At 38.6% G+C, this 144,179-nt stretch overlaps 2 protein-coding genes across 2 annotated transcripts; both read left to right on the forward strand.

The window, feature by feature from the left end:
- Positions 1 to 5,795: 5,795 nt before the first annotated feature.
- Positions 5,796 to 79,299, forward strand: PIP4P2 (phosphatidylinositol-4,5-bisphosphate 4-phosphatase 2). Its single transcript, XM_052651764.1, has 7 exons — positions 5,796 to 5,947; positions 39,884 to 40,032; positions 48,148 to 48,254; positions 49,512 to 49,635; positions 59,696 to 59,748; positions 76,678 to 76,768; positions 77,413 to 79,299. The coding sequence occupies exons 1-7, from the start codon at positions 5,842 to 5,844 to the stop codon at positions 77,554 to 77,556; spliced, it is 774 nt and encodes a 257-aa protein (XP_052507724.1). The 5' UTR covers positions 5,796 to 5,841; the 3' UTR covers positions 77,557 to 79,299.
- Positions 79,300 to 94,360: 15,061 nt separating this feature from the next.
- C14H8orf88 (chromosome 14 C8orf88 homolog) lies at positions 94,361 to 125,290 on the forward strand. The gene is made up of 6 exons (XM_052651944.1): positions 94,361 to 94,489; positions 101,912 to 102,010; positions 104,971 to 105,044; positions 110,743 to 110,815; positions 114,924 to 115,030; positions 124,885 to 125,290. The coding sequence occupies exons 2-6, from the start codon at positions 101,932 to 101,934 to the stop codon at positions 124,906 to 124,908; spliced, it is 357 nt and encodes a 118-aa protein (XP_052507904.1). The 5' UTR covers positions 94,361 to 94,489; positions 101,912 to 101,931; the 3' UTR covers positions 124,909 to 125,290.
- The last annotated feature ends 18,889 nt before the right edge of the window (positions 125,291 to 144,179 follow it).

Consider the following 144,179-nt stretch of genomic DNA (forward strand, 5'->3'; position numbering starts at 1 on the left):
GTGAAAGCATCTTTCTGAAAAGTAAAACATTGCTGTTTTAACCAACTATGTTGTAAGATGGTGGATTCTTACAAAGCAATAAAAAGTGGTACTGAAAGTACAGAGCAAAAGATAAATCCAACAGAGACTGGTACTTAAAGTGCAAATAAATAAATAAATGTAACAGAAATTAGTATTGCTCTAACAAAACCCAAGTGTATGGTATGCCACTGTCTTTAGGACCAGGGAGACTGAGAATGCTGGAAGGTGTAGAGGGGAAACTTTTAGTAGAAGCTATAAAACAGGGAGGAAATTGCTACAAAGACGTGATAACAGAGGTTTACCAATGAACTACTGCTTGTGGTAACTTGGAAGGTAGAAAAACACATAATGAACTTGTTGATCTTGCTAATTTCCATCCATGATACAGAAAGTAACAATTAGCTTCATTTATAAGATAAAGGTGTTTGATAAGATAAAGGTATTTGATAAGAGGTGGCATTTTATATTGCTGCCATAAAAATTATCACAAACAGCAGCTTAAACAACATAATTTTATCATTTTATAATTCTGTCAAAGTCTAGGGATGATAAAAATTTAAACTATATAACTAAAATAATATTAAGTAAGAGTTTTGTTGTACAAAAGGATAGTTTGCAAACTGGGAGTCTTCAGATCCAACACTGAGATGAAGCTCAGAGGCATGACATCACAGGATGATTTTATAAAGTGGAAGCAAGAAAGTTGTTTAACTTTTACAGTGATTGGGTATTACAATGGGGGTTTCCAGGTAGTAGAGGATTGGTTAAAGTGATTATCTTATACCATTTTAGGAAGATGATTATAAGTCACTTATAAGAAAAAAGCTAAGTTGATTTTTACTTTTGTTCATGAAATAAGCTAGATTTATTTTGCTTATGTAACTTAAATGATTTTTGTCTGCTTGTGGGATTGTCAAACTTGGTTTCTATTTTGTTTTAATTTAATGCTTCTGTAGGTCAGAAGTCCAGTAGTTCTCCCTGGCCCAGAGTCAAGGGATTAGCAGGTCTGTGTTCTACCTACAAGCTCTAGGGGAAGATCTGTATGTCACCTTGGAAAAAACACAGGACATGAAGGGTTGTGAGTTGAAGTTTTATTCAGAGTCTTACTGAGGAGTGTAGCCTGGGAGACAGCTCTGAGGAAGTGCTCCAAAGAGGTAGAGGAGAAGCCAGAATATATATGGTTTTTTGGGGGGGATGGGGTGGGGAGGAGGGACTAGGAAATACAAACAGTCAAGCTTAAATCTTGGTAAAAGACTATTGCTAATCATAAAGAACAAACATCTCAGGTTAATTATTTTAGTGCTTTTCTATATATGGAAGATGTAAGAACCTGGGGTCATTGAAATTCTTCCTAAGATGTGCATCAATCTAGAGGCCTGTTTATCCAAAGCACAGACTGCCTCATCCTGCTTTTCACTTTGGATTCCTCGCAGGAGAGACTGCAGTGGGTTTCAGCTTAACCCTTGTATAGGTGGGTGATGGATGAGTGATGCTTTTTGTTCTTCTTTGCTCACGATTTCTTTGCTCATTAAAGTTGTTTATAGAATCAACTTCTTTGTGGCTGTGGGACTGAAATCCCCACCTCCTTGCTGCTTGTCAGCTGAAAGTCACTCTTAGCTCTAAAGGCCACCCACATTCTTTACCTCCGCCCGCAAAGTCAGCAGTGGTAGGCTGTATCCTTCTCATACTTCTAATCTCTCCTTCTTCTGCTTCTGTGAATACTGCTAACTACGACCGGGAAGGTTCTCTGCTTTTAAAGACTCACTGGCCCACCTGGGTAATCTAGGATAGCCTCCCTATGGTAAGATCTGCATTCCATAATCACATGTGCTAAATCTCTTTTGCCATGTAATGTTTCCCAGGTTCCAGGGATTAGCATTAGACATCTTTTGAGGGGTCGTTATTTTGCCTATCAAAGAGATGAACTAAAAAGAGAACTTTGAGTTTACAACAGTATCTAGAGGAAAAGCAGAGGGTTCAGACCAGTCCAGTAAGAGATTTTTAACAAGAAATGGCTTCAGGATAAAATTTTAATCCAAGGGATGGCCATAAAAATCCCTTGTGAAAGCATCAGAAAGATTTAAGCAGTGACCCAAAGACTTCCTTAGCTAAGACAAAGGAGTTTCTGCAAATCTGAAGGGTCTCAAATCTGGCCTAGCTTCACTTCCATAAAGAATTATGTCTGTGGCTGTGGGAGTAGGAAGTAAACCCTAATCAGATTTATAAGAAGCCTGTAAAGTTTTAAATGGAGTTTATCAACTTACATTAAAAGGAAAAGAGACAGTTCACAATTTTTAAAAGGCCTCTGGGCCTCCAGTGTTAGACAGGAGACAGGCTGAGAAGTTACTCAGCAGCAAACAGGAGCCATACCTTATGGACAAGAAGGAACTCAGTGGCAGAGCAAAGAGCCAAGGAGAGCAATAGGTGAGGAAGTATAAGGACGCCGGGAGCAGAATCACCCTAATAAAGGAGCATTCCCCGGCTCCAGTGGAAGGCGACTAGTGACATGTGCTCAACTGGATCTCAGGAGTCTGTGGTTCAGCGTATGCGATGCTTTTTCCATTCTAAATGCAAGTCATCTCCCTCCCCTCCCCTGACGAAACCGGAGTGTTTATGGCTGTTATCCTCTTCAGTTTCACAGTTAAATATTGCAGACTGGGGCAGACAGAGATGAGGAAGGCACATCATTTGTCTGTTTTCAGTTCGTGCCTCCCTGAATAAATAGGTGCTGAGCTCAAGGAGCTGAATCTGCGGAATCACTTTCAAAGAACTTTGTCTAAACCTGGATTGATTTAGATGACAAAATGTACAAAGATGCTTATCCCATACTGTTATTACATACATATCTGCTTATACCATGCTATTATTCCAAAAGTGAAAGTAAATAGTGATGTCATAATCATAAAATGCAAAATGTCATAATCATAAAATGCCTTAGATTGATTAGTATTTTGAGCTTCCCTTGCAGCTCAGTTGGTAAAGAATCCACCTCCAATGCAGGAGACCTGAGTTCGGTCCCTGGGTCAGGGAGATCCCCTGGAGAAGGAAATGGCAACCCACTCTAGTATTCTGGCCTGGAGAATCCATGGACTGTAGCTTGCCAGGCTCCTCTGTCTACCGGGTTGCAAGAATCAGACACAACTTAGCAACTAAACCACCACCATTTAATATTTACTGAGTAACCATAAACTATAAAATTATCTTTAAACTAGAATGAAGTGATACTCATCTATAAAAAATTTTTTTCACTTTTGGTAAAATTTGACATTGTGGCAAATATAATCCCAATATACCCATTAACTGTATCATCCTCAAATGAATTCTGACATGAATAGAGAAATCACATAAAAGAAATAAAGAATGAAAAAAATTGATACTGATCATTATACCTGGGCAATAAAGGAACTCTAGTTGTAAAGATATAACAGAACAATAACATAGTCAGATGGCAAAACTCTCGTCTTCTGATATCGAAACGTCAAGAAATACTCTTTTCACTTTTTTCCTGTTAACGATTTATTTTAGTAAGATTCTGGGACTGCATAGCATTTGTTCATACACTCATTTGTTATTTATTAGGCAAGCATTTATTGAGTGCTTATTAATATGCTGTGCCTTGTATTAGATACTGAAGATGTAATAGTGAATGAGATAGAGTTGGTTTCTGATCTCACAAAGTCAGCTGGGGGTAAAAGGTGAGTGGGTCATGAAAATGTAAACACAGTATTACAATAAAGTGTGATAGATGACAGGATGAGACACTACAGTCGCCCCTTGTCCTTCTCTGTCCCTGGGGGATTGGTTCCAGACCATCCCATCCCACCCCTAAAGGATACCGAAACCTTTGGATGCTCAAGTCTCTTACATAAAATGGCACAGTATTATACAGTATTGCATGTGACCTATGTACATCTTCCCATGTACTTTAAATCATCTCTAGATTGCTTGCAATATACCTAATATTGATACAATGTAAACGATATGAAAATATCTATAAAATACAATGTAGATGATATGCAAACAGTTGCCTATACCCGACAAATTTACCTTTTGCTTTTTGCAATTTTCTGAAATCTTTTCTCCAAAAAATTTTGAAGTGTGGTTGAATCTGTGGATGCGGAGGACTGACTTTATAGAAATAGGATTTTGTTGATTCGTCTTAAAGGTTTCTTTATCTCCATAGCTTCTAGGCTGCAAATGTAAAAACAATGCTGTTTCTTCTGTAAATTGTTCCCTTTTGCAAGGAGTGCTACATCTTGAGCCCTCACATTCCAGGTTTCGGAGACCTATAAATGCCCTTTGATTATGTCCTGTAGGAATCCTTATATTTTATTGTATTCTGATGCTACTGACCCACGAAAGATGTTACATAATAGAAAACATTATACTTTGATTTTCCCTTAGAATTTCTGGCTGACGCCTAAATGGATTTTTCAAAATAAAGAACGTCAGAGGGCATGTAATATAAGAGGTAGTTTCAAATGTCTACAGTTTGCTTTCCCCCTTGCTCCTTTAAAGCCACAGCCCATTTAAAGACTACTGGCCTCATTCTTCGTTTGTTTTTGACTCTGCTGCCTCATGGGCATCTTGAAGACGAAGGCCATGCCCTACTCATCTTTGCAGACCAGCGATCACGTGATAAATATGTGATGAATGACTCAGAACTGTTGCAGAAAAATTATCGGTTTGAGACGATGACTATTTTCGCATTGCATTTTTTTTTAATCTGGGCATGGTCAAAACTTTGATTTAAAACCATTCTAGTGAGCCACCAAAATAAGAAAAGAGAAAGACAACAAGCAAGATGAGAATTGTGACCTAACTTGTTTTCTATGCTCTCTTTTACATGTGAAAGAAAGCATTAGCTAAAGAAAACAGTTTTGTCTTGCATTATTCATAAACTTATTATCATATGTGTGTCAGCGACAATACAGTACAAAAACAAAACTAACGTGACAATCCACTTTGTAAAATGAAACTTGTAAAAGCCAACCCACTATGCATCGTCTCCATAAGGTACTGTTACTAGAGCACCAAACGTATTTAAAATTTAACAAGGAAAAGCAGGGAATGGCACTGATGCTCCAAAAATCTATTTCCTCTTAGACAGCAGAGGTTGAAAAATGATTTCCCGACAAAACCAGCAACCCTCGAGAAGGAATTCATAACGCTAAGCTTTCTTAGGGTTAAATAAGCTCTCTTCATATAACCGCAGCAAGTTTGACAGCAAAGAGCTCCTCTTTCCGCCCGGAGGAGTTAAACGTGGATTTGTGTTGGCTGTAGTTTTCCCGTCATCAAGCCACAGGCCTTTTTATCCCCTTTCAGGCTTCCTCTTTCCCCTTCTTTCTCCTTAGCCAAGGAAAAGTCAAGTACAAAGAGGAAAGAGTTGTAACCCTTGCATCCCACTTAGCTCCTCTGTGCTTTTGGTAACCCTTGCATCCCACTTAGCTCCTCTGAGGTTTTGGTTACTCTTCCATCCCACATAGCTCCTCTGAGGTTTTGGTAGCCCTTGCATCCTACTTAGCTCCTCTGCTTTTGGTAGCCCTTGCATCCCACTCGGCTCCTCTGAGGTTTTGGTGACCCTTGCATCCATTAGCTCCTCGCGCTTTCGGTGACTTGGCCCCTTTCCCTCGCGCTCTTCCCCAGTGGGCCCTCCCCTCTCGGCACCCCGCCCTCCTCCGCCCCCCGCGCCCCGCCCCGCCGCGCGCCGCCCCGCCGCCCCCTACCGTGTGACACAGCCCGGTCCTCCGAGCGGCCGCGGCGCCGACACCGCCTCCCGGGGCCGCGGACTCGGCCTGCGCGGCCGCCTCTGCCGCAGTCATGGCTGCTGACGGCGTGGACGAGCGCTCGCCGCTGCTGTCCGCGTCCCACTCGGGGAGTGTCACTCCCACGGCGCCCCCGTACCTCCAGGACAGCAGCCCCCGAGGTAAGGCCGGCGTGCACCTCTCCACTTCACAGGGGAGAAGCCTCGGGCGGTCAATAGACCGCGGTTTCGGAGGCGGAGGCTGGGAGAGACGGAGGCTGGCGGTGCCCCCTGACGCGGAGCCCGCCTGCCCGGGAGGCCCCCGAGGGCTTTCTCGGGGTGTAGTGTGTGTGTGTGTGTGGAGTGTGTGTGTGTGTGTGTGGAGTGTGTGTGTGTGTGTGTGTGGAGTGTGTGTGTGTGTGTGTGGAGTGTGTGTGTGTGGAGTGTGTGTGTGTGTGTGGAGTGTGTGTGTGTGTGTGGAGTGTGTGTGTGTGTGTGTGTGGAGTGTGTGTGTGTGTGTGGAGTGTGTGTGTGTGGAGTGTGTGTGTGTGTGGAGTGTGTGTGTGTGTGTGTTTCGCCCCTTCATCCCCAGCGGTATGGGATGTATGCGTGTGCACCCTGTCTTATCCACTGCTCTGTGTGTCTGTACTTCGCCACTTCTGACCCACGTACGGGATGTGACATGAATTTCCCAGGCTGGGCTTTGCTGTTTCACAGCAGCTCTTGAACTGCGTCTGGATGGTTTGGTGCAGATCTTCCGTAGTCATTCACAGTTCCTTTCGCGTGGCCGAGAAGCCGGGAGTACTGCTCAACCTTGGCGTCTGTCCTTGAAAGGGCTTAGTTTGAAAAATATGCATTTCCTACCATACTCCGTTCAATCAGGGAGTTGCCTTACCAAAAAGAATAGACGTTACTAATATATCTGAAACCTCTGCCCTTATTCCTCCTGCTTGTAAGGAGTATGTGTTAGTTTGAGTGGTAAATGCAAAGGAATAGAAGGCAAGATGGAATATTTTTGATGCATATCTGAGACTGAAATGGACTCGATAACATTGCATATTTCTCTTTCTCTTCTCGAGGTGGAATCAAGAAAGACTTGATGGCAGTGGGATCTGAAGAAAATGAGGGGGAATCTATTTAGCAAACTATTCAATTATTCCAGTAACTATCCTTGTTCTAAGCCTATAGTAGAAATAAGGCGGAGTCAGGAGTTAAAGATAACTGGAAAGCAGAGTCAGGGGTTATAGGAAATGGAAAGCTAGGCTGAAACAACACTTAGACTAGTGAAAAGATTTGTAAAATATGGCTCTTGCAAATGTAGGTTGTGTATCTCTCTTTTTTGGATAAATGTGAGAGGTTTAAGGAGGCACACGTTAATGCTTCTGAAAATGTGAGTGGATCATGTTTCTTGCAACACAACTTTTTCTAAGTTCAAGTCTGGAACTGGAGCAGCTGTAGAGAAGGTTGAACCTGTCGAGTATTTAAAATTCTGTTTGGCACTTTATAACTTTAGGCACAGCAATCTAGTTCTTAATCCACACCTAACAAGAAGCAGGACAAAGGAAAAAGATGTTTAGTTGTGAATAATTCAGTGTGATTGATGAGTTGAGAAATAAGGTGCTAATGGTACAGATACTCACATATTGAAAACCCGCAAGTCATGTTTGTTGGCCAGCATTAAGGATGTGTTAGAGGACCACTTAGGGGAATTTCCTTTAATGGGCAAATTTGATGTTAATATATTTACTATTATCTAAATTTTATAGTCTCCATTAGGTTTAAACACTTATTAATGACTGTTTCAACTTCACCTGTTTCAAGTCACCTTTTTAAGACAAAATATTTGACAGTTTATTGAGAGACAGAGTTTAGATTTAAGAAACTATTATACCAGATTTTCATGCCTTCTATCTGTATCTTTTTTTTATTTTTAGTCAAATAATAGCTAAATTATCCCACAAAAATGGTCATACTCATGGATCTGCTTGTAGACTTCTTTATCAGTTGCCATGCAGTTGTTTAATCTGATAAGACTTCTGAAATCTCACAATAAGGTAAAAGTTCCAGCTCAGTCACTAAGAAAATGAAGTTTTATTCCAGAAAACTTCTAACAACCAAAGAAATTCAATATGTTATAAAACAAAATTCAACTGAGTAAATTTTTAAAGTCTTATTGGTTTCATTTATTGATTCATGAATCAGGCAGCCTCCCATCTAGCATATAGAAAGGAACTCCAAGGAGCTATCAGTACAAAGTTTAAAGACTGATATAGGCAAAAGGCAGTGGGACAGGGAAATTATACTAGCAAAAAGTGGATTGATTGTGGCAAGGTCTTTTCTTTAGAGGATGGCAGGTCTCTATCAGGCAGGTTGTCTCACTAGTGCTGATCAGGAGAATCCTGATTGATTAGGTTAACATTCCATTTCTGGGAGAAGCATGAAAGGTGAAAGTGAAGTTACTCAGCCGTGTCCAACTCTTTTTGATCCCATGGACTGTAACCTACCAGGCTCCTCTGACCATGGGATTTTCCAGGTAAGAGTGAGTTGCCATTTCCTTCTCCAGGGGGTCTTCCTGACCCAGGGATTGAACCCAGGTCTGCATAAGTGATTCCAATTCGGGCTTGTTGTCTTGTTCTTAACAATTGACTTAGCCAAACGCTCTTTTCACCTATTGTAGAATTTTTTTCTTAACTGGTCATTGAGACAGGTTAGATAATTAGAAACACTAATTTCATATGGCATAATACCCAGGAAGCAAGAAGCATAAATGATAAGTAAAAGGCATTTTTTTTTTGCATTTTTGGAAAAATATTTTTTCTTAATAAATAACAAATAAGAATATTGATAAATATTTTGAGAAATACAGAGGATCTGATTCTAGAAGACCAGTGCTAGTCACTCATTCAGTAATTCATTGGTCAGGACAATGTGCCAGAGATTGCTCTAGGTAAACAAAACTAACCAAATTCATGCCCTCATGGAATCCACATTGTAATGAGGAGAAAGAATAAGTAAAAACATGGTTGAATCATTTCAGATTGCAAGAAACAGTCTTTCACTAGACCAAATATCTTCAGCAGTTGACATCAATTAGAGTTGAGAGGCTTGGGATTCAAAAGACCAGAAATAAAACGTACTTTTTGATAAAGAACTTTGGCTTATGATAATTACCATCTATAACTATCCAGACTTTAAAAAAAACTTTTGTAGAAGTGGTTAAAAGCCATAACTAGCGAATATTACAGCTACTAACCACTTCTACAAAAAACATTTTTAAAGTCTGGGTAATTATAGGTGGGTTAATAGCCATAACTAGTGAATAAAATTTGGGCTTCCCTGGTGGCTCAGATGATAAAGGCTCTGCTTGCAATGCAGGAGACCTGAGTTTGATTCCTAGAGGAAGGCATGGCAATGCACCCCAATATTCTTGCCTGGAGAATCTCCATGGACAGAGGAGCCTGGTGGGCTACAGTCCATGGGGGTCACAAAGAGTCAGACACAGCTGAATGACTAAGCACAGTGAATATTTCCTCCAATTCAACCTTTCACCATTTGTGTAACTTTCTAAGAACAGGGATGTGAGATCTCACCAGAAGATGAAATATTTCATTTCAAATAGAAACTTGATAGAATGTTTACTTATAGACAAGTTATGGCTCAGATGGTAAAGAATCTGCCTGCAATGCAGGAGACCCAGGTTCAATCCTTGGGTCAGGAAGATCCTCTGGAGAAGGGAGTGGCTACCCATTGCAGTATTATTGCCAGGAGAATTCCCTGGACAGAGGAGCTGGCAGGCTACAGTCCACGGGGTCACAAAAAGTCAGACATGACTGAGCGACTGACACTTTAACTTTTTTATGGATAACATAGTGAGAGTCAGTTAGTATTTGTGTCTTGTTTCATTTGTGTATCGAATCCCCCTGGGTTTCTGAGTAGAATGCTTCTAGTGGTCTTTGCTATCAGTACTGGATTCCGGTGTAGAGTAGGAAATCACCTCTCCATTTGGTATACTTTTCTGCTTTTTTTAAATCATAGAAATTAGAATCAAAGAGTTTTAGCCTCATTTGAAAGGAGATTAGAAAAATACCACAAAACTTATTCAGTTTAGCTATATTTACTTGCTTTCTTTATACATCTGCTAACTTTATAGGTAGGATGTAGCAAATGAATATGACATCTAAATTCATGAGATGTCATCTGTGAAAAATGGTTTATATTTGGGTTGTCTAATTATTTATGCATTGAATATGGGAATGTGATTATCTACTTCACTATAATTCTGTAGGAAAAGGATACTTTGTTATACAGAGATATTTCATTTGTTTAGTTTATTTCTGTTTATTCAGAAAATAAAAACTGGAATACTAGCCAGGCTCTGTGGTAAGAAAGGAAAAACAGACATGGCTCTTCTTCCAGGTTAGTGGGGGATATTGAGACAAAAATTACGTAGTCATTCAGACAAATACAAAGTGCAGTGGGGAAGAGGACGGTGCTAAAAATACATCCCATGCCCTGAGAGTATAGAAGATATCATGAAAAGATTTAGCCTGGTTAGGAAAATCAGGAAAGGCTTTCGTCAGACTTGATTTAGGTATGAAAGCTGAACAGTAGTTAATTTGGCAAACTGGGGATCAAAAGAACACTCTAAGCAAAAAAAGAAAAAAGAAAAAAAAGGGTACGTGCAAAAGCCTTTAGCAGGTTAGAGGATGGTGAGTACTGGGACCAGAGAGAAGGCCAGGGTGATAAAAGCAGAAACAGCAAGGGGAGATGAACTGCAGAATGGGAGTGGAGAGGGCGCTGTGGTTCGTGTTCTCCAAAGACTGTCCTTCCTCTCCTAAGAACTATGCTTTTTGATATTCAACTCCTAGAATAATAGTTCTTCTCCTTGAATCTGGACTGATATTGTGATAGTTTTTAGGCTACAGAATATAATAGAGGCCTGGATGACTGGAGACTAGGCCACAAGAGGTCTTCCAGCTTTTGCTTTGTTGTTGTTCAGAGGTTCAGTTGTATCCGACTATCTGCAACCCCGTGGACTGCAGCTCGCCAGGCCTCCCTGTCCTTCACCATCTCCTGGACTTTGCTCAGACTGATGTCCATTGAATCGGTGATGCCATCCAATCATCTCATCCTCTGGCATCCCCTTCTCCTCCTGCCCTCAATCTTTCCGAGCAGCAGGGTCTTTTCAAGTGAGTCAGTTCTTTGCATCAGGTGACCAAAGTATTGGAGTTTCAGCTTCAACATCAGTCCTTCCAATGAATATTCAGGGTTGATTTCCTTTAGGATTGACTCGGTTGATCTCTTTGGTGTCCAAGGGTCTCTCAAGAGTCTTCTCCAGCACCACAGTTCGAAAGCATCAATTCTTTGCTGTTCAGCCTTCTTTAGGGTCCAATTCTCACATCCATACATGCCTACAAGAAAAAGCATAGTTTTGACTGGATGGACTTTGGTCGGCAAAGTAATGTCCTTGCTACACTGTCTAGGTTTCTCATAGCTTATCTTCCAAGGAGCAAATATGTTTTAATTTCATGGCTGCAGTCATTGTCCACAGTGATTTTGGAGCCCAAGAAAGTAAAATCTGTCACTGTTTCCATTTTTTCTCCATCCATTAGCCAGGAACTATGGGCCTGGATGCCATGATCTTAGTTTTCTGAATGTTGAGTTTTAAGCCAGCTTTTCACTCTACTCTTTCACTTTCATCAACAGGCTCTTTAGTTCCTCTTTGCTTTCTGCCATAAGGGTGGTATCATCTGCATATCTGAGGTTATTGATATTTCTCCCGGCAATCTTGATTCCAGCTTAGGTTCCTGAAGTCCAGCATTTTGCATGATGTACTCTGCATATCAGTTAAATAAGCAGGCTGATATTATGCAGCCTTATTATACAGGAAAACAGAATGGGAAAGACTAGAGATCTCTTCAAGAAAATTAGAGATACCAAGGGAACATTTCATGCAAAGATGGGCTCGATAAAGGACAGAAATGGTATGGACCTAACAGAAGCAGAAGATATTAAGAAGAGGTGGCAAGAATACACAGAAGAACTGTACAAAAAAAGAGCTTCACAACCCAGATAATCACAATGGTGTGATCACTCACCTAGAGCCAGACATCCTGGACTGTGAAGTCAAGTGGGCCTTAGAAAGCATCACTATGAACAAAGCTAGTGGAGGTGATGGAATTGCAGTTGAGCTATTTCAGATCCTGAAAGTGATGCTGTGAAAGTGCTGCACTCAATATGCCAGCAAATTTGGGAAGCAGCAAAAGGTCAGTTTTCATTCCAATCTCAAAGGAAGGCAATGCCAAAGAATGCTCAAACTACTGCACAATTGCTCTCATCTCACACGCTAGTAAAGTAATGCTCAACATTATCCAAGCCAGGCTTCAGCAATATGTGAACCGTGAACTTCCAGATGTTCAAGCTGGTTTTAGAGAAGGCAGAGGAACCAGAGATCAAATTGCCAACATCCGCTGAATCATCGAAAAAGCAAGAGAGTTCCAGAAAAACATCTACTTCTGCTTTATTGACTATGCCAAAGCCTTTGACTGTGTGGATCACAATCAACTGTGGAAAATTCTGAAAGAGATGGGAATACCAGACTACCTGACCTGCCTTCTGAGAAACCTATATGCAGGTCAAGAAGCAATACTTAGAACTGGACATGGAACAACAGACTGGTTCCAAATAGGAAAAGGAGTACGTCAAGGCTGTATATTGTGACCCTGCTTATTTAACTTCTATGCAGAGTACATTATGAGAAATGCTGGGCTGGAAGAGGCACAAGCTGGAATCAAGATTGCCGGGAGAAATATCAATAACCTCAGATATGCAGATGATACCACCTCTATGGCAGAAAGTGAAGAGGAACTACAAAGTCTCTTGATGAAAGTGAAAGAGAAGAGTGAAAATGTTGGCTTAAAGCTCAACATTCAGAAAACAAAGATCATGGCATCTGGTCCCATCACTTCATGGGAAATAGATGGGGAAATATTGGAAACAGTGTCAGACCTTATTTTGGGGGGCTCAAGAATCACTGCAGATGGTGATTGCAGCCATGAAATTAAAAGACACTCCTCGGAAGGAAAGTTGAGACCAACATAGATAGCATATTCAAAAATAGAGACATTACTTTGCCAACAAAGTTCCATCTAGTCAAGGCTATGGTTTATCCAGTGGTCATGTATGGATGTGAGAGTTGGACTGTGAAGAAGGCTGAGCGCCGAAGAATTGATGCTTTTGAACTGTGGTGTTGGAGAAGACTCTTGAGAGTCCCTTGGACTGCAAGGAGATCCAACCAGTCCATTCTAAAGGAGATCAGCCCTGGGATTTCTTTGGAATGAATGATGCTAAAGTTGAAGCTCCAGTATTTTGGCCACCTCATGTGAAGAGTTAACTCATTGGAAAAGACTCTGATGCTGGGAGGGATTGGGGGCAGGAGGAGAAGGGGATGACAGAGGATGAGATGGCTGGATGGCATCACCGACTTGATGGACATGAGTCTGAGTGAACTCCGGGAGTTGGTGATGGACAGGGAGGCCCACCGTGCTGCAATTCATGGGGTCGCAAAGAGTCGGACACGACTGAGCGACTGACCTAAACTGAATTGCTTATACAGCCTTGATGTACTGCTTTCCCAATTTTGAATCAGTCTGTTGTTCCATGTCCAGTTCTAACTATTGCTTCCTTGAGTTGCATACAGGTTTCTCCAAAGGCAGGTAAGGTGGTCTGGTACTCCCATCTCTTTAAGAATTTTCCAGTTTGTCGTGATCCACACAGTCAAAAACTTTAGTGTAGTCAATGAAGCAGAAATAGATGTTTTTCTGGAACTCTTGCTTTTTCTATGATCCATGGATGTTGGCAATTTGATCTCTGGTTCCTCTGCCTTTTCTAAATCCAGCCTGTACATCTGGAAGTTCTTGGTTCATATACAGGTAAGGGTCAGGCTTGAAGGATTTTGAGCATTACCTTGATAGCGTGTGAATTGAGTGCAATTGCATGGTAGTTTGAACATTTTTTGGCATTGCCCTTCTTTGTGATTAGAATTAAATCTGACCCTTTCCAGTCTGTGGCCACTGATGAGTTTTCCAAGTTTGCTGGCACATTGAGTGCAGCACTTTAACAGCATCATCTTTTAGAATTTGAAATAGCTCTACTAGCTTTGTTCATAGTATTGCTTTTGAAGGCCCACTTGACTTCACACTCCAGGATGCCTATGGCTCTAGGTGAGTGACCACACTATCATGGTTATCTGGGTCATTAAAACCTTTTTTGTATAGTTATTCTGAGTATTCTTGCTACGTCTTCTTAAACTCTTCTGCTTCTGTTAGATCCATGCTACTTCTCTCCTTTATTGTGCCCATCTTTGCATGAAATATTCCCTTGATATCTCTAATTTTCTTGAAGAGATCTCTAGTCTTTCCCATTCTATTGTTTTCCTCTATATCTTTGCATTGTTCACTTAGGAAGACTATCTCTCCTTGCTATTCTTTGGAACTCTGCATTCAGATGGGTGTATCTTTTCTTTTCTCCTTTGCGTTTTGTTTCTCTACTTTTCTCAGCTAATTATAGGGCCTTCTCAGACAACCATTTTGCCTTTTTGCGTTTCTTTTTCTTGGGGATGGTTTTTATCACCACCTCCTGTACAATGTTACGAACCTCTGTCCACAGTTCTTCTGACACAGTCTCTATCAGATCTGATCCCTTGAACCTATTTGCCACATCCACTGTATAAGGGATTTGACTTAGTTCATGACTTAATTGCCTAGTGGTTTTCCCTACTTTCTTCAATTTAAGTCTAAATTTGACAATAAAGAGTTCATGATCTGAGCTACAGTCAACTCCTGGTTTTTTTGCTGACTCTATAGAGATTCTCATCTTCAGCTACAAAGAATATAATCAATCAGATTTTTATATTGACCATCTGGTGATGTCCATGTGTAGAGTCTTCTCTTGTGTTGTTGGAAGAGGGTGTTTGCTGTGACGAGTGTTTTCTTGGCAAAACTCTGTTAGCCTTCGCCCTGCTTCATTCTGTACTCCAAGGCCAAACTTGCCTGTTACTCCAGGTATCTCTTAACTTCGTGCTTTTTCATTCTAGTCCCTGGTGTTTCAAAGGACATTTTTTTTCCCTGTTAGTTCTAAAATGTGTTGTAGGTCTTCATAGAACCATTCCACTTCAGCTTCAGCTTCATTAGTGGTTCAGGCATAGACTTGGATTACTGTGATGTTGAGTTTTTTACCTTGGATGTGAACTGAAATCATTCTGCCATTTTTGAGTTTGGACCCAAGTACTGCATTTAGAGTCTTTTGTTGACTATGAAGGATACTCCATGTCTTTTAAGGGGTTCTTGCCCATGGTCGTAGATATAACAATCATCTGAATTAAATTCTCCCATTCCAGTTCATTTTAGTTAACTGATTTAAAAGAAGTCAGTGTTCACTCTTCCCATCTCCTGTTTGACCACTTCCAATTTACCTTGATTCATGGATCCAACATTCCAGTTCCTATGCAATATTGTTTGTTATGGCATCAGAGTTTACTTTCACTACCAGACACATCTGCCAATCGCCGTTGTCTCTGCTTTGGCTCAGACTCTTCATTCCTTCTGGAGATATTTCTTTGCTCTCCTCCTGTAGCATTTGTTGTTCCGTCACTCAGTTGTGTCCGACTGTTTGCAACCCCACGGAGTGCAGCATGCCAGTCTTCCTGTCCTTCACCCTCTCCCGGAGCTTGCTCAGACTCATGTCCATTGAGTCAGTGATACCATCCAACCATCTCATCCTCTATCGTCCCCTTTCTCCTCCTGCTTTCAGTCTTTCCCAGCGTCAGGATCTTTTCCAATGAGTCAGCTCTTCTCTTCAGGTGGCCAAAGTATTGGAGCTTCAGCTTCAGCATTGATCCTTCCAGTATTAAGGGTTGATTTCCTTTATAATTGACTCATTTGGTATCCTTGCACTCTAAGGGACTCTCAAGAGTCTTCTCCAACACCACAGTTCAAAAGCAACAATTCTTCTGTGCTCAGCCTTCTTTATGGTCCAACTTTCACGTCCATGCATGACTACTGGAAAAATCATAGCTTCGACTATACAGACATTTGCCTTTAAAATGATGTCTTTGCTTTGTAATACTCCATCTAGGTTTGTCATAGCTTTTCTTCCAAGGAGCAAGTGTCTTTTAATCTCATGGCTGCAGTCACTGACCACAGTGATTTTGGAGCCCAAGAAAATAAAGTCTGTTTCTGTTTTTTTCCCATCTATTTGCCATGAAGTGATGGGACTGGATGCCATGATGATAACTTGGACTCAGGTAGTGGTAAAGGTGGAGAGATAAGAAGACATTAGGAATTACTGACATGGGGCTGATGATAGATTAAATGTAGGAATGAGAAGGAAGTGTCAGGCTATTTCCTAGAACTCTGGCTTGTACAGCCTGGTATGATTGCTTACACTGAGACATAGAGAACACCAGAAGAGGACCAAGTTTTGAAGAACACAAATCATGAGCTTAGTTTTAGACATGATGTATTTAAGGTACTTTCTAATATCCAAAAAGAGATGTCAGATAGGTAATTGGATCTAGGGGTGCAGGGCTAATAATGAGAACTGGGCTGAAAATATAAAGTTGTGTTAATATTGGTGATAGCCAAATACATGGATCTCGATTTAGAATTGCCCAGATCCCCACCAGTGTGCCACGGGTTGTGATGAGATAGAACATACATGTGTTAAGATGTTAATTATCCTCTATCCGTGGAGTAGCAGAAGCCTTTAGGCCAGTGGCCTCCAGCTCTGAGTATCTATACAAAGATTATCATTTTCTCTGTGTACCAAAATGTTGAAAAGTTGGAAGCTTTATATGAGCCCACTTAGAGAGAAAGAACAACATGAGAAGAGGAGAGAGCCTTGCACAAAGCTTTGAGGAACTCCCACATTCAATGACCAGTTCCATTAAGATGAACCTGCGAAAAGGCTGATAAGTTTCTTCCAGTGATGTAGGGTGAAAACCAGGAGATTGTACTATTACAGAATCAAGGAGAAGAAAACACTTCAAAAAGGAAATGATCAAACATGTCAAAAGCTACAAGAAAGAACAGATATAATCTAAAAAATGTCATTTGAATTTAATGTCATGAAAGTTATCAGTGACCTTGTTGAGAATTGCTTAGATATGTTTATATGCAAATCCTTTTTAAAAGAACTGAAGAACTGTTCATTTCCATCTAATGTAATATGCTAATGTACATTTGTTTTAATTGCAAAATTACCTCAAATCAACTTCAATAAAGAGGTTAATACTCCTTTATTGCGAAAACAAACTTAGATTACCTATGAAACATTTTAGAGGGCATTGACATTTCCTTTTCACCTTGTTTCACTTTAAAAAGTGTGTAAATTCACAGTTCCTTGAGGAAATGTTTTCAGTGACTAGAAAATAAATTGACTTCTGGTTGGAGAGATAAGTTATTTAATATGAGCCTTTGTACATCTTTCTTGGAAATTGTACAATAAGTAAGGTATATTTTTAGTAATTCTCTTATGTCCTCCCCCTTAAAAAATCTAAGTGAAAATGATTCCTCACTTTAACGTCTTTACAGTGGGGCAAAGTTTATTTCACTTAGAGCTACGTCCTATACTAGGTTAGAGTTTCACTAGATGCTATAGAGTGCCTTGATTCAGGCTGTTATAAGAGAATACCATAGACTGGATGGCTTAAACAGCAAACATTTATTTCTCACAGTTCTGGAGTCTGGGAAGTCCAGGGTGGAGGATCCAACAGATTCGGTGTCTAGCAAGAGCTCTCTTCTGGGTTGCAGACCCCGACCTCTCCTTGTATCCTCACGTGGCGGAAAGAGGGCAAGAGAGCTCTCTTGGGTTCTTTTCAGAAGAACACCAGTCTCAGTCATGAGATTTCCATTCTCATGACCTAATTGTCTCCCAAAGTTCCCACCTCCTAATACCATCATATTGGAGGGAGGTAGGATCCAACATATGAATGGTGAGGGGATCAAGACATTCAGTCCGTTGCACTGAGCTAGCATTCTTTAATCTCTTGGGACAGTCTTAAATTTCTGAACCTCCTTGCATCCTTGCAGAGTTTAAGGTTGGCTGTGGATTGGCAGAAACAGATAATGTCGACCCAGAGACCTACACTTACCTCCTGTAAGATTAAATTAAATTCTCATTTTATTTGTCAAGGTTTCTGAAAACCCACCAGAAACCAGTTGTTACAGTGAGGGGAAATAGATGCAGCATATTTGAAAGCAGCTACCTGAAGCTCCCAGTAAGGGTGTGTACCTGCTGTGATACTGAGAAGGTAGGAAAGCTTGATTTTGTGCTGTGCTGAAGCTCATCCTCTATTTAAGGAGATTTTTTTCAAATAATTCTTTGTTTGTTTTTTTTTACTGAAATATAGTTGATTTACAATGTTTCAGGTGTATAGCCAAGTGATTCAGTTATATATATACATATATATATATATATATAATTTTAAAATTCTTTTCCATTATAATTTGTTAACAAGATATTGAATATAGTTCCCTGTGCTCTGGTTGTACAAAACAGTTCTTGAATCAAAATCTGCTTCACTGGGACCATATGCTTATGAAGGGAAAATAGAGCCCAAACATTACTGAAGTATATCTTCTTCCAGTTTTCCAATATTCTGGCAAGCCTGTTGCCTATTATAATCCTTTTCTGTTATAATCCTATTCAGCAGGCTCCAAGATTCTGTTATTCTATTTTATAATGCCCGCATAGCCTCCTGGCTCTGCCAAATATCTTGAAAACATTCATCAAGGAATATTTCATTCAACTATTTCAAATATTTGAGCACCTGTTGCACTGATCCAGATGACATTTGGAGCTTACATTTCAGCGAAAGATGCCTTTGCTAAGCTTTACAGTTCCAGAAACTGAAGATAATTAAGCATCATGAGGATAGTTAACTGGCCGTGTGGGGAGTATTTCAGGCAATGTGTTCAGAAAAGTTATCTCGGAGATGACCATTGCTCAGACACCTGAAAAAGAAGTTGAAATCAGTCGTTGGAAAGTTAAGGGAGGAGTGTGTCAGGCAGCTGGAACAACAGGCACAAAACATGCTGTTTTAAAACAGAGGACAGTTGTTCAGAGTGTAGTGACTTCGGGGAAGTATGGTAGAAAGTGTTACAGGTCTAGGCTAGGATAGACCAGAAGAGCTTTGTTGATGAAAAAATGCACAAAGTGAAAGTTATGAGTTAAGCTTTATTTGGGGCTAAATGGGGAATATAGCCTGGGAGACAGCTTCTCAGATAGCCCTGAGGAACTGCTCCAGAGAGGTAAGGAAGCGGTCAACATATATGTGATTTTAGTGAAAGGGATATGCATGCAACGAAGCACTCATTTTGGCAGAATGTTGCTGCTAGTCATGAGTAGCAGAAGTCTCTCCATTAATGATTTTAGTGTTTTTCTAGATATGAGAAGATGCTAAGGACTTTCCCTAGTGTCTCAGTGGTAAAGGATCTGCCTTGCAATACAGCAGGCACAGGTTCAGTCCCTGGGCCAGGAAGATCCCCCATGCAGGGAAGATCCCACATTCAGGGAAGATCCCCCATGCAGGGAAGATCCCCCATGCAGGGAAGATCCCACATGCAGGGAAGATCCCACATGCAGGGAAGATCCCGCATGCTAGGAAGATCCCACATGTCTTGGAGCAACTCAGCCCATGCGCCACAACTATTGAGCGTCTGCTCTAAAGCCTAGGCCCCACAGCTGCTGAAGCCTGTGCCCCCAGAGTCCATGTTTCACAACAAGAGGAGCCACCACAGCGAGAAGCCCCTCACAGCGACTAGAGGGTAGCACCCATTTGCCGCAACTAGAGCAACGAAGACGCAGCACAGTCAAAAAAGAAAAATAAATGAAATCAATAAAGTCATCTGTTTTAAAAAAAAAAAAAAGAAGATGCCAGAAATTGGGCTTGTAAAATCTCCTCGAATACCTACCTCTCTAAAGGCCTCTTCTGCCAGTTTTCCCCCCAAACATAGAATGCCTCATTCCTGATCGCCTCCCTGACCTCCTTTCAGGGTGTGCTGAAGGTCAGCAACTACAGGGGCTAGGACTTCATCCTAGGTTTCATGGCAGCTTTGTTGGCCACCATCAGAGATGGGACTGTGTGCTCAGGGTAACAGGAGCCATGGAAATTTTGAAGCAAATGAGAGACATGAAATGTGAAATGTTTTACCTTTAAGTAGATCATCCTGGTTGATGTTTAGAGAATGAATTATTGTGGGGGGGGGGCGGGGAGGAATGAGAAGAGGCTAATATGACATGAAACTAATCAGGAGGCTGTTGGAGTGAAATAGGCAAGAGGTAATGGTGCTCTGAACCAAGGTAGAGGTGATGGAAGCAGTATAATATGGTTAGATTCAAGACATATTTTAAGCAAAGAGTAGCAGGACTTGGTGAAGGATTGAATCGGTGGAAAGAAAGGAATCACACATTTCCAAAGCTGAGCTAAATAGCTAGGTAAAAAATGTACTTTTTCTCTAAAGTGGGAAAACTGGAAGAGTTTGGTGTGTGGAAGGGGATGAGAAGAAAGGACAGTGGAAATAAATATTTTGTTTCAGACAAGTTGAGTGTGAAATACCTTCAGTCATCATTCAATTGAAAATGTCCAGCATGCAGTTGGATATGCAAGTCTGGAATCTAGGGAGAGATCAGGCCTGAGAAATACATTTCATTCAACAGTTACCTATTAATGTATGGTAAGGCTTTGCTGTAGTGAGAGATGATACTTTCAGCTTCTAATTTATTCCCAAGGATTCTTCATACTCTTCAGAAATGTCAGACTTTTAGGATGCAGCATTCTGTTAAAATCTTGCAAGATTTGCCAGATGGATACAGATGTTAGATAGATATATACAGATGTTAGAGAGGAGACTCATAGCAGGATGTATGTTCACAACTATATTTCAGAGCAGTAAGCAACTGTCTGGGATGTGATCAGTGGAAACCCTAAGCCTTCCACTTTGGAGGAAAGCAGACAACCCTGAATACAGCTTTATGCTCAGCTGTTAGGAGTTTCCTTTTTATAAGGATGAAGAGATATTGTACAACCAAAGAATGACAACCCTTTAATCAATTTTAAAAGGGAATGCATTCTGCCCGCTACTCTGTTCTTTTGAGATAATTTCTACTTTTCTTATTTTGAGGTTGGGTAGAGAGTGCATCAGAGTTTGTGTTGCTTTGGCACATACCTACATTTTTTCCCTTTCCTATTATACAGTGAATTTCTTCTTCTCCGAAAGAATACAAATAAATATGTAAAAAATAAATGAAAAATGTGTCTCCTCTTCCGGGTCTTCAGGTAAGTCCTTCAAGCATTGTGTAACTGAATCCCTGTGTAGCCTGAGATGATCTGCCACAGGATGTGCTGCTGCTACTGCTGCTAAGTCGCTTCAGTCGTGTCCGACTCTGTGCGACCCCATAGACGGCAGCCCACCAGGTTCCTCTGTCCCTGGGATTCTCCAGGCAAGAACACTGGATTGAGTTGCCGTTCCCTTCTCCAATGCATGAAAGTGAAAAGTGAAAGTGAAGTCGCTCAGTTGTGTCCAACTCTTACCACCCCATGGACTGCAGCCTACCAGGCTCCTCCGTCCATGGGATTTGCCAGGCAAGAGTACTGGAGTGGGGTGCCATTGTCTTCGCCACCGGGTGTAGTTTGGCCTAAAGGGATCTGACACTTTTGAAATGTTTCAGCCAGTTAATAGCTGTGACCTCAGAGTAGTTACTTTACAACTCTAGGCCTCTGTTTCCCACTTGAGAAGGCGTAATATAGTGTGTTCCCTTTTGCTTTTGTATCTCATTGTTCTTGGTAAGGAATCTAGATATACATAAGATAAAAATATTTGTAACTTTAAACTATTGTCATTGTTCAGTTGCTCAGTCGTCTCCGACTCTTTGCGACCCCATGGACTGCAGCACACCAGGCCTCCCTGTCCATCACCATCTCCTGGAGCTTGCTCAAACTCATGTCCATTGAGTTGAGTCAGTGATGCCATCCAATCATCTCATCCTCTGTTGTCCCCTTCTCCTCCTGGCTTCAGTCTTTCCCAGCATCAGGGTCTTTTCTAATGAGTCAGTTCTTCACATCATGTGGTCAAAGCACTGGAGCTTCAGCTTCAGCATCAGTCCTTCCAGTGAATATTCAGGATTAATTTCCTTTAGAATTGACTGATTTGGTCTCCTTGCTGTCCAAGGGACTGGTTATTATCTTTGTTTTTACCTCACTCTTTCACTTCCAATGTCCCTTTTTAACTTAAATTACTATTTCTTCCAGTATAGTTTTGAAAATTGCAAAGACAATATATTGAACATTAAGGAGTGTTACATAGCTCTTTTAAGCATCAGAAGCCCAACTAGCATGCAATATTTTTTCTTCTGTAGAAAGTATTTGTATGTGTCATATGACCATTATAGCATTTGATTCAAAGCATGTATTTCTAAAGGCAGTGGAAAAATCTCTTTTCCTCCTATGCTTTGTCAAGTTGAGATATTTAAGCTTTGCATATCCATAATACAAATTTAAAACCTGTATACAGAAAGCTGCTAATAGTTCAGCATCTAACAGGTGAAGTTTTAAAGTTTCAGAGATTAAAGTGCTAAGATTCACCATCCAAAGGAAAAGCAATACTTAGAAATGAAAGTGAACAGATTTAAAATAAGAGACTTTCACAGCCACCAGAGTTGTTATTAATCCTAGAGCATAGGAATTTCCCAGAGAAGGAAATGGCAACCCACTCCAGTACTCTTGCCTGGAAAATTCCATGAATGGAGGAGCCAGGTAGGCTACAGTCCATGGGGTTGCAAAGAGTCAACATGATTGAGCGACATCACTTTCTTTATTTCTGTAGTTCCTTTTGAAGAAGGAAATGGCAACCCACTCCAGTGTTTTTGCCTGGAGAATCCAATGTACAGAGTGGCCTGGTGGGCTGCAGTCTATGGGGTTGCAAAGAGTTGGACATGACTGAGCAACTCACACACACACAGGAATTTCCCAAATAAACATTGATCTCTACTGAGCTGTATAGGTTCTACCAGTTAATACAAAATTACTTTTAAAATTTATAAGAAAACTGTTTTCCAAATTTACTGAATTCAGGGATCCTGTTCTGATTCTCTACATAGAATGCTTTGTTCAATGCCTTGCATAACAAAAGTAGTATTTCCAATTAGTGACAGTCTCTAATGAGAACACAGGTTATTATTAAATCTACCAGATATGCCTGAAAATAAGATGAGCTTCATGGAAGACATACATCTTTTATGACCTAGTCTAAAAGATGCTTACTCCTTCGAAGAAAAGTTATGACCAACCTAGATAGTATATTCAAAAGCAGAGACATTACTTTGCCGACTAAGGTCCGTCTAGTCAAGGCTATGGTTTTTCCTGTGGTCATATATGGATGTGAGAGTTGGACTGTGAAGAAGGCTGAGCTCTGAAGAATTGATGCTTTTGAACTGTGTTGTTGGAGAAGACTCTTGAGAGTCCCTTGGACTGCAAGGAGATCCAACCAGTCCATTCTGAAGGAGATCAGCCCTGGGATTTCTTTGGAAGGAATGATGCTAAAGCTGAAGCTCCAGTACTTTGGCCACCTCATGCGAAGTGTTGACTCATTGGAAAAGACTCTGATGCTGGGAGGGATTGGCGGCAGAAGGAGAAGGGGACGACCGAGGATGAGATGGCTGGATGGCATCACTGACTCGATTGAGTGAGTCTGAGTGAACTCCGCGAGATGGTGATGGACAGGGAGGCGTGGCGTGCTGCGATTCATGGGGGTCGCTAAGAGTCGGACACGACTGAGCAACTGAACTGAACTGAACTGAAGAAGTCACTTCTGCCATGCTTAATTGGTCAAAACAGTTATAAGTCACCTGCATGTAAGGTGAAGAACTATAGACTTCAAGTCTAACTTAGTGTAGATGAGTGTCAAAGAATTTTGCAGCCATATTTAAAATCACCACAATAATCTGTGACATATACACAAATGGAAAAACTGTGCAGCTGGAAAAGAAATGAGGAAGTTCTACATACCTTTATGGAAAGATTGCCAGGATATAAAATAAAATGAAAAATGTCAGATGAAGAAAGATGAAGGCTTTTTTTTAAAAACAAAAATGGAGAAATGAGAATATGTGTGTGTATATTAATATTACCTGTTCTAGGCTTAAGAAACACTGAAAGAACTTTTTAAAAAATGATTTAAATGGAAATCTTTGAAGTAGGCCATGATAAATTAGCACAGAAATTGGAGTAACAATTCTAAGTGTACATTTTTTGCATGAATATTGATTTTGGGGTCATGAAAATATGTTACTTATAAAAATTTAATGTATTAGAAAGCACTTTGGCCACATCACATTATTGATTCTTGTAGATTTTATCCTTGACTGGGACCCTGAGTGTGTTAACATGCTATTTTTTAGACCCTATCCCTTCATCTCTGCACAGGTACTGGAGCGGAAATTTGCATTTCTTTGTGTTTGATTTAGTCCATCACTCCAGCTGGTCAAGATTTTAATAGGAAGTATCCTGTTTTCATATGGGAAATTATGCAGATGCTCATGTATCACTATGTGGATGTTTTTCCTAAGACCTTACTCACTGCTTCATACCCGAATCATTTATTAGCCACTTTTTGCTTACTGTGGGCAGGTTAGTAGGAAAGAGATTTTGGAAAATCAAGCATTCAAATTCTATCCATTCATCAAAGTCCTTTCTTTCTGTGTAAGGGCCTAGATCTGATAGATAGAGTGCCTGATGAACTATGGAATGAGGTTCGTAACATTGTACAGGAGACAGGAATCAAGACCATCCCCATGGAAAAGAAATGCAAAAAAGCAAAATGGCTGTCTGGGGAGGCCTTACAAATAGCTGTGAAAAGAAGAGAAGTGAAAAGCAAAGGAGAAAAGGAAAGATATAAGCATCTGAATGCAGCATTCCAAAGAATAGCAAGAAGAGATAAGAAAGCCTTCTTCAGTGATCAATGCAAAGAAATAGAGGAAAACAACACAATGGGAAAGACTAGAGATCTCTTCAAGAAAATTAGAGATAGCAACAGAACATTTCATGCAAAGATGGGCTCGATAAAGGACAGAAATGGTATGGACCTAACAGAAGCAGAAGATATTAAGAAGAGTTGGCAAGAATACACGGAAGAACTGTACAAAAAAGATCTTCACCACCCATATAATCATGATGATGTGATCACTAATCTAGAGCCAGACATCCTGGAATGTGAAGTCAAGTGGGCCTTAGAAAGCATCACTATGAACACAGCTAGTGGAGGTGATGTAATTCCAGTTGAGCTGTTTCAAATCCTGAAAGATGATGCTGTGAAAGTGCTGCACTCAATATGCCAGCAAATTTGGAAAACTGAGCAGTGGCCACAGGACTGGAAAAGGTCAGTTTTCATTCCAATCCCAAAGAAAGGCAATGCCAAAGAATGCTCAAACTACCGCACTATTGCACTCATCTCACACGCTAGTAAAGTAATGCTCAAAATTCTCCAAGCCAGGCTTCAGCAATATGTGAACTGTGAACTCCCTGATGTACAAGCTGGTTTTAGAAAAGGCAGAGGAACCAGAGATCAAATTGCCAACATCCGCTGGATCATCGAAAAAGCAAAAGAGTTCCAGAAAAACATCTATTTCTGCTTTATTGACTATGCCAAAGCCTTTGACTGTGTGGATCACAATAAACTGTGGAAAATTCTGAGAGAGATGGGAATACCAGACCACCTGACCTGCCTCTTGAGAAATCTGTATGCAGGCCAGGAAGCAACAGTTATGACTGGACATGGAACAACAGACTGGTTCCAAATAGGAAAAGGAGTACGTCAAGGCTGTATATTGTCACCTTGCTTATTTAACTTCTATGCAGAGTACATCATGAGAAACACTGGACTGAAAGAAACACAAGCTGGAATCAAGATTGCCGGGAGAAATATCAATAACCTCAGATATGCAGATGACACCACCCTTATGGCAGAGAGTGAGGAGGAGCTAAAAAGCCTCTTGATGAAAGTGAAAGAGGAGAGTGAAAAAGTTAGCTTAAAGCTCAACATTCAGAAAACTAAGATCATGGCATCTGGTCCCATCACTTCATGGGAAATAGATGGGGAAACAGTGGAAACAGTGTCAGACTTTATTTTGGGGGGCTCCCAAATCACTGCAGATGGTGACTGCAGCCATGAAATTAAAAGACTCTTACTCCTTGGAAGAAAAGTTATGACCAACCTAGATAGTATATTCAAAAGCAGAGACATTACTTTGCCAACTAAGGTCCGTCTAGTCAACGCTATGGTTTTTCCTGTGGTCATGTACGGATGTGAGAGTTGGACTGTGAAGAAGGCTGAGCGCCAATGAATTGATGCTTTTGAACTGTGGTGTTGAAGAAGACTCTTGAGAGTCCCTTGTACTGCAAGGAGAACCAATCAGTCCATTCTGAAGGAGATCAACCCTGGGATTTCTTTGGAAGGAATGATGCTAAAGCTGAAGCTCCAGTACTTTGGCCACCTCATGCAAAGAGTTGACTCACTGGAAAAGACTCTGATGCTGGGAGGCATTGAGGGCAGGAGGAGAAGGGCACGACAGAGGATGAGATGGCTGGATGGCATCATGGACTCGATGGACGTGAGTCTGAGTGAACTCCGGGGGATGGTGATGGACAGGGAGGCCTGGCGTGCTGTGATTCATGGGGTCGCAAAGAGTCGGACACGACTGAGCGACTGAACTGAACTGAACTGAATCCTTTCTCATCTCTGTTACTGGACAACATTTGTTCTCAAACCAATATCTCTCAACATTTCTACTATATATTTTAAAACTTATTTGTGTCCATGACCTTATCGAGGAAGACAAGGAGGGAGACAGGATATTTGGATCTTTCATCTCAGAGTTCTACATAGTCCCTTGCACTTGATCTTATATTTCTAGGCATTGACAAGTTATCAGTTGTTTGAATGAATGAATGAGAAAACAAAGAAGGATGCATGCTGGTGATTTTGATGTCACTTAGGGAGTGAAGGTTTTATGAGGAGCTGGAAGAACATGAGAACAAAAGTTGGATAAGAGCTCCACCACTGTACTTCCAACTGGCTACAATGAGGAACTCCCCACACTTAATGGATTCAATTTTGGATTTTTTTTAGTGGTTTCTCAGTTTTTATATTTTAATAGAAATGGAAAAGTGGAAGCAGTAACATTTTATTTTCTTGGGCTCCAAAATCAATTTGGATGGTGACTGCAGCCATGAAATTAAAGATACTTGCTCCTTGGAAGGAAAGTTACAACAAACCTAGGCAACATATTAGAAAGCAAAGGCATCACTTTGCTGATAAAGGTCTATATAGTCAAAGCTATGGTTTTTCCAGTAGTCATGTACTGATGTGAGAGTTGGACCACAAAGAAAGCTGAGTACCAGAGGATTGATGCTTTTGAATTGTGGTGCTGGAGAAGACTCTTGAGAGTCCCTAGGACAACAAAGAGATCAGACCAGGTAATGGTAAAGGAAGTCAACCCTGAATATTCTTTGGAAGGACTGATGCTGAAGCTGAAGCTTTAATACTTTGGCTGCCTGATGCAAAGAGATGACACGTTGGAAAAGATCTTGATTCTGGGAAAGACTGAGGGCAGGAGGATAAGGGCGGGACAGGATGAGATGGTTGAATGCCATCACCAACTTAATGGACATAAGTTTGAGCAAATTCCAGGAGATAGTCAAGGACAGGGAAGTCTAGTGTGCTGCAGTTCACAGGGTCACAAAGAGTTGGACAAGACTCAGTGACTGAACAACAACAACAACTTTTGTCTATAATCTATTAATCCTTAGGTCATTTTTTTAAATGAGTGAAATATTTCAAAATAGAAAACTATTTAGTGTAATATTATCCTTCATCTATCGTATCATCTAATTTCATCAGAGCTTAACATTATGCTGCGCTGTTTCATGTATTTAAGCAAATAACACATCATGAATACAGTTGAGCTTGTTCCCTTCCACATACACTGAGTTGATCTCCCCATATTTTCTCATCTGAAATGTTTTAAAGTGAATTTTTGGATCAGTTATATTTAAATGTATTTTAAAGCTGTGATTCATGATTATCATTTAGCGTGTATACCTAGTTATATGCAAAGGAGTGGCTTGCTTTCTCTCAGAAAATGAGCATGGTCTGTGACAGTGAAAATGAGCTGTCTAGGAAGAGTAACAGAACAGGAATTTGTTTTCTCCTCATGCTATAGGAGAAGCGTCTAAATTTCTAGGCAAGTATTATTTTGCCTTGAAAACTATTTTTCTCTACTAAAAAAAGAATATCTCTCTATTTTTCTTGAAAGACATACTTTCTTGGAAGCAATATTGTAAACAAGTTAAGAACGGAGCCATGCATACAAACAGTATGATTTCACATATATAGGGTCAGAAAAAATTCCTTTTTTCAATAAAAATAAACATAGTCATTGATGAAATGAGAGAAGAATATGTAATTTATTAACTGTCAATACTGGAAGGAAGTACCAGTGCCACTGATGAAATGCACTAGAATGAGGTAAAAATATTGCCTAATGAGAAACAGATGGAGCAGAAGCTTTTGTCATCCAGGAATTGGTCATTGGCAGATCACTGGGCATGTCTTGCCAGTGTCTTCAGTTATACAGCAGTATTTTACAAAAGGCAGAGGAACCAGATATCAAATGGCCAACATCCGCTGGATCATCAAAAAAGCAAGAGAGTTCCAGAAAACCATCTATTTCTGCTTCATTGACGATGCCAAAGCCTTTAACTGTGTGGATCACAATCAACTGTGGAAAATTCTGAGAGAGATGGGAATACCAGACCACCTGACCTGCCTCTTGAGAAATCTGTATGCAGGCCAGGAAGCAACAGTTAGAACTGGACATTGAACAACAGACTGGTTCCAAATAGGAAAAGGAGTACATCAAGGCTATATATTGTCACCCTGCTTATTTAACTTCTATGCAGAGTACATCATGAGAAATGCTGGGCTGGAAGAAGTACAAGCTGGAATCAAGATTGCTAGGAGAAATATCAGTAACCTCAGATATGCAGATGGCACCACCCTTATGGCAGAAAGTGAGGAGGAACTAAAAAGCCTCTTGATGAAAGTGAAAGAGGAGAGTGAATAGGTTGGCTTAAAGCTCAACATTCAGAAAACTAAGATCATGGCATCCGGTCCCATCACTTCATGGGAAATAGATGGGGAAACAGTGGAAACAGTGTCAGACTTTATTTTTGGGGCTCCAAAATCACTGCAGATGGTGATTGCAGCCATGACATTAGAAGATGCTTACTCCTTGGAAGGAAAGTTATGACCAACCTAGATAGTATATTCAAAAGCAGAGACATTACTTTGCCAACAAAGGTCCATCTAGTCAAGGCTATGGTTTTTCCAGTGGTCATGTATGGATGTGAGAGTTGGACTGTGAAGAAAGCTGAGCGCCGAAGAATTGATGCTTTTGAACTGTGGTGTTGGAGAAGACTCTTGAGAGTCCCTTGGACTGCAAGGAGATCCAACCAGTCCATTCTAAAGGAGATCAGTCCTGGATGTTCATTGGAAGCGCTGATGCTAAAGCTGAAACTCCAATACTTTGGCCACCTCATGCGAAGAGTTGACTCATTGGAAAAGACCCTGATGCTGGGAGGGACTGGGGGCAGGAGGAGAAGGGGACTACAGAGGATGAGATGGCTGGATGGCATCACTGACTCGATGGACATGAGTATGAGTAAATTCTGGGAGTTGGTGATGGACAGGGAGGCCTGGCGTGCTGCGATTCATGGGGTCGCAGTGAGTCGGACACGACTGAGTGACTGAACTGAATACCATTTCTGCTCAAACTCTTCCAAAATTGCAGATGGAAGAAAACTCCAAACTCATTCTATGAGGCCACCATCACCCTGATAGCAAAACCAGATCAAGGTATCACAAAAAATAAACTTATAATCTAGTATCACTGATGAACATGGATGTAAGAATCCTGAACAAAATTCTAGCAAATCGAATTTAACAACATGTGAAAAGGATCATACAGCATGATCAAGTGGGGTTACTCCCAGGGATGCAAGGATTTTCAATATACCAAAGTCAGTCAATGTGACACTCCATATTAACAAACTGAAAGACAAAAACCGTATGATCATCTCAATCGATGCAGAGAAACTTTCAACAAAATTCAATATTCACTTGTGATTTTAAAAAAAAAAAACCCTCTAGAAAATCAACATAGAAGGAATTACCTCAATATAATAAAGGCTGTATACAACAAACCTACAGCAAACATTATTCTTAGTGGTTACAAACTGAAATCATTTCCTCTAAGATCAGGAACAGGACAAAGGTTCCTACTTTCACCAGTATTATTCCACATAGTTTTGAACGTCCTAGCCACAGCAATCAGAGAAGAAAAAGAAATAAAAGAATTCAGATTGGAGAAGAAAAATATAGCTGTCACTGTTTGCCACTGACATGATACTATACATAGAAAACCCTAAAGACGCCACCAGAAAATTACTAGAACAAATCAATGAATCCAGCAAAGGCTCAGGATATAAAATTAATACACAGAAACCCCTTGTAATCTTAAACAGTAACATTGAAAAATCAGAAAGGGAAAGTAAGGAAAGAATCCCATTCATCATTGTAACAAAAAAAATAAAATATCTCAGAATAAACCTACATAAAGAGACAAAAGACCTGTATGCAGAAAACTATAAGACACTGTTAAAAGAAATAAAATATAACACAAACAGATGGAGAGATATAACAGGTTCTTAGGTTGGAAGAAGCAATATTGTGAAAATGACTATACTGCCTAAAGCAATCTGCATATTGAATGCAATCCCTATCAAATTATCAATGGTGTTTTCATAGAACTAGAACAAAAAAATTTTACAATTTGTGTGGAATCACAAAAGACCCCAAATAGCCAAAGCAATCTTTCTGAAAGAAAAACAGATTGGAGGAATCAACCTGACTTCAGACTCTACGACAAAGCTACAGTCATCAAGACAGTATGGTTCAGTTCAGTTCAGTTCAGTTCAGTCACTCAGTCGTGTCCGACTCTTTGCGACCCCATGAATTGCAGCACGCCAGGCCTCCCTGTCCATCACCAACTCCCGGAGTTCACTCAGACTCATGTCCATCGGGTCCGTGATGCCATCCAGCCATCTCATCCTCAGTCGTCCCCTTCTCCTCGTGCCCCCAATCCCTCCCAGCATCAGAGTCTTTTCCAATGAGTCAACTCTTCGCATGAGGTGGCCAAAGTACTGGAGCTTCAGCTTTAGCATCATTCCTTCCAAAAAAATCCCAGGGCTGATCTCCTTCAGAATGGACTTGTTGGATCTCCTTGCAGTCCAAGGGACTCTCAAGAGTCTTCTCCAACACCACGGTTCAAAAGCATCAATTCTTCGACGCTCAGCCTTCTTCACAGTCCAACTCTCACATCCGTACATGACCACAGGAAAAACCATAGCCTTGAAGAACCACGAGCTGGAATCAAGATTGCCAGGAGCAATATCAATAACCTCAGATATGCAGATGACACCACCCTTATGGCAGAAAGTGAAGAGGAGCTGAAAAGCCTCTTGATGAAAGTGAAAGAGGAGAGTGAAAAAGTTGGCTTGAAGCTCAACATTCAAAAAATGAAGATCATGGCATCCAGTCCCATCACTGCATGGCAAATAGATGTGGAAACAGTGGAAACAGTGTCAGACTCTATTTTTGGGGGCTCCAAAATCACTGCAGATGGTGACTGCAGCCATGAAACTAAAAGATGCTTACTCCTTGGAAGAAAAGTTATGACCATCCTAGATAGTATATTCAAGAGCAGAGACATTACTTTGCCGGCTAAGGTCCGTCGGCACAAAAACAGAAATATGGACCAATGAAAAAATATACATAACCTAGAGATAAACCCACAAATATGTGTGTACCTTATCTTTGAGAAAGGATGCAAGAATATACAGTGGAGAAAAGATAGCCTCTTCAGTAAGTGGCATGGGAAAACTGAAGAGCTACATGTAAAACAATGAAATCAGAATATTTCCTAACACCATATACAAATAATAAACTCAAACTGGATTAACAACTTAAATGTAATACCATAAAGTATAAAACCTGGGTTCAATACCTGGGCCAGAGAGATCCCCTGGAGAAGGAAATGGTAACCCAGTCCAGTATTCTTGCCTGGGAAATCCTAGACAGAGGAGCCTGGCAGACTACAGTCCATGGGGTTGCAAGAGTTGGACATGACTGAGCAACTAAACCAGCGCATGAAGCTCTTAGAAGAAAATATGGGTATTAGAAAAGACCCTGATGCTGGGAAAGATTGAGGGCGGGAGGAGAAGGGGATGACAGAGGATGAGATGGTTGGATGGCATCACCGACTCAATGGACATGAGTTTGAGTGAACTCTGGGAGTTGATGATGGACAGGGAGGCCTGGCGTGCTGCAGTCCATGCGGTCTCAAGGAGTTGGACATGACTTAGTGACTGAACTGAACTGATACTCTTTGACATAAATCACAGCAGGATCCTATCTGACCCACCTCCTAGAGTAGTGGAAACAGTAACAAAGATAAACAAATGGGACCTAATTATACTTAAAAGCTTTTGAGACAGCAAAGGAGACTATAAATAAGGTGAAAACACAACTTCAGATTGGGAGAAAATAATTGTAAACAAAGCCACTGACAATGGATTAATCCCCCAAATATATACAAAATATGCATGCATGCAGCTCAATATCAGAAAAACAAAAAATAAAAAAAATTGGCAGACGACCTAACAGCCATTTCTCCATGGAAGACTTATAGCGGGCCAATAAACGCGTGAAATGATGCACAAGATCACTCATTAGTAGAGAAATGGAAGTCGAAACTAAAAACAGATATCACCTCACACCAATTAGAATGGCCATCATTAAAAATTCTACAAATAAGAAATGCTGGAGAAGATGTGGAGAACTCTCCTGCACTGTTGGTGGAAATGCAAACTTATATAGACATTGTGGAGAACAGTATGGAGATTCCAAAAAAAAAAAAAAAACCAACTTAAGAATAAATCTACCATATCACCAAGCAATCCTACTACTGCACATATACCTTGAGAAAAACCACAATTCAAAAAGACACATGTGTCCCAGTGTTCATTTCAGCACTATTTACAAGAGCCAGGACATGGAATCAACCTAGATGTCCATCAACAGATGAATGGATGAAGAGGATTGGAATATTGCTCAGCCATCAGTTCAGTTCAGTTCAGTCACTCAGTCACGTCCAGCTCTTTGCAACCCCGTGAATCGCAGCATGCTGCCGGGGTCCTGCCCTGGTGGATCCAGGGTAATTCGAAGGGGAAACAGAGTAGGCGAGGAAAAACTTGCTTATTTAGAAATATAAAAGATTAGGAAAGAATAGTATAGTAGGAAATTTAGTGGAGAAAAGATGCTGGATAACTTGGTTTACGTGGAAAACCAATAAAGTTCCAAGACAAGGAACTTGCACCATCTACATTAGGCCACCAGCACCCACTTGAATAGCAGAGGGTGCCCCACCTTAGGCTCCCTCTCACGTGGGTCTTAGAAGCCAGGGCAAGTAAGTAGACTCGGAGAGCCTCCACACCCCAGATGGGAATTCAGCCTGAAAATAGAGTAAGAAAAGAAGACACGGGGGAAACCAGTCTTTCCAGTGACTTGCCCATCCTCTATTGTCTGGAAAGGCCTTTTATACTTTTGATTGTACATAGAGATCAATGGATAATACAAAATTATGCAGCATCAGCATAATTCTCTCTTATCGAGACCAGGCTTTCTCTCTGCATACCTAGTTGTATACACAAGTCTTAGGTGATTTACATCATCTTCTGGCCAGAAGGGCAATTAACATTTTATGGCCCTTTTCTGATAAGGGTCTGTCAACCAGAGAACTTACTTGTGTTGTTCTTCCAAAAGTCTGGTGCCACTCTCAGAAAGCACTAAATAAAGTTACATTCTTACATAGCAAGGACACAACAATTTATAAAAAGGAAAAGGAGTACAGTGATTTATAACAAAGAGAAAAGTAATTAACTCAAAAGTCTAGTGTTGCTAACATCAAAACTACTATATTCCTTTTTCTATATCCCAATTACATTGATTAATATCCTCCCAGGTGCCTAAAAGATAAAGGATATGGAGGCCTGGCAGCAGTCATTGACTCAACAGTGAAACCCATCACCAGTATAATTTTTAGCTGTTTAGAAAAGGCTCTGTATCTTTAAGATGCTTTAAGCTTTGTGCCTCTCGCGGTTGGGGGGCTGTAAACAATTCACAAGTTGTAAAAGTCCGGCAGATTGGTCAGGTAAGTTAGAAAGCTATCAGAGGGGTTAAACCGAGACATTCTTTTTATATGCAGGAGACTGTTCACTGGAGCCCTAAGTTAATTCCTTTTAGAGGCAGAAGAGTGGAAAGCACAGTACAATAAGGCAGGCAGACTGGTTTTGGGGGGTAGATGTTCAGGAAAACCCAGGGGGAACCCCTGAAGCCAGATCACGCCTTTGCATATGTCTGGCTTCCTTCCTCATGACCTTTGCCACGGGTGGGATTCCTCATGCTGGCTCCCAGCAGCATGCCAGGCTTCCCTGTCCATCACCAACTCCCGGAGTTCACCCAAACTCAAGTGCATTGAGTCGGTGATGCCATCCAGCTATCTCATCCTCTGTCATCCCCTTCTCCTCCTGTCCCCAATCCCTCCCAGCATCAGGGTTTTTTCCAGTGAGTAAACTCTTCGCATGAGGTGGCCAAAGTATTGGAGTTTCAGCCTCAGCATCAGTCTTTCCAATAAACACCCAGGACTGATCTTCTTTAGGATGGACTGGTTGGATCTCCTTGCAGTCCAAGAGTCGCAGGAGTCTTCTCTAACACCACAGTTCAAAAGCATCAATTCTTAAGCACTCAGCTTTCTTCACAGTCCAACTTTCACATCCATACATGACCACTGGAAAAACCAAAGCCTTGACTAGATGGACCTTTGTTGGCAAAGGTCCAACAAAATGGAACAAATTTGAGTCTGTTCTAGAGAGGTGGATGAACCTAGGGTGAAATGAATCATAAAGAACAAAAAACAAATAATGTATGTTAAAACATATATGTGGAATCTAGAAATAGAGTACTGTTGAACCTATTTGCATGCAAGAAATGGAGACACAGATTAGAGAATGATCTTGCGGCAAGAAAAGCAGAGGATGGGGCAAATTGGGAAAATAGCATTGACATATATACACGATCATGTGTGAAACAGATAGCTAGTGAGAAGCTGCTATATGACACAGGGAGCCCTGTCTGGAGCTGGGACAGATGGGGGGGTGTATATATACATATATATATATATATATATATATATATATAATTATGACTGATTTGCATTGTTGTATAGCAAGAACGAACACAATGTTGTAAAGCAGTTTTCCTCCAATTAAAAAATAAATTTAAAAAAATTTAGTAATTTAGTAGAACATAATTGAAACATGACTTCCAAGAGGCACCAACCAGCTGGTACTGATGCCTCTGAGCTCTGGAGAAAGATTTTATATACCTGGGCAATGTGCTGCAAGTCCCTTCTTTTTTCTTTAACCTTGCAGTTCCTGTTTTATCACCTCCTATTAACAGAATATAACCTGCAGACAACTGGCAAAGAAAAAATGTGGTTTGCAGAGTTTTCATTCCAGTATGACAAAGCGTAGAATGTGACTCTGGAGCTGAGAGTTGGTAACCTAATAGCTAGCTCATTTACCTTGCAAACTGGCTTTAGCCAGATGGATCCTTCTGAGGGTATAATGGTTCTAGAAGAACCAAGGAGTCTCTTGGAATAATCTTATTCCTTTGGTTTCAGAGAGGTTAGGAACAGAAGGTAGTCTTCTCTTTCTTTGTGTTGAGCTGGACTGGAGACATTTTACACAGGAAGTATATATCCATAGCACCTGGGTGCACCCTGTCCCTATCTGTCTGTCCCTATCTGACTCTTTACAAAGATCCTATGGAGAAGAGAAAGCCAGAGTTTTCCTTACTGGATGGTTCTTTATACTTTTTAATCATAGTGTTATAAAATATTTCTTAGTTTAATCTGATATCACTTTTCAATTTGGATACAGTATCTTTGTCAAGGGCCTGAATGACTGCATATAAAGAGTATATTAGTGAAGTAAGTGAATTAAACTGGACAATATTGTCATTGCAGAGACTTATAAAGGGGTAACTGAGGTAATAAAGACCAGAGTTCTCCAGCAAAACATTATCAACCTTTAAAATGCTGTGTCTGGGTATATCTGGTAAACACTGAAGTATGGATTATTATACTAGAATGACTTAGCTGGAAAGAGGGACTTATTTGGCATGAAATAGATAAATTTCAGGTCATTGTTTATGATGGGAAAGTGTAATTTGATCACTTTGGGTTTACAGAATAATAATGGCTCTTTTTGAGTGCTTTAAGGAAGACCATTATGTCTGCCTTGTGGTCTGTATTATTTTATTGAGTCTGTTTTTCTATGAAATTTTTATCATGAACTAATTGTTTATTCATATTATATTCTAATCTTCATTTTCCCTAAGTATTCTTTCTTATCCCCCTAATCCCCTTTAACTAGTCCTTACGTCTTTTCCATATATTAAATCATTATTCATTAAGAGAGGCAGGTTTCATCATGAAGAGACCTCTGGGGAAGAGTCAGCTCTTGGTTTTGCTGAAGTGTTGTATAAAAGTCTATCCACAAGTTAGAATTTTAGGGCTTCAGTTTTATCTTCCATAAAGTGAATAAATTAGGCTATGTATTAGACTAAGATTGCATAAATTTCTAACATTGTATAATTCTGGAACTTTGTTGGGGATGGTTTCAGGTCTGAAGACTACTGCTCTAATAAATACTGTTCACATGGAGGAAAAAGATTTTTCACATAGACAACCTCCATAGAAAAAATGATCATTGTTTAAATAACAAGTAAGACTCTTCCAAAATAAAGAACTTTTGCATCTCTTAATATCCAATGATCCCACATTCTGAGATTGCAGCGGACTTTTTATCCAGGGTAGACATTTAAAATAGATATAATAGTGGTGATCTGTTGGCTGCTTTAAAGTTAAAAGAAATAAAATGAACAATCTAAGTTGCTAATTACTGCAGGTTTACAGACTGTGAAACAAATTTCTAGAACTACAAGTCCTTTTCAAGAGGAGTTGTAGTTGTAGGTGAAGGTTTCCTTGAGATAAAATTACAAGATACATCTCTAAATCAGTTTAGGGCTGAAATAACGGACAGAAAATTGAATCGGTAGGCCTGAAAGCACTGTTTAGTGGAGCAATTAGGCTGTAACATCTGTCATTCTATTGATCTCTTGGATTGATTGGACGTATCTGGCAAACCAGGCCAGTGTCTCCTAATCCCTTCCCTGTCTCAGTGCATGTTTTAGAGAGGTTAGTCTACATATAGGAGAAAACCTTTTTCACAGTTAAGCTGTGCTCCGGTGCTAGGATCCCAGCTCCTGTTTAAGGAGAGTGGTAGTAATATACTTAGTGTCATTTTCCCAAGAGAAATAGATGAGTCCATTCAATTTCAGTGATTCACTTATTCACCCACCATTCATTCCTTAAATGTGTAGTGAGCATCTGCCACAGACCAGGCACTGTGACAAGCGCTGAATCTGACCTGAGCAAGTCAGATATGGCCCTGGCCTCGTGGAGGCTTTAGTCTCTCCCATAAGTCCCATTAGACTTCTCATCCTCACTTATTCTGTACCCACTCCTTCAATTTCCCAAACCTCCGGAAGGTTTGAGCATATTTTTGTCATTGAAAGCTTTTCTTTTTTTACAGGGTAAAAATTATGTAGTACAAATCTTAAAGGAAGAGTTCACAGGATTTTGTTGGTTCTGATAGACTTCAAATGCTTCAGAAGATCAACCATTGAAATCTTTAGGAGATTCCATTGAGCAAAACTTTTGCCTGCTGAAATGGATGGATTTTACCATTCTTATTTGTGGCTTTAATATGTGGCCTTTCCCCCTCATCCTCAAGGCAAAAGAAGCAGCTTTTATTAATAATGCTATTGCTAATAGTAAAACAATGTTTATTGTTGCATACCAGGCAGTGTGCCTTGAATTTCTAGTAAGGTGTGTATTCTCTTTACCAGGACAATACTTTCTTTATTGAATTCTGATAAAGTAATCTGCAAATTGCAAGGGCTCAAATGTACTGCTGACACATTGATCCTTTAACCTATTTTTTCTTCTTGATCAATACATTACAGGTCACTGTGTATCAGCCTTAAATTCTTCCAAGGATTTAAAACTATTTTTATAATTTAGATATCTATAGCTTCTTTTTAAGATCAGTGTTTGGCAGCATTCTGATATAAGCCTCCCAGAGATGTATGCATATTATCATTTCCAATGTGGCCTCTTTCAGAGCCTTGGCTACTGCAGAAATTTGGCTTATTATGAATATTTGAATGAATATCACTTGTTGCTAATCCTTTTTAAGTCAAAAAATATCTCCATGATATACCCCAAGCATGCCAGGTGGTAATATGTGGTATTTTGAACATACCATTGGAGAAGGAAATGGCAACCCACTCCAGTGTTCTTGCCTGGAGAATCCCAGGGACGGGGGAGCCTGGTGGGCTGCCATCTATGGGGTCACACAGAGTCGGACATGACTGAAGTGACTTAGTACCTAGCAGAACATACCATAATGTGCTTTTCTCTAACTCAGTTCTATCAGCTCAAAGTATCACAGAGTTCAGAATCTAATCCAGTGGATAGAAAAATCTCTATTTCAAAAATATCTCCTTTCATGATTAGCTACTGTGATTGTATTTTATAGTATCACAGAAGCCTCTGAACCTATCAGTTCTCTTTAATGGGGATTCAATCATGTATGCAATCATGCATCAGTTCTCTTTAATGGGGATTCAATCATGTATTGAGCCTTTTATAGGTGGCCTGTGACAAGACCTTGCCTTGAAAGGGCCTCCTATGCCTGTAATTAAGATAGCCACACAATGAGGTTAGGCAAGTCCCGTGTAGAAATTCCATCCTGGTATAGTATATGTAATTTCCTTTCCTCTGACTTTTGTAACAAATAATACTTCTGGTTGAGGAACACAGTTCTGAAGTTGGGCTTCTACCCTTTACCCAATCACCCAATCAGTCAGTGTAAGGACTCTCAGAAAACAGTGTGTCTGTGTGTGTGCATGTATGTTTGTATGTGTGTGCTTGTGTATCTTTGTATTCTGGGAATTTTCAAACACACACAAAGTAGTAAGAACAAAATATCTTCTGTGTCTTTATATTCATAAACATCATCATTTTTCTGCTTTTCATCTGTTAACCCATTTTTTTTCTTGCAGCATTTCTACTAAATCCCAGGTAACCCATAAATACTTTGAAACATTTCCTAGAATTTTAATGTTAGGTGAAAGTTTGAGACAAAAATTGTTGAATTGACTTCATTCTTGTTTTTGTCTGCAACTAGCATAGTTCGATTAAATTAGAACATGTTCCTTGTTGATAAGTTTAGTTTTCCTAAGTTCATTTTTATCTCTTCTTGACTGCCACCAAACCCCTGTTTTGTTCTTGTCATACTCAGCAGTTATTCCACTGGTTCTAGTATAAACAGAGCTCAGCAACTACACAATTAATGCATATGTATAAGTGATTTTAAAACTCTGTCCTCATTGACTATTTCTGTTTCATAGGAGTCAGATCATTAGTGTAAGATTTTTTACTTTAGGCATAAATCATCACTTTCCTATTAAACTCTAGGCATTTGCACACAGGAATGGAGTGGATGTTTTGAGTATAGGCTAATAAAAGGTGTGAACCTAGGTAAGTGTGATTTGGATTTTAGGAGTCAGGAATTATTCTACTTTACGATATAGTTCTATGTGTGTTTCTGTTCTGAAACTATATAATGTTGGCCGGCTTTAAAAACATAAAGAACCGGAGATATTTATTAATAGTTTCCTGCTTCACTTCTGTTGCTCGTAGGCTCAAATCAGTCGTGATAGCTCTGAGACTCTGACTAAGTGGCTACTGTCTTTTCAGCGGAACTCCCACCTCCGTATACAGCCATTGTCAGCCCAGATGCCAGCGGAATTCCAGTCATAAACTGCCGTGTGTGCCAGTCTCTCATCAATTTGGATGGCAAGCTTCACCAGCATGTGGTTAAGTGCACAGTTTGCAATGAAGCTACGGTAAGTGGGGATTTTCATTAATAAAGCCCAAATTATTATTTAAAATCTCCCTAAAGAAGTGTGTCAATAATGTTACTTAAAAGTAGATGTGGGCTGGTTACAGAAATGGCCATTTTTTTTTTACGTTTCTTCTCTCTAGCTGTTTCTCTTTTATCATACAAAGATGCCTCCAGTGTTTAACTCCATTATGAAAATTTCATGAGGAATTATTTAACTGTAATGCCATTTGGCTCTTTATTTTCGAAAATGAGGCTGAATGTGAACAATCGCTTATAATTATCTTCAGTGTTATCCACATCACAACTGAATCTATTCTGATTTTTACCAAAATGAAATATACTGAAGTTCCCTATAAATGTGGACTTTGTACTTCTTATGTGGAAAAGTATTTAAATTTGTTCACACCTGTAGGATATAGTTTTTCTGGGATTTTGTGACTGTGAGTTTGTTACTGACATTTGTGTTGAAGTGCTTATTAACAGCTTGTATATTATTCCATTTTTTGATATTAATTTAGTGAAATATTTTTAAAAATTGAAGGGCATTTTTTTTCCCTGAACTTTGGAAAGAGCAACTAACTTTTAAGTAAGATTTTTAAGATTGTAAGTAATAAACTGGTCAAGTGTATACTGGTTAAATTAAGTATATTTCTGCTTTCGTGGTTAGGCTTTAGTTTTAAATTTTCAATCTCTCAAAATTTGAAATTAATTAATAATTTTATTTTTGGCATTTGCATTTTTTCTCCTTAGAAAAAGTCTTTAAAAAGTCAACCAATGATTATTGTGTCTCTAAGAACCATGAAGGATTAATATGGGGGACTTTATATGTTTTATGGAAAAGTCATAAGATAAAACCTTCAGTCATGAAGCAATATATTTCATTTTTATAAGGGATATCATTTAAGGAACTTTATTGTATAAATAAATCATACCTACAAAACTAGCTATTTTCTTTTTTCAGTTGAACACTTAAATGTACTTACATGCTAAGTCACTTGACTTGTGTCTGACTCTTTCCAGAGAAGCCTATGGACTGTTGCCTGCCAGGCTCCTCTGTCCGTGGGATTCTCCAGGCAGGAGTACTGGAGTGGGTTGCCATGCCCTCCTCTAGGGGATCTCCCCAACCCAGGGTCTGAACCCGCATCCCTTACCTCTCCTGCATTGGCAGGCAGGTTCTTTATCACTAGTGCTACCTGGGAAGCCTGAGAGCATTCCTTAAAGTGTTGGGTTCTTTTTTCCCACCTAATTTTCCTCCCTTGTAATATTACTAATTCCATACAAGGCAATCTAATTAAATACTATTCATTTTCTCTAGAATAGTCACAATTATTTACATTTCTTTATTTATTAGGGGTAGTAATCATGTAAAGTGTTAGTTGCTCAGTCGTGTCCAGCTCTTTGCCACCTCAAGGACTATAACCCGCCAGGCTCCTCTGTCCACAAAATACTCCAGGCAAAAATACTGGAGTGGGCTCCCTTTCCCTTCTCTAGGGAATCTTTCCAACCCAAGGATCAAGCCCGGGTCTACCTGCATTGCAGGCAGATCCTTTACCATCTTAATGAGAAAAAGCAAAGAGGAATTAAAGAACCTCTTGATAAAAGTGAAAGAGGAGAGTGAGAAAGCTGGCTTAAAACTCACCATTCAAAAAACTAAGATCATGGCATCTGGTCCCATCACTTCATAGCAAATAGATGGGGGAGAAATGGAAACAGTGACAGACTTGATTTTCTTGGGCTCCAAAATTACTGTGGGTGGTGACTGCAGCCATGAAATTAAGACACTTGCTCCTTGGAAGAAAAACTATGAGAAACCTAGACAGCATATTTAATAAAGCAGACACATCACTTTGCCTACAAAGGTCCCTCTAGTCAAAGCTATGGGTTTTCCAGTATTCATGTAAGGAAGTGAGAGTTGGACCATAAAGAAGTCTGAGCGACAAAGAATTGGTGCTTTTGAACTGTGGTGCTGGAGAAAACTCTTGAGAGTCTCTTGGACAATAAGGGGATCAAACCAGTCAATCCTAAAGGAAATCAGCTCTGAGTTTTCATTGGAAGGACTGATGATGCTAAAGCCTAAACTCCAATACTTTGGCCACCTGATGCTAAGAGCTGACTCATTGGGAAAGACCCTGATGCTGGGAAAGATTGAAGGTAGGAGGAGGAGGGGATGACAGAGGATGAGATGATTGGATGGCATCATCAACTTAATGGACATGAATTTGAGCAAGCTCTGGGAGATAGTAAAAGACAGGGAAGCCTGGCGTGCTGCAGTCCAAGGGGTCACAAACAGTCAGACACGTCTGAGTGACTGAACAACAACAAATCATATAAAAATTCCAGCCCAATTTTCTTTATGTCCAGAAGTAGCTTATTATAGCCAAATTTTATTGGTCCTATATGAACTCATCACTTCAGGGAACCAGATTTAGACTGTTGGTTAAATCCACAGTGATACATCTATCCGGGAATCACTATCTCTGGCAGCTGTAGCCTTATAAAATCTATTTCTTAAAAAATGAAACTTGAAAGTCGAAATTGCTTCTTGATCCATGGACTGTAGAATGGATGTTGTATTAGCAAGCATGAAAAACAATTTTATTGTACATCTCCATAAGAGCTCTTGGGTGACCAGCTGCATTATCAATAGGAGGTAATATTTTGAAAGGAATTTTTTTTTTCAGCCGTAGGTATCAACAGTGGACTTAAAATGTTCAGTAAACCGTTCTGTAAATAGATGTGCTGTCGTCCAGACTTTGTTCTAGTGGCAGTGCAGTTTTAGCATAATTCTTTAAGGGCCCTAGGGTTTTCAGAACGGTAAATGAAAGCATTGGCTTCGACTTAGACACCAGCTGCACTAGCCCCTAACAAGAGAGTCAACCTGTCCTTTGAAGCTTTGAAACCAGGCACTATTTTCTCCTTTTTGTCTATGAAGATCCCAGATGACATGTTTTTCCTGTATAGGGAAGAAGAAAATATGTTGAAACTATGTTGTTGAGTGTAGCCGCTTTCATTAATTAGCTTAGCTAGATCTTCTGAATAGCTTGCTACAGTTTCTGCCTCAGAACTTGTTACTTTATATTGCAATTTTTTTTTTTACTGAAGTATGATTTACAATGTTGTGTTAGTTTGCAAGTGAAAGTGAAAGTCGCTCAGTCGTGTCTGACTCTTTGCGACCCCATGGACTGACTGTACAGTCCATGGAATTCTCCAGGCCACAATACTGAAGTGAGTAGCCTTTCCCTTCTCCAGGAGATCTTACCAACCCAGGGGTCAAACCCAGGTCTCCCTAATGGCAGGTGGACTCTTCACCAGCTGAGCCACCAGGGAAGCCCAAGAATACTGGAGTGGGTAGCCTATCCCTTCTCCAGCAGATCTTCTGACCCAGGAATCAAACCGGGGTCTCCTGCATTGCAGGTGAATTCTTTGCCAGCTGAGATACTTTGAAGTGTATAGCAAAGTGATTCATATATATATATTTATATACATATATAATTTTTCATCTTCATTTACCTTATAGGTTATAAAATATTGAGTGTCTCTGTGCTATACAGTTGGTATTCATTGGTTATCTATTTTATATATGGTGTGTATGTGTATTTAATCCCAAACTCCTAATTCTTCATTCCTCCACCTTTTCCACTTTGGTGACCATCAGTTTGTTTTCTACGTCTGTGGGTCTATTTATATTTTGCATATAACTTCATTTGTATAATTTTTTTCAGATTCCATGTACAAGCAGTAATGTATGGTATGGGCCTTTTTTTTTTGCCTGACATTTCACTTAGTGTGATAATGTCTAGGGCCATCCGTGTAGCTGTGTATGGCATTATTTATTCTTTTCATGGCTGGGTAATATTCCATTGTCAGTCAGTCGTTGCTCAGCCATGTCCCACCAGGCTCCTCTGTCCATGGAATTCTCTAGGCAAGAATACTGGAGTGGGTTGCCATTGCCTTCTCCAGGGGATCTTCCCAACCCATGGAGAGCCCCTGGTTCAATCCAGGATAGAACCCGAATCTCCTGCATTGCAGGGAGATTGTTTACTGTCTGAGCCACCAGGGAAGCTCTGTCAACATGTTTACTTAATGGTAAATATGAATTTAGAGAAATTAACACAGACTCTGGTTCTTGATACTTTATATTGTATAGCAATATATTCTGGATATTTTAGATTGTCAGATTCTATAATAATATAGTTTAATAAATTACACTTGACTTACTGCTAACTTATACATATTTCTACCAAGGTTATTTACTTAAAATTTTTAAATCTTAAAAAAAAAACATGTTGCAGACTTATAGAAAGCTAGAAAAATAATAGTACATAGTATGGAGAATTCCCATAGGGTAGGCTCTTTACCCACATTCTGTAAATATTGATATTTTACAAAGTACCTTTCTCTCTCCAAATAAATAAATAATTTTTTCAGAACCTGTTAAGGTAATTGTGGACATGGTGCACTTCAACCCCTAAATATTTTAATGTGAATTTCTTTAAAAAAATTAAAAGAGTGTTCACTTATATAATTATAGTAAGTTATAAAATCAGAAATTAACATTGATATAATACTGTAATCTTTTGACTTCATGATTTTTTAAATATTTATTTTTATTTATTTATTTGGCTGTGCTGGGTCTTAGTTGTAGCACACAGGACCTTTAGTTGTGCTTGTGGGATCTAGCTCCCTGGCCAGTTATCAAATCCCAGCTCTGTGCATTGAGAATGCAGAGTCTTAGCCATTGGACTGCTGGGAATGTCCCAAGTTAATTCATGTTTGCCCAGTTGTTTCAGTGAAAAAAGAAAATCGGATCCAGAAGTCAATTAAAAATTATTTTCAAAATTTAAGTACATTTAATATGTTATATAATGTATAAATATAAATATATTTAATGTTATTAAAAATATAAATATATATATAAATTATATATTGCATTTGGTTATCATGTTTCTTTAATCATCCTTAATCTGAAATTTAGTCTTTGTCTTCCATTGCCTTGACAATTTTGAAGAGTACAAGTAAGCTATTCTGTAGAATGTTCCTTGTTCGGGTCTGTCTGGTGCTCTCTCATGATTAGGTTCAGGTTATACATCTTTGGCAAGTATGCCACAGGAGTGGTGTTCTATTCCTCTCACTGCACCGTAGCTTATTTACTTTAACAAGCTTTCATCCTTGTAATGAAAGGAGTGTTTTCTTTAGTGCTTAGTCTAGCTTTTAAATTTACTGTGAAGAAATACTTGGATTAAGAGCTGTAATAAGTTTCAAATTTGTGATATGCTCCTCTTTCCCTGCTATTCTTCTTGAGCTTGCTTTCCCTGAACATGTGCAAAAACCCTTGGCCAGGCAGGTTTGATGATCCTGTCTTGTGAACTTCAAATGGAAAACAATTCCAGGCCAATAAAAACTAATTTTGAAGCATGCCCTTCATAATTCAATCTCTGCAGTCCCCCAAATTTTATAGAGTGTTTCCAAATACTTGAGCTATTTAAAATCACTCATGATTCATCACTAATTATTAGAGAAATACACATCAAAACTACAATGAGGTACCACTTCACACCTGTCAGAATGGCCATTATTAAAAAGACTACAAATAATAATTGCTGGAGAGGGTGTGGAGAAAAAGGGACCTTCATGCACTGTTTAGAGAAGACAATGGCCACCCACTCCAGTACTCTTGCCTGGAAAATCCCATGGACAGAGGAGCCTGGTGGGCTGCAGTCCATGGGGTTGCGAAGAGTCGGACATGACTGAGCGACTTCATTTTCACTTTTCACTTTAATGCATTGGAGAAGGAAATGGCAACCCACTCCGGTGTTCTTGCCTGGAGAATCCCAGGGACAGAGGAGCCTGGTGGGCTGCCGTCTACGCAGTTGCACAGAGTTGGACACGACTGAAGCGACTTAGCAGCAGCAACAGCATGCACTGTTAGTGGGAATGGAAACTGGTGCAGCCACTACAGAAAAGAGTGTGGGAGGTTCCTCAAAAAACCTAAAATCAGAGTTGCCATATGATCAAACAGTTCTACTCTTGGGCATGTATCTAGTCATATATCTAAATTGGAAAGGTGGAATAGCAGCAATATTTACCATAGCCAAGACATGGAAACAGCCTAAACGTCCACTGATGGACAGATGGATACAGAAGATGTGAGATATCTATATGTCTAGACCAAGTCAGAAAGACAAAGGCAAACACCATATGATGCCATTTACATGTGGCGAGTCTAAGACATGATACAAACGAAACCACCTACAAAGCAGAAACAGACTCACAGACATTGAGGACAGACTTGTGCTTGTCAAAGTGCAGGGGGTTGGAAGGGAAGGACTGGGAGGTTGGGACTAGCAGATGTGAACTTTTAGACCTAGCAGGGGTCCCCAGCGTCCCCAGCCCCTGGGCCATGGGCTGGCGCTGGTCTGTGGCCTGTCAGGAACTGGGCCACGCTGCAGGAGTTCAGTACGGCACAGTGAGCAAAGCTCCATCTATATTTGCAGCTGCTCCCCATCGCTCACATTATTGCCTGAATTCCACCTCTTGTCAGATCAGCAGCAGGATAATGAATGTAACACATCTGAAACATCCGGCACTGCACCCTCCCCACCCCCCCACCTCCCAGTCCATGGAAAAATTGCCTTTCACAAAACAAGTCCCTGATACCAAAAATGATGGGGACCACTGATATATATGATGGATACACAACAAGGCACTACTGTGTTGGGAGCCACGTTAGGCATTACTGACAAAATGGAGGCACGGCCCCAACCCCCTCTTTTGCAGGCATGGTCCCGGGATGAAGGAGTTAGGTCTTGTGATTCTGACTTGTTCTTTCCTTTCTTCGGTTGAGTTAGCTGGAAAGAATGTTGAGGTGCTTATTGTTCTTGAGAGAAGCATGAAAAAGCACAAAGCCTTCTGCAGTTGTGCCCAGAAAATAATCTATAAAGTAACCATTGACATTTGTTCAAGGATCTTTACAAAGAATGTTCCAGGATGAGCACGTAGGCCGCAGCTTGAGGCCATTGGAAGGACTGTTATCTGAGACCTGTTTGTGAGTGGAATTTTTATGGCAAAGGAAGTTTGCTGAGCTTACGGTTTAGGAATAATTAAGAATAGCTAGGCTATGGCATCCCACTCCAGTACTCTTGCCGGGAAAATCCCATGGACGGAGGAGCCTGGAAGGCTGCAGTCCATGGGGTCACTGAGGGTCGGACACAACTGAGCAACTTCACTTTGACTTTTCACTTTCATGCATTGGAGAAGGAAATGGCAACCCACTCTAGTGTTCTTGCCTGGAGAATCCCAGGGACGAAGGAGCCTGGTGGGCTGCTGTCTATGGGGTTGCACAGAGTCGGACACGACTGAAATGACTTAGCAGCAGCAGCAGCAGCAGCAGCAGCCTTTTTAGGAGACAGAGAGGTTAAGATACTAGGGGCAAGCAGGATTTAGAAAGATAAGAAATAAACTGAGGAATGTGATATGCAGCCCAGACATAAGCCTGAGTTACAATGTAATCACAAGTAAACATGATTCTGAGAGAATCGCTGAAGCAGGAACTCTGTTTGAAGAGCAACAAGGAGACAATAAATCTGGGTGAGGGGGAGCTGAAAATGTAAAACCTCTGACCTAATGCTTTTGTCAAAGTATAAACGAAGACCTGATGCTTGAAATAAACATACAGTCCCACACCTTGAGTCAGAGGCTGCATCATTCTCCACCGACACCGCTTATCTCTTCAGGCTGATTCCCTGGCTGCTGGAGCTGGACTCCAGCACTACTGTGTAGCACAAGGGACTATATTCACTATTCTGTCAATAAACCATGATGGAATAGAATATGAAACATTCCATCAGCAAATCATGATGGAATAGAATATGAAAAAGAATATATATATGTATGACCAAGTCACTTTGCTATACAGTAGAAGTTAACACAATGCTGCAAATCAACTATATTTCAATAAAATACATCATTTATGATGTAATTTTCCTTAATTTGTACTTTGATAGCACTAAGTGCAGCTTTAGATTTTTAGGATTCATTTCCTCTTTATACACAAGCAAGCTTTGGCAAACTGTACTTCAGTTAATTCGCTTTGTTTGTATTTTCTTCTCTTATCTAGCCAATCAAAAATCCCCCAACAGGGAAGAAATACGTTAGATGCCCTTGTAATTGTCTCCTCATTTGTAAGGACACATCACGGCGAATAGGATGTCCAAGACCCAATTGGTAAGACATAAAGATTCATCTATCCATTCATCTGTTCATTTGACAAGTCCTTATTAAAGATTCATTGTGTGGCAGGGTTTGTTCTAAACAGTCTTTATCCTCAAAGCAATTATAAGACCTTCAATATTTTTTCTTTGTTAAAGGAGTGATACTGCTTAGTTTGAAATTAATGGTTACAAGTATTCATAAACCAAAATTCTTGAATGAACAATTCAAGTTATCTTGATGTTATATAACTACTTAATGCACTGTAATAAATCAGTGACTCATTATATTTAACTAAGAATAACTGATTAGTTTATCTTTGAAACTTTGATATATTTCATCTTAATTTGGGAGTGTTTTAGTAATCATTGTGCACTTTACCACGTGTTAATACACTAGTCTTTGCTAAGTATAAGTGAGTGAGTCAAGTTGCTCAGTCATGTCTGACTCTTTGCGACCCCATGGACTGTAGCCCACCAGGCTCCTCCATCCGTGAGATTTTCTAGGCAAGGATACTAGAGTGGGTTGCCATTTCCTTCTCCAGGAGATCTTCCCGACTCAGGGATCGAACCCGGGTCTCCTGTGTTGTAGACAGACGCTTTACCGTCTGAGCCACCAGGGAAGTCCTTTGCTAAGTATAATCCACTTAAATAAATTCTATAGTTATTTGCCCCTGCCAAATGCCATATGGAGTGCCCAAACAGGAGTATATCAAAACCTTAACTGTATTTTTTCCCTGTGATTTCTGTCATTTTGAATGTTAGTCAGTTAAAACCCTATCTAATGGTAACTGGGGAAAAAGAAAGGAAAGGAGCCTACCATTTTCTTTTCAGTCCAACTCTTATTAAATAGATATTAAGAAGTACCAGCCTACCGAGAAAAATTTGGTTTGACTCAGCACTTTGGTATCTTCATGGCACACATATAAATGTTAATTTAGAATATTTTAACTTCTTTAGTCTTTTATCAAACTCAAGTTATCTTCCTAGATAGGATAAGATAAGGTAAGATGAGGAATGATAAGATTTGAAACTATATAGAGCAGTTAAATGGTTCCTAAGGTCCAATTCCATCTTATTTTGTTACTTTTAAAATATTGACTATTGCTATTTTCTATGATTTTGGCCCTAAAAGCTGAAACTTAATTCACTTAATTTATAAAGCAAGAGTATCTTATTTTCAATGCTGTATCACATGTTTGGGCCCTATATTGTAGGTTTTGCCCTCTCTCCATTTGTGGGATAATGAGGTTTTCCCTTTTTCTTTCCACAGTAGACGCATAATTAACCTTGGCCCAGTAATGCTTATTTCTGAAGAGCAGCCCGCTCAACCTGCATTGCCAGTCCAACCAGAAGGAACAAGGGTCGTGTGTGGGCACTGTGGAAACACGTTCCTGGTATGTAACAAGACATCTGTCAGAGACATCAGTCTGTTCAATGTAGGTCATGATCACACAGATTTGACCACTGCTTGTAGTCTTATAGTTTGGTCCAAGTGCAAATTGACCAAAGGATTAAAATAAAGACTTTTTTAAAGAAAGATAGTTAATCAGAACTTCAGTTAATAATATACTGCATTATTTGTAAATTGCATATAAGGTGCATCCTCTGACTCATTCATTTGCAAAAAGGGCCTCTCTGGATAGACCAATAATAAACAAGCACCTTGTCCTCTAGGCAGAGCAACTTGGGTATCTTAGCTTAGTGAGCAATTGAATCTACCTCCGACCCTCACCTCCTTAGTAGAGCACAGAACGTACAGCCTCATGCAGTGGCCTTGCTTGATTCTAGATTCATGGTTCTAGATTCAAGAAATATTCTTATTATAATTTATCAAAATTTTTCTGATTTTTAAATATGAAACTTGGAGTTAAGGGAATAAACTCAGTTCATTTCAGTTCAGTCTCTCAGTCCAACTCTTTGCAACCCCATGGACTGCAGCATGCTAGGCTTCCCTGTCCATCACCAATGCCCTGAGCTTGCTCAAACTCACATTCATTGAGTCAGTGATGCAATCTAACTATCTCATCCTCTGTTGTCGCCTTCTCCTCCTGCCTTCAATCTTGCCCAGCGTCAGGGTCTTTTCAAATGCGTCAGTTCTTCACATTAGGTGGCCAAAGTATTATTGAAGTTTCAGCTTCAGCATCAATCCCTCCAATGAGCATTCAGTATTGATTTCCTTTAGGATTTACTGGTTGGATCTCCTTGCAGTCCAAGTGACTCTCGAGTCTTCTCCAACACCACAGATTAGAAGCATCAATTCTTTGAAACTCAGCCTTCTTTATGATCCAACTCTCACCTCTGTACATGACTACTGGAAAAACCATAGCTTTGACTATACAGACCTTTATTGGTAAAGTAATGTCTCTGCTTTTTAATATGCTATCTAAGTTTCTCATAGCCTTTCTTCCAAGGAGCAAGTGTCTTTTAATTTCATGGCTGCACTTACCATCTCAGTGATTTTGGAGCCCAAGAAAATAAAGTCTGTCCTCTTTCCATTGTTTCCAAATCTATTTGCCATGAAATAACAGGACCGGATGCCATGATCTTCTTTTTTTGAATGTTGAGTTTTAAGCCAGCTTTTTCACCCTCCTCTTTCACCTTCATCAAGAGGCTGTTTAGCTCCTCTTCACTTTCTGCCATAAGGTGGTGTCATCTGCATATCTGAGGTTACCGATATTTCTTCCGGCAATCTTGATTCCAGCTTGTGCTTCATCCAGCCCTGCATTTTGCATGATGTACTCTGCATATAAGTTAAATAAGTAGGGTGACAATATACAGCCTTAATGTATTTCTCTCCACATTTTAAATCAGTCTGTTGTTCCATGTCCAGTTCTAACTATTGCTTCTTGACCTGCATACAGGTTTCATAGGAGGCAGGTAATATGCTCTGGTATTCCCATCTCTTCAATAATTTTGCATAGTTTGTTGTGATCCACACAGTTAAAGACTTTAATGTAGTCAATGAAGCAGAAGTCGATGTTTTTCTGAAATTCTCTTGCTTTTTCTATGATCCAGTGGATGTTGGCAATTTGATCTCTGGTTCCTCTGCCTTTTCTAAATCCAGCTTGAACATCTGTAAATTCTTGGTACACGTACTGTTGAAGCCTGGCTTGGAGAATTTTGAGCATTACTTTACTAGCATGTGAAGTGAGTGCAATTGTGCGGTAGTTTGAGCATTCTTTGCATTGCCTTTCTTTGGGATTGGAATGAAAACTGATCTCTTCCAGTCCTGTGGCCACTGCTGAGTTTTCCAAATTTGCTGGCATATTGAGTGCAGCACTTTCACAGCATCATCTTTCAGGATTTGAAATAGCTCAACTGGAATTCTATCACCTCCTCTAGCTTTGTTCATAGTGATGCTTCCTAAGGCCCACTTGACTTCATACTCCAAGATGTCTGGCTCTGGGTGAGTGATCACACTATGGTGGTTATCTGGGTCATGAAGATATTTTCTGTACAGTTATTCTGTGTATCCTTGCCACTTCTTCTTAATATCTTCTGCTTCTGTTAGGTCCATACCATTTCTGTCCTTTATTGTGCCCATCTTTGCATGAAATGTTTCCTTGGTATCTCTAATTTTCCTGAAGAGATCTCTAGTCTTTCCCATTCTATTGTTTTCCTCTATTTCTTTGCACTGATCCCTGAAGAAGGCTTTCTTATCTCTCCTTGTTATTCTTTGGAACTCTGCATTCAGATGGGTTTATCTTTCCCTTTCTCCTTTGCCTTTTGCTTCTCTTCTTTTCTCAGCTACTTATAAGGCCTCCTCAGACAGCCATTTTGCCTTTCTTTTTCTTGCGGATGGTTTTGATCACCACCTTCTGTACAATATCCCAAACCTCCATCCATAGTTCTTCCTTGGATTATCCAAATCCTTGACATGGATAATCCTTATAAACCACATTATAAGTGAGCTGACTTCAGTTGTTCAAAAATAAATATTGAGTGTGTGCCAGACACTGGGTTACATGCTTGGGAAACAGGAAAGTGCAGTCCCTGCCCTCATGGGATTTTCCAATAATAGCAGGAGAAAGACAGTTAAAACAAGAATTATGTGCTGGAAAATCCCATGGACAGAGGAGCCTGGTGGGCTGCAGTCCATGGGATCACTAGGAGTCGGACACGACTGAGCGACTTCACTTTCACTTCTCACTTTCATTCATTGGAGAAGGACAAGGCAACCCACTGCAGTGTTCTTGCCTGGAGAATCCCAGGATGGGGGAGCCTGGTGGGCTGCCGTCTATGGGGTCTCACAGAGTCGGACACGACTGAAGTGACTTAGCAGCAGCAGCAGCAGCAGCATTTAGGCTACAGCAGGGAAATACAGAATGTTCTTAGTGTATATATAGAAGCATCTAGGCTAGTTGAAGTGACATTATCTTAAGAGTAATGGAAAGCTAAAGCAGAGATTTAGAATTAAAATGTATTTGTGGATATTATGTATATAATTTATTGCATATGGGCAAGTCTGAAAAAATAAGATATTTAGGCTTTATTATTCAGAAAAATGATGAAAGTGGTTATGAATAGCGTAAAGAATTTCAGAGAGAATTAGCCAAACTGATACTAGGATAGATAAGGGAACGAGACAAAAATAAAATTAAAGACAACTGTTACAAAGCTTTATATTTAACTTTTGGAATCATCTAGAAATGAACTCTAGAGAATGATCTAAGTTAAGAGGTTAGATAGATGTATGTGACATTACTTTATATATTTATGCGTAAAAAATTTGGGGTTTAAATATTTTCCCCTCAGAAGAAAGTCACTAAGTTTTATGTAAGCCAGAAATGAACTTGTAACTTACTTAACATTCAGTGGAAGCACGTGAATCTTATTAGCATGGTAATTATGACTTAAAAATTTTATGTCTTTGGCAGGAAAGGGTGTTTTGGATTAACACCCATGGTATTTAAAGATGATTTCAAAATTCCCTGAAAACAAAGTTTTTTGTGATTAAGAGAACACAGTACTTCCCTTTAGGGTGGCTATTACCTTTGAGAATTTCAGACTAATGAGAGATGCTGAGGGTTACAAAGAATAAACTCTCCATTCTCAAGTGAGAACTTCACCTCATCGTTATTATTATGCCAATACAAGTAATCTTAGATTCTTTGTAGTAGTCTTTGTCCTTCAAACTTTCATCTAATAGGATAATTCATCAACTTATTCCATACCTTGTTTCAGCCTTGGTTTACAAGGCCCATAAGCAACTGAAACAAGTTACAAAGTCCAGTAGCTTTGAAAAATAAAACATGCAAAATCAAGGAGATGAAAAATAGGGCAGAAATATGATGAAGTCATATATAAGAATATAAGTATGTGTAATATTCAGTCCTGTGCAGTTGTTAAAATTTGACTGAATTTTAGTGGTGTGCCTTCTATAGTTAATGAAAAGAGGAAAGCATGATCTATTACAAGACATTTGTGATGTTTTCTGGAAAGTTCACATAGCAAGTTTTACTGAAATACTGAGACCTAAGAGAAAATCATTCCCATGGGTTGAAAGTATAAAGGACTGTGTCCTCAATGATATTTTTCATTTATAACAAATAATATAATATGATGTAATATAATATCACTGCCATAATGCTAAAATTATATTTACTAGAAATTCACACAATTCACAGTATTCATTTAACAGCCTGTCTGGAACAGTGGATAGTGTTGAGAAAAGCTAAATTTGTGTTTTCCAAAGCATACTCATCAGAATGCTCATTTTACAGGATAATAATAAGTATTATGTGAGTAAAGAGTTCCAAGATTATGAGGAATTGCTAGGATAAAAAAATTAAGCAGAATTTTTATAGGTATATTGTTTAGCACTTTTAGTATACAATATGTTAAAATAATAATAATTAAATAATGTTAAACCATTAAATAATAATTATTACAATTTAATTAAACTTAATTTCTTATAAATAATTAAATAATATTAAGATCCAAGAGGAAGTTTTATGTAGTATGTGTAAACATATTAAGATGTCGAAACAGTTTTGAGGGGATTATCTCACCAGACTACTGTTTTGAGGGACTTTGTTTAGAAAATAATTTTCCAGAAGAATAAAAGCATTACAGACTAGTTCTCCATGAACATAAAGAGGTTTCTTAAGACAACTAACCAGCAGAGAGTTTAATTGCGTCTGTGTGGGATAGGTGTTTTCCGTTACTGATGGAAGGCAGGTCCACGTGCTGGGTAGGGTTGGCATTTCCCAGTGAAATCTAACACAACCCATCATAGATGAGAGTTCAAACTTTGCCCGGAAGTGGGCCAATATAGTCCCTTCAGACAGGCTCCAGTTTTCTTCTCTCGTTCGTAGGGTTCTATAGTTCGGTTGCTTAGCAGAGTGAAAACAGTGAACACACTTTAAAGTAATGACATGTGTGTGCTCAGTTGCTCAGCTGGCCTGACTCTTTGTGACCCCATGGACTGAAGCCTCCCAAGCGCCTCTGTCCATGGAGTTATCCAGGCCAGAATACTGGAGTGGGTTGCCTTTTCCTACTCCAGGGGATCTTGCCAACCCAGAGATCAAATGACCCCAGTTGTCTGTTGTATCCATTAGAAAATCTAGTAGGGTACTATCAGCTGACTAGTTTTTAGTAGTATTACTTTCTTATATGCCTCCTAAGATCAATTTAAAATATACCTTGATGAAACTAAGTTATCTATTATATATTATAGAATGGTTAGAAGTAAGCCAAGTATTGGAAGACCTCTACTAAAAACAATTGGGTTTTAGAGAAGTTGCTTTTAACCCTTCTGATAGAAAATAATTTTCATAATAGCCAAAATATGGAAATAATGCAAATGCCCACAGTGGGAATGGATAAAAAGGATGTGGGGCTTACCAGGTGGTGTTAGTGGTAAAGAGATGCCAGTGCAGGAGATGCAAGAGATGTGGGTTTGATCCCTGGGTCTGGAAGATCCCCTGGAGTAGGAAATGGCAAACCCTCCCCAGTATTCTTGCCTGGAAAATTCCATGGACAAAGGAGCCTTGGTGGGCTACAGTCCCCGGGCCGCAAAGAGTTAGACATGACTGAGTGAGCACAAACAAAAATACACAATGGAATATGATTCAGCCACAGGAAATGATTTGGAGAAGGGAATGGCAACCCACTCCAGTATCCTTGCCTGGAGATCCCAGGGACAGAGGAGCCTGGCGGGCTATAGTCCTTGGGAGACTACTGAGTGACTAACACTACTACAAGAAATGAGGATATTCTGCCATTTATGACAACACAGAGGACCTTGAGCACATTTGCTAAACAAGGTAAGTGAGCCAAAGATAGATATCCCTTAATTATAGAGTGGAAAAAAATTGAACCTGTAAAAACAGGAAAATGGTGGGTACCAGAAGATGTCAGAACATGGGAGGTGGGGGATAAGACTCATGGTACAAACTTGTAACAATTAGTAAATAAGTCATGGAGATCTAAGTATAATGAAGCACAGTATAATGAACATTGTTGTAGTTCAGTCTCTCAGTTGAATCCAACTCTGTGACCCCATGGAGTGCAGCTGCCAGGCTTCCCTGTCCTTCACTATCTCCCCGAGTTTATAATGAATATAGACAGTAATAATTATAATTATGTAATGGGATAAAGGTCACTACAGTGACAACCATGTTACAATATATAAATGTATCAAAGTAGTAGACTGTACACCTTAAATTTATACAAGGTTACCTGTCAAATTTATCCAATTAAAAACAGGAAGAATTAGATATTTTTTTCTGTTGACACTTCAAGGTTCTGGCAGTAAAATTTTAAGAGTGCAGAGGCTGCATTTTAGATAAGAGAACAGTGGTAAATCCTTTCAAAAGGACAGGTATTTGCATTCATTCAAATAGATTATGACAAAGTTATTTCTAATAATACATGTTTTTCTAGTCTTAGTTGGCCACATTTAAAATAATTCTTGTAGATAACAACAAAACCAGATATGCTAGGTTCCTGCCTGTATAAGTTACTAATTATACGACAGTCTTGTTGTTTGTCAGTTATAATCAAATTTATTGTGCATAATCTGTGCTAAAATGATAAAACCTGACTAATGTCCTGTAGGTTGGTCATCTAAAAATTCTAGAATTTCTTTGCCAATGTATTAGCCTTCAAACTTGAATTTTGAGTTACTCTCTTAGTTCAGTTCAGTCGGTCAGTCATGTCTGACTCTTTGTGACCCCATGGACTGCAGCACGCCAGGCCTCCCTATCCATCACCAATTCCCAGAGTTTACTCAAACTCATGTCCATCAAGTTGGTGATGCCATCCAACCATCTTATCCTCTGTTGTCCCTTTCTCCTCTCACCTTTAATCTTTCCTAGCATCAGGGTCTTTTCAAATGAGTCAGTTCTTTGGATCAGGTGGCCAAAGTATTGGAGTTTCAGCTTCAGCTTTCAGCTTTAAGGGGTTTCATAATTGCTTCCTCAGCCACTTTGCTTCTTTTAACAAAGAAAAACTTAAATTTGTTTTTTATAAATAAAATTTGCAATGACATTACAAGTTCAACAAGGGTTTCCCTTGTGGCTCAGCTGGTGAAGAATCCACCTGCAATGCAGGAGACCTGAGTTCGATCCCTGGGTTGGGAAAATCACCTGGAGAAGGGAAAGGCTACCCACTGCAGTATTCCGGCCTAGAGAATTTCTTGAACTGTATAGTCCATGGGATTGCAAAGAGTTGGACATGACTGAGTGACTTTCACTTTCACTACAAGTTCAACAACTGTCTTATAACTAATTACAAATATATAAAAAGTAATTAGTAAGATTTCTATATTCTTCACTTCTTAATGTTCTATGCCAATTTCTATAAAAATCTATGTACGTCTCTAGTGCATTAATTTTAGCATTTTTATTATTAATAATAAGCTTTGAAATAAATTCGTTACAAAATAAGTAGTGAAAGAAACAGTTATCGGTGCTTGAAAAAACTGTAGCCTTGGTTTAGCTTTCTCAAATATTGAAAAATAATCATTGTGAAAAGAGTGAACATTCATGTAAAGTTTCATTTCTAGTTTATTTACCTTAGGTCTGTGTATTCCTACTGTGATTGAGAGAGATTATTTCAAAATTACATAACTTTCAGAAAGTTTGAAATTAAAATGAATAAAAAGAAGTCCAAACTCAGATTTATTTGTCTTTTTAGAAGTTAATCATTAAAAAAATTTTTTAAAGTCATGTATCAGATATTTTCTGAACATTATCTTCTGTTGTGTGGAAAACATTTGAATATGCCTAACTTATTGAAGCCCCACTATAGCTAGAACTTGAGAGTTATGAAGAAAAAAGAGTGACCTGGAATCATAAACAAAAATTAATATTAATGAAAGAAAGGTTATTTTGATGATAAAACTGTTAATGTACTTGAAGGAATTCTATAAAGGAAGTGTACACTTTACAAGAAGATATGTAGAAAAGCAAATGATGGGAGGTAAAAGCAGGCAGATTTTTTACCAGATGAGCCACAAGGGAAACCCTTGTTGAACTTGTAATGTCATTGCAAATTTTGTTTATAAATAACAAATTTAAGTTTTTCTTTGTTAAAAGAAGCAAAGTGGCTGAGGAAATACATTTTTGTGGTGAAGAGTTACTTTTTTATTAATTATTTTTTAATTGGAGGATAATTGCTTTGCAATGCTGTGTTGGTTTCTACCATACAACAATGAAAATCACTCATAATTATATGTATATATGTGTGTGTGAAGTGAAGTGAAGTCACTCAGTCGTGTCCGACTCTTTGCGACCCCATGGATTGTAGCCCACCAGGCTCCTCCCTCCACGGGATTCTCCAGGCAAGAGTACTGGTGTGGGTTGCCATTTCCTTCTCCAGGGGATCTTCCCGACCCAGGGATCAAACCGGGGTCTCCCGCATTCCCAGCAGACGCTTTAACCTCCTAGCCACCAGCAATTTGGCCATATATATATGTGTATATATATGTATATATACATGTATCCTTTCCCTCTTGACTGCCATCCTACCATCTATCTCCCCATGCTACATAGCATCTTCCCGCTAGCTATCTATTTTGCACATGGTAGTGTATATATGTCAGTGCTAGTAATACTTATTTTAAACTTATATTGCACATCTTTTCAAACACTTTAACCTACTTTTAATGCCAGTAAGCTGTTTCAAGCATCTGGATAACAGTACTGTGGGGAAGGTAGCCCGCTTTATCCCTATATTACAGGGAAGATATAGCTAATAAAGTTGAAGCTCTGATTTTTCCAGTAGTCATGTACAGGGATGAGAGTTGGACCATAAAGAAGGCTGAGTGCCAAAGAATTGATGCTTTTGAACTGTGGTGCTGGAGTAGACTCTCAAGAGTCACTTGGACTGCAAGGAGATCCAACCAATCAATCCTAAAGGAAATCAGTCTTGAATATTCATTGGAAGGACTGATGCTGAAGCTGAAACTCCAATACTTTGGCCACCTGATGCAAAGAACTGACTTATTAGAAAAGACTCTGATGCTGGGAAAGATGAAAGGCAGGAGCAAAAGAGGGCAATACAGGATGAGATAGTTGGATGGCATCATCGACTCAGTGGACGTGAGTCTGAGCAAACTCCAGGAGATAATGAAGGGCAGGGAAGCCTGGCATGCTGCAGTCCATGGGATCGCAATGAATGACTGAACAACAACACAGGGAAGAAAACTGAGAGAAAGTTGTTCATAGGAGTGTGTTTTTTGTTTTTTTTTTTACATAGAATAAGCAACTATAAGCAGAAAGCAGTTTCCTCGCATTAATTCTCAGTTCAGCTCAGTCGTGTCTGACTCTTTGTGACCCCATGGACTGCAGCACGCCAGGCCTCCCTGTCCATCACCAACTCCCGGGGTTTACTCAAACTCATGTCCATCGAGTCGATGATGCCATCCAACCATCTCATCCTGTGTCATCCCCTTTTCCTCCTGCCTTCACTCTTTCCCAGCATCAGGGTCTTTTCAAATGAGTCAGTTCTTCACATCAGGTGGCCATTAGTTCTACTTGTATCTAATTTGTTTTATTTACCTTGTGCATTTTCTATATAAATAGAATAATTGTATTTTGGTATTGAGTCTTAATATCCATGTATTTTTAAAAGCTAGTCATTAATATTCAGAGAAGAAACAACTTTGGAGATATATGAAATATATTTTTATTTTCTGATAATGGACTGAGACATAAAGCTGAGTAAAATGACCCCAATTATGACATGACATTCAGTTTTCATTGTAAAGCAAACCTAGATTGCATCAGAAAATCGGGAAAACCTTGGGAACTGTTTCAGAGGGGAAGTGTAACCTTTACTTTAAGGGAGGGGGAGATGAGTTGGAGGGGGGAAGCTCATATAAACATGAAAAGGTTGATGGCTTCTGGAGTGATCCCTGAGAACATTTGAACTAAAAGAAACAGCTTATCAGATTGGATAGTTTTCCGTTGTTTTTCTTTTCAACCTCTCTTCTCATTTATTTTACAGTGGATGGAATTGAGGTTCAACACTCTGGCAAAATGCCCACACTGCAAAAAAATGTAAGTTCTGTACCAATGGCAACACTACTGGGAAATATTTGAGAACAATTTAAACAGTTCAGAATTTTCACTGAAGTAAATTTCGATTTTAAGATATAGTTCAGAATGTATGCATGGTTAACATGTTTATGATTTTCAAAACTAAAAAAAAAGACATCTTTGAACTGATTCATATATTCCATTTTTCAATTAAAATGATTGGACTTAACCTATTCTCTAAAGGTAAAGCAATTTCTAAGAAGGTGGACATTACAAAAACTAACTGTAACCTAGTGAGGATTTTCAAATGTTCTAAGTGGCTATAATTTGTTTTAAATAATCTAAAATTTATATTTTTAAAAGTGGGCTATAATCTAGGAGAAAGCCAGATTTCAGGGGGTTAATAATTAGGTCATTGAATGGCAACATTTTTATAATTATTTCTCTCTCTTAACTGTTTAATTTCTCTGTGTTCCTAAATGGTGTACCTAGGAAAAAATAACAAAAAGCAATATAACAATGGGAAAAAAATAGATATTTTGATTAAAGACATTTTATGCCATCTGTGTTGAGAGTCCCCAAGTCACCCTAAGGGTTTTTGACATTTTAGGAGAACTAGTAGGAATTCGGAGGAGGCAATGGCACCCCACTCCAGTACTCTTGCCTGGAAAACCCCATGGACGGAGGAGCCTGGTGGGCTGCAGTCCATGGGGTCGCTAAGAGTCGGACACGACTGAGCGGCTTCACTTTCACTTTTCACTTTCATGCACTGGAGAAGGAAATGGCAACCCACTCCAGTGTTCTTGCCTGGAGAATCCCAGGGACGGAGGAGCCTGGTGGGCTGCCGTCTATGGGGTCGCACAGAGTCGGACACGACTGAAGCGACTTAGCAGCAGCAGTAGGAATTAGTATACAGTTGTACTCACAGCTTTATGGTGAACACATGCAAAGTAAAATCAGCAAAAGAAAAAAGGCACCTGGAGCAGTCTGGAGGAAACCAGGAGCAAGCTTTCAAGAGTCCTCTCCCGGTGGAGTCACACAGGATTTATTCCTCCATCAGTAAACTGTTACAAAACATGTGAAATGTTGTGGGGGGCTTCCCCCTTGGCTCGGCAGTAAAGAATCTGCCTGCAATGCAGGAGACGTGGGTTGTATCCCTGGGTTGGGAAGATCCTCTGAGGAGGAAATGGTAACCCACTCCAGTATTCTTGCCTGGAAAATTCCATGGACAGAAGAGCCTGGTGGGCTGCATACAGTCTGTGAGGTCTTTTAGAGTCGGGCATGCCTAAGCATACACGCATGTGAAATATTTTTGACAAGAGAAGCTTATTGGAGACTCAATGTCCAAGGTATAATTTGAGCTGGTCACATAGGCACCTGTTGCATAGCACATACCACAATTCCATACTCCCAGAAGGAAAGCAGGCATTCGACATAAACCATAGTTTACTTTGTAGAAGCAGTTTAGGCATAGCAAACCACTCATCAGTAAGGGAATAGTTAGAACTATTTTGAAATCTAAGTTCCCAGGAGAATAGCTGGACAGCTATATTAACTGTTTTCTGCATAACATCTATTTTGATAATAAAATTTCAATTCAAAAATTACTGTTTTCCACTTACATGTGTGTAAAGTAAGCAAAGGAAATTAAACTGGAATGTTTTGGTAATTCAATATTTAAAATGAAAAATATGAACTCATAGTTAAATTTTTGTGATCCTTTGAATGAAGTAAGTAAATACTGTATCTATTTTGAGAGTAAAGCAATTCTAAGAATGGTTTATACGAGGAAAGAATTTAAAAATGTCTGAGAAGTAGAACATATATAACAAGATATCTCCTTTTATTTGTGCTATGATTGATTGCTATGATTCCAGCTGAATATAATCCTATGAGAATAACTTTACAGCATATTTCTAGCTTCAAAGGAACAGATATTTCCTTTTTTATTTGTGAAATTAATCATCTGAATGTTTAACTTAGCTGAATCTAAGACAAGTCTGCACATGGCGAAGCAAAGTGGATAACCTCAGATAAGTGCACAGAAAATGGATACTTCAGGGACATACCAAACACACATGTGTGTGAATATGTGTGTGAATAATCCATATTTCTGTATGTTACCTATATTTTCCCAAAAATGAAGACAATTAAATTACATCCTCACCAGAAGGATTAAGTTAGATTTTAAAAAACCTTTTAGAAAATAAAAAACAGAGACTTCTCATGATTAGCAGATTGTGTGCTAAGCATAGTGATCATGCCTTTGTATGCACATATACTATTTGTAATCTTTACAAGTCCTGGGTAGCAGGAATTATTATCCTCATTTTATAAATGAGGAGCTGTTAGAAAGGACAATGATTTTGCTCAAGTGACTTGCTTGGTTGGTTTATTTTAGAACAATGGCAATATTTTACTAATAAGAAAGAAGTATTGAATGTTTAGATATTCTACCACAAGGCTGTGTTCTAGTGTAAGAAGAATTCGTATCTCTTTCTTAAGGAACAATTTGCCTAGAAATTCACTTGAAATAAATCAGCTTAAATGTCATTCTTAGAGGAATGTGTATAGAATTGGAATCACATGCTGAACACGAGAGGACTTAGGACATTCATTACTTATTTGAGGAAAGATCATGTTATCACATGAACACTCACGGGTCATATCTAGATTTCTTTTCTCTTTGAATATTTTTCTTAACAAAATGATGAGTCGTCTATTGAAGTAAGATTCTGAGATTTTTATTTTTTAAACTCAAATAGCAAATATCCTAAAATTATTTTTTTGTTATAGAAATTACTAAATCATTGTTATGGAACTAGCATTATTTTTATATCTCACAAAACAAGTTGGGGGAGTACCTTCCCCCAGGGCTCCAGAGACCAAGAAACATTTTTTAATGTCACTGTTTCTTATTCCCACAATCACCGAGGCTATAACAGCTAATGGTGAGGTTTCTCTTTCGATTAGGCAACCTGTGGCTAATGCTGGACAGGAGTTGTAGTCCTAGCATTCTGAAATGTCAACCTGGACCATTTTCCCATGAAAATGTTTTAATGGATTTACGACTAGTGACATGATGACTTAATCCATGATAATTATCAATAAATATCATTCCTTCCACATCACTGAGGTACTTTTGTGTGGATCTCTTTCTACCATTTTAAACAAAAGCAATTTAAAACCTCTTATTCTCATAAGTTGGGGCTTCTCTGATGCCTCAGTGGTAAAGAATCTGCCTGCTAGTGCAGGAGACATGGGTTCGATCCCTGATCAGAAATATCCCCTGGAGAAGGAAATGGCAACTCATTCCAGTATTCTTGCCTGGGAAATCCCAGGGATGAAGGAGCCTGGCAGGCTACAGTCTGCAGGATTGCAAAGGGCTCAGAGACGACTTAGCAACTAAACAACAGCAATAAATTCTCATAAATTATCATTTTACTTTTCTGGTTAGTGCTTGCTTTTATAATTATTCACTAATTCAACAGTTCTGTGCTGGGTACCAACTGCTCAAAATAAAGATACAATCTTGCCTTCAAGGAACTTTATCTTATGGATATGTGGAAGAGAACAGACAATTACAACAAAATTGTACGATAAAGTGCTTTGGAAGGTTATACTTAGCATGTTCTGCTCCGAAGAGGTCCTAATCCAGACTGGAGGGAAGCGGAATATGAAAGGAAGCTTCCAGAAAAGAGGGATATTAAAGGTGACTGGTGATGCAATATACTTAAGTGAAGAAAGGGAAGAAGCTACAACCCAGAATACTCTACCCAGCAAGACTGTAGTTCAGATTTGACAGAGAAGTCAAAAGCTTTCCAGCCAAGCAAAAGTTAAGAGAATTCAGCACCGCTGAACCAGCTTTACAAGTGCTAAAGCAGTTTTTCAAGACAGGAAACACAAGAGAAGGGAAATACCTATAAAAATAAACCCAAAACAATTAAAATTGTAATAGAATCATACATACTGATAATTAACTTAAATGTAAATGGATTGCATGCACTAATCAAGGGCTTCCCCAGTGGCTCAGTGGAAAAGAATCTGCCTGCAGTGCAGGAGCCATAGAAGTCACCAGTTCGATCCCTGGTCTGGGAGGATCCCCTGGAGGAGAGCATGGCAACCCACTCCAGTATTCTTGCCAGGAGAATCTCCATAGACAGGCTACAGTCCATAGGGTCACAAAGAGTTGGACACGACTGAAGCAACAGCATGCTTGCACTAACAAAAAGACCTAAACTGGCTGGGTAGATGAAGACATGTGCATTTATGCCCTTCCACTTACCACATCACTCTACTTAACCCCCTACATTGTATATAAATATTTTAAAATTTATTTATTTTAATTGGAGGACAATTACTTGGCAACACTGTGGTGTTTTTGAATCAGCCTCAGGTATACATGCATCCCCCGACCTGGAACCCTGCTTGCAGCTCCCTCCCCACCCCACCCCTTTGGGTTGTCCCAGAGCACCAGTTTTGGGTGCCCTGCTTCATGCATCGAACTTGCACTGGCCACCTGTTTTACGTGTGGTAATGTACATGTTTGAGTGCTACTGGGTTAATCATGTTTCCATTATGGCTTGCAACTGTAATTATCTTTTATTTTTTGTTTGGCTGTTGATTGTGAAAATGGATAAATATCTTTCACTATAGTGATTATGTAACTATTATTCATTTTAATATGTTGAATTAAATAATGGAATTATATATCACTGTATATATGCATCTAATTATACTTAAGAATTATATATCACAGAAAATAATAGAATTATATATCACTAACTATCATTTAATATAAAAACCTATAATCACTCTTTAAAATCCAGAAGTACACTAAAATTATCTTGGAATTTCCTGAAAAATGCAAATGCCCAGGTATTGCTACTTTTTTGAAAACTCCAAATGTGATAATAATGAGCAAACTAGCTGACATATTGAGTGCAGCGCTTTCACAGCATCATGTTTTAGGATTTGAAATAGCTCCACTGGTATTTCATCTCCTTCACTAGCTTTGTTCATAGTGATGCTTTTGAAGGCCTACTTGACTTCACATTCCAGGATGTCTGGCTTTGGCTGAGTGATCACACCATCATGGTTATCTGGGTCATTAAGACCCTTTTTGTACAGTTCTTCTATGTATTCTTCTTAATCTCTTCTGTTTCTGTTACGTCCACTGTTTCTGTCTTTTATTGTGCCCTTCTTTGCATGAAGTGTTCCCTTGGTATCTCTAATTTTCTTGAAGAAGTCCACAGTCTTTCCCATTCTATTGGTTTTTGTTTCTTTGCATTGCTCCCTTAAGAAGGCTTTCTTATCTCTCCTTGTTCTTTGGAACTCAGCATTCAGATGGGCCTATCGTTCCTTTTCTCCTGTGCGTTTCACTTCTCTTCTTCTCTCAGTTATTTGTAAGGCCTCCTCAGACAGCCATTTTGCCTGTTGCATTTCTTTTTCTTGGTGTGGTTTTGATCACAGCCTCCTATACCATGTTATGAACCTCTGTCCATAGTTCATCAGGCACTCTGTCTGTCAGAGCTAATCCCTTGAATGTGTTTGTCACTTCCACTGTATAATCATAAGGGATTTGATTTAGGTTATACTTGAATGGCCTAGTGGTTTTCCCTACTTTCTTCACTTTGTCTGAATTTTGCAATAAGGAGTTCATGATCTGAGCCACAGTCAGCTCCTGGTCTTGTTTTGGCTGACCCTATAGAGCATCTCCATCTTTGGCTGCAAAGAATATAACATAATCAATCTGATTTCAGTACTGACACACAAATGAATATAAATAAAATAGGAAATATGAATATCATATTGGATTGTATTACTGTCAATACATTGGTTATAATATCGTATAAATGTTGCCATTGGGGAAACTGGTTAGAAAACAAATGAGATCTCTCTGTATTGTTTCTTATAACAGCTTTTGAGTCAACATTTGTCTAAAACAAAAAAAATTAATTAACCCAAACAATAAGCAGGCAGCCTTTTAAAAACACAACGAAACTTGTAGAAATTAAAAGTTACAGAAGTGAAAATACAGTAGAACAAGCTAACCAGCAGATCAGATTAATTCGACAGATGAAGCTGTGGATTGGAAGACAGAATTAAGTAAATTACCTAGAATCCATCAGAGAGAAATATAAAAATAAAATTAAAAGGAATACATGTAAGAGCATCTGATATATTTCTAATTTAGGAGGAAAAAGTAGAGAATGGGATAGAGGTATTTTGAAGAGATAATCCCTAAGGATTTTCAGAGATATGATAGGTATGATCCCATAGATTCAAAAAGCACAATGAACCCCAAGCAGAATAAATAAATGAGTTATAGTGAAATTTCAGACAACTAAGATAAATAGAGGGTATTAAAAGCAGAGACAGAAAAGGCAGATTTTTAGTGTGAAAAAGATAGCGGTTCTGGCAGCAAGCCTCTCAATAGCAACAAGGGAAGCCAAAAAGTTTAAAAATACTTCAAAGTTCTAAGAGAAATCAACTGTCAAACTGTTGTTGTAGACCTATCTAAACCATCACAGGCTAATGAAGTTGTAAAAAAGATATTGGCAAGTGCAGAACTAACTAACCAGTCAGAACAATCTTCCCAACCCAGGGATCGAACCCGGGTCTCCCACATTGCAGGCAGATCCCCACCAGCAGTAAAAACCAAAACAGAGTGGTTGCCATTCTGATACCCTCACTAAAGAGACTGATGAGAGATGAACTCAGGGAAAATATCCCTGAAGACATTTCTGCACTGCAAGAGTAAAGAAAGTATGAGCCAAGAAATGCTAAACATTCGTCAGAAGCACTGACTGACTGTAAAATAGCAAACACAATAACAATGGGACTTCCCGGGCGGTCCAGGGGTTAAGAATCCACCTGCCAGTGGAAAGGATACAGGTTTGATCCCTGATCTGGGAACGAAGATCCCACGTGAGTGAGTGAGTGAAGTCGCTTAGTCGTGTCGACTCTTTGCAACCCTATGGTCTGTAGCTTGCCAGGCTCCTCTGTCCATGGGATTTTCCAGGCAAGGATACTGGAGTGGGTTGACGTTTAGGCAAATAAGTCCCAGCGCTAACGGTACTGAGCCTGTGCTCTGGAGGCCGTGAGCCCAGCTATTGAGCGCACTCCCGGCTTATGCTGAAGCCCACACGCCCGAGAGAGTGTCCTCCAGCACAGGGGAAGCCAGGCAGTGAGAAGTTTGCACAGCGCAGCCAGAGCGTAGATCCGGCTCACTGCGACTAGAGACAGCCTGTGCGCAGCAGCGGAGACCTAGGGCAGCCAAAATGAATAAATTAAAAAAACGATAACAGGGGCTTCCCTGGTGGCTCAGTGGGAGAGAATCCACCTGTCAGTTGCAGGAGACGTGGGTTCGATCCCTGGTCGGGGAGAATCCCACCTGCTATGGAGCAACTAAGCCCATGCGCTGTAAGGACTGAAGCCCACATGGCCTGGAGCCCTGCTCTCTTAACAGGCCAGGCCCCGGCAGTGAGAAGCCAGCACCCTGCAGCTGGAGAGTGGCCCCTGCTTGCCACAACTGGAGAAAAAGCCCACACAGCAACAAACACCCAGCACAGCCAAAATATATAAGTAATACAAATCTTCATTTTTATTTAATAAATTTAATTTATTTAATATTTTATTTAATAGATTTAATTTATTAATTCAATAAATTTAAATTATTTCTTAAATAAAAATAGATAAATAATAAAATTATAAGAAAACAATAACAAATACTATTAATGCTAACAAATTTGGAGAAACAAAAATAGAATTGAACTGACATTGAAGAACAAAAACACATAACATGGGAATGGAGTATTTGGAGTTAAAGCTTTCTAAGATCCTTGCATTTGTTGGAAAGATAGATTTTTCAAATGATTTTAGTTTTCAAATGGTGTGCATATTAAAATTTAAGTTCCACTGCTAATTAAATAGAAATATACATCATTATGCCAGCAAATTTGGAAAACTCAGCAGTAGCCACAGGACTGGAAAAAGTCAGTTTTCATTCCAATCCCAAAGAAAGGCAATGCCAAAGAATGCTCAAATTACCACACAGTTGCACTCATCTCACACGCTAGTAAAGTAATGCTCAAAATTCTCCAAGCCAGGCTTCAGCAATACATGAACCGTCAACTTCCAGATGTTCAAGCTGGTTTTAAAAAAGGCAGAGGAACCAGAGATCAAATTGCCAACATCTGCTAGATCATCGAAAAGCAAGAGAGTTCCCCAAAAACATCCATTTCTGCCTTATTGCCTATGCCAAAGCCTTTGACTGTGTGGATCACAATCAACTGTGGAAAATTCTGAAAGAGATGGAAATACCAGACCACATGACCTGCCTCTTGAGAAACCTATATGCAGGTCAGCAAGCAACAGTTAGAACTGGACATGAAACAACAGACTGGTTCCAAATAGGAAAAGGAGTACATCAAGGCTGTATATTGTCACCCTGCTTATTTAACTTATATGCAGAGTACATCATGAGAAACACTGGACTGGAAGAAACACAAGCTGGAATCAAGATCGCCGGGAAAATATCAATAACCTCAGATATGCAGATGACACCACCCTTATGGCAGAAAGTGAAGAGGAACTAAAAAGCCTCTTGATGAAAGTGAAAGAGGAGAGTGAATAGGTTGGCTTAAAGCTCAACATTCAGAAAACGAAGATCATGGCATCTGGTCCCATCAGTTCATGAGAAATAGATGGGGAAACAGTGGAAACAGTGTCAGACTTTATTTTGGGGGGCTCCCAAATCACTGCAGATGGTGACTGCAGCCATGAAATTAAAAGACACTCACTCTTTGGAAGAAAAGTTATGACCAACCTAGATAGCATATTCAAAAGCAGAGATATTACTTTGCCAACAAAGGTCCATCTAGTCAAGGCTATGGTTTTTCCAGTGGTTATGTATGGATGTGAGAGTTGGACTGTGAAGAAAGCTGAGTACCGAAGAATTGATGCTTTTGAACTGTGGTGTTGGAGAAGACTCTTGAGAGTTCCTTGGACTGCAAGGAGGTTCAACCAGTTCATCCTAAAGGAGATCAGTCCTGGGTGTTCATTGGAAGGACTGATACTAAAGCTGAAACTCCAATATGTTGGCCACCTCATGCGAAGAGCTGACTCATTTGAGAAGACCCTGATGCTGGGAGGGATTGGGGGCAGGAGGAGAAGGGGATGACAGAGGATGAGATGGCTGGATGGCATCACTGACTAGATGGACATGAGTTTGAGTAAACTCCGGGAGTTGGTGATGGACAGGGAGGCTTGTCGTGCTGTGATTCACGGGGTCACAAAGAGTCGGACATGACTGAGCGACTGAACTGAAGTAAACTGATACATCATTAAAATTCAAAATAGTAGGTAGCAAATGAAATAAGAGCATCAGCTGCTGCTGCTGCTAAGTCGCTTCAGTCGTGTCCGACTCTGTGCAACCCCATAGACAGCAGCCCACCAGGCTCTCCTGTCCCTGGGATTCTCCAGGCAAGAACACTGGAGTGGGGTGCCATTCCCTTCTCCAGCGCATGAAAGTGAAGTGAAAGTGAAGTCGCTCAGTGGTGTCCAACTCTTCGCAACCCCATTGACTGCAGCCTACCAAGCTCCTCTGTCCATGGCATTTTCCAGGCAAGAGTACTGGAGTGGGGTGCCATTGCTTTCTCCAAAGAGCATCAGAGTCAATCCAAAAGAAATCTAGAAAAGGGGATGGAGGGCAAAGAAAACAGAGAGTAGAAAACCAAAATAAGAAGAAATAATCAATGTATATTAGTTGTCAGAATATATGTTAACTTATTAAACTTGTGAGAAATTATCAGACTAGATTTAAGTACATCTTTATGCAATTTGAAGATGAAACGCATAAAATATGAGAACATGGAATAAAAGTAAAAAGTGAAACTGTGAAACACTAACCAAAAGGAAAGATATACCAGGCAAACACTAACCAACAGTAAAAGAGCAATAGTAATACTAGGTCAAATACCAGAGACTGCTGTTCTTCTCTTCCTTACAGTGGAACTGTCAGTCTTAATGGCTGCTCAGCTAGAGACTCCGCTTCCTAACCTCTCTTGCAGATGGTTGTGACCATGTGTTTGTGTTGAGGACCATGGAATATGAACAAAAGTGATTACTACATCTTCCTGGAACTCTATTTAAAGACAAAACCTGCTTGTCCTGCTTTTTACTCCCTTCTTCCAGTTGCTTGGAGAAGGCACCTGCAGTAGGATGTTTGTTACCATATTGAGTGAGTGGCAGTCATGGAACAGAACTGTTTACTAGCCCTTGGGTGTACGTTTACCTTTGAATTCTTATGTGCAAGAGAAATAAAGCTACTGTTTTCTAGATTTCTCTGTTATGACATTTTAGCATATACCTTAATATATCATATGCTTTAGGGTATTGTTATCATTATGGTCACTTCATCAGAAATATAAATTCCAAACTTGTGTGCAACAAGTAATCTAACTTTGATATATGTAGAATAAAAATGAATAATTATAAGAACTATGCTCTTGACAATCAACATAAATGCTGCCAACTAAAAAACAAGGCACAGTGTGAGAGTTGGGAGTTAAGTTTTATCAGGGATAGATACTGCTCCAGAGAGGTAGGGAGGAAGGTCAGTATATGTGTGATTTTGGTGAAGGGGGAGTACATGCAATCAAGCACCAATTTTTGCAGAAGATTGCTACTGGTCTTATGAAGTCATTAGTCACTACTAGTGACTCTTACTACCCCTAGTAGACATGAGAGGAGTTGACATTAGTGCTTTTCTAGAAATGAGGAGCTGCAAGAATTGGGCTCATAAAATCTCCTGAAAAGATCTATCTGAAGACCTGGTCTGCCAGATTTTCTCAGAGAACAAAGTGTCTCATTCCTGAACTCCACCCTGAACTCCTTTCAGGGAGGGTTGAAGGTCAGTAAGCTGCAGCAGCTCATGATTTAATCCTTGAGGTAGCTGGCAAGTGCCAATTTGTAGCTGGCGATGCAAAAAGCAAAACTGTAATACTTTTAGAAGAAAAGGTAGAAAAATATTTTTATGACAGAAGTAGAAAAGAACTTCCTAAAAAAGTACAAACATTAAAGGAAAAGATTGGTAGTTTTGACTATATTAGAAGTACTTTGTATTACATTGGTATCACTGGTAAATACTCATATCAAAATATGTTATTAAAGATGAATTTGTAAAAACATACTATAAGAAGATATGTATAGGGACTTCCCTGGCAGTCCAGTGGCTAAGACTTCACCTTCCAGTGCAGGGGCTGTGGGTTCAATCACAGGTCAGGGAGCTAAGACCTCACATGCTTCATGGCCAAAAAAACAAAACGCAAAACAGAGCACTATTGTAACAGATTCAATAAAAACTTCAAAAATAGTCCATATTAAAAAATCCTTTAAAAAAAGATATGTGTGGTATATATAGCTGCATGGAATAGTATGCAGACTGTATAAATATCATCTATGAATTATCTAAATACAGCCCAAGACAAAGAGACAATAGGTATGAACAAGCAATTAATAGAAAAAATCAGTAGTCAACATGCATAAGAGAAGATGTCCAACCTCACTACAAATTAGTTATATATTAATACATAATAAATCCACAATGAAATACCATTCACACTCATGAAATTCTCAAACCTGAGAACATTACCAAGTGTTGAAGTGTTAATGAGGATATAGGTAGAACAATGGAAGTTCTCATATAGTGTCAGTGGAGATATAAATTTGGCATTTGTGAAAAGTAAAGATATGTCTACAGTACAACCCAGTAATTCTATTCCTAGGTATATGTTTGATAAATTCCTGCATATTTACCTAAGGAAACATTTAGAGTGTATTTGAAACAGTCTTGTTATAATAGCAAAAAAAAACAAAAAATTTTTTAAGTCCCTGACTGTCCATCAGCAAGAAGAATGAGCAAGCTCCGTGTGTGTGTGTGTGTGTGTGTGTGTGTGTGTGTAATGGAAGATAGTTGTGAAAATGAACGAAGTTAATTTCTGCATGTGAATATGGGAAAGTCATGTAGAGTATCAAGGGGGAAAAAACAAGTCACAGAAGCAAACAGTTTAACACATGTATGTGTAAAAAGTTTTAATACTTGCAAAACAATATTATGTGTTACATACAGATACCACATTTGTATTAAATGTATAAGAGATTTTATTATCCATGCAATAGGTGTTTTTGGTCATTGCCTTTCCTTGTGATAAGATGGCATTTGGGTTATAAAGTAGTGGTAAATTATTTCTTTCCTGTGAAGATTTTCCAGAGGTAGAGACTGTTTATGTTGAGTGATGAAAAATGAGCGTGGGTTTTCTACGTATTAGAAAACTAAAGTGTGTTTCTAAACACACTTTAAACACAAAAGTGTGTTCCTTTGCCTCATAGAAAAGCTGCTACAGTATTCACTTAGAAACTTTTGACTTATTCTAGTAAATTCAGTTGCCTTCTAATCCATGGTAGATTGGGCTTCCGTTGTGGCTCAGCTGGTAAAGAATCTGCCAGCAACGCGGGAGATCCGGGTTCGATCCCTGGGTTGGGAAGATCCCCTAGAGAAGGGAAAGTCTACCCACTCCAGTATTCTGGCCGGGAGAATTCTATGGACTGTATAGCCCATGGGGTCACAAAGAGTCAGACACAACTGAGCCACTTTCACTTTCACTTCCATTGTAGATTAGACCACCAGAGGCAGATACTTAGGTAAATGAGAAATGATGGCCAGCTGTGATATATAACACAGGAGAAATCACCAAATGCACACATGGTTATTAAAAGTAGTCAAAGTTAAATATAACATACAGAGAGTGAGTCACAGATTCCCTATTAACTCCAGGTGATAGGCTGTATACTACTGCAATTAATGATAACCACCCCCCACTCCCAGATCATCCAGATGTTTCTGTTTTGGTTCAAGTATTCAAGAATTTTTATGATACATATTTGCAACAATATTCATCAATTTTAAAAAAGATTTGGAACTTAAAGGAAGCTACTTTTCTATTATGCAAAAGTAACCTTTTTGGAATAGCACACTCCTAAATTATGCCTAGTAAGTGATGTATTTCTATATTTCATTTATTCAGTAGACATTCTATGAGTAATTTACCACGTGGTAGGTATAATGTTGACACTGGCTGTACACAGACAAATCAGATAATTATATATATATATGTAGGGCTGTCTGCTGTCACCCTATTTAACCTGTTCACTGAGGACAAAATGAGAAATGCCGGGCTGGATGAGTTACAAGCTGGAATCAAGATAGGTGGGAGGAACATCACCAACCTCAGATATGAGGATGATACCACTCTAATGGCAGAAAGCAAAGAGGAACTAAAGAGCCTCTTGATGAGGGTGAAGGAGGAGAGTGAAAGAGCCAGATTAAAACTAGATATTAAAAAAATGAAGATCATGGCATCCAGCTGCATTACTTCATGGCAAATAGAAGGGGGAAAAGTGGAAATAATAACAGATTTCCTCCAGTTGGGCTCTAAAATCACTGCAGATGGTGACTGCAGTCATGAAATCAGAAGACAATTGCTTCTTGGCAGGAAGGCTATGACAAACCTAGACAGTGTGCTGAAAAGCAGAGACATTACTCTGCTGACAAAGGTCCATATAATCAAGGCTATAGTCCTCCCAGTGGCCTTGTGTGGTTGTGAGAGCTGGACCATAAAGAAGGCAGAGAGCCAAAGAATTGATGCGTTCCAACTGTGGTGCTGGAGAAGACTCTTGAGAGTCCCTTGGACAGCAAGGAGATCAAACAAGTCAATTTTAAAAGAAATCAACCCTGAATATTCATTGGAAGGACTGATGCTGAAGCTAAAACTCCAGTATTTCAGTCACCTGATACAAACAGTCAACTCATTGGAAAAGTCCCTGATGTTGGGACAGATTGAAGGCAGAAGGAGAAGAGGGCATCAGAAGGTGAGATATCTGGATGGCATCACTGATGCAATGGACATGAACTTGGGCAAACTTCGGGAGATGGTGAGGGACAGAGAAGCCTGGTGTGTTGCAGTCCATGGGGTCCCAAAGAGTCAGACACAACAGGGCAACTGAACAACAATACCATCCACTAACACAATATGTGATATGTGATATGGGTTAATGTATGTTTGTTTGGGAAAAGAGAAAGTACTAGTTTGGCTTTTTGACCTTTGCTGTACTTTTACTATTCTGAAAAAAATTTTTTTTTTGATTAGAAGTAGAGAGAACTGAAAACCATTGAATTTAGAATTTCAGTTGAGAGATATATTTTATGAATTTCCCATAGGCTTCTTGCATGTGTATTTAAGATTTTTAAAAGTTTAATCTCTTTAATTTTGTAATCCTAATTCTAACAATGCAAAAAATTAGTATTATTAAAATGGCCATACTACCCAAAGCAATATACAGATTTAAAGAGATCCCTATCAAATTACTCATGTCCTTTTTCACAGAATTAAACAAATAATTCTTACATTCATATGGAATCATAAAGGACCCAGAATTGCCAAAGCAATCCTGAAGAAAAAGAGCAAAGCTGAAGGCATAATGCTCCCAGACTTCAGACTACACTACAAAATTACAGTAATCAAAACAGCATGATATTGACACAAAAACATATATGGATCAATGAAACAGAATAGAGAGCCCCTAAACAAATCCACACACCTATGGTCAATTCATCTTCAACAAAGGAAGCAAAAATATACAATAGGGAAAAAACAGTGTTTCCAGCAAGGGGTGTTGGGAAAGTTGGACGCTACATCTCTAATTAAATTAAAAACACTGTCATACCATATGCAAAAATAACCTCAAAATGACTTAAAGACTTAAACATTAGACATGACACCATAAAACTCCTAGAAGAGAACATAGGCAAAACATCCTCCAGTATAAACTGTACCAATATTTTCTTAGGTCAGTCCCCCAAGGCAATAGAAATAAGTGCAAAAATAAACAAATGGGCCTAATGAAACTTACGAGCTTTTGTACAGCAAAAGAACCATTAAGAAAATGAAAAGAAAAACTAGTGGCTGGGAGAAAATAACTTGCACATGATGTGACTGACAAGAGCTAAATTTTCAAAATATGCAAATAACTCAACAGCAACAAAACAAACAACCCAATTGAAAAATGGGCAAAAGACCTAAATAGGCATTTTCCAAAGACATACAAATGTGCCAAAAAGCACATTATAAGATGTTCAGCATGGCTAATTATTAGGGAAATGCAAGCAAAACTACAGTGAGGTCCCATCTCACACAGCTCAGAATGGAAATTGTTAAAAATTCTGCAAATAACAAATACTGGAGAGGAGTGGAGAAAAGGGAGCCCTCCTACGCTGTTACTGGGAGTGTAAGTTGGTTGCCATAGTGGTGGGGTAGGGGAGAAATAGATTGGGAGTTTGGGGTCAGCGTATGCAAACTAGTATATGTAGAATGGATAAACAACAAGGCCCAACTATGTAGCACAGGGAACTATATTCAATATCCTGTGATAAACCATAATGGAAAAGAAAGTAAAGAATTTATATATATATATATACATATATATATGGTGGCTTAGACAGTAAAGCGTCTGCCTGCAATGCGGGAGACTCGGGTTCGATCCCTGGGTTGGGAAGATCCCCTGGAGAAGGAAATGGCAACCCACTCCAGTACTCTTGCCTAGAAAATTCCATGGATGGAAGAGCCTGGTGGGCTACAATCCATGGGGTCACAAAGAATCGGACATGACTGAGTGACTTCACGACATATATATATGTAAAATTGAGTCACTTTGTTGGACAGCAGAAATTAAAAAAAAAACATTGTAAATCACCTCCACTTCCACTTTTTAAAAAGCAGAATGATTTTAGATGTTGCTTGTGAAAGTAACTCAGTCATGTCCGACTCTTTGTGACCACTTCAACTATACAGTCCATGAAATTCTCCAGCCAGAATACTGGAGTGGGTAGCTGTTCCCTTCTCCACGGGATCTTCCCAATCCAGGGATCGAACCCAGGTCTCCCACATTGCAAGTGGATTCTTTACCAGCTAAGCCACCAAGGAAGCTTGGCTGGCGTTATTTACAAGAAGGAAAATGCTAAGTGTCCAATAGTAGGGAATTCATTAAGTTATGTTATATTCATCTCTCAGAATTCTACTTTGAGAATACCTAATGATGTAAGAAAATGCTTATGCTAAATTGGTAAGTTAGAAAAGATGGCTGTAGAAAAATAGGCAAAATGTTCAGTGGTATTCATGGTAGTGGAATTATAGGTAATTTTCCTTTTTATTCTTTATTCTTATTTTCTACACTAAACATACGCCAACAGTTATAAATGTAAGAGAATAAAATGCTATTTTTAAGATAGAACCTATTTTCCATTCTGAAATAGAGTTTTTTGGTAATAAAATTTTATCTTGGAAAATAATCGTTGACTATCGTGGGTTTTTATGGATATTGTCAATGACCAAGACTTGAATCTTGTTTAAAACTACAACGAGTCACTACAACACAAACTCACTAATTATGATTTAGATAGCTCATTAAAAATATCATTCTTTTTTATTTTTATTTTGGTTGCACTGGGTCTTCGTTGTGGCCTGCAAGCTCTTTGTTGTGGTGCATGGGCTTTCTCTAGCTGCAGGGAGCAGGCTTCTCTTGTTGCAGTTTGGAGACTGCTCTAGTTCTGGCTCGAGGGCTTAATTGCCCTGCGGTATGTGGGTTCTTAGTTCCCTGACCAGGGGTTGAACCCACGTCCCCTGCATTGAAAGGTGAATTCTAAACCACCGGACCACCAGGGAAGTCCCCCCAAATATCATTCTTATTATGCACGTTCTTGTCTCTTAAGTTGAAGAAATAAATGGAAGCATATATATGTTACTAAAGTCGTGAATTAGTACTCACAATGATGATATGGAGAACCTTCATGTTCATACTTAATATTCTTTTTTGTTCTCATGAAATTTACAGTTCTTCAGTGGGTAGTGCACTTCCTCGAAGGCGCTGCTGTGTATATATTACCATTGGAATGATATGTATTTTCATTGGGATTGGATTAACTGTGAGTATTACTCTATTCCTTGTTAGAATTCTTTCCTCTTAACTTGATCAGTAGTAAATGGTGAGGTTTGGAACAACTTTCTTTGATCCCTAAAGAACCTGCCTCCCTGACATACGAGGCTAGAAGCTTCTAAAAAATTTTGAGCAATCTGAAGGCAATCCATGGGCTTGTTCTCAGTGGAGTTTGCCCATCCAGGTGAAATCATGTCTTGGGATCCCTCTGAAAGTTCTTGATATTGGGAACTTTTATCACGCATTTAACAAAAAGCCCATTTGTTTTTATTTAGTGCCAGCCCCAGTTTTGCCATGGCCAGAGCTGAAGCAATACTCATTCAGCTACAATGGTCTAAAAAACTCTTCTTTTTATTCAAGTCAAAGATTTATTATCAATATGGGGATGGCATCAGGGATATAGATTAAATTCCTTTATAAATGGTTTAATGGGATTTTTGTTGATTTGATAAAATGTATAGTTAACATAACCTACTATGTCATTTTATGAAATTTTACTCTATCTGTGTCAGTCAACAAATGCAGCAACTCATATTTTGTCATCTTGGGAATATGTTTCATAAAAATCACCAAAAAAGCCAATGCAAATTCTCAGTTTCTAACCTTTTATTTTTATATTGCTTTTTATTTTAGGTTGGCACCCAAGATTTTGCAAGACGATTTCATGCAACCTATGTTTCTTGGGCAATTGCTTATCTCTTAGGTTTGGTCTGCCTTATCCGAGCTTGTTATTGGGGAGCCATAAGAGTGAGTTATCCAGAACACAGTTTTGCATAAGCTTATTTATGACCTTGTGATGCGGTTGAGAGTATCTAACAGTTCTTGATAAGCTACTCTGGACATCTTAAATTATTTACCTAATGGATTTCATTTTCATTTATGTATGAAGTTTTAAGACTGGGAGCCTTATATGAACAAACGTTTATTGTACTACATTATAGGCACATAGTTTCTTTTGCTGCTAAGTTTTCAAGCTCCAAATAATAAAGCTTGGTCTTCATGTTCTTTTACATGTCTTAAAGGTATTTTTGATTTCTTCCCAATCATACCTAACACCACACTTTCATTCTTTTTAAATCAATTATTCTATTACTTGCTGGTCTGTGAGTATTCTCAAGGAGTGTTTATAAATATTGCTGTAATAGCTTCACATTTATACTCACTTTTTAATTAAGCTATCACAATTGCTTGCTTTAAATCTAAGCAATATGCATTTTGCTTAAACTGCTTATAGTAACTTTAACCTAAGATCATAGTGACATCGTTCAGGAAGAAAAAATATGTTTAGTGTACCTTCAAAGACTTGACATTCTTGTTAGATAAAGACCATTTCTAGATACTGTATGCTTGTTTTATGTTGTTTGTAGAAATAAATAATATTTTGGTAGTAATTTAAAATATGAGAATAAAAATATTTATTTGTCCACCGTTGGAGATATGTTGGATAAATGTTTGTTCTCAAAGATCACAGGACTTTTGTCTTTCATTTTTGTCATTGTTTGAAAATGTTCTAATTATAAAAGTTCTGGCCTAGATTTATGAAATTTAATATTAACCAGCTCTATGTATTCCTTTATGGAACTTGAAGAAAGTGTTTCACATAACGTTTTTCATAATATTTAACAGTTTACAAAAATGTATCTGTATCAGATTGTCCTCCTTTTCATTAGATCATGGTTAATTTTTCTTATTGGGGTGTGTGTGTGTTTTAGTCGCTCAGTCGTGTCTGATTCTTTGCACGTCCATGGACTGTAGCCTGCCAGGCTCCTCTGTCCCTGAAGTTCTTCAGGCAGGAATACTGGAGTGGGTTGCCATGCCCTTAGTTTATGGAATACGTGGGGCTTCCCAGATGGCACAGTGGTAAAGAATCTGCTTGCCAGTGCAGGAGATGCAAGAGACTTGGGTTTGATGCCTGGGTTGAGAAGATTCCCTGGAGGAGGAAATGGCAACCCACTCCAGTATTCTTGCCTGGAAAATTCCATAGACAGAGAAGCCTGGAGGGCTATAGTCCATGGAGTCGCAAACAGTCAGACACAACTGAGCACACACACATGGAATACTGAAATGTGAAGGAAGCCTGTGACATTTTACACGGGCTAAAATGTTAAGATTAGATGTAGTTAGTTTTATCATCCTTCTCAAAGATAGCTGGTCAAATGATTACCAAATTTATTCCAAATACAGATCAAAGACAAAAAGCAATGTAGTTTTCTCGGAATTCACTAGGATTTAAAGAATCACCTCTTGCACTGCCCATCTTTGTAGTTTTAAAAAGAAATTACTTAGCTGAAATGTAATAGTCTAAAGCTTTTGAAGTAGTACTGAATAGAATTAGATAATGAGGTGATCTGAGTAAGTCAATTGGCTATTCCAGAGATAAGAATAATATTTTTAATTATTTATGTTCCTGATTAGTATAAAATGTACTCATCAGAGAGTTTGGGGCAAAATGCACATAAATTTCAAGGAGTAAATGATAAATGTATAAATGCACTAGCTCAGGATTATATGTATCTTTGAAAATACACTAATAAAGATTATTGTTCAAAAATTACCTTGTTCTATTCCATTAAAAAAAAAAGAGGTCTTTCCAAAGTTGCCTTGAGATCTTACTCTAAAGTTGTCATGTTCAAGAATGCATATGATGTTCCTTTATATAATATTCAGTTACATTTTTTCCAGTATTTTTGTGCTTTATTTTAAATATTTAAACATAAAGATTTTTAATCCATTTGTAATATACTTGATCCTAGGTATGAAATAATCTATTTTTTTCTCAATGGTTGACTGGTTGTAGCAGCATTGTATACTGAATAATACATTCCTCCCCCCATTAACGTTAAACCACATTAAATTATATCCTGTATGATCATATTCCTTTTGGAATATAACTCATGATAGCAAGAAACTTGGTCTTATTTGTTGCTTTATTTCCAGCATTTAGAACAATGCCTAGTGTGTATGTGTTCAATAGATGCTTGTTGCACAAGTGAATAAATGATTGAATGAATTGGTATGTTAAATTCTTATATACTGTGTATAGGTAAATATTTGTATAGACTTGTGATAAGGAAAGAGTTTCCAAGTAGAACCTCAAAGCAGATATTAATAAGAAATTCAACATCTATTTGTGATTAAAAAAAAAACTCTCACCTATGTGGGTGTAGAGGGAACATACCTCAAGATAAGAAAAGCCATATATGACAGTTCAGTTCAGTTCAGTTCAGTTCAGTCGCTCAGTCATGTCTGACTCTCTGCGACCCCATGAATCGCAGCACGCCAGGCCTCCCTGTCCATCACCAACTCCCGGAGTTCACCCAGATTCACATCCATCGAGTTGGTGATGCCATCCAGCCATCTCATCCTCTGTCGTCCCCTTCTCCTCCTGCCCCCAATCCCTCCCAGCATCAGAGTCTTTTCCAATGAGTCAACTCTTTGCATGAGGTGGCCAAAGTACTGGAGTTTCAGCTTCAGCATCAGTCCTTCCAAAGAACACCCAGGACTGATCTCCTTTAAAATGGACTGGTTGGATCTCCTTGTAGTCCGAGGGACTCTCAAGAGTCTTCTCCAACACCACAGTTCAAAAGCATCAATCCTTCAGTGCTCAGCTTTCTTCACAGTCCAACTCTCACATCCATACATGACCAATGGAAAAACCATAGCCTTGACTAGACGGACCTTTGTTGGCAAAGTAATGTCTCTGCTTTTTAATACATATGACAAGCCTACAGCAATATCATAGTCAACAGTGAAAAGCCGAAAGCCTTTCCTCAAAGATCAGGAAAAGGACAAGGTGTCCACTCTTGCCACTTTTATTCAACATAGAATTGGGAGTCCTAGCTATGGCAATCGGGGCTTCTGCCACCAGGTGGCGCTAGTGGTAAAGAATCCGCCTGCCAATGCAGGACGTGCAAGAGAGGTGGATATGATCCCAGGGCAGGAAGATCACCTGGAGTAGGGAATGGCAACCCGCTCCAGTATTCTTGCCTGGAACATCCCGTGGACAGAAGACCCTGGCAGGCTCCAGTCCATGGAGTTGCAGTGAGTCGGATGCGACTGAGTGCGCACATACACACCCACACACACACAGCTACAGCAATCAGATAAGGAAAAGCAATAAAAGGAATCCAGACTGGCAAGGAAGAAGTAAAACTGTCACCGTTTGCCAATTATATGATACTATATACATAAATACAGAAAATGTTAAAGACACCGCCGAAAAACTACTAAAACTAATAAATGAATTCAGCACCTTGTAGGACAGAAGATTAATATATAGAAATCTGTTGACTTGTATACACTATCAGAAAGAAAACCCCATTTTTGTAATGGATAATTTGTAAATGATCCATTTGCAATTGTATCAAAAAGAATAAAATACCCAGGATTAAATCTAATCAATCTTTTACAAGAGGTGAAAGACTTATTAAACTATGACATTAATGAAAGAAATTGAAGACCACACAAACAAATGAAAAGATATGCCATCCTCATGTATTGGAAGAATTAATGCTGCTAAAATAAGATTCATCGTAATCCCTATCAAAGCACCAATGGCATTTTTCACAGAACTAAGACAAATAATTCTAAAATTTTACAGAAACACAAAAGACCTTGAATAGCCAAAATAATTGTGATAAAAATGAACAAAACTGGATATATTATGCTCCCTAATTTCAAACTATACTACAAAGCTGCTGTAATCAAGACAGTATGATGCTGGCAAGAAAACAAACATTAATGGAATCAAGAATCAAGAGCCGGAAATAAATCCACACATATGTGGTCACTTAATCTGGAAGGAAGGCAAGAACATATGATGGGTAAAGACAACGTCTTCAATAAATGGTGAACAGTTAGATGCAAGAGAATCAAACTGGACTACTTTCTCATATCACATACAAAAATAAACTTGAGTTAAAGACTTAAATGTAAGACCTGAAACCATACAACTCCTAGAAGAAACATAGGCAGTATGTTCTTTGAGTTGAGTCTTACCAATATTTTTATGGGTATGTCTCATCAGGCAAGGGAAACAAAGTCAAAAATGAACAAATGCGACCACATCAAGCTAAAGCTTTTTCTCAGCAAAGGAAACTATCAACAAAACGAAAGGCAACCTATTGAATGGGAGAAGATCTTTGCAAACAGTACATCTGATACTAGGTTAATATCCAAAATATACAAAAAAAACCTCATACTACTCAACATCAAAAAAAAAAATTAAAAAATTGGCTGAAGACCTGAATAGACATTTTTCAAAGAATACATATAGATGGTCAACAGACACATGAGGAGATGCTCAGTATCACTTATGTCAGGGAAATGCAAACCAGAGCTGCAAAAAAACAACTTACAGAATATTTATTATAAAAAAGATAACAAATAACAAGTATTGGTGAGGATGTGAATCAGAGGGAGTTACTGATCACTGTTGGTGTGAATGCAAATAGGTACAGATACATGGAACATAGTATTTAGGTTCCTCAAAAAACTAAAAATAGAACTACCATGGGATGCTGCAATTTCACTTCTGCGTGTTTTTGTGAAGGAAACAAAAGCATTAGGCATATGTACCCCTATTTTCAGTGTAGCGTTATTTATGATAGCCAGGACATGGGTGGAGCCTAACTGTCTATTAAAGGATGAATGGATAAAGAAGATGTGGCATGCATAGTAAATGGAATGCTACTCAGTTGTGAAAGAAGAATGAAATCTTGCCATTTGTGACAACATGCATAGACCTAAAGAGTATTACGCTAAGTGAAATAAGTCAGAAAAACACAAATACCATGTGATTTCACTTATATGTGAAGTCTAAAAAACAAAGCAAACAAAACAGAAACAGATTCACTGATACAGAAAGCAAATAGATAGGGTCTGAAGGAGATAAGTGAAATAGATGAGAGAGATTAAGAGGTACGTACAGACTTTCAATTACAAAATAAATTAGTCACAGGGATGTAATGTATAACAGGGAATATAATAAATCATGATCAATAACAATATAGGGCATATAGTAAATAATATTTAATAATAGTACAGTGATAGGTGGTAACTAGATATTTTATGGTGATCATTTTCTGGTGTATTAAAATATCAAATCATTATGTTACATCCCTGAAATATATTGTAAGTCATTATAATACTTTAGTTTTTAAAAATTAATAGAAAGGATTAATAGCTTGTATGATTAAAAGAAAAAATCATAAGCAAATCCAAAAGACAAACTGGAGAAGATCTTTTAAAAATAGTATAAAGAATTAATCTTTTTGATATGAGAAGGGACTAAAGGCATGATTCACTTCAGTTCAGTCACTCAGTCATGTCCAGCTCTCTGTGACCCCATGAACGGCAGCACACCAGGCCTCGTTGTCCATCACCAAAGATGCTCATTGGAGCATTATTGAGTCGGTGATGCCATCCAACCATCTCATCCTCTGTCCTCTCCTTCTCCTCCCACCTTCAATCCTTCCCAGCATCAGGTCTTTACAAATGAGTCAGCTCTTTGCATCAGGTGGCCAAAGTATTGAAGTTTCAGCCTCAACATCAGTCCTCCCCATGAATACCCAGGACTGATCTCCTTTAGGATGGACTGGTTGGATCTCCTTGCAGTCCAAGGGACTCTCAAGAGTCTTCTCCAATACCACGGTTCAAAAGCATCAGTTCTTCGGTGCTCAGCTTTCTTTATAGTCCAACTCTCACATCCATACATGACCGCTGGAAAAACCATAGCCTTGACTAGATGGACCTTTATTGGCAAAGTAATGTCTCTACATTTTAATATGCTAAAGCCATTCAAAAAAGAAGAAATACAGTAGTTAATAAACATCATCTTTTAAAAATTTGCTAACAAAGACTATAAAAAACTATATGAAAAAAATTTAACCTACCACAACAAAAGTGAAATAGAGCAGAAGTATTGGGATATTTCTGCAGTTTTGAAGATATGGGAAAATACACACATTCTTGCACCTAGTAATTTGTCTCTTAAGAATTTATCCTAAAGGTGTTATGAATAAAATATTAAATGTGTATGTACAGCATTGTTGTTTATCACATTTTTATTTAAAATGGGGGTTAAAAGAAGAAAATGTCTAAAAATTCAATCATGTGGACTAAGTGAAATAGGGTTTCCTAGGTGGCTCAGTGGTAAAGAATCTGCCTGCCAATGCAGGAGATCCTAGTTCAGTCTCTGGGGCAGGAAGATTCCCTGGAGGAGGAAATGACAACCCATTGCAGTATTCTTGATTGGGAAATCCCATGGACAGCAGAGGCTAGTGAGCTACAGTCCATGGGATTGCAAAGAGATGGACACGACTTAGTAACTGAGCATGCACAGGTGAAATAATTTATGGTATATCTATACTGTAAAACAACAGGCAGTAATTAAAATTTTCATCTCTTTAATTGGAATGGTTTACAAATATTGTGAGACAAAATCAGGTTAGAATATGTAGTGTATAATTCATTTCTTAAAAATAATTTTACATATTATGTGTTGAAGAAACTAAAGATAATTAAACACTAAATGTAAGAATTCATTTTCTATGCATGATGAAAGATAACTGATTTTTACTTTATTTCTGTACTAGATTAATAGTTGAAAAGTCCTAAGTTTCCTTTTGGTAAACAGATAAGAATGCTAAGTCATCAATATTTGTTACATTGTCATTTAGATTCTTAAAGAGTTAAAATAAATATATTAAAATCCAAGTCAATGAATTTAATTCCTAAAACCATGTGTCGAAACCAATACAGTATTGTAAAGTAAAAAAAAGTAAAAATTAAAAAATTAAAAATTAAAAAAATAAATACAATTAGCATATTATATATTCAAGCTTAGTCTTATATGAATTATCATATATTTTTAATTAACTACACCCAAATTCATGACACCTTATACTAGTGTTATTTAAAATAGAACATGTCTTCCAGTGACTAGTACAGAAGTGGAACACAAAGTGCTAGGAAAATATTATTGGAAAGAATATAATATAGCCACTAGTCAGAAAAGGATTTATTTGTCCCCTGTGCACCAAAGTAGCAAAAAAAAAAAAGGGGGCCTTAGTTCTTACTAAAGAGAGAAAAGATGGAACCATGATCAAGTGTTTTTGAGCAAGTCATTTGTGAGTATACATATGCCAATTTGGAAGAAAAGACAGAATTCTAGTGATACATGCCATGTACAGTGCTAGCTTCACAACATGTGCTGTTTAATATTCACAGGAATCCTAAGAAGCAAGTATTCTTGTTTCTCTTTTGCCAGGGGAGATTGACGTGCCATTCCCAAAGATCTGAAAAAGATTTTGTGTAGAACAGGCAACTGCAGACAACAAGCACTCCCTGTTAATTCTGATGCTGGTTTTTCCTGGATCATACTCTGTACTATGCCATGCTGAAAATGCACACAACACATATTCAGGCGCTTTCTCTGACATTCACGTTTTCATAAATAGAAAAAACCTTGATTGGATGTGAGTAGCAACTCATACACAACTCATTTCTTTTGCTTAGCTTTGAGTTTTGAGCTAGCTATACTTGTGTTTCTGTTCTGTCATGAAACTATAGCCATTTCCATGTTCATGGTTTGGAAAAATGACTATAAAATCTAAATTTGCATTTGTTCAGTGTGGTTTAAGCGTACATGCACATATTTATATAGTAAGCACTGAAGAAGAAAACCCTAATGTTTATTGAGCTGTCTTACATATATTGGTTTAATCTCCATGTTATAGTTATCATGATTCCAAGAAGTCAAGAGAGGTTAAATAATTAAAGGTCGCTCAGCTTATATGTGGGCATCCCCAGTGGTTTGTGGTGAAGAGTCTCCTCTCAATGCAGGAGACACAAGTTCCACCCCTGGGTCTGGAAGACCCCCTGGAGGAGGAAATGGCAATGCACTCCAGTATTCTTGCCTGAAAAATCCCATGGACAGAGGTGCCTGGCAGGCTACAGTCCAAATGGTCACAAAAAGTCAGAAATGGCAAGAGACTGGGCACAACACACACAACTTACATGTGATGGAGCAAGGTGAAATCAAACAGTCTGTCTGCATCCAAAATTCATCTGCTTTCCACTACAACATGAGATTTCATTGTGCATTGCTATGTAGAGAATAACTTCTCAATTTTGTGTCCCCTGCTGTTCACTGTGTGTAACTCATCCCTGGAAAGAAAAGAAAATACTTGTCCTACATATTTACTTCACAAACAATAGAATACTATAGCTTAAAAATATTTTTTACTTTATTATATCAAACTTTATTAATTTTACTTCATTTTATCTTAACAGTACGTGTTGCTATTGTTCAGTCGCTAATTTGTATCTGACCTTTTGAGACCTGATGAACTGCAGCATGCCAGGCTTCACTGTCCTTCACTATTGCCCAGAGTTTGCTCAAATTCATGTCCATTGAGTAGGTGATACTATCTAACCATCTCATCCTCCATCACCTCCTTCTCCTCTTGCCTGCAATCTTTTCCAGCGTTAGGGTCTTTTCCAATGAGTTGACTTCACATCAGGTGGCCAACATATTGGAGCTTCAACTTCAACATCGGTTCTTCCAATGAAATAGTCAGGGTTGATTGCCTTTAGTACTGACTTGTTTGATTTCCTTGCAGTTCAAGGGACTCTCAAGATTCTTCTCTAGCACCATAATTCGAAAGCACTCAGTCTTCTTTATGGTCCAACTCTCAGGTCTGTTCATAACTACTGAAAAAACATAGCTTTACTACATGGACCTATGTTGGTGAAGTGATATATGTTGTCTAGGTTTGTCAGAGCTTTCCTTCCAAAGAGCAAGCATCTTTTAATTTCATGGTTGCAGTCACCGTCTGCAGGGATTTTGGAGCCCAAGAAAATAAAGTCTGTCACTGTTTCCATTGTTTCCCCATCTATTTGCCAAGGTGTTATGGGACCAGATGCCATGATCTTAGTTTTTTAAATGTTGAGTTTTAAGCCAGCTTTTTAACTCTCCTCCTTCACCCTCATCAAGAGATTCTTTAGCTCCTCTTCACTTTCTGCCATTAGGGTGTATCATCTGCATATCTGAGACTGTTAATATTTCTCCTGGTAATCTTAATTCCAGCTTGTGATTCATCCAGGCTGGCATTTCACATGGTGTACTACGCATGTAAATTAAATAAGCAAGATGACAACAGTGTTGTTGTATTCTTTCTTGGTGTTGAACCAGTCAATTGTTCCATATCCAGTTCTAACTGTTGCTTCTTCACCTGCATACAGGTCTCTTAGGAGACAGGTAAAGTGGTCTGGTACTCCCATTTCTTTAAGAATTTTCCACAGTTGTTTTGGTCCACACAAAGGCTTTAGCATAGTCAATGAAGCAGAAGTAAATGTTTTTCTGGAATTTGCTTTCTCCATGATCCAATTTTCTGCAATTTTCTTTCTTCATGATCCAATAATGCTGGCAATTTGATCTCTGATTCCTCTGCCTCTTCAACACCCAGCTTGCACACCTGAAGTTCTTGGTTCATGTACTGCTGAAGTCTAACTTGAAGGATTTTAAGCATAACCTTGCTAACATGTGAAATAAGTGCAGTTATATGGTAGTTTGAACTTTCTTCAGCTTGTCCTTCTTTGGGATTGGAATGAAAACACCTTTTCCAGTCCTGTAGCCACTGCTGAGTTTTCCATATTTGCTGACAGATTGAGTGCAGCACTTTAACAGCATCATCTTTTAAGATTTGACATAACTCAGCTGGAATTCCATCAACCTCCCCTAGCTTTTTTCATAGTAATTCTTCCTAAAGCCCATTTGACTTCACACTCCAGGATGTCTGGCTCTAGGTGAGTTATCACACCATCGTGATTATCCTGGTCATTAAGACCTTTTTTGTATAGTACTTCTGTATGTTCTTGCCACCTTTTCTTGATCTCTTCTACTTCTGTTAGGTCCTTACCATTTCTATCCCATATCATGCCCATCCTTGTAGGAAATGTTCCCTTAATAGCTCCAATTTTCTTGAGATCTCTAGTCTTTACTATTTGATTGTTTTCCTCTATTTCTTTCCATTGTTCATTTAAGAAAATCTTATCTCTCCTTGCTGTTCTCTAGAGCTCTGCATTCAATTTCATACTTACTTCTCTTTCTCCATTGCCTTTCTTTCTCAGCTTTCCTCAGCTATTTGTAAAGCCTCCTCAGACAACCACTTTACCTTCTCGCACTTCTTTTTCTTAGGGATGGTTTTAGTCACTGCCTCCTGTAAAATGTTACAAACCTCTGTCCACAGTTCTTCAGGTACTCTGTTTATCATATCTAATTCTTTGAATGTATTCATCACCTCCAGTGTATAATCATAAGAGATTTGATTTAGATTGTACCTAAATGGCCTAGTGGTTTTTCCTACTTTCTTCAATTTAAACCTGAATATTGCAATAAGCAGTTGATGATCTGAGCCGCAGTCAGCTCCAAGTCTTGTTTTTGCTGACTATATGGAGCTTCTCCATCTTTGGTTGCAAAGAGCCTAATCAGTCTGTTTTCGGAACTGACCATCTGGTGATGTCCATGTGTAGTTTTCTCCTGGGTTGTTGGAGAAAGGTGTTTGTTATGACCAGTGTATTCTTTTAACAAAACTCTGTTAGCCTTTGCCCTGCTTCATTTTGTATTCCAAAGCCAAACTTGCGAGCTACTCCAGGTTTCTCATGACTTCCTACTTTTGCATTCCCATCTCCTATGATGAAAAAGACATCTTTTTTTAGTGTTAGTTCTAGAAGGTGTGGTAGTCTTCATAGAACTAGTCAACTTCACCTTCTTCAACCTTAGAGGTTGGGGCATGGATTTGGAATACTGTGATATTGAATAGTTTGCCTTGGAAACAAAGATCATTCTGTCATTTTTGAGGTTGCAGCCAAGAACTGCATTTTTTTGAACTCTTGTTGACTATGAGCCTACCCCATTTCTTCTAAGGAATTCTTGCCCACAGTAGTAGACGGAGTGGTCATCTGAATTAAATTCACCCATTCCCATCCAGTTTAGTTCACTGATTCCTAAGATGTTGATGTTCAGTCTTGCCATCTCCTGCTTGACCATCTCCAATTTACCTTAGTTCATGAACCTAACATTCCAGGTTGTTATGCAATATTGTTCTTTACAGCATAATCCTACTAATTTTTCTGTGATTTTGTTAATTATAAAAAATAAAATAAATACATATAGTAAAAACCAATATTACAGGAATATCACATATTAAATATATGGAAATTGACATACGATGAGTTTTTATAGTTGTCTTATTCTTTAAAAAATATTTATTTGGCTCTGTTAAGTCTTAGTTGCAGCACTTGGGATATTTAGTTGCAGTCTGCTAACTTAGTTGTGGTATACAAATACTTAGTTGTGGCATGTGGGAATCCAGTTCCCTGACCAGGAATCGAACCCAGGCCCCTTGCATTGGGAAACTGGGTTGTTAGCCACTGGACCACCAGGGAAGTCCCTGCAATGATTTTTTATTAAAATAACTTCTCTTTCTTGTAATGGCAGTTCATTTAAATGATTGTTAAATAGTGCCAAATGCTAAAAAGAAAAGTTAATTTTTATATTTATTTTACATGCTGTTTCAAATTTAAATAAATACTAAGATTCTTTATGTTTGATAAATGTATCTACATTTGACCTTAAGTTGGAATACCATGTGAAAAACAGAAAAAAAAAAAAAGCCTATTAAGTTTTCAGATAAGGCTAAAGATCTGAGTACAGTTTGTAATTTAACAAGTAAGAGTCTTTGATCTATCACAGAGACAGTCTTCAGTTTTTTAAGTGTAACTAAATCTCATTGTAGGCGTCTGCCTGCAATGCGGGAGACCTGGGTTCGATCCCTGGGTCGGGAAGATCCTCTGGAGAAGGAAACGGCAACCCACTTCAGTATTCTCGCCTGGAAAATCCCATGGATGGAGGAGCCTGGTGGGCTACAGTCTGTGGGGTCGCAAAGAGTCGGACACGACTGACTGACTTCACTTTAAATCTCATTTAAGGTAGTTTACAAAATAGGAAGTGATCACAGATTTTACTCTGTCTTTTTAAATGTCTTATGCTTATGTGTAATGTCTGGATATAGAACTACTATAAATTCCCAGTATTCAAATAATTTCTGAAAAACCTTGCTACAGTGTCTGATATTCTACACCAAATATACCATTGGCTTCAAGTATTTGGTATTTAAATAATCTTGAAGAAAATGCATTATATTTTTATTAGCAATTAAGCCTTTATCAAGAGTAAGCTCAGGAGATTTGTAGAGAATTCCTCAGGTTATGCAATGGCTAATTGTTTTCTGGCCTCTTCCTACACATCTATATGATTCCTTTCTTTAAAAGTTTCTCTCTGCCTACTGTCTGCAATCCACAGGTCTTCTTTTACTCCCACATAATGCAGACTTCAGTACCAATGTGAATGGCTTCTCTAGTACTCTGGTCTAGACTTAGTTCTTTGATTCCCTCAAGTTCAATGACCTTTATCTCCATTACATGTCTGCTATTTACCGCTGTAGCTGCACCATGGGTGCCCATAATTAGAACTACTCCATCTCCAAACTAATACTCAGATAGGCTCTGTCTGATCATGTGTGTCCTCTGTCCTTACAAAACTTTCTCTTTGTACTGCCATTCCTAAATATCACCTTTAACACTTCCAATTTCTTGATTATTCCAGTCTGTCATCTCTATTTATCAGTGAATCCCATAACCACAAAGATAAATGCCACTACATATTTTTGATCTTTACCTTCAATTACTCTCCAACATTGCTTACCTGTCTTCAGTTCTCTCTGCAAATTTCCCACATTTACCATTTGAAAACTTTAGTCCTAAGGCCCCTTACCACACTTTGCACAGCCGACCCCCTTCCTCCTACAATGGTTGTTCATCTAATCTTCCCTTTGTTCCTTCCCTCCACCTACCCTCTAGATTCATCCCATTCCTCCTCAGGGGACTCACAATATTTTTTCATTATTGCTGAGATCTGTCTGGCTGCCTAAATCATTTTCATTTAGGATCATTTTCATTTAGCATCACCATTTTCATTTTTGTTTCTCACACCCTCTACAATCCATTAGCTCTCCCTGTTCTCTAAAGTGTGTGCACTTTCCTTCATGGCTTTCTCCCCAGTCGTAATTGTGGCTCTCATCAACATGGCATGTAACATTCTATTTGAACTGGTCACTCTGGTTCTGTTTTTGCCTTGTCTGCTGCCTGTACCTCTCCTCACTCCATTTTCCACATTAGTTACTTAGGTGATCATTTTCCATATACACATAAGATCTTATCATACCCTACCTAAAGGCCTTCAGCATCTCTCCACATCCTGAGAGATAAAAGGCTCTTCCCTTCCTCTGCCTAATATTGAACCACTACCCTAGCAGTGTCTTTTATTTTGTGTTTCTGCAGTACTGAATTACTGATATTTTTTGGTATTTCAATTCTCTATGCTTCTGGACATGTCCTTCTGCCTGCAAGGAATATCCCTAACTTGGTAAACTCCTTTTTATCCCAGAAAATCCTGCTAAGGCATTACCTCCCCTGTAAACCTTTCCATGATACTTTTCTTCCACCCACAAGCAGAATTATTTCTTTCGTCATACTACTTGTATCCCATGAAAATACTTCTGCTACATATACTATCTATATTTTACTTATTGATTTCTATTTTTAGACTATTGTTCTCTTCTTACTGCTAAACTTTGTTTCTCTCTCACCTCAGGACATTAATACCTACACTTCCTTTTCCCTAAATACCTTTTTCCTGTCCTACATCAGCATCCACTTCTAGCTTAGATGATTCCTTTTCAAAGAGGCATTCCATCTTCAGTTGTACCATTCTAGTCAAGTTTTTTTTGCTTGCCTTTACACAGTCTCCTTTGGAGGTTACTGGCTTTTTGAGTCCCCTTTCTAGATACTTCTTTCTGGAATGGATATGTTTCTTAATCAGCATCCTTAATGTTCTAATTTATCTATAACATGTATGTATATGTTATTTACATATGGGTATATATTTTCTGTGTGTGTACATAAAAAAGCTCAACTTATCCTTTTATAATCTCGTGTTTACAAGTTCCAATCTGAATTCATCATTTCCCTCCCCAAAACTGTTCTACCTCTTGAGTTCCCTATCTTATGTCATTTTGTTATCTTATTCACTTGTTCACCCAACTCAGAAACCCCTATAGGCTCTCTTCTTCACTCAATCCTTCTGTCCAATCTGTCACAAAATTGTTGATTTCACTTCAACAGTTCTATCCCTCAGATCTATCCCTTATACTTCATTACTTATCTCAGATATCATTCTTTCTTTTGGAGTTGAGAAATGGAGTATTTCCTGCCATAACAGTAAACAAAGATCGAGCCATGAGGGAAGTCCAACGAAGTCACAGTCATCAGCAATTCTGGCCTTCCACGTGTAAATTCCTGAGCCCTAATGGTACACAAGAAGACTAATACCTGTGATCTGGCAGCCATCAGGTGTAGCCACTCCCTACGGTGAGCTCAGAGGAAATCAGGATGTGAAACACACTGGATACTGGCTCCAGACAGCTGAGATGCATATGAAAGGAATGATTTCAGTGATCCCAGACTCTTGCATCTTACCATACATAGAAAAGCACTAAATTCCTTAACTTGGGATATCTGATTTTCTTTAATTCACAAAAATACTTCTGATATTCAGACCACCTGCTCTTCGTTGCAAAGTTACTATATAACTTGACTCCTCCCTGACCCCAGCTTCACAGAGCAGTTCTCTCAGGGCAACTTGAGATACTGTCTCCTGGGCTTATAAGTCCTAAAAAGTCCCACCAAATAAAACCTCTCAACTTTTAGATTGCAAATCGTTTTTAAGCTGACAGAGTTATTGCAAATACTCCCGAGGAAGACCTCTGTGGCCTAATATGTCAACCACAAGTTGGCACTTGTCACAGGTGCTTGCCATCTACTTCCACAAGGATTCAATCATGTGCCGCTGCAGCTGCTGACCTTCAACACCTTCTGAAGAAATTCAGGGTGGAAAGCAGAAATGAGGCACTCTATGCTCCAGAAACACGACTGAGCAACTGAACTGAACTGAACTAACTGATGCTCCAGAAAACTGGCAGGACAGATCTTTAGACAGATATTCTCAGGAGTTGACCTTATGAGCCCAATATATTTCCCCACATTTAGAAAAGCACTAAAATCCTTCATGGTGACGATTGCTTCTCGTGACTAGCAGAAGCTTCATGAGACCAGCAGGAACTTTCTATAAAAAAATATATGCTTGATTGCATGCACTCCCCCTTTACCAGTATCACATATAGACTATCTTTCCTCCCTCCCTCTTTAGATCAGTTTCTCAGAGCTATCTGAGGTGCTGACTCTTGGACTGTAGTTCTCATATTGCCGCAACTAAAACTTCACTCGCAACTCTCGTGTTATGCATTTTTTTCTCAGCAAATATTGCTATACCTTACACTCCCTCCTCCCAAATCTTCCCTTCATTGTGCTGTGAGAATGACCTTTCCCGAGTATTCAAAAAGGTAAGCTATGAAAGATTCAAACAGAAAACTTGTTTTCTTTCCCCACTGCTGTTTCCCCCAACTCCAACTACTGCTTACTAGGCAAGGTTTCTCTTCCCTTTGACCCATCTCTTCTCGCCTTCCTCCCCCAGCCAGCCGCAACAATCCAAGCATAAACTGCTTAGAAAACAGCTGACATTCCAAGCCTAAGAGTCAATTCAGGCATTCTTTGCACTATGCTCCCAACTTTAATCTATTCCAACACGTGGCACACATGGCCCATGGCCCGCCAGATTGTGAGCTGGGTAATGACAGGAATTTTCCTATTCACCCGTGTTCTGCCTCCACGTCCCCTAGTAGAGTGAAAGGACCACAAAGGGGACTCTCAAAAACAACTGTGAAAAATATGAGTGAAGAGAATAAAGGTGACGATTAAAAACAGAGGATTCGTATTCAGATTAAGTCGCTTCAACCAGTTTTGTTCCTTTCAAGATGGCGGTCTGTGTGTGCTGTGTACGCCTGTCTAAAGTTAACTGTGTCCCTTGCTCCCTGACCGCCCTAGTCTCAGCACTGCTTAGACTCAGGGCAGGGGCAGCGCGGGCTGCGCCCACGGGGCCTACGGGCCGCTCTGACGCGGAAGGGGCGCAGTCGTCAGCGCGCCCGAGGCCTGGCTCACAGAGGCGGCCTGGCTCACAGAAGCGGCCTGGAGCCCCCGCCCGGCCCCCCGAGCCGGCAGCTTGCCTCGCCCCTTCCCCGTCTCAGGCAGGTCGGACCGCCGGCTGGGGTCCTGAAGGCTGTTCATGCGGGCACGCCCCGTCCAGGGAGAGCCCGTCAGCACCTCAGAGAGGCCGCCCGCGGCCTCCTCGTCGCCAGGCGCAACCTCCAAAGGGGGCAGCGTCGGCTCCTCGCGCCCCGTACGTCCAGGAAAACGCGCGCCGCCAGTTTAACGGTTCGGTTCCCGCCCGACTGCGGCAGCGCGCTAGGTCGGGCCCCCGAGGCTCCGCCCCGCGCGCGCCACGCGCCCGCCCAGCGCCCGCCCCGCGCCTCTGGGGGCCGGCGTCTGCCCCACCCCCGCGGCTGCCAATCGCGGCCTCGAGCTAGCGGCCGGAGCCGTTCCCGGACGGGCACCCCCGGCGCTCCGCGGTCGTGTCTGGACTGAGCGCCGCGACGCGGCTGCCGGCCCCGAAATCCTCCAGGATCTTCAGGCGGTAGGTTGCCGGGGAGGACGGGCTGCGAGGCGAGCAGAAATCAGGACCCCGGAGAGTGAGGCGGCGAGTGGGCGCCGTCTCCGAGGACGGACATGGGGCAAGTTGGGGTGACGCGGAGAGGACTGGCTGGGGTCTGGGACGAGTCGGGCAAGGCCTCCACAGGGTCCCCAAGATCGGACTCTTAGGGCGCGAAGTGGGCGGGCAGGTCGGCAGGAAAGGCGCGGGGGCTGGGGCGGGGGAAACCGGGCGAGAGGCGAGTGGCCCGGGGAGTTACACTGCTGAAGGAATGTTGATAAAACAAAAATAAAACAAACAAAATGCCCCCAGATGGACACCTGCCCCGCGACCTGGTGGTAGGTAAGTGGGATGGTTTGAAGACTGTTTCCCGTGTCCTGGCATCGTCCGTGCTAAACGTGACCAACTTTTGTTTTTTGAAATTACTTTAGTTGTTTTTATTAATAATAAAGAGCAAACGAATAATTAATTACACGAAATTATATTCTGTAAGAAAAGAAAACCCAGTAAGAATAAAGAAACCAAAGACATATGTGGTCACTTCACAGAAGAAAATCAGATGGCTAATGAGCCGTTTTTGAAGATGTTCTGTGCAACTTGTATGTAAGGATACGCGTTTTTACGAAAGTTGACATACAACATTTTGTTAGTTTCAGATGTACAACATAATATTTTATCAAAAATGTATAGTTGCTGATATTTTCGCAGAGCTGTAAAAATAAAACTATTAAAAAGGACAGTTACCTCAGTTATGATAACCACCAACACGCATTACCTGGACAATTTATCCCACCTAAATGTTAAATTGTATTTGTGTTAAAAGATACTTTATAGGAAAAAAATTTTTTTTTTGTCGGAAAGCATGAAACAGAAAACAGAACACTCTTGGCTTATAACTTTCTGATATTTCAGTTTAAATATTTGATATTTAATTTTTTCTAAATAATGTCAACCTAGTTTGTGGAATATAAAATGTCTTTCAAGTCACAATTAGTTTATCCTCTAGTCCTCTGTATTTTCCTCTATCAGTTTATGCTGCTTAATTACATCAGCATTTGGCTTTAAGAAATCGTAACTTTGTAAAAGAGGTATTTTGCAGTTGAAAACAGATTAAATCTTATCTGATACAATCCTATATGGGAAATATACATGAGATAAACGAAAGCATGTTCTTTTCACTTCTCTCAGCATATTTCTTTAATTGTATATGCTCTTATTTCATACTTGTAGCAGAACCATCAGCAGTTTCTAAAGAAATCTAGCCTTTAAGTTGTTTATTTTAAGTATAATACTGTTTCTAAGTATAGTACATAGTAAGTATAGTATCTAATGGATTAGAATGGCAGTGTACCATGTCTGCAGAATGAGGAAAGCATATTAATTCCATAATATATTTAGTAGTCTAAGAAAAATTGAAAATTGAGGAAATGAAAATTATTAGCACACGTCAACTTATTCAGAAGGTTTTCTACATGTAAATGTTCCTTCTCATAATTTTTTTCCATATAAGTACTATCCATCCACATGGGGTAGTGGACAGTCAGGTGTGTTTTACTTGCCAAACACACAACTGTAGAGACGATGGCATGAACTTTACAGTCAGAACCTCATTTCTACCAGTTACTAACTGTGTGAACTTGTGCATTTCTCTTATTTTTCTTAGCTTCAGGTTTCTCATCTGTAAAGAAACTAATAATGAGTTTCTGCAACAGTTAATGTATGGCTCAAAATTAAATGAGGTAGTATATGTAAAGCATTTAATATGTAGTAAGATCTCATAGAAATGAAGTTTTAATTAAAAAAAGAAAAGCATATATTGGGTAATGAAATTGTGCCCATCTGATTAGTATATATGCTTATTATGGTACTATATTCTAGAAAATTTTAGGTTAATTTATAATTTCAGAGTTGGTGGGCCCTTAGGATTCATATTTAGTTCAACATATTTTTTTAAAAAGAAATAATCTAAGATATAATTAGTATTCTAGATGTAGAATAGCCGTGATACAGATTTCCTGACTTGCAAACCAGTGTTCTATTCATATCACTTGGCCTTAATCAGTGTGATACACCATTTTAACAAATTGAAAGATAAAAACCATATGATTATCTCAATAGATCCAGAAAAAGCCTTTGACAAAACTCAGCTCCCATTTATGATTAAAATTCTTTTAAAAATGGGCATAGAAGGAACCTACCTCAACATTTCACTTGGCCTTTTAAGATGATTTGTTAAATATGTGTGAACTTGAAAAAAAACTTTAATAACCATTTCTCAGCATGTGTTAGTTAATATGAATTTTTGAGATTGGATCAAAATGTTCTTTAAGAAATATTTATACCACAAAACTATATATTTACATTTCAAAGACAACTGTATGACAGACCCACAAAGCTACCCAGTAGTGTAGGTAAGATTATGTTTTTTTACAACTATTCTTTGTAACATTTGATATCATAAATGCCTACACTAGGTAGGACCAGTAGCTTCAAAGGAAACTTTTGGAATTCTACAATAGAGTGTGCTAAAGACTGCAGTTATTTTACATACTGATTTTTTAGTTCAGCTGTCTTTATTTTTAACACAATTAAAATTCAGAGAATTAAGAATTTTTAAGAGAATTAATTAATTAATTCTTAAGAATTAAATTAAAGGAATTAAGCTTTGGTTTGTGGAGCCCTGTCCTTCTTTATGATGCTTGATCAGTTTTACAATAATAATTGCTTATTTATTATATAAGGTAAGTACTTACCTTTCCATTAATAACACTGTTTAAGATATGATGCTGTTACGTAGTATGCATCCCAAACTTATTTCCTATAATATCACAGTCTCTATGCAGGCATAGTTTACTTAAAAAAAATCATATTGAATAGAATATTATATGAGATGTGAATTTATATATCTGGAGCCTTTGCTATAGTTCCCTACTACAAATTGAAAGAGTGCATGCTTGCTAAATTGCTTCAGTGGTGTCCAACTCTTTGTGATGCTATGGACTGTCGCCCGCCAGGCCTCTCAATTTATAGTGGTTTTCCTACTACAGATTGAAAGGGGAAAGGGTAGGTGGGTACAGAAATATCTTTGGTGAGTTTTTTTTTTGTTGTTTATTTATTGTATTGCAAACTCATATAATAGTTCTGTAACTCCTAAACTCTTGAAAATCCCTAGTTTGAATACTGTGGATTTGCTTTGCTCAGCAACTGGAATACACTTTACAACCTACCAACTCAATTTCAGCTGAGCAATGAAAAAAAAGTGTGTGCCAAAGTAGTCTATTGTACTCTTTTCATGGGGAATAGGATGGAAAGTTACTACTACTAGTATTGACATTAGGCTCCTAATTTAAATGGTTAGGATGCATATTAAATAATGAAATATTAGATTGCTTTTAGGTCGATGTTAAAATATCTCTTTCACATAGAAAATATTCAATCAATAAAGTGATTTTTTTTCTTCATATACTTTTTTTGTTTCCTATTATATCAAAGTTGTAATGTCAACAAATACATACAGCATTAGTTTTGTTTAGAAGGTTGTTAATCACCATGCTGAAATACAAATCTAGATGGGTGCTAACTTGGGTTGTTGTTGTTCAGTTGCTCAGTCATGTCTGACTGTTTGCAACCCCATGGGCTGCAGCACGCCAGGCTTCCCTGTCCTCTGTCTCCCAGAGTCTGCTTGAACTCATGTCCATTGAGTTAATGATGCCATCCAACCATCTCATCTACTGTCGTCCCTTTCTCCCGCCTTCAGTCTTTCCCAGTATCAGGGTCTTTTCCAATGAATCGGCTCTTTGTGTCAGATTTGCTTTTCTCCAAACTTCAAGAAAAAGTAACTATTTTGTGCTTAGTTATCATTGCTAACTTTGAGAGGTTGTTTATAAATTTATGACGTTAACACTTGAATTATGTCCAAAGGAATTAGATGAAAGCATTTCTTTCGTGTGTAAAGTGATTAACCCCATTTTATACTTAGGGAAACAGTCACTTAGACCAACTTCTGCTCAAGATCATATGGTTACAATCAGTTTCTGGAAAATTAAGTGAAAATCTGGTGGAGTTTTACTTTTGACTTCATCTTGATAGGCATCAAAATTTGGAAAACTTTTGATCCATTCAAACATCAGAAAATTTTCATTAAATAGGAGGCATTTAAATTTATAGATATATTTAGTAAAACTGATTGTGTTGTAGCTACTAAGATACACAAAGTCAGTTTTTTTTTACTTCAATTGTCTAATCAGTTAGGCTTGTAATAGATTTTTTGTATGATATATTTTAGAAAAATTTATAGTCAAATTACAATATGGGCCACTGGAGAGAGAAAGAAAATCATTATTATTGTTACTATTCTTGTTATTTTACTACCAACCATTTGTTAGGAACTAGAGAACTTGATGTGAGCTTCATCTGAGCTTCCCTGGTAGCTCAGTTGATAAAGAATCTGACTACAATGTGTGATGCCCCAGTTGGATTCCTGGGTCAGGAAGTTCGCCTGGAGAAGGTATAGGCTACCTACTCCAGTATTTTGGGGCTTCCCTCATGGTTCAGATGGTAAAGAAACCACCTGCAATGTGAGAGACCTGGGTTCAATCCCTGGGCTGGGAACATCCCCTGGAGGAGGGCATGGCAACCCACTCTAGCATTCTTGCCTGGAGAATCCCATGGACAATGGAGCCCGGTGGCTACAGTCCATGGAGTTGCAAAGAGTCAGACAGGACTGAGCGAGTAAGCCCACACAGAGAACTTCACATGAACTATTTTATTTAGTGTTAGTATTGAAAGAAGAGCAGCCGAAAGAGTGAGGGAACACCAGAAAACCTGAGTTTATAGATAAATGGTGAAACATAATAACATTTATGAAATCAACAATTTATTGAACATGTAGTGTATATTAGACACTATGGCAGCTCTTAGAGAGATGCTGTATATTAGTTGCTGTGCTAGCTCTTAGAGAGAGTGATGGAGCTATGATTTTATAGTCAGCTAATGTAATAAATACCACACTGGAAGAGGGTACAAGGGTGCTTTGTGAACACATAAGAAGGGTACTTAATGAAACCTGGACAGTTCTGCCTGTGTCAGGGGTGGAAAGAGAGGAAGGAGCTAGCTTGACTGAAGGGTGTTCACTCTGTATGTATGGGGATGAGCATATATGCCACTTTCTAGACTCATGTCCTGGGGCAAGTTACCTAATTTCTCTAAACATTATCTGGAAAATGAGGTTTAAAAAATTATAAAACTAACATTTACTGAACTCTTACGATGTAGCAGGCACTGTGCTAATGATTTATACAGATTTTCTTGTGTAGTCCTCAAACCTAGGAGGTAGGGGTTATTGTTTTCCATAATTATATAACTAGGTGGTAGAGCTATGATAAGAACCCAGGTAGGCTGACCCAAGACCTGAGCTCTATTAATAGTGCCTGATTTATAAAGTTGTTCTGAATATTAAATAATGTGGCATAGTTAATTGTTTACTGTGCATGAAACGTGGATGTTGGCTCATGTTTCTATTCTTAATAATTCAGCAGGTCATGGGGAACTAAAGTTTTTGAAGCAGATATGTGTGTAATGGGATCATAATTTGGAGAGAGAAGAAGCTGTATTCTCCCATTTGTTCAGCGAATGCTTGATTTGCACCTATTTTGGATCCAGTCCAAGTACTGAGTTAGTTGCAAGGGACACAGGAGGAATGAAAATACTGTTCCTCACTTTGAGAAGAATCTGTCTCTCGCTTTTGTTAGTATGGAAGACAAATCAGCCATCATAGTTTAGTATATAGTATAGTACAGTGTTCTCTAAGTGCCATGATGTGGCCATATTAATTTTGTCCCAGGTACAGAGGTACATAGGGAAAGGCAGTATTTAATTAAATCAGACTAGGTGTTCAGGGAGATACAGTAGGAACTACTGGGTGACTAAAAGAGTAGTAGTAGGAGTAAAGAAAATAGATCTGAGTGATATTTTGGTAGCAGAATGGAATTAGAGATTGATTATGGTAAGGGGCTCTAATTTAGATAAATTTAAGGAATACAACAGGAGGGACATCTTTGGAGTCAAAGTAATGAATTTAATTTTGGATATGTTGAATTTAAGGTACTACTATAAGATATAAATGGGAATATCTTTTGGCAGTTAGAAAGATAGTTAATGTAATAATATACTTCAGGAGGTGATCACACCTCCTGAATTATTAATGATAGAAACGGAAGCCAACATCCCTGTGTCACGCACAGGAAACCATTTACCCATGTCACATTATTTGAACGAGAGGTAGACGCAGATGGGTAAATAGCGGCATACTTATTATGTAGTTAGGTAGTTGCAGTCATGAAAACAGATGAAAATAACTAGGAAAATCAAAGCCAAATTTGGACTAATCCCTAAATTTAACTGGAGAAAAATAGCAATCATCTAAAGAAGTTAAGAGAGACAGTCAAGAAATAGGAAATAAAACCTATAGAAAAGAGGGAAGTTAAGAGAGGGAAATGTTTTAAAGAGGGAATATTCAATTGTGACATGCTGAAATGGGTCTCTGGTTGTTGCAGGTTATTTTAAATTCTTGTTTTGTGTTTGTGTTTTCCACTTTAATTTATAAAATAGTTATCTTCAAATGAATGTCATGATTTTTTTATTGTAAGTTCTGTGTTTTTTTTTGTCCTCTTTTCTTTTATTTTTTTATTGAAGGATAATTACATTACAGAATTGTGTTGTTTTCTGTCAAACCTCAACATAAATCAAACATAGGTACACATATATCCTCTCCCTTTTGAACCTCCCTCCCATCTCCCTCCCCACCCGACCCCTCTAGGTTGATCCAGAGCCCCCGTTTGAGTTTCCTGAACTATACAGCAAATTCCCATTGGCTATCTATTTTTACATATGGTAATGTAAGTTTCCATGTTACTCTCTCCATACATCTCACCCTCTCCTCCCCTCTCCCCATGTCCATGAATCTATTCTCTATGTCTGTTTCTCCACTGCTGCCCTGTAAATAAATTCTTCAATACAATTTTTCTAGATTCCATATATATATATATGTTAGAATATGATATTTATCTTTCTTTTTCTGACTCACTCCACTCTGTAAAATAGGTTCTAGGTTCATCCGCCTCATCAGAACTGACTCAAATGCATTCCTTTTTATGGCTGAGTAATATTCCATTGTGTATATGTACCACAACTTCTTTATCCATTTATCTGTCAATGGACATCTAGGTTGCTTCCATGTTCTAGCTATTGTAAATAGTGCTGCAATGAACAGTGGGATACATGTGCCTTTTTCAATTTTGGTTTCCTCAGGGTACATGCCTAGGACTGGGATTGCTGGGTCATATGGTGGTAATGTCATTGTTTTGTTTGTGTATGTGTTAAAGCAATTTGTATTTTTCCCTCCTAAAGTATGGAACCTCAAGATCTTTATGATAATGGAAACCAAAAAGTTGATTGGTAAACCACTTCAACCAGCAAGACCTGTTCGTCATCTGAGTTCTCCCCCTGGTGAGTCTGGTATCCACATTTAAAAAATTAATTGGCTAATAGCTAATTAGTTTTTGAAAGACCAAATAATAAATAAATAATATATGTATAAAATACATAAATAGTTTATGGTGGATATTTAAAGATAATGAAAACCAGTGATCTCTGAAGAATTTAGAAGTATAACCAATGAGAAGGGATTCTTTTTTTATTGATGTATATAATTGATTTATAATACTGTGTTGGTTTTAGGTATACAGCAATGATTCAGATTCAGTTTTTTATATATATATATGGGCTTCCCTGATGGCTCAGTTGGTAAAGAATCTGCCTGCAATGCAGGAGACCTGGGTTCGATTCCTAGGTTGGAAAGATCCCCTGGAGAAGGGAAAGACTACCCACTTCAGTATTCTGGCCTGGAGAATTCCGTGGACTGTATAGTCCATGGGGTCGCAAAGAGTCGGACATGACTGAGTGACTTTCACACACATATATATGTATATACACCTATACATATATATATTTTCAGATTATTTTCCATTATAGGTTATTATAAGATACTGAACATAATTGTGCTATATAGCAAATCCTTATTGCTTTTCTGTTTTATGTATAATAGTTTGTTAATCCCATACTCCTAATTTATCCCTTTGCTCCTCCCTTTCCACTTTGATAACCATAAGATTGTTTTCTGTGTCTGTGAGTCTATTTCTGTTTTGCCTATAGATTTATTTGTATTATTTTTTAGATTCCACATAAAAATCGTATCATATAATATTTGTCTTTATCTGACTGACTTCACTAAGCATACTATTCTCTAGGTCCATTCATACTGCTGTAAATGGCAATGTTTCATGCTTTTTATGGCTGAGTATTATTCTTCTGTGTATATATACCACATCTTCTTAGGCCAGTCATTAGTTAGTGGGCACTTGGGTTATTTCCGTGTCTTGGCTATTATAAATAGTGCTGCTGTGAACATTGGGATGCATGTATCTTTTCAAAGTAAAGAGTTTTTGTCTTTTCTGGATACATAATCAGGAGAGGGATTGCTGGATCATAAGATGGCTCTAGTTTTTTAAGGAACCTCCATAGTGTTTTGCATTGGAGAAAGAAATGGCGACCCACTCCAGTATTCTTGCCTAGAGAATCCTGTGGATGGAGGAGCCTGGTGGGCTGCTGTCCATAGGGTCACACAGAGTCGGACACGACTGAAGCGACTTAGCATGCGTGCATGCATTGGAGAAGAAAATGGCAACCCACTCCAGTATTCTTGCCTAAAGAATCCCAGGGACCGAGGAGCCTGGTGCGTCTATGGGGTCGCACAGCATCGGACACGACTGAAGCGACTTAGCAGCACCAGGAGCATACTGTTTTGCATAGTGGCTGCATCCATTTACATTTCCACCAACAGTGATTGGAATTGCTCTCACCAGCAATTATAATTTATAGATTTTTTCATGATGGCCATTCTGACCTGTGAAGTGGTACCTCATTATGGTTTTGACTTGCATTAAGAAATGGATTCTTAATGGTCTACTAGTCCATAGTCTACCAGACCAGCAAAGATGGGAAGAACAGTTTTTTGCTTAAGAGCAACTCATGGATTTTTATTTTTTTTGTCTCATTTTCATGGTTAACAACTGCTTATGCTCAGAATGATACTCTCAGTGCAAATCAAGTCCTGTGATTTTGATCACTGCCAAGCAGTCATGCTGGAGAGATCATTAGCCTTTTAAAAATATACCTAATTGAAAAAATTAGTCCAAAGCAACACTTACAGATTAGGGCTGTACTTTAGCTGAACAGAAAGTCTTAATTTTTCAGGAAATCTAAAATTAAATTTTCTAAAATTAAAATATTTTCTCTTGCCCATAATACCAAACTTTTGGACAAATTCGTGAAATTCCAAATTGGAATAATAACTTTTTATTCTTTTTCATTACTAGCTGTATATACTTATTTTTACATATATGTGTATAAAAATTACTTTAACTCTGCTTAGTGTTCAACTGAGTAACTGGCTACTTAGAAAAGGGAAAACATAGCACTTGTATTGATTACAAAGATGAAGCGGAAAAGATAGAAATGACAGATCCTCAGTCCACTTGCTCTTCCATCTTTGGCTCCTACAGAGAAGATTGTCTACATTTTGTTCATGTTTCCTCTGCAGATAGCTGTGACTTAGGACAGACAAAATGAAATAAAGAGATCTTCTGGACCATAGTTTAGCGATGCTGATGTGATTCAGCATTCTTCTGGTACACTGAAGAAGCAGTTGTAAAGGGCCAAGTCTCATTTTGTCCTAAAGCAAAGGAAATAAAACCATTGTCAGCTACTTGTTTGTGTGACTAGCCTTGATACAGTATCCCTCCCTCCCTCATTTGTACAGATTCCATTTTTCACAGATTCTTTCCCTTGAAGGCTGTTTTAGCGGTAGGTAGAAGTGGGCTGGTAGCCCTGATCTCTCATTTCGTTATGTCCTCTTAAGATGTGGACAGGAGTAGGGGTTTATTGAGCAGAAAAGTTAGGTAAATCAGAAATTAATTTTAGCATTAAAGCATACTTCTGTACTCTAGGGGCAACTCACATCCCCAAAGAAATCTACTTTTTCTTCAAGACCCAGACTGAATTATTTCCTTTTGTTAAGCCTTAGTTGATATGCCCAAAGCCCGGTCTTCTCTCCCCTGGTATCTTCTCTGTACCTGTCACATAACTTATTGTTATTATAATCATTATTTATGAGCTTGTTTTAAAAAATAGGCTATGAAATCTTTTATCTCTGAACTTTTTTCATTTTTATAAACCCATCTCCTAACACAGTAGCTGACATTTCATTGTGTTGAGTAAATGAACTCTCAGAAAACATTTCAGAACAGTGCCTAGCATATCTTAGATACTTAAGGTTTTTTTAGGTGGTATTATACCATTTATTGAAGTAATAAGTATTTAAAACAGTTTTTTTTCCTCTCTCCTAACAGGAGCAGTATTCCCTTTCAACTTTCAGAATGAATATCCATGCAACACCCAGTACTTACAAAGTGGAGTTAGCAGAGTAAGTCTTAGAAGTTATAAAAAAATGAAGCATTGCAGACTGAAAAGTAGAATTTGTTAGATTGCTCTTGTGTGTCAGGTACTATATTAAATGCATCATATACTTTAATAGGTTATGATATATTTCAGGCATACACTTAAGAGAATAAAATACTCATTATGCCCATTGCTCACCATTTTCAAATCTCAATATTTTGTTTTATTCTAGAAAATTAAAATAAATCTTACATATATAGTTAAAAACACTTGTATATCCCTGAACCTTCCCATTTGCTTTCTGTACTTCCCCAGGATAAGTATCCTCAATTTGTCATTGTTTCCATGAATGTATTAGTACTTTTACTATAACAAATAGACTTGTTTGTATGTAAAGCTACCACATTTCTTGTTCCATTTTTTTGTTGACAGATATGACCCTTGTTTATATTTTATAATAGAAATATTTTATAATAAATGCTATTATATAATAAACATCCATCTGTATGTTATGTTTTATACATGTTTGAAAGGTCTTCTGTAATATAAACCTGGAGTAGATTTGCTATATACTGTCAGATTACCCTCCAGAATGATTTGTACAAGCAATGCATTAAGCACTCTGATTTTTCTACAACCTTACCTTGTTACTGTCAAACTTTTACTTTTTTCATGTTTAATTTGTAAGAAATGTGTCTGTCTTGGTTTTAATTTTTAATTCTCTATTACTTTGAAATGCAGCATCTTTTTTTTTTTAATGTTTAATTTGGCCATTTGGATTTTCTCTTTTGTGATTTATCACTCCATATTGTTTGCCCATTTTTCTTGGTCTGTGAAAGAATTGTTTATTTTTGTGTGTTTCTTTTTTCAAATTTTAAAATCTTTATGTAGTCATAGTATCAATTTTTTTATGATTTCCCTTTTTGTGTCATTGTTTATGAAGTCTTCCCTGCCCTAAGCTAAAAAGACATTTTTCCTACATATTCTAAAAAGTTTAAAGTTTTACTTTAATATTTAGGTGTATAATCTACCTGAAATTAATTTTTATGTGATATAAATAAAATAAATTTTTTTTCATATAGTCAGTTGTAAAGTACAATTCATTGAATATTCATTCCATATAGATTTATGCCATCTTTACTGTATAAATCTTTATATAAATAGGGATTGTTTCTGGACTTTGCTTTTCCATTGATCTGTTTGTGTATCTCTGTGTCAGTACCTTGATATCTTAATTATTCTTGCTTTATATAAATTTTTAAGCCATTGTAATGTTTTGTTTAATCTATCCCAGCAGTGAAAATTTACCTACTTAATACAGTAAGAATATTGTATAATAACTTTCTTTGGAACCCTTGACCTTTTGAAAGCTTTATAAGTAAAAAGGAGTATGTTAATATTGCAAAACCTTATACAGAATAAATTAGATTTACTTCTAAGCTTAAAATTTTGTCTGCTGCTTCAAGTGTAATGCAAAAGCTACCAGAACCTATGTCAGAGATATCACATGATTTTTAATGAAGGACACTTTTTACCAACTGTTTGTATTTTTTAAACCAACTTTGTTAAGGCATAATTTACATATGGTAAAATGAATCCATTGGTTCAATGGGTTTTGACAAATGATCAATATATACCTCATGTATCCAACCCCACAATGAAACTGTAGAACATTTTCAGCTTCCCCAGAAGTGCTCTTTTATTCCTTTTCAGTCATTTACTATTTCCACTTCCATTAATCCCAGTGCTCCCTCCTGCTCCAGGCATCTGCTCGTCTGCTTTCTTTAGCTATAAATTAGTTTTGGCTGCTCTAAAATTTCATATAGATGAGATCACACAATATAATTCTTTGGTGTTAGGTGGTTTTTTTTTTTTTGGCTCAGCATAATGTTTTTGAGATTCTTCCATGTTGTAGGTATTGGTAGTGATTTTCTTTTAAATTTGTAATAGTATTCTGCTGTATGAATATATAGGATAGTTTATTTATTATGATAAATATTATGAATAATGCTCTGTGGATAGTTGTGTTCAAGCCTTTGTGTATACATACACAGAATAACCAGGAGTGGAATTGATGAATCATGTTAAATTGGTTTAGAAACTGCTAAAATGTTTTCCAGAGTGGTTGTACCACCAGTAGTGTATGAGTGTCCCGGTTATTTCACGTTCTTGTTAACACTTAGTATAGTCATTCTTAATTTTTAGCCGTTTTAGTGTGTGAGTAGTTGTATCCCATTGTACTTTATATTTGCATTCCCCTAATGATTAATGAGATTGAGCATTTTATCATTAGTTTATTTACCATCTGTCTTTTTCTTTTCTTTTTTTCTTTCTGGTGAATTGTCTGATCAAATCTTTTGCATGTTTTTACTGTTTGGGTGTATACCTTTCTTTCACTGAATCATGAGAGTTTGTTGACATCAGTATATCATACATGTGTGAGTTTATTGCTAAACTTCATTATGTTCTACTGATTCATAATGTGTTTACTCCAGCTTTATTGATATATAATTGACACATAACATTGTGTAAGTTTAGGGTATAGAATGTGATGATTTGATTGATACCTGCTTATGTTGCAAAATGTTTACCACAATGAGTTTAGTTAACATATTCTTCATTTTACATAATCACTGTTTTGTTGTTGTTTTTGTTGTAGTGAGAACATTAAGATTTATTCTTTTAGCAGCTTTCAAGTATTCAATGAAGTATTGTCAACTATAGCCATCTTGCTTTACACTAGATTACCTAGATTACGTATCTTTAGGTCCACATCAAACTTTACAGACTTGTAGCCAAGTCAGATAATGAAAATTCACTAACTTTATAGTTTTTCAGATTTATCTCCCTTATTCTGGGTCCTCAGCATTTCCACAGAAATTTTAAGTGAACCTGTAAATTTCTACCAAAAAGGCTTATTGGAATTCTGGTTGTTTGAAAGTTAGTTTGAAAAGAATTACCATCTTAATATTGTCTTCTGATCCATAAGCAAGACATTTCTCTCTGTGCTTTGTATTTTTCAGCATAGGGATCTTGAACTCTTGTCAAACTTATAAGAATTTTTTATTTTTTTATACTATTGTAAGTAAGTGGTACTTTTTTTTATAAATTTCAAATTCGACATTTTGGATGCTAGAATACAGAAATACTATTGATTTTTGTACATTGACCTTGTTAAACTCACTTCTTAGGTCTCATAACCTTTTTGTAGCATATTCCCTCCCATTTTTCTCTACTGTCAGAATTTTACTTTAGCTTGTACTATAAATGCACAGTACATTGTTACTAATTTTTTCTTTTGTATACTATCTTTTAAAATAATTTTTTAAAATATAAGAATGAATTTTATTTTAACCTTCATTTATTCCTTTTCCAGCACTCTTAATTTCTTTATGTGAATCTATGTTTAATGTCTGGCATTACCTTCCTTCTGCCTGAACAACTTCTTTTAGTCTGTTTTTTTTGTTGTTGTTGTTATTACCTCACAAAAATTACTTGAAAACATTGACTTAACAACTCATTATTATCTTTCATGGGTCTGTGGCCTTAGTGGGTTTCGATGGCCATTTCTCAGTAATGTGATTGCAGTCAGATAGCGTCTAGGCCTGGAGTGCTTTAAAGTCTTGATGGGATTGGATGGCCCGATGGCTCACTCACGTGGTTGGTAGTTGATACTGGATCTTGGTTTAGAGTTTAGCTGCCCCCGTAGACTGGAGGTAGCCCCTACAAATGGCCTCTCCAAAGGGCTTGGGCTCTTTACAGCACAATGTCTAGGCTTCAAGACTAAGGCCTGGAGACCAGCCTGTCTTTTTTAGATTGTCATTTTTAGCCTGTCATTTTTAGATTGGTCTTGAGCAGTCACGGATCTTGCTCAGATTCAATGGAGAGATGAGAAAATGTCAAGAATTTGTGGCCATTTTTGATCTGTTCAAGAGTAATATGAATTTCCTTTCATCTGTATTCACCATTTCAAGGCCTTTGCCCATTCTTTTTTTATAGACTCCATTGTTTTCTGGGAGCTCTTTCATACTACAGAAATTAGCTCTTTAAGAGTATTTTTCCTGTTTAGATTTTGTCTTTTGATATTATTTATAAATCTTCCTCTTTAAATTTTCACCCTGAAATGGATGTTGATATGAATTTGTCTCTTCCTGTTCTCCTTCCTTTATCTCAGTGGTGTGCAATTGTGTAAGATGAATGAGAGGGGCTGGAAACATTTTTGCTAGAAGAGTGGAGGCTCAGTAGAATACCTGGGCATGCAGATGGGGTGTTTTACTGCAGATTGCAAAATGCCTTGCCTTGGGGGAAAAAGCCTGGTGTTTATTTTGCTTTACTCAAGCCTATTCAACTTTTTTCATCCCCTAAGCTAGCCGTTTAGCACCATGCTTTCCAGCCCAAGGCTGCTTTTCTTCAATAAACATACATTTTTTCAGTCAGCATCCAGTTCTAACTCCTATTAACCCTATAAGTATTGTTTATGCATCATTTCCTATGTAAAGCCTTTCCTGAAATTTCTAAGTCAGATTTAATACCCCTTCCTCCCATTGCACTTTCTGCATATCTTTATTTAAAGAACTTCTCAAGTTTTATTGCAATTTAGTATTTTATTTTTCTGCCTACCTTTTAGTTTGTGAGTCCTCCAAAAATGAATCCTGGGATGCCATGTTCATCTTTGTATTCCCAGTACAAAGCACAGTGTCAGTCATGTAATAAGCACTCTGTTTTTGACAAATGAGTGGGTTTTCAAAGTCTACTGCTACCCACTTGGTGCCTTTACAAGAATTAGAAGAGGAACAGAAAATTATACAAAAATGCAGATTTTGTTAAGATACTTCGCTGCCATCTGGAAGGAAATCTGCCATATCTATGCTGTGAGTGGTGCCCCTTTAGATGCACATCCTTAATAACTATGTGCAGTAGCCATCAGTTTCAGAAGCTATCTCAACTACCTCTTATCTGTATACTTCGGGATTTGTTACTAAACACTTTTTGCCTTGATTTCCCTTTCCTGTAGTATGGTGATCATAATGCTTGCCTCATTTCCTTGTAAGACTATGACAATTTAATGAGATAAGACACTTTAGAAAATTTAGTAGGTGTATTTTCTTAAATACTATGAAAGATTTGAAATTATCTCCATTTTCAGTGATTAATATGTATAGGCATGATAGAATAAATTTACTGTTTTTCAACGTTATTCAGATATGTTGACAAATACAAATTGAATACACTTAAAGGTATCCAACCTGATGATTTAATATACATTGTGATATGATTACCACAATCACGTTAACTAACACACACAATTTGTATAGAAACACAAAAGACCCAAATAGCCAAAGCAATCTTGAGAAAGAAAAATGGAGTTGGAGGAATTAAGCACCCTGACTTCAGACTATACTACAAAGCTGTAGTCATCAAAACAGTATTGTACTGTCACAAAAACAGAAATACAAATCAGTGGGCCAGGGTAGAAAGCCCAGAGATAAGCCCAGGCACCTGTAGTCACCGAATCTGTGACAGAGGAGGCAAGACTATGCAGTGGAGAAGAGACAGTCTTCAATAAATGGTGCTGGGAAAACCGGACAGCTGCACGTAAAAGAATGGAATTATAATACTCCTAACAACATGTGCAAGAATAAACTCAAAGTGGATTAAAAACAAAGTGTTATATAAAATTTTAAAATCTTAGATAAAAAGTGTATTTTTTCTTCTATCAATAGTGTAAGACGAATGGAATGCAAGCCTTTTCTCAAGGTCTTAATGAACAACAACATCATTCTCCAGTTAAAAAAGGTAAATTTTTACCATAATTACCAACTTTCATAAGAGATTCTTAGCATTCATGTAAAGTTAATATTTGCTTACCTGAAAACCTTACGTACATTAGAAATTTTATTATATTCTTTTGGTTGATTTCTGTATATTACAAATTATAGGTTTGACTGCTCTAAACAGACTATCATTACAGTGACAAACAAGACAGAAGTTTATTTCTATATCTTCTGTAATATGTAAAATTTTAAGCTGGTATATTAATTCGGTTCTGTGAAGTTGCTACTAGCTCCAGTATTAAACTGTCCTTGGTTTTACCATCTTTAATACGTGGCTTCCATCTTAATGCCGAAGGTGAATGCCTCTGCTCCAGCCATCACATTCTCTTTCTAGCCATCTGGAAGGAAGTAGGGAGGAAGAAGGTTCTTAAAACTATGACTCAGAAGTTACGTATATAACTTCTACTTAATGTCTCCTTGACTGGAACTTAGTCATGCTGTGCAAAGCAGACTGGAAAATGTGATCTTTAGCTCTGCAACCAGCTAGCTGTCACTGAAGCGGAAAGGAAGAACTGCTCTTGGGAAAAACCGATAGTCTCTCCCACCCTAGCAACTTTTTAATAAAATAAAGGTTTTTTATTAATGTCATTTCCAAATTTTCCAATCTATATATGTAATTTACATGTAATTAAACCCTGTTAACATTTTCTTCTAGTACTTAACTCCATATTCTAAATAAAATATTTAAATTGTTTCTATATTTTTCATTTCTATATTATATTTTGACAACCTCTTTTGGAAGATGAGACTTTATATCTTCCACATCAGTCCCCTCATTTCTTCAGCCCTTCTATCTACCCCCTCTCCACCATATAGTTACTTGAGTTTCAGTTAGAGTATCATCACTCTTTATATTATATATAGCTGTGTAATTGCAGTAGCTTAGCTGAAAAGTGGAGAAGGCAATGGCAGCCCACTCCAGTACTCTTGCCTGGAAAATCCCATGGACAGAGGAGTCTGGTAGACTGCAGTCCATGGGGTCGCTAGGAGTTGGACACGACTGAGCGACTTCACTTTCACTTTTCACTTTCATGCACTGGAGAAGGAAATGACAACCCACTCCAGTATTCTTGCCTAGAGGATCCCAGGGACAGGGGAGCCTGGTTGACTGCCGTCTATGGGGTTGCACAGAGTCGGACACGACTGAAGCGACTTAGCAGCAGTAGCAGCAACTGAAAAGTGCATACCTGTTTCATAAAATCCATCCTTTTTTCTGGAGCTCATGTTCACCTTGTTTTTCTATGTAACTATTGTTAATTTTGCCCATCAATTGCTCCAGTAACTCTGCCACACTTACCTATATTTTCCTTATGGTAAAATGTATGAATTGGTATTTTTTTCCCTGGAGATGACTTTTCTTTTAGACTACTCCATTATCCGGTTCCAGTATGGATTAATTCCTCTTCAGTACTACTATAAAGCTGTTGTCTTGGAATGAATTTTACTGTTTTTGTCTGAAGACATCCTCTTTGCATTACTTAGGTATCTTTTTTCTTGAAGTAAAACTCATCATTTAAGCTATTATAAATGTACAGTATCGTGCAATCATCAGTTCAGTTCAGTTGCTCAGTCATGTCTGACTCTTTGCGACTGTATGGACTGCAGCACGCCAGGCTTCCCTGTCCATCAACTCCTGGAGTTAACTCAAACTCATATCCATCAAGTTGGTGATGCCATCCAACCATCTCATCCTCTGTTGTCCCTTTCTCCTCCCACCTTCAATCTTTCCCAGCATCAGGGTCTTTTCAAATGAATCAGTTCTTTGCATCAGATGGCCAAAGTACTGGAGTTTCAGCTTCAGCATCGGTCCTTCCAGTGAATATTCAGGACTGATTTCCTTTAGGATGGATGGGTTGGATCTCCTTGCAGTCCAAGGGACTCTCAAGAGTCTTCACCAATATCACAGTTCAAGAGCATCAATTCTTCAGCACTCAGCTTTCTTTATGGTCCAGCTCATCACATCCATACATGACTACTGGAAAAACCATAGCCTTGAATAGATGGACTTTTATTGGCAAAATAATGTCTCTGCTTTTTAATGTGCTGTCTAGGTTGGTCATAGCTTTTCTTCCAAGTAGCAAGAGTCTTTTAATTTCATGGCTGCAGTCACCATCTTCAGTGATTTTTGGAGCCCCCAAAAATAAAGTCTGGCACTGTTTTCATTGTTTCCCCATCTATTTGCCATGAAGTGATAGGACTGGATGCCATGATCTTAGTTTTTTGAAAATTGAGTTTTAAGCCAAGTTTTTTTAAGGACAGACTTTTTGGCACAGTGGGGGAAGGAGAGGGTGGAATGATATGAGAGAGTAGCATTAAAACATATACATTACCATATGTAAAATATATAGCCAGTGGGAACGTGCTGTATGATGCAGGGAACCCAGCGCCCATGGTCAGTGACAGCCTACAGGTGTGGGATGGTAATGGAGGTGGGGAGGAGGTTTAAGAGGGAGGGGACATATGTATACTTACGGCTGATTTGTGTTGATATATGGCAGAAACCATCACAATATTGTAACATAATTATCCTCCAGTTTAAAACCACAAAATTTTTAAAAATAAAAGGAAAACAACTGAATAGCCAAATAGATACATGAAGCAAAGTCTTGAAGGGACCAAAGTGCAAGAGTTTCTTTCCCACAGATTTGGTAAAATCATTCTTCTGGTATATGGATGTGTTCACCCACCTGGAAACTTTCCAGAGCCTGCACTTTTTTTCTTAAACAGGTTTGTTTTTAAATTTTCATGTATTTATTTTTCACTGTGCTGCGTCTTCACTGTTGCATGGGCTTTTCTCTGTTTGCAGCAAGCATGGGCTACTCTCGAGTTGCAGTGCGTGGGCTTCTAGTTGCGGGGCCTTTCTTGTTGCTGAGCACGGGCTCTGTGGTGCACGGGCTTCAGCAGTTGTGGCTCCCGGTCTCTAGAGCACAGACTCAATAGCTGTGCACGGGCCTAGTTGCTCTGCGGGCTGTGGGATCTTCCTGGATTAGGATCAGACCCACATCTGCTGCATTGATGGGTGGATTCTTTAATACTGAGCCACCAGGGAAGCCCCCAAACCTTGTAATTTGGGGATTTTTTTTGGAAGCTTCATCACATAGGCACAATTTATCTTTAACTCAGTCTCCAACCCCTGTCCCCTTCAGAGGATGTAGGAGTGTGGCTGAAAGGTCCATGCTTCTCATCATTGCTTTGTCTTCCAGCTGACCAACCACTACCCAGGATCCCACCAAGAATCATCTCATTAGAACAGAAGACCAAATCACCCAGAAAATTTTAAGGAATTTAGGAGCTCTGTGTTAGGAACCCAGAGTCAAGTAACAAATATTAGAACGAAAGATGCTCCTAGTTTTCTTATCACTTAGGAAATTACAAAGAAAAGAATCTCTGTACCAGGAACCAGAGTAGTATATATTTTTCCTATTATTTCACAATATGGAAATCTCGGTTGCCAATCCTTTTCTGTTAGCATTTTAAAAATTACAGCTCCAGTATTTCTGGCCCAGCAAATGTCTAATATAGACCAAGACTGGGGTAGTCTCTGATGAGAAATCTGCAGATATTTGAATCATTCTTCCCCTTAAAGTTAGGGATCCTATCTTGTAGCTTTGTCACCATTATCTCAAATAGTCCTTGATTCACAGTAGGTATACAATAGATGTTTCTTGAATTCATGTTGATTATATGAATTGTTCATAAGTTAATACAAAAAATAAAGGTAGGCTTATTAGAGTTCCATTTTGGCAGGATATGAATTGCCCAATAGGTATTGTACTTGCTATATTTTATAAGATTTCTCTACTACTTGTGAATAACCAGATTAAAGAAGCCATGTACTTCCAATTTTCTGAAAATTTTCCATGGTTAATTGGCTGTTTGCATGTAAAAGGAAAATTGGAGGCATTAGATGTTTGTCAGAGTTTTTTCCCCTCCCTTCTCCTTTATGTAAAAACTACTTACTATTTTACAAAATAATGTACTGATAACTGACATCCAGTAAGAAATGAGTCAAAGGTGTTCTGAGAGACTCTGTGCTTTATAACATTATGTTTGATGTTCCATATCTACAGAGAGAATCAAATACAGCAGAGATTTCCTGTTGAAGCTCTCAAGTGTTTCCATCTGCAGAAAAAAACCAGACTTTCTGCCTGATCACCCCATTGTACTTCAAAAACCAGTAAGTAATTTTCTAATTTTGTATCATTTTAATTCTAAATATATACTAGAGATTTTCATATTATTTTAATTCTAAAATATTTGCCTTTTGAACATTTTTAATCTTTCTAATTGTGAAATGTAATTCAGAAAAGTACATAAATCTAAATATATGACCAATTATGTAACTAATTACCACTCTTGTCAAGAAATAGGATGGAATTACATTTTAGGAAATACTTTTCTGTTGAAAGGTCATGGAAGGAGATCCTATGTTATCTTCTAAAAGTCTTATTGTTTTGCTTTTCAACTAACTTTTATAATTACTTTTACTATAGGTTGTGAGATGCACAGGAGATTTTACTCTATATTATGAGATACAGGTGAAGTTCTATTTTTTACTGCATGGATATCCAGTCATCCTAGCAATATCTAGCAAGAGGATAGACCTGCCGTCTATTTTTATATTTATGTGCGGTCTGTTTATGGGCTGTCTGTCCTGTTCAGTTACTTGTTTTATACAATAGGACAACATGTTCTGCAACATGACTTTGTTGTTTCTTTGCCTTTATTTTTTTGAAACATTTTATTGCCTATATGTCAATTAACAGTGCTGCAGTAGTTTTAAGTGGATAGTAAAAGGACTCAGCCATAACATATACGTGTATCCATTCTCCCACAAACTCCCCTCCCATCCAGGCCTCCACATAACACTGAGAAGAGTTCTCTGTGCTGTATGGTAGGACCTTGTTGGTTATCCATCTTAAATACAGCAATGTGTACATGTCGATCCCAACTTCCCTAACTATCCCTTACCCCATCCTTACCCCACTGGCAACCATAAATTTTTCCTTAAGTTTGTGAGTCTGTTTCTGTTTTGTAAAGTTCATTTGTATCATTTCTTTTTGGATTCATATAAGGAATGTCATATGATATTTCTTCTTTGTCAGAGTTGCTTCACTCAATATGACAGTCTCTAGGCCCATCCATGTCACTGCACGTGACATTATTTCATTATTTGTAATTGCTGAGTAGTAGTCCATTGTATATAGGTACCACATCATCTTTATCCATTCCTCTATCAACAGACAGTTAGGTTGTTTCCATGTCTTGGCTGTTGTAAACAGTGCTGCAGTGAACGTCGAGGTGCATGTATCCTTTGAGACCATGTGTCTCTCTCGATGTTTGCCTAGGAGTGAGACTGTAGGGTCATATAGTAGCTCTGTTGTTGCTGTTGTTCAGTTGCTCAGTCGTGTCCAACTCTGCAACCCCATGGACGGCAGCACGCCAGGCTTCCCTGTCCTTCACCATCTTCAAGAGCTTGCTCAAACTCATGTGCATCGAGTCGGTGATGCCATCCAACTGTCTCATCCTCTGTTTTCCCCTTCTCCTTCCTTCAATCCTTCCCAGCATCAGGGTCTTTTCTAATGAATCAGCTCTTCACATCAGGTGACCCAAGTATTGGTGCTTCAACTTCAGCATCAGTCCTTCCAATGAATATTCAGGGTTGACTTCCTTTAGGATTGACTGGCTTAATCTCCTTGCAGTCCAAGGGACTCTCAAGAGTCTTCTCCAACACCACAGTTCAAAAGCATCAATTCTTCAGCACTCAGCCTTCCTTATGGTCCAACTCTTACATCCATACATGCTGCTACTGCTGCTGCTGTCTCTTCAGTCATGTCCGACTCTGTGCAACCCCATAGACAGCAGCTCACCAGGCTCCCCCGTCCCTGGGATTCTCCAGGCAAACATACTGGAGTGAGTTGCCATTTCCTTCTCCAGTGCATGAAAGTGAAAAGTGAAAGTGAAGTCGCTCAGTTCAGTTCAGTTCAGTTCAGTCAGTCGTGTCCAACTCTGTGACCCCATGAATCGCAGCACGCCAGGCCTCCCTGTCCTTCACCAACTCCCGGAGTTCACTCAGACTCAGGTCCATCGAGTCAGTGATGCCATACAGCCATCTCATCCTCTGTCACCCCCTTCTCCTCCTGCCCCCAATCCCTCCCAGCATCAGAGTCTTTTCCAGTGAGTCAACTCTTCGCATCAGTCGTGTCCAGCTCTTAGCAACCCCATGGACTGCAGCCTACCAGGCTCCTGCATCCATGGGATTTTCCAGGCAAGAGTACTGGAGTGGGGTGCCATTGCCTTCTCCGATCCATACATGACTACTGGAAAAACTATAGCTCTGACTTTGGGGACCTTTGTTGGCAAAGTAATGTCTCTGCTTTTTAATATGCTATCTAGGTTTGTCATAGCTTTTTCTTCCAAGGAACAAGCATGTTTTAATTTCATGGCTGCAGTCACTATCTGCAGTGATTTTGGAGCTGAAGAAAATAAAGTCTGTCACTGTTTCCTTTGTTTCCCCATCTATTTGCCATGAAGTGATGAAACCAGATGCTACTTTTAGTCTTTTAAGGAACCTCCATACTGTTCTCCATTAGGGCTGTACCAATTTATATTCCCACCAACATTTTAGTGTGGATTTTCGATAATAGCCATTCTGACTTGTGTGAAGTTATCTCATTGCATTTTTGATTTGCGTTTCTCTAATTACCAAGTGATGCTGAACATCTCTTCATGTGTGTGTTTGCCATTTGTATGTCTTCTTTGGAGAAATGTCTATTTAGGTCTTCTGCCCATTTTTTGTTGGGTTGTTTGCTTTGATGACATTAAGCCTCATGAGCTATTTGTACATTTTAGAGACCCTTGTTAGTTACATTATCTGCAAATATTTTATCCCAGTTTGGGGTTGTCTTTTCACTTTGTTTATGGTTTTCTTTGCTGTGCAAAAGCTTTTCAGTTTAATTAGGTCCCGTTGGTTTATATTTGTTTTTATTTCCATTATTGTGGGAGATGGAATGAAAAGATATTGCTGAGATTTATGTCAGTGAGTATGCTGCCTATGTTTTCCTTTGGGAGTTTTATTCTGTCTGGTCTCACATTTAGGTCTTTAATCCATTTTGAGATTTTTTTTTGTATATGTGTTAAAGAATGACCTAATTTTATTTTTTGACATGTAGCTGTCCATTTTTTCCAACATCATTTGTTGAAGAGACTGTCTGTTTACCAATGTATAGTCATCCCCTTTGTCATAGATTACTTGATCATAGATGCATGGGTTTATTTCTGGGCTTTCTATCCTATTATATTGATCTATTTTTCTATTTTTGTGCCAGTACCATACTGTTGTGATTACTGTAGTTTTGTAATATAGTCTGAAGTCAACAACCTGATTCCTCTAGCTCTGTTTTTCTTTCTCAAGATTGCTTTGGCCATCTGGGGTCTTTTATGTCTCTATACAAAATTTGAGATTTTTTGTTCTAATTCTGTGAAAAATGCCATTGGTGATTTAAGAGGGATTGCATTGAATTTGTAGATTGCCTTGGGTAGTATAGTCATTTTGATGGTATTGATATTTCCATTCCATGAACATAGTATATTTTTTCCTTCTGTTTGTGTCTTCAGTTTCTTTCACTGGCATCTTATAGTTTTCAGAATACAGGCCTTTGTCTCTTTAGCTAAGTTTATTCCTAAGTATTTTATGCAGTGATAAATGGGATTGTTTCTTGAATTTCTTGTTCTCATCTTTCATTGTTAGTATATAGAAATGCAGTAGATTTCTGTGTATTAATTTTGTAACCTGCAGGTTTATCACATTCATTGATGAGCTCTAGTAGTTTTTTGGTAGAATCTTTAAGATATTCTACGTATAGTATCATGTCATCTGCAAACAGTGAAAAGTTTAACTTCTTCTTTTCCAGTTTGAATTCCCTTTATTTTTCTTGTCTGATTTCTGTAACTCAGATTTCCAAAACTGTGTTTAATAAAATTGGTGAGAGTGGACATCCTTGTCTTACTTGTGGTTTTAGAGGACATGCTTTCGACTTTTCACCATTGAGTACGATGTTAGTTGAAGGTTTGACATATATGGTGTTTATTATATTGAGGTATATTCAATCTGTGCCCATTTTCTGGAGAGTTTTTGTCATAAATGGGTACTGAATTTTGTCAAAATATTTTTCTGCAACTATTAAGGTGATTGTATGGTTTTTATTCTTATATGGTGTATCAAACTGATTGATTTGTGTATACTGAAGAATCCTTGCATTCCTGGGATAAATCCCACTTGGTCATGATATATGATCCTTTTAATGTGTTGTCAGATTCTGTTTGCTAGGATTTTGTTGAGGATTTTCGCATCTGTGTTAATCAGTGATTTTCTTTTCTTATGGTGTCTGTTTGGTTTTGGTATTATGGTGATGGTGGCCTCATAGAATGAGTTTGTGAGTTTTCTTTCCTTTGCAATTTCTGGAACAGTTTCAGAAGGATAGGTGTTAGCTCTTCTCTAAATGTTTGATAGTATTCACCTGTGAAGCTATCCAGTCCTTGACTTTTGTTTGTTAGAAGTTTTTTTTTTTTAATGACAGTTTCAATTTCAGTTCTTTGATTGGTCTGTTCATATTTTCTATTTTTTTTATGGTTCAGTCTTGAGAAGCTCTACCTTTCTAAGAATTTGTCCATTTCTTCCAGGTTGTCCGTTTTACTGGCATGTAGTTGGTTGTAGTAATCTCTTATGATCCTTATTCTGTGGTGACAGTTGTCACGTCTCATTTTCATTTCCAACTTTATTGATTTGAGTTTTCCCCCTTTTTTTTTCTTCATGACTCTGGATAAAGGTTTATCAAATTTATTTATCTTTTCAGAGAATCAGCATTTAGTTTCATTGTTCTTTCCTATTATTTTCTTTGTCTCTATTTCATTTATTTCTGCTCTGATCATTATGATTTTTTCCTTCTATTAACTTTAGGTTTTGTTTGTTCTTTAATTGTTGTAACGTTAGGTTCTTTATTTGACATTTTTCTTGTTCTTGAGGTAAAATTGTATTGCTATAAACTTCTGTATTAGAACTGCCTTTGCAGCATCCCATAGGTTTTGGATCATTGTGCTTTCATCTTCATTTTTCTTTCGGCATTTTTTTATTTCTTTTTTTTGCTTTATTCAGTGAGCCATTGTTTGTTTAGTAACATATGGTTTAGCTTCCTTCTGTTTGTATTTTTTTATAGTTCTTTTTCTTGTGGTTCACTTCTAATCTCATTGTGTTGTGATCTGTGATTGGAAGTCAAGTGGGCTTTAAGAAGCATCAGTACGAACAAAGCTAGTGGAGGTGATGGAATTCCAGTTGAGCTATTTCAAATCCTGAAAGATGATGCTGTGAAAGTGCTGCACTCAACATGCCAGCAAATTTGGAAAACTCAGCAGTCGCCACAGGACTGGAAAAGGTCCGTTTTCATGCAATCCCAAAGAAAGGCAATGCCAAAGAATGCTCAAACTACTGCACAATTGCATTCATCTCACACGCTAGTAAACTAATGCTTAAAATTCTCCAACCCAGGCTTCAGCAATACATGAACCATGAACTTCCTGATGTTCAAGCTGGTTTTAGAAAAGGCAGAGGAGCCAGAGATCAAATTGCCAACATCCGCTGGATCATCGAAAAAGCGAGAAAGTTCCAGAAAAACATCTATTTCTGCTTTATTGCCTATGCCAAAGCCTTTGACTGTGTGGATCACAATAAACTGTGGAAAATTCTGAAAGAGATGGGAATACCAGACCACCTGACCTGCCCTCTTGAGAAACCTGTATGCAGGTCAGGAAGCAACAGTTAGCATTAGACATGGAACAACAGACTGGTTCCAGATAGGAAAAGAAGTACATCAAGGCTGTATATTGTCACCCTGCTTATTTAACTTACATACAGAGGACATCATGAGAAACACTGGGCTGGAGGAAGCACAAGCTGGAATCAAGATTGCTGGGAGAATATCAATAACCTCAGATATGCAGATGACACCACCCTTATGGCAGAAAATGAAGAGGAACTAAAGAGCCTCTTGATGAGTGAAAGAGGAGAGTGAAAAAGTTGGCTTAAAGCTCAACATTCAGAAAACGAAGATCATGGCATCTGGTCCCATCACTTGATGGCAGATAGATGGGGAAATAGTGGAAACAATGGTTGACTTTATTTTTCTGGGCTCCAAAATTACTGCAGATGGTGACTGCAGCCATGAAATTAAAAGACGCTTACTCCTTGGAAGGAAAGTTATGACCAAACCTAGACAGCATATTAAAAAGCAGAGACATTACTTTGCCAGCAAAGGTCCGTCTAGTCAAGGCTATGGTTTTTCAAGTGGTCATGTATGGATGTGAAAGTTGGACTATAAAGAAAGCTGAGCGCCAAAGAATTGATGCTTTTGAACTGTGGTATTGGAGAAGACTTGAGAGTCCCTTGGACTGCCAGGAGATCCAACCAGTCCATCCTAAAGATCAGTCCTGGGTGTTCATTGGAAGGATTGATGCTGAAGCTGAAACTCCAATACTTTGGCCACCTGATGTGAATAGCTGACTCATTTGAAAAGACCTTGATGCTGGGAAAGATTGAGGGCAGGAGGAGAAGGGGATGACAGAGGATGAGATGGTTGCATGGCATTGCTGACTCGATGGACATGGGTTTGGGTAGACTCCGGGAGTCTGGTATGCTGTGATTCATAGGGTCGCAAAGAGTTGGACACGACTGAGCTACTGAACTGAACTGTGATTGGATAAATACTTGATATGATTTTATCTTTTATGTTTATCAAGGCTCACCTCACATGGCTCAGCATGTGGTAAGCCCTGGAAAGTGTTCTGTGTGCACTTCAGCTTCTGCTTCTGTGTATTCTGCTGCTTTAGGATAGGAAGTTTTATAAATATGAATTAAATGTATCTGGTATAATGTATCACTAACCCTGTGTTTATTGATTTTCTGTCTGGACGATCTCTCCATTGATGAAAGTGGGGTGTTAAAGTCCTCCAGTATTATTGTGTTACTGTCAATTTTTTTCCTTTATGGATGTTAGTATTTACATTATATATTGAGGTGCCCCTGTGTTAGGTGCATATATTTAACAATTGTTACATCTTCTTAGATTGATCCCTTTATCATTAGGAAGTACCTTTTTTTGTCTATTATAACAGTCTTTGATTTAAAGTCAATTTTGTCTGATACGAGAATTAATAATTCCATTTTCTTTTGATTTCCATTTGTGTGGTATACCTTCTATCCCCTCACTTTCCCCATGTTTGTGTTTCTAGATCTGAGGTTGGTCTCTTATAGACAGCATATATACTTGTCTTGTTTTTGTATCCACCCTACCAGGCTTTGTCTCTTGACTGGCACATTTAATCTATTTACATTTATTGGTAATTATCAATATGTGTATTTCTTTTGCCATTTTCTTAATTATTTTGGGTTTGTTTTTGTAGGCCTTTTATCTTCCCCCCTCTTTTGTTCTCTTGTGGTTTGATGACCATCTTTAATGTTGTGTTTGGGTAGCTTTTTCTTTTGTGTCTTTGTGTTTCCAGAAGGTCTTGGAATAGGAAATGACAACCCACTCCAGTATTCTTACCTGGAGAATCCCATGGACAGAGGAGCCTGGCAGGCTACAGCCCATGGAGTTTCAGGGATTCAAACAACTGAGCAGCTGAGCACAAGGAAGTTTTTTTGGTTTGTTTTGTTTTTAATTAATTGAAAAATAATTGCTGTACAGAATTTTGTTTTCTGTGAAACATCAACAAGAATCAGCCATAGGTATACACTGTCCCCTCCCTCCTGAACCTCCTTCCCGTCTCCTTCCCCATCCCACCCTTCTAGATTGTTACAGAGCCCCTGTTTGAGTTCCCTGAGCATACAGCAAATTCCCATTGGCTATCTATTTTACGTATGCTCATGTAAGTTTCCCTGTCGGTGTCTCCATGCATCCCACCCTCTCCCTCCTCCCCTGCCCCCATGCCCTAAGGTCTGTTCTCTATGTCTTTCTCCATTGCTGCCCTAGAAATAAATTCATCAGTGTCATCTTTCTGATTCCATATATATGTGTTAGTATATGATATTTATATTTCTCTTTCTGGCTTACTTGTAGCACAGCTTCTTTATCCATTCATCTGTTAATGGGTATCTTGGTTGCTTTCATGTTCTAGCTATTATGAATAGTGCTGCAGTGAACATTGGTGTACATGTGTCTTTTTGCAGTTTTGGTTTCCTCAGGGTATATGTCTAGTAGTGGGATTGCTGGGTCATGTGGTTTTATTCCTAGTTTTTAAGGAAGTTTTAATATAACAGTATATATATCCACAAGTTTTTTTTTTTTTTTTTCAAGTTGGTACTTTCCTGCTTAGAGGAATTCCTGTAACGTTTGTTGCAAAGCTGGTCTGGTGCTTTTGTTTATCATTTTGTTTGTCTTAGCTTTTGTTGGTCTGTAAAGCTTTTGATTTCTCCATCAACTCTGAATGAGAGGTTTGCTGGGTAGATTATTCTTGGTTGTAGTTTCTTCCCTATTATCACTTTAAATATATCATGCCACTCCCTTCTGCTTGCAGAGTTTCTGCTGAGAATTCGGCCAATAACCTTATGGGAGTTCCTCTTGTATATGATATTTCCTTTTTCTCTTGTTTTAATATTTTATGTTTGTCTCTGATTTTTGTCAATTTGATTACTATGTGTCTCAATGTGTTCTTCCTCAGGTTTATTCTGTTTGGGACTCTCTGTGCTTCCTTGACTTGATTGACTGTTTCCTTTCCCATGTTCTGCAGGTTTTTTTACTGTAATCTTTTCAATTATTTTCTCAGGCCTTTCTCTTTCTCTTCTTCTAGAACCCCTATGATTTGAATGTTGGCATGTTAAATATTGTCACAGAGGTCTCTGAGACTGTCCTCATTTATTTCATCCTTTTTTATTCTGCTTCTCAGCAGTTGTTTTCACCATTCTATCTTTCAACTCACTTATCCATTCTTCTGCCTCAGTTATTCTGCTATTGTTTCCTTCTAGTGTATTTTATATTTCAGTTATTGTATTTATCTCTGTTTGTTCTTTAGTGCTTTTGCTTAGTTGCTCAGTCATGTTTGCCTCTTTGCAACCCCATGGACTGTAGTCTGCCAGGCTCCTCTGTCCATGGGATTCTCCAGGCAAGGATATTGGAGTGGGTTGCCATGTCCTTCTCCAGATCTTCCCGACCGGCATCAAACCAGGTCCCATGCATTGCAGACAGATCCTTTCCCGGCTGAGCTTTTGTTTAACATTTCTTGCATCTTCTCAAACTTTGCCTCCATTCTTTTCCCCAGATCCCAGGTCATTTTCACTGTCGTGGAATCCTTTTTCTAGAAGGTTGCCTATCTCCACTGCATTTAGATTTTTTCGGAGAGCTTCTGTCTTGTTCCTTCATCTGTTTATGATCCTCTCCCTTTTTTGTTTAACTGTCTGTGGTTATGGTTTTTGTTTTAGAGGCTGCAGGATTGTAGTTCTTTTTTGTTTCTGCTCTCTGCCCTCTGGTGAATGAGGCTACCTAGGAAGCTGTGCAAGCTTCCTGATGGGAGGGACTAGTGGTGGGTAGAACTGGGTCTTGGTATGGTTATCAGGGGCCATGCTTGCTAAAGCTTTCATCTGCTTTTCTGCTGATGGTTGGGGCTGCTGTCCCTCCTTGTTAGCTCTTTGGCCTGAAGCAACCCAGCCTTGGAACCTACAGGGATCACATTATTTTGGACAAATCATATACACTGAAATTGAGTTTACTTTTGTTTTTTGCATTAATAATGTTGTTAAAAAATTAGGTACTACAGAAACAGAACTGGTTTGGGATATAATCTGTTTTAAAATGAATTGCATATGTTCTTCTATGAAAAAATTGTTTTTCTTTTTGACAAATTCCAGTTACTTTAATAGTTTCTATAGAAACATGCATTTAGATCTGCAAACAATAAGCCACAGAATTTGTTCAATAAAATAATTATTGAAAGCTACATTCATTCAACCTAATTGGTAAATTAACATTTTCTTCTTTATTACAGGAAAACAACCAAAGCTTTAAGTAGCATTTTAAGAACATATGTATTTGAAGATAAAGAATTATTCATTTTCTATTTTGGACACCTGCAAATGAAGTGGATCTAGTAACAATAACTGTAATGACTGTGCCAATTCAATTTATTTTTAATTTCAATGGTTGGGTATTTGGTTTCTCCTAAAATGAGAAAGAGATTTAAACCTTAAAAATTTTCTAATCAGTTTCAGCTTTGTAGGCAGTTTCCTGCATAAATTGGGAAGTAACACTGAAAAGTAAGAATTTGGTTAGTGAAATGGGAAGACTGTGTATTTATAATTTGAATGCTACTTGCAATTTTTTGTTTTTCATCACTTGTAATAATGGAATGGAAATGTAAGCTGTAAAGATTCACAAATATAAAGTATTTGCTACGATGTATATATGATACATAATTTCTTGTTGCTTTAAAGTTGCTTTTGTTTTGTTTCCCACTGATTTCATACTAGCACTTGAAAGGATCTTTACAATCTCCATAGAGGCTTAGAATAATTCAGGATGTTCAATGAACAGTTCTCAATGACAGGAGGTAGAATATTATAAGGGGTATTTCTTTTCAAATATATGATTGATCTCTAGGTTTGTGATAATAACAACATTGTCTAAGATTCTTTTATTTCCAAAAGAGGAATAATTGAGGCATTTACAAATAATTGAGGTGCATTAAATTTCAATTCTGTAATTTCTTATAGCAAGAATATGTACAATGAAGAATCGGGGGGTTTAAACTTTTAGCTCCTAGAAATTTTATACAATAAATCTACAATTTGTCATTCTGGATATTATTCTTTAAAAAAAAAAAATTTCCAGCGCAGTGTCACAGATACTGAAAACTGCTGATATAAAGGTAAGTGTAAACTCTCCCTGGTTTGAATCTCTCAGATCCCTGGGTCCATTGGCAAGGAATCCAAGGACATCATTTGTCAGAAAGTTTATCTTAAACTGAATGCTGAACTCCTAAAACCATTACCTTTTTCTTCACTTGTCTTTGGGCTTGTTACCCAGATTCAAACTTTAGTCCAAAGTTTCCCATCTTGGTCTTTATTATACTACTTTTCATTGTTTTGTTCCCCAGAAAAAGATTGCTCTTTAAATAGGAAAAAAAGCCTTCACTAGCCATAAATTTATTGGTTTACTTAAAAATGAGTTTAAACCTATGGTCCAATTTTTTTCACTTGTTTTTGCCCTATTATTTCTGTTATATCATAGGTTCTAGTATTTATATGTATATGATACACACACACTGTCACATACATACATAAAAATACATGTAATTTATAGAAGAGCTAGGGTCATGTCAACAAAAAATAATTAAAAAAATTTACCATATAATTAACTTGGTTTGCTTTATTATTTATCTATTCTTAAAGGCTGTTGACTCTACTTAAAAAATGTGATAGAACCTATTCCAATTTGGAATCTAAAGTGCCCTTTACTTAGCACTGTTACTGAGGGCAGAACCCTTTTGAAGTCATACTACCATTCCACTTGGAAACTGCCTAGTATCCAAAGGATTTGATGTATTTTCTGAATCTACTGAAATGGACTGGCAAGAACAATATTTGATTGGCTATAGTTTGTATTTTCGCAATCATTTATAACCAGCATTTTCAAGAAGATCTGTATATCAAAAGTCCCCAAGGTTTCAAACTCTTCTGATCCTTTCTTACTGCATATAATCAAAATAAGACTGCAGACTGTTTATTATCTCTTTGCCTTTGTACATACATATAGCGTATTTAAATAATCATTGTATATCTCTATTCATATTGTTCTTTGCTTTGTGTATAAATTAAAACAGTTGAGCCAGGTGTTGTTTCATAGCGTTTTCACGTTTAGAAATGACCAGACACAGACACACACAATATGACTATGTATGTCAATATTCACTGCCTACTTCCAGGAGAAGCTGTGGAAAATTCTTTAATTTTGTTTGGCTTGATTGAGGGTATATAAAGGTCTTTATTAGACTTTATATTAGTTTATGTTATATAAACTTTTATATTTAAAAAGTAAAATTTTAGTTCAGCCTTTCTTTTTGTCTGAGTTATCCAACAGTTAAAAAAATAGGAAGAATTCACTTTATATTTGCTTCCCAGAGGACCTGTAGTTTCAAAGGAATTTGGACTAGAGAATAACATGGTAACAAATTTCTATATGCATTGAATTTTCATTAGCAGTATTTATCAGAATAAAGAAATTATATTAAAAATACTTCATTTATGAGCTTGTACAGCAGAGTATGTAAGGTACATAGTCTTAGTTGATATAGTGATGCTGAGATACTAGTCTTTCTAGGGTTGAAACAGTAAAATAGACGTTTTTTGTCCACTACATATTTTATTATTTCCCTGAAGTTTTATACATATTTTATAATTCTTTGTTCACTTAGGTTAAAATTTTGGTTTTAAAATATTTGAAATTGTTGTTGTTTAGTCACTAAGTCATGTCTGACTCTCTGAGACCTCATGAACCTGCATGCTAGTTTCCTCTGTCCACTATCCCCAAGAGTTTGCTCAAAACCATATTCATTGAGTTGGTGTTGCTATCTAACCATCTCATCCTCTGTCGCCCTCTTCTCCTTTTGCCTACAATCTTTCTCAGCATCAGGGTCTTTTCCAATGAGTCAGCACTTTGCATCAGATGGCCAGAATACTGGAGCTTCAGCAACAATCCTTCCAGTGAATATTCAGGGTTAGTGTCCTTTAGTAGTGACTGGTTTGATCTCCTTGCTGTCCAAGGGACTCTCACGAGTCTTCTCTACCACAGTTTGAAGGTATCAACTTTTCGGCACTCAGCCTTCTTTATGGACCAGCTCTCACATCTGTACACGCTGCTGCTGCTGCTAAGTCATATCAGTCGTGTCTGACTCTGTGCAGCCCCATAGACTGCAGCCCACCAGGCTCCTCTATCCCTGGGATTCTCCAGGAAAGAATACTGGAGTGGGTTGCCATTTCCTTCTCCAGTGCAGGAAATTGAAAGTGAAGTTGCTCAGTCATGTCCAACTCTTTGTGACCCCACGGACTGTAGCCTACCAGGCTCCTCTGTCCATGGGATTTTCCAGGCAAGAGTACTGGAGTGGGGTGCCATTGCCTTCTCCACACCTGTACATGACCCCTGGAAAAAACACAGCTTTTGACTATACAGATCTTTGTTGGCAAAGTGTTGGCAAAGTGATGTCTCTGCTTTTTAATATGCTGTCTAGGTTTGTCATAGCTTTCCTTCCAAGGGACAAGCGTCTTTTAATTTTATGGCTGCAGTCACCATCTGCAGTGATTTTGGAGCCTAAGGAAAGAAAGTCTGTCACTGCTTCCACTTTTCCTCCTCCTATTCGCCGAGTGATGGGACCAGATGCCATCATCTTAGTTTTTTGAATGTTGAGTTTTAAGCCAGCTTTTTCACTCTCCACTTTCACCCTCATCAAGAGGCTCACTTTCTGCCTTTAGAAGAGTGTCATCTGCATATCTTAGGTTATTGATTATTTCTCCTCGCAGTGTTGATTCCAGCTTGTGATTCATTCAGCCCAGCATTTCATATGATGTGATCTGCATAGAAGTTAAATAAGCAGGGTGACAATATGCAGCTTTGTCCTCCTTTCCCAATTTTGAACCAGTGTGTTGTTCCACGTCTGGTTTTAACTGTTGCTTCTTGTACTGCATACATGTTTCTCAGGAGACAGGTAATGTGGTCTGATTGCTTAAAGAGATGGGAATATCTTTAAGAATTTTCCATAGTTTGTTGTGATCCACACAGTCAAAGGCTTTCTGCTGGTGGTGGTTTAGTTATTAAGTCATGTCCGACCCTTGCGACCCAATGGACTATAGCCTGCCAGGCTCCTCTGTTTATGGGATTCTCCAGGCAAGAATACTGGAATGGGTTGCCATTTCCTTCTCCAGGGGAAGTCAAAGGCTTTAGTGTAGTCAATGAAGCAGAAGTAGATATTTTTCTGGAACTCCACTGCTTCCTCTGTGATCCAGCAATTGTTGGCAATTTGATCTCTGGTTCCTCTGCCTCTTCGAAACCCAGCTTGTTCATCTGGAAGTTCTAGGTTCACATACTGCTGAGGCCTAGCTTAAGGGATTTGGAGCATAACCTTGCTAGCATGTGAAATAAGTGCAGTTGTATGGTACTTTGAGCATTCTTTGGCATTGCTCTTCTTTGGGATTGGAATGAAAATTGACCTTTTCCAGTCCTGTGGCCACTGCTGAGTTTATTACTTAAATGCAAATGTCTATTCTTCATGAGAAAATTTAGACCTGTGGATCATGTGCCAAAAATTTTGAACCACATTTTCTTAAAGTAAAGCTGCCCTCTTTTCTTGATATGTTTAACTTACATGCATGGAATGATGATACTAATGCATGGTATAATGGTATTGCATTACTAAATGATACCATGTCACAAAACTGTTCACTTGCCAAAAAAGTTTATAACTTGACAGATGGATAAAGAGTCTATCAATTATAGTGAAAGCTGGTATATGCTCATGTATTAATACTAACTTTTCTAAGCTTAAACAGCAGAAAGATATTTTCTCACAGTTTTAGAGACTAAAAGTCCAAAATAGAGTGCTAGCAGAGTTGGCTTCTCTTGAGACCTTCCTCCTTGCTGTTGGCTACCTTCTTGCTGTGTCCTTGTGGCCTTTTCTCTATGCACCTGCCTCCCTGCTGTCTGTCTCTCTGTGTATATAAGGATTTCAGCCATATTGGGTCATATGTTAGCTTTTTAAGTAACATAAAGTGAATAGTTACAGCATCATGAGTTGGGAATGGTGTAAGTATTACTGAAGAATAAATTCCACTCACAGAAAATCAGATAATGAAAAATCACAAAACACTGATTTAACCTTTATAATTTATGACATCAACAAAAGCTGTCTTATGAAGTAATATTCTAAAAGTTACCACTTTAAATATTTTTTCAATTTTGTTCTTCTATATATTTTTTCATATATTTTCATATATATGCATGCTGCTGCTGCTGCTAAGTCACTTCAGTCATGTCCGACTCTGTGTGACCCCATAGACGGCAGCGCCACCAGGCTCCCCCATCCCTGGGATTCTCCAGGCAAGAACACTGGAGTGGGTTGCCATTTCCTTCTCCAGTGCATGAAAGTGAAACGTGAAAGGGAAGTCGCTCAGTCGTGTCTGACTCTTCGCGACCCCATGGACTGCAGCCTACCAGGCCCCTCCATCCATGGGTTTTCCAGGCAAGAGTACTGGAGTGGGGTGCCATCGCCTTCTCCAATATATATGCATACTTTTTCATATATTAGGGTTTTGTGACTAAAGGGTTTTAGTTTACAATGTAGCAATGTAACAGCAAATACTGAGAAATAGTGAACTTTGAAAGTTGAGCTAAAAGACACATTAAAGATAAAATTATAGGAGACATTTAAGAAGGGTAAATATATTTAAATGAAAGTAGAGAGTAGGCTGGGGCTTCCCTGGTAGCTCAGCTGTTAAAGAATCCCCCTGCAAGGCAGGAGCCCCCGGTTCGATTCCTGGGTCAAGAGGATTCCCTGGAGAAGGGATAGGCTACCCACTCCACTATTCTCAGGCTTCCCTGGTGGCTCAGATGGTAAAGAGTCTGCCTGCAATGCGGGAGAACTGGGTTCAGTACCTGGTTTGGGAAGATTCCCTGGAGGAGGGCGTGGCAACCCACTCCAGTATTCTTGCCTGGAAAACTCCATAGACAGAGAAGATTGCTGGACTACAGTCCATAGAGTTGCGCAGAGTCAGACATGGCAAGCGACTGCAGCCATGAAGTTAAAAGACACTCACTCCTTGGAAGAAAAGTGATAACCAACCTAGATAGCATATTAAAAGCAGAGATATTACTTTGCCGACTAAAGTCCGTCTAGTCAAGGCTATGGTTTTTCAAGTGGTCATGTATGGATGTGAGAGTTGGACTGTGAAGAAGGCTGAGCGCGGAAGAATTGATGCGCTTGAACTGTGGTGTTGGAGAAGACTCTTGAGAGTCCCTTGGACTGCAAGGAGATCCAACCAGTCCATTCTGAAGGAGATCAGCCCTGGGATTTCTTTGGAAGGAATGCTGCTAAAGCTGAAGCTCCAGTACTTTGTGTTAGGTAAAAGACCAGGACACCTACAGAGAGTCTAACAGGCTTTGTAACGGCGAAGCCCTCCCGGGCGGTGTTCCCGGACCTGAACGAGGCAGGTGGAGGAACTCCGTGCCTGGACCGTGTTGGGGGTGGTTTTTATACGTTCGTTTCGAGGGATGGTCAGGCTAGATGGACGGGGGTTCGGATATGTCGCCAGGCCGAGGCGTTGAGGACTGACAGGTCCGTCTACGTCGTGGCTGGGGTGGGGCGGCTTTAGCTGGCCAAGTGTGCGGTCATTGGTCGGGATCTGGGAGGCTCCTTCCGTTAGAGACCTCCCCCGCCAGCGGCGGAGAGAAATGGGCGGCCCATCATGGCCCCCGGGGTCGACCTTACACTTGGGCCACCTCATGCAAAGAGTTGACTCATTGGAAGAGACTCTGATGCTGGGAGGGATTGGGGGCAGGAGGAGAAGGGGACGACAGAGAAATAGATGGCTGGATGGCATCACCGACTCGATGGACGTGAGTTTGAATGAACTCCGGGAGTTGGTGATGGACATGGAGGCCTGGCGTGCTGCGATTCATGGGGTCGCAAAGAGTCGGACACGACTGAGCGACTGAACTGAACTGAAGCAGCAGCAGAATAGACTAGTAAGTACAGAGAATTTCCCTGATTCACATTTTAGATGAAAACTTGTTTTTCACTTGGAACCATAAAGAAAATGTTTAAGAAAATATTAATTGTTCAGGATCCAACATAAAGCTGAAAATAGAAAAAAATAGTTTTTTAAATAATGAAAGTAATGCAGGGCTAAGTTAGTTCATAGTGCAAGTGATTGTCAGAGTATTTTCTCTCGTCTTTATTCTGTGTAATTACTTACCTCAAGTTACTTTTTCCTGACTTGACTGAATTTTCCTACGCAGTTGTTAGTTGTACCATATCTTTTGGCACTTGGTTGCAGTCTAAGTTTTTGTTATATGAATAGAACTTGTCTTGACTGAGAGGGGCGTCCCTGGTGGCTCAGAACGTAAAGAATCTACGTGCAGTGTGGGAGACCTGAGTTTGATCCCTGGGTGGGGAAGATCTCCTGGAGAAGGAAATAGCAACCCACTCCAGTATTCTTGCCTGGAGAATTCCAGGGACAGAGCAGCCTGACAGGCTTCAGTACATGGGATCGCAAAGAGTTGGCCATGACTGAACAACTAACACTTTCGCTTTCACTTTGTCTTAGCAATGAGGTTTTAAAATGCCCTGAGCAAAAAAATCATGTTATTGTTTTAATTTACCCAGTTCAGAAAAGCTGGGTATAAGCAAGTGGATGTTCTTTAAATAATACTTTTTAGTAACATTGTAAAATGCAAAATATGTTCCCAAGTAAATATAAGTATCCCAAAGACAAACCTATGGCAAAGAAATAAGTTTGGTGGAATGAGGTGAGAAACAGACAAATGGAAAGTATTAAAATTTGTCTTCAAAGCTGTTTAAATAATATCCTGACTGTTAATGACTGATCTTACTTTCTTACATATTATTTTTTCTCATAGCTGTAGTACTTTCTCTTTTGCCGAGGGATATTCTGCTCCACTGACCAATTCTCATACTCTTGTCTAGGTATTTAATGATGGCTCATCAGCTTAGGCTCCATATTCCCGTATGCCTCATATAAGTTATTTTTAATATTTGTGAGTTCATAGGAATATATTTTGGTTTATATTTTTGTATCTAGGTGCAGACTGGTTTAGTTGCTTTATTAACATTTAGGTACACCACTTAGAAATCTTAATTAAATGCAATCTTATTAGGAATCTTTATTTGTGAATTAAATTAGTTAATAGAAGCTCACTCAATCTGTGTTTCTAACTAATAGCTTTTCTTTCAGAGTTTAATTTTAGGTCAAACTGTATGCAGCTAAAACATTTTTAATTGTTTTTATTTTATAACCACATAATAAATATAATGCACAAAGCTAGTTCTTAAAAATATAAGAAGTCATATGGACATTAAGACCATAAGGAGTATTTATAAGCTAATTTCAGCTTTGTGTCCAGAGAGATGTGTCTGCTGTTTGTTCCTGAAAGGAGTCAGCTGTTAATAATGATGAAACTTTCAATTTAGAGTAGGATGCTCCAAAAGATATTAAAAATGTTGTTTGAAATAGGTTTTAAAAATTGTGTTAGAATCAAGGCTATCTTTTTTTTCTATCAAATTCTGGTGATCAGTGTAGAAATTAGGTATGTGAATTGAATGCAATACAGGATAGCAGGTAAAAGGCATTAAATTGTATTGAATTTGAGCTCCAAGTACAATAATTCAGTTTTATTTGCACTCAGTTTTTCTTTTAAATTAGGAAATGCTCTAAGAGAGACAGAGTAATATAATGCATGTGTCGGTACACTAATAGTGCATAGCAAGTTAATCTAAGGTAATGAAGTGAAGTTAGGCCATAGAAGTCTATCAGATTGCTATAAATGTGCTATTCTTATTACGATATTTGTCGTGCTAACTCATTAGTCTACCTCTCTGTGTTCTTTTTCTACTGTATACTTTTTCAAGTGTTTTCTGTCCTGGAAAGACTCAAGACATCAATAAAAACAAGCTTCTTTCTTTCCTTCTACACTACTGTACCACTGGTTTCAAGATGGGGAGAGTTGAAGTCCAGGCTCCCAAGGTTGTGGCAGAGAACCAAGAGAAAGATGAGGGATCTCTAAGAAAGAGAGAAGGGGGCACAGTATCTTCCAGAGAAAATGTATCAGTTTGGATGAGAAAGAATGGGGGTTAGAAATAGGAAACAAAGGAAATTAGCTTAGGACATTCCGCTCACAGAATTCCAGAGTCGGAGCAAAAGCAGTCTGAAGAGAGAGAACTAAACACATGGTGAGTCAGAGAGGGAAGACCAGGACTCCAGCAGACCTGGGGGACCGACGGCCTGGACCTAACACACAGACAGTTGTGTGTTAGGTGTGTGTTATAGACACTTACCTATATGCTTAGCTGACTCACAAGCACAGTCACATGCTTGTGCAGCCATCACAGGTGTCTTTTCATTGTGTGCCAGGTTGACGGAAATGAGTGCAAAATATTGGATTGGCCAAAAATTTTGTTCAGATTTTTGTATAACTTCTTATGGAAAAACTATGAACTTTTTAGCCATCTCAATATCTTTTTTTATATACAGAAGGCAGGAGGGCCAGTTAATTCTTACAGACTGCATCCTCAGTACCTTTTAACCTTTGTTCCCTTTTAGTAAAACATAGAAGTCACATGCATGGGTGTGTGGTCAGTCGCTAAGTCATGTCCAATTCTTTGGGACCCCATGGACTATGGCCACCAGGCTTCTCTGTACATGGGATTTTTCAGGGAAGAATGCTGGAGTTGGTTGCCATGTCCTCCTCCAGGGAATCTTCTGGACCCCAGGATCGAACGTGTGTGACTTACCTCCCCTGCCTTGGCAGGCGGGTTCTTTACCTGCTGAGACACATGGGAAGCCCCAAAGTCACATATTACCTGTCAAAGCTATTTGAAATTTCAAAATAAAAATAGTAACTAAAAAACAAAAAAAGGTTGGGAGAATTGAAAATGGATATAATGTCAGACACAAAAATTCTGTGTCAGAACTTACTGGGAAATTCATGACTGAATACCAGTGCATTTATGATGCTATCAAAGTCCTTCCTTATTTATTCATTTAGAAAATAATTTGTTCCCTTGTGTCCCACACTGCACTAATTCTGTACTAGGGCAGGAGATGTGAAAATAAGATGTGGCTCTTGTTTTCCTGCATTTTTATGCACAAAATCTGTAGCAGTCATATTTACAGAAGTTACTTAAATTAGTTCTTTTCATCTCATTTATAACAGACTCTTCAAGCTTGATATAATGTTAAGCTAAAACCTTTTTGGGTAACTTTAAGGCAGTCACTGAGGTCTTCCTTAACAGCCTTTGTTACGAACTCACAACTTTCCTAAAGCTGTGGTGCATCCTAATTTAAACTGTATGAGTCAAATTGTTAATCATGAGAAATTTCAACCATATTCTTGGCTTTCTTATTTGAGGGTTAAATCTGAGATATATGGAAAGATATTCTAAAAGTCTACCATCTCTAGGCCAGATAAACATGTCCTTTCAGTTCAGTTCTGTCGCTCAGTCGTGTCCAACTCTTTGCAACCCCAGGGACTGCAGTCCAGGCCTCCCTGTCCACCACCAACTCCCAGAGCTTGCTCAAACTCATGCCCATTGAGTCGGTGATGCCATCCAACCATCTCATCCTCTGTCATCCCCTTCCCCTGCCTTCAACCTTTCCCAGCATCAGGGTCTTTTCCAGTGAATCAGCTCTTCGCATCAGATGGCCAAAGTATTGGAGTTTCAGCTTCAGCATCAGTCCTTCCAATGAATATTCAGGACTGATTTCTTTTAGGATGAACTGATTGGCTCTCCTTGCAGTCCAAGGGACTCTCAAGAGTCTTCTCCAATACCACAGTTCAAAAGCATCAATTCTTCGGCGCCCAGCTTTCTTTATAGTCCAACTCTCACAACATGTCCTTTAGATCTAGAGTAAATGCATAACTAAAGCTCAGGCTGAGACTGTCAGGGTCAGCCAACTTGAAAGCATTCACACCTGATCTCCCCTACCCACTCACCTAGCCTCAGTTTGAGAATTGAGTTTTTCACCTTCATATTACCCAATCCATCAAAATCCACCCTGATTTAAAAATTGCTACCATTTTATTAAAACTTCTCTTGTCAAGTCCAACTTTCAGTCCCATACTCTTCAGTCATGCTCTGCTATATAGGCCCCCTGAGAAGCACTGTACATTCCATGTTATTCCTCTTTTGGTTTCCTTGATACTCTAATGGGTTTGCCTTGGGGCTCAGTTGTATGACTCTCTTATCTGACTGGTGGCCCTCAGTCTCCTAAATGAAAGGAGGCTTCCCTCTCCCAGCCCTTTAAGAAAAGGCAGTTCTCCAGGCTTCTGTTAGGTATTTTCTTCTTACCTACACACTTTGTCACCAATCCCAGGCTTCAGCCACCATCCTGCTATAATTAACTCTTAAAAATTTTTATCTGTAGGGGAGCTGTATAGGTTATCTTCTTGATTCAGATGCCTAGACAGTTGTCCTACCTACCTAACCTAATTTCTATCCTCCCTATGACATTCATCTTTTCCCCTCCTGTCACATTTACTACTGATTAGAGCATTCACTATTCCTCTCAAAAATCTTTAATGACTACCTACTACTGTCAGTCAGTTCAGTTCAGTTCAGTTCAGTCACTCAGTCGTGTCCAACTCTTTGCGACCCCATGAATCGCAGCACGCCAGGCCTCCCTGTCCATCACCAACCCCCGGAGTTCACTCAGACTCACATCCATCGAGTCGGTGATGCCATCCAGCCATCTATTTCTCTGTCGTCCCCTTCTCCTCCTGCCCCCAATCCCTCCCAGCATCAGAGTCTTTTCCAATGAGTCAATGCTTCGCATGAGGTGGACAAAGTATTGCAGTTTCAGCTGTAGCATCATTGCTTCCAAAGAACATCCAGGATTGATCTCCTTTAGAATGGACTGGTTGGATCTCCTTGCAGTCCAAGGGACTCTCAAGAGTCTTCTCCAACACCACAGTTCAAAAGCATCAATTCTTTGGTGCTCAGCTTTCTTCACAGTCCAACTCTCACATCCATATATGACTACTGGAAAAACCATAACCTGGACTAGATGGACCTTTGTTAGCAAAGTAACGGCTCTGCTTTTCAATACACTATCTAGGTTGGTCATAACTTTTCTTCCAAGGAGTAAGAGTCTTTTAATTTCATGGCTGCAGTCACCATCTGCAGTGATTTTGGAGCCCAGAAAAATAAAGTCTGACACTGTGTCCACTGTTTCCCCATTTATTTGCCATGAAGTGATGGGACCAGATGCCATGATCTTCGTTTTCTGAATGTTGAGCTTTAAGCCAACTTTTTCACTCTCCTCTTTCACTTTCATCAAGAGGCTTTTTAGTTCAGAGCATGTCAAGGCTGTATATTGTCACCCTGCTTATTTAACTTATATGCAGAGTACATCATGAGAAATGCTGGGCTGGAAGAAGCACAAGCTGGAATCAAGATTGCCGGGAGAAATATCAATAACCCTACTACTGTAAGAAGTTCAAATTCTGTGTTACGACATATTTAATTCCCATTTCCTCCTCCCCTCTCTCTGCATGTGTACCACATATAAACCTTATGCTTTAGTTGTATCTTTGCACCAGTTAATGTAGCACACTTAACATTTCTTGGAATTGTTGTTCATGTCTACGAGTCACCTCTAAGTACCCTTCTCCATCTTTATTTGCCGAAATCTCATCTTTTGAAGTCCAGCTCATGGACCACAAAACGTGACACGAGAGAGCCTGACATGCTGTCTTGGCTGGTTGGTTCTCCCCCAACAATATTAAGTACTAAATTATTTCCCTGTTTTCTTGTGCAGTTACTCTGAGATGTCAACTATGAAACAGGCTGGTCACACATTAGTTCCGGGAAAAGAAAAAAGTTTTACACTAACTTGAAGTAAAATCTGACTAAAGCAATATTAATTTTCTTATATGCTTGTGCTTGTTAAAGTCCCTTCAGTCATGTATGACTCTTTGTGACCCCATGGACTGTAGCCCCACCAGGCTCCTCTGTCCATGGGATTCTCCAGGCTCCTCTGTCCATGGATTCTCCAGGCTCCTCTGTCCATGGGATTCCCCAGGGTTTCCATGCCCTCCTCCAGGGAATCTTCCCAACCCAGGGATCGAACCCACATCTCATGTCTCCTGCATTGGGAGGCAGTTTTCTTTACCATTAGTGAAACCTGGGAAGCCCTTTATTATATGGGAGAAGATTTAAAAATAATTTTAAGTATCATTGCTATAGAATGCATATTTTATTATAAGCACAACTAACAGCAGTTTTAAAAAATGGATCTGATTACCATTTTAGGATCTGCATATAAAAACCTGAGAAAGAGTTTTTGAATCATTTTCCTAGCATATTTTTGTGATGAAAACTAGCATTTCCAGTATTGTAGTATAAATTAAGCTATATTGCTGCTGCTGCTGCTGCTAAGTCGCTTCAGTTAGCACAATTTAATTAGTTGTGTCTCTCCTCTAATTGGTTGCATCCTTGAAGGCTGAGAGTCATTTCTATATGTCCAGATGCAGAAGAGTCTGAACCCATTAATGAAGAATAAATGAAAGCCCATAGAACTTCCACAGTCAAGGTTAAGAGTACTTTGTCATGCAATTAGTACTTCAAAAGGCATGGGAAATTATGTCACATCTTGAATATAACAGCTCAAGTGATTAACAAGTTATAACAAGAGTAGTTTACTCAAATTACAGTTATTTACCCTCTGTTCCTTTGCTTCTGTGTGAAATTCACTATTTTTGTTTTGTATCTTTCTTTTTTTCCTGTCTTTTATTTATCATTCCTCCTCCACACTGCTGTTCCTAATATGGAAGTAAATTATTTTTAAATGTTTGTTGAATAAAGTTGAGGCTTCCTGGACTAAATGTTAACAACATGTTATATTAACAACTTTTTCTCAGAAGAAAAATCTGGATTGCTTTGACTCTTAAGGGCTTTATTAATTTGACAGTGCTAATTAAAACATACTTAACATGAAATATAAAGAGCAAAGTTTTTAAGAGAAGATAGTTTATAAATTTGATTTTACCACCATCTTTTCTCTCTCCATTTTCCAACTTAAATAGGAAAAGTTTTGTGAGGCAGCAATTGGCTTCATAATTGACTTCAAATTCTAACATTTTTGATTAAACATAAGGTATAATCTGCTGGAAATTCAGTAATTCAAGAGTCTAATAATCATTTTTGGTATCTATGTTTAGATTAAATACTGAAAAATAGTGTTGATAAAGGTATAAGTTACCTTAAATAAATGGAACTGTGAGGATTATCTAAAATACAGATACCATTTTGACCCAAGAGTTATTTGTGGCCACATATAAATATAAAAATGAATTTTATCTATCATTAAACATTTAATTATCTACATATAGACAAATTTTTATGCAGTAAAAACTATATTATACTGCCAGATTTATACAGTTCTGTGTACCAATTTATAATGTTAAGAATTAGAGATATGTATGTTAGAGTTTCAGAAGTCTTCTAAACTTTATTTCAGCTATAGTAAATATCAATATAACACTTGTTCCTTTTTCTTTCTAATGAAATGTAAGGATTGTTGAAGCATAAGCCCTAAAATTGTCTTGAACATGGATGTCTGCACTAAATCCAATAGGTAGCATACACATTAGACTTCTAATGGACTAAAAACATGGAAGTGATCAAATGAGCAAAGTGACTTCACACTTAATGATCAGTATCTATAAAAGAGATTTTTAAATGTTTCATTCATTCAAGAAATGCAATTGAACACCTAATGTACGCTGGGCCAAATGATAAGCACTCGGAATCCAACAGTGCGCAAGCTAGACACCGTTTCCTGTGCTCCTGTAGTTTACAAATGCAGATTTTATGAAGTGAGTGTATGAGTGAGTGTCCATGGGAGTAAGGACACATACTACCTGCCCTGAGGGGTTAGCAATTTTTTTTAAAGTATAAGATTTAATTTTCTTAAAATCATTAGTTAATCAAATAATAACACTTCTAGAGCTAATGTTTGGTAAGCAGTCTATGCTTTGGGGGAGGTGAAGAGAATCTTCCGCAAAATACCTTCCCCAATGGTTTTAGTCAAGAGCACAAATACCATTCAACAGTAAAAAATCAACTGAAGGCCTGCTAAATTTAAGAAAATAAAAAGACAGAGTCATGTCTTAGCTCTTGAGGAGCTTCCAGTCTAGGAAAAAGATGGCTGTTAAAGAGTAACAAAATGTGATAAATGTCTCAAGAGTTGGAGCTAAGGGAAATATAATCAAGAAGTAAAGCCAGTCAGCCGTTGGCTGAAGGTTTCCAAGAGATTTTTAGGTACATCAGTAGCTATGACTGGTATCTTTGGGGTTCTACGAGTGTCTCAGTTTTACTGTTTGTCTCATATACAGTGTGTTCCTTCATGTGACTTTGGTATTGAAATGCTCCCCAACACACACCCCCTTAAATGCTGAGTGGCCTAAAAGCCTTGGTGACAGATAAGATCAGTTCTAAAGTTCTAAACATAAAGACTCTTTTACCTTTGTTGCTATTTTTCTCAAAATTGTCTTCCTTCTTATTGAAGTAGAAAATCCGAAAGCAAAAATTTAGGTACAGGCCTAGGAAAGAGGAGTCAAATAGACCTCTTTTGTAGAACTCTATGACTCAGCCTTGCGTACTAGGGCTCTGGTCAGACTTTATTTTGGGGGGCTCCAAAATCACTGCAGATGGTGACTGCACCCATGAAATTAAAAGACGCTTACTCCTTGGAAGAAAAGTTATGACCAACCTAGATAGCATATTCAAAAGCAGAGATATTACTTTGCCGACTAAGGTCCATCTAGTCAAGGCTAGTCAGTATGGATGTGAGAGTTGGACTGTGAAGAAGGCTGAGCGCCGAAGATTGATGCGTTTGAACTGTGGTGTTGGAGAAGACTCTTGAGAATCCCTTGGACTGCAAGGAGATCCAACCAGTCCATTCTGAAGGAGATCAGCCCTGGGATTTCTTTGGAAGGAATGATGCTAAAGCTGAAACTCCGGTACTTTGGCCATCTCATGCGAAGAGCTGATTCATTGGAAAAGACTCTGATGCTGGGAGGGATTGGGGGCAGGAGGAGAAGGGGACGACAGAGGATGAGATGGCTGGATGGCATCACTGATTCAATGGGCGTGAGTCTGAATGAGCTCCAGGAGTTGGTGATGGACAGGGAGGCCTGGTGTGCTATGATTCATGGGGTCGCAAAGAGTCGGACACGACTGAATGACTGAACTGAACTGAACTGATTGTAAAGAATGCATGTGTGTGCTTAGACTTTTCCACTAGTCCCCGAGGAATAAGAAGATGGATGACTTTTCAGGGACTTGAGGGTCCCTCCAAAGCCTCTTTTTATCAAAGATCTAACAGAAAACAACAGTATGCTGCTTCCTTCAAGAAATATATCCACATAACTTGAGATAATTTTGTTGCTCCACATTTATCCCCTTTTTTCCACTTTAGGGAGGAGAATAATATCACAGAATATTGATTAAGCCGCTTTTTTCAAGAGTCAATGTTTTCCAAGGAACTACAGTTCACACAGTTTTCTCTTTTGCAGGACAGGGCAAGGGGTATGGAGGCACTTTGGGGCTGTCCTCTCCCCCTCCCCCATCTCCCTAGGTTTGGAGCACAAGAAGTTAACTTCGGCAATACATAGGAGAGCTAACAGGGGTCTCTTGTTTGGCATTCTTTCCATTTCCACTAGTGCTCACTGGCATATTAGGATTCCCTTTGCAGCATTATAAGTGAGAGCAGTCCTTGGAGCCTGCTTTCACCTGAGGTTATTTAGGCCTAACAAGCTAAAGAAATAGAGACCTTTCATGTGCTCAGCCCAATTGATTGTACTAGAGCTCTGTATTCTGCTTCTAAGCCAAATTCCCAGCTAATATTATTTTTTCAAAAACTATTTGGTTATTTTTGCCCTTGAAATCTGCTTTATAAGAAGATACCTCTCAGAAGTATGAGGGAAGGAGTTAATTGGTTGAACTAAGTTCAGAAGTACCGCTGAACTTGATTAGTATCTACAAAAGATACTGCCTATAGCACCCCAATCACATTCAAATTTCTAAACAGTGTAAGCACGAATAATTGATTTAAAAGTGAAAATGTGGGAATTCCCTGGTGGTCCAGTGGCTAAGACTCTGTGCTCCCAACGCAGGAGGCCTAGGCTTGATCTCTCACCGGGAAACTAGATCCCGCATGCTGCAGTGGAGAGTTCTCACTGCCGCAACTAAAGTTCTTGTGCACCACAACCAAGATGTGGTGCAGCTAAAAATTAATTAAAATGCTCTTTTTGTTTGCAGTATTTTACTGATACTGGTCCCAGTAAAGGCCTCTCAAAGGCAGAGTTATACAGAGCAGTAAAATTTTTACAAAATCTTGATAATGAACTTAAGACTCCCCATGCCGAACAGATGAGATCCATGCCACTACCCACAACTGTTCATGAGCTTCTCTGCCTTGCTAGGCTTAGAATTAGAGAACTATTACCCATTAAGTTAGATGCAAATGATCTGAATACTGGTAATAAAATGTATATGGCTGAATCATACTGCAGCCATATGATTGATATTGTACAATGAATAAAACCACCAATTGCTATAATATAACATGCCAGGGTTTCCCAAAACAAATGCTAGTGATTGTCCATGGCACATATGTTTAGAAATAGTCATCTGTTTCCCACAAGAGCATCCTGTAAATTCTGTCTTTTGTATACTGAGTCTCAGAGGATTCAACCTGTATGGTTTTGTTTGCAGCTCCTAGCAATCCTATGAGGTGAGTAGGAAGCCATGGCTATTCTTTTAGTAAAGTTGCCATGCTCAGCTTGCTGCTCTTCTCATTTATCATTTCTAGTCTGAAACTCTAATAGTTTGGCCACCTGATGCAAAGAACTGACTCATTGGAAAAGACCATGATGTTGGGAAGGTTTGAAGGCAGGAGGAGAAGGGGACGAGAGAGGATGAGATGATTGGATGGCATCATTGACTCGATGGACATGAGTTTGAGTCAACTCCAGAGGTGATGGACAGGGAGGCCTGGTGTGCTGCAGTCCACGGGGTCGCAGAGTGGGACATGACTGATTGACTGAACTGAACAAACTGAGTCTGGAAATGCATATTAAATTTTATAGTAATTTGAAAGTGAAGCAAAAATATTAGTTTTAGAAAATAGACCACACAAACTAAAGCTGAAACCTGTGGATTTTGAGGCTTTGATAAGGATTAGGGAATGAAGTAAGGAGGTGTTATATTTATTCAAAAAGGGCATGGATTTTAGATAGCTGATAACAGTTCTACTTTTTCCTAGATCTCATCCACTGGCATGGCCTTCTAAACTATGCATCCCCTTGCTGAATTTCTCTCTTATCTTCTAACTGGTATTTTCATTTGCTTGCTGAACAACTCTCTGGGTGGGTTGGATGCCAGCTTGATTTAGATTATCTTAAAGTATGAATGGGGCTGGTCTGACAGGTTGAGGTTCTTTGGCAACATCTGGAGATAAGTAAGCTAAAGAAGGCAATTTATATAGGCAGCAAAGCATAGGGCCTACATCAAATCTGATACACTAAAACTAGTTTATAATAAATTTCCTCTATTTGTGACAAGTATTATGAATTGTTTTTAATTCTGTTATTTTTTTTCTTTATCCTCAAAAGTCATAAATAAATCATGAGGCTAAAAACAGAAAACTTCAAATAAGCACAATTTACCATCTGATTGATCCACAATGGCCAGTAGCCCTCCCATCAATGAAATATCTATATAGACATTACCAAAACATGACATGAGGTTATCTGGTATGATACTAAAATGTAAATAGTTAAAAAATAATTGCAAAGCAGGTGCAAAAGCAAACTTGGTAACTGATAGTTTACAACCAAAATAGTGATCATCTCCTAATTTTCAGGTAACTGGTGTTTCAAAAATTAATTAGCAAAAAAACTGAATGTGGAAACAAGAACTCCTGTATAATTAAGACAGAAAAATCATAAAGACCTTTCTATGAGGTTTTAGCAATGCTTAAAAATCTTATGATCATAACTCCTACTGGCTTCAATAGACAACACCTTTGTGTAAACTCAGCTGGGAGGTACATCTTCCAAGGTTACTTTCAAGAAAATATGTATTTGCACAATAAAGTTTTTCTTTAGTATTTGTCTATGCTTGCCCTTATTTTCATTTAACTATGCATCACAATAGCAATCACTGTTTCACCCATTGAAACATTTTTTTCAATTTGTCTCAGAATATGAGTTTTTATTTTTTATTTTTACAAGTATAAAATTTATTTCATTTGACAGAATTTCAATGTGATCAATCAAAATATTTTAAAATTTCACATATAACTTAAAGCAAATGTTTTTGTCTTTCTAATAGTTACCTTCCCAAATCTTGGTGGATAATTATTAATAATGTCTCTAGCCAGTGGTGATTTCACTGAATCAGGTGAAGGGCTAGCCACTGCAAAGGACTGATAGAAAACAGTCTTTTAGGAGCTTTAGACTAGCTTGAACGTTTCAATTAAAACTAAAAACAAG

The sequence above is a fragment of the Budorcas taxicolor genome, chromosome 14 (genome assembly GCF_023091745.1).
Source record: "Budorcas taxicolor isolate Tak-1 chromosome 14, Takin1.1, whole genome shotgun sequence".
Classification (NCBI taxonomy): domain Eukaryota; kingdom Metazoa; phylum Chordata; class Mammalia; order Artiodactyla; family Bovidae; genus Budorcas; species Budorcas taxicolor.

Excerpts from the sequence above, each read along its gene's own strand:
- PIP4P2 (XM_052651764.1), top strand. The coding sequence starts at position 5,842 with ATGGCTGCTGACGGCGTGGACGAGCGCTCGCCGCTGCTGTCCGCGTCC. Across the intron at positions 48,255-49,511 it reads GGATGTCCAAGACCCAATTG|TAGACGCATAATTAACCTTG; the intron begins GTAAGACATAAA and ends TTCTTTCCACAG. Across the intron at positions 49,636-59,695 it reads ACTGTGGAAACACGTTCCTG|TGGATGGAATTGAGGTTCAA; the intron begins GTATGTAACAAG and ends TTTATTTTACAG.
- C14H8orf88 (XM_052651944.1), top strand. The coding sequence starts at position 101,932 with ATGATAATGGAAACCAAAAAGTTGATTGGTAAACCACTTCAACCAGCA. Across the intron at positions 102,011-104,970 it reads TCATCTGAGTTCTCCCCCTG|GAGCAGTATTCCCTTTCAAC; the intron begins GTGAGTCTGGTA and ends CTCTCCTAACAG. Across the intron at positions 115,031-124,884 it reads CCATTGTACTTCAAAAACCA|GAAAACAACCAAAGCTTTAA; the intron begins GTAAGTAATTTT and ends TCTTTATTACAG.